The 110,846-nt window shown below is 43.7% G+C and overlaps 2 protein-coding genes across 2 annotated transcripts; one reads left to right on the top strand and one right to left on the bottom strand.

Moving 5' to 3' along the window:
* Positions 1 to 17,745: 17,745 nt before the first annotated feature.
* On the bottom strand, positions 17,746 to 58,152 carry SHCBP1 (SHC binding and spindle associated 1). Its single transcript, XM_062176251.1, has 13 exons — positions 58,022 to 58,152; positions 52,904 to 53,071; positions 52,618 to 52,733; positions 50,365 to 50,573; positions 44,798 to 44,890; positions 39,069 to 39,302; positions 38,809 to 38,977; positions 38,381 to 38,501; positions 34,627 to 34,758; positions 33,939 to 34,057; positions 21,470 to 21,556; positions 20,957 to 21,098; positions 17,746 to 18,961 (listed from the first exon to the last, which is right to left on the bottom strand). The coding sequence occupies exons 1-13, from the start codon at positions 58,122 to 58,124 to the stop codon at positions 18,636 to 18,638; spliced, it is 2,019 nt and encodes a 672-aa protein (XP_062032235.1). The 5' UTR covers positions 58,125 to 58,152; the 3' UTR covers positions 17,746 to 18,635.
* Positions 58,153 to 62,854: 4,702 nt separating this feature from the next.
* LOC133747696 (histamine H3 receptor-like) lies at positions 62,855 to 110,120 on the top strand. Its single transcript, XM_062176011.1, has 8 exons — positions 62,855 to 62,965; positions 75,108 to 75,223; positions 92,127 to 92,217; positions 94,983 to 95,055; positions 102,277 to 102,491; positions 106,300 to 106,825; positions 106,953 to 107,119; positions 108,900 to 110,120. The coding sequence occupies exons 1-8, from the start codon at positions 62,855 to 62,857 to the stop codon at positions 109,746 to 109,748; spliced, it is 2,148 nt and encodes a 715-aa protein (XP_062031995.1). The 3' UTR covers positions 109,749 to 110,120.
* The last annotated feature ends 726 nt before the right edge of the window (positions 110,121 to 110,846 follow it).

The raw sequence follows: 110,846 nt of genomic DNA on the forward strand, positions 1-110,846 counted from the left end.
TGGTTCATTAATTGTGACAAATATACTAACGTGAGATGATAATAATAGGGGAAGCAAGGTTGGGGTATATGGGAACTCTTTCTATTACTACTTCACAATTTTTCATTTGTAAATCTAAAACTATTCTGAAATACAATGTTTAAAAAACAAAACAAAAAAACAACCAAGTAAATAAAAATTTAAAAAGAAACAAAACAAGAAAAATCAGACCTAAGGGGGAAAAAAATTACCAGTGTAGTAACTGAAAATACAACAGGGCCTGAATGACCCGACCTTTAAAGTGAAACATTTCACAAAGTTTGTTGACTTGATTTCCTGCAGTACCAGGAGACCCAGATGCAGTTTTAGACTCCTGGCTTCAGCCTGGCCCAGCCATGGCTATTGCAGGCATTTGGGAAATATATCAGTGGATGGGAGATCTCTCTCTCCCCCATTTTCTCTCTGTTACTCTGCCTTTTATATAAATAAACAAACAAACTTTTTAAAAAGAAATATAGGGGCTGGAGCTGTGGCATAGCAGGGAAAGCCGCCGCCTGCAGTGTCAGCATCCCATATAGGTGCCAGTTCAAGTCCTGGCTGCTCCACTTCCTATCCAGCTCTCTATTATGGCCTGAGGAAGCAGTGGAAGATGGCCCAAGTCCTCGTGCCCCTGTACCAGTGTGGGAAATCCAGAAGAAGCTCCTGGCTCCTGCCTTTGTATCAGCACAGCTCTAGCCATTACAGCCATCTGGGGAGTGAACCGGCAGATGGAAGACTCTCTCTCTCTCTCTCTCTGCCTCTCTGTAACTCTGACTTTCAAATAAATAAATAAATCATTAAAAAAAATGTAAAACGTGGTGGGGAATTTTTTTCTGCCAAGGGCCATTTGGATATTTATAACTTCATTTGTGGGCCATTTAAAATTATCAAATTCAAAATAGCCTCAAATTACTCTTTCTTCGGTCTTATAAATTGTTGCCTATTTTTTGTATTTTTTTCTTATTTATGAGACAGAGAGAGAGAGAGAGCTCTCATCTGCTGGTTCAGTCCTCAAATGCCTGCCGCTGGGCCAGGAGCTGAAAACTCAATCCAGGTCTCTCATGGTTGGCCTAGACCCAAACACTTGAACCATCACCTGCTGCTCCCAGGGTCTGCACTAGCAGGAAGCCAGAATCTGGAACTGGAACTCAAACCCAGTACTCCAATATAGGACACAGGTGTCTCAATCAGTGTCTTAACTGCTAGGTCAAACACCCACCCTGGTTTGCATAATTTTTAACTTCCTATAAATGGAATCATATAGATTCAGATCTTTTGTATGTCTGGCTTCTTTCACTCAACAATGTATCTGAGAAATTTACCAGTGTTTTTTTAATAGTCCACTCTGCTAATATACCACAATTACATACACAATTACATGCAATCTATACACAAAATATATACAATTATATACCCATTCTCCTCTGTGGACATCGGAGTTGTTTGCAGTTAGGAGTTATCAAGAATAATGCTGCTATGAACTCATTTCTTGTATATATAATTGCTTGAAGTAAAATTGCTGAGTCATGGGTGTGTGCATGTTTGTGTGCAGTAGAGAGGCAATTATTCCCACCAATACCTATAATGCTCCTTCCTCCAAGGAAAATCCTGTCGCTGCCAAGCCGTCCTCGGCCACTGTAAAGTGAGCAATCCTCCAGTGTTGCCCAGGACTGGAGTTTCCAGGACATAACTTTCAGTGTTAACACTAGGAAAGGGCCAGACAAACCAGGATGAGTTGGTCACCCTACCACCCAGTCTACAGCCCTCTTCTCTTCCTCTCTAAACCTTGATTGCTCATCTGACACTTCATACGAGATACATGAGTCTTTTGTGTGTCTCCCCACCTGAGAAGGTTCCTTGAACAGGAGCTGAGTGCTGTACATCTTTTGTTCTCTCGCAATGCCCAGGAGAATGCCTTATACCGAGCACTCTCCAGGTGCTGAACACTCCAGCATTGCCACAGTGGGGTTTAGTTAAGAGACTTACATTAAAGAACCATTCTGAAGTTACCCTAAGAACATAAGCAAAGCTGTATTATTCCCACTTTTCAAACAAACAAAATTCATAGATAGGTTATCCACATGTTCAAGGTTACATGGCTAGAAGGTGGTAGAGATCAGGGAAAAAGGATTTTCACAGAACTCTAGGAATTTAGTTCTGCACTTTCATCAACCACCACCAGATAATTAAGTAACAACTGTGAAGTTAGAGGTGTGACTTTTAATCAGACACCATCTCTTCTTGCAGAACACAAAAAGCAGTGCAAAGAAATAACGCAAGGCACAGCCTACAACTCTTAGTCTCTAAAGAAAAATAAGGTGGGGGCCGGCACTGTGGCACAGTGGGTTAAAGCGCTGGCCTGAAGCGCCGGCATCCCATATGGGTGCCAGTTTGAGAAACGGCAGCTCCACTTCTGATCCAGCTCTCTGCTGTGGCCTGGGAAAGCAGTGGAAGATGGCCCAAGTCCTTGGGCCCCTGCACCCACATGGGAGACCCAGAGGAAGCTTCCGAGCCTGGCTTCGGATCGGCGCAGCTCCACTGTTGTGGCCAACTGGAGTGAACCAGTGGATGGAAGACTTCTCTCTCTCTCTATGCCTCTCTCCTCTGTGTAACTCTGACTTTCAAATAAATAAATAAATCTTTTTTTAAAAAAAAGAATATAAGGCACTACTCTTACTGCACACCGTTCCTTACACCAGTGGTTAGTCCTAACAGCACATCAGGATCCCCTGGGGTGTTTTCAAAAATTATCTACATCTGGGCTGACTCCAAAGCAGTTAATACAGAACCTTGAGTTAGAGGGGAAGGGAGTTAGACCTAAGTGCTCCAATTGATTTTTAATGTGCAAATGCTGAAAAACATTGTCTGATTTTCTAACCCATTATGATTTTTTTTAAAGCTCCATGGAAAAGGAGCATAAAGGGGATGAAATAAGGGCCCCACAATTGTGGTCTTTAGACCAAGCAACAATGGGAGACACAGACTCTTATGCATCAGCAACCAACCCCACAAGTGAGGGGCTTAAATAATTCCATACTTATATTCTAGGGAAATTATCTTTAGAATCTCTAGAAGCAAAACTGCTGGGTAAACAAGATATTCATACATTTCCATGATCTCTCAAATAGAATCTTCTGAGAGACACCTATGCTCCTGCCATTTCCCACATCCTCTATTTCTTCAAAAATTGGATATGGAAAGAGACTCAATCTCAAGCATCCTCGGTGTAACAAATGCTATCAAAAAATACCTGGAGACCAACATTCATATTTTGGGGAAAACAACTCAGCTTTATATTGTCAATATTTGCTTTAATATCCTCATATCCTTCCATAAACATTATGCAGCTAATTTCACAGTATAAACCCTTGTCTAACATTACCAAGTCCTATCAGCCTCCTCTCCAGACAAGCTCTTAGCTGACAGCGCTCTCCCCTGTCCCCGCACAATGCCATCAGCAAAGCAGATTGCAGTCTTTTGAGCCTGTTGGAACCCTCCCCTGTCAATTGCTGAACAGTCAATTACATTCTGTATGTACACATTGTACACTGTTTAAAAAAAAAAAGAAATACAGGCATTGATTCTGCTTTCTAAATTAAGGGACATCTATGTATCATAGAAACTACAGTGACTTGGCTTAACAAAATGGTTATTTAAAAGAACAGAAAATTGGATTTACAGGAAAATTCTGTGACCAAGACAATGTGACTTTCCAAAAACAAGGAGGAAATCTTATTAGCCTTTCTAAACCCATAATATTGAAAGACCCCAGGGAATCAGAAGCTCTAACCTAGTATCAACGCTATGTTGAAAAGCTAAAATGTTAATTTCCTCCATCACTGGAGAGGATTTGTCTCACTAGCAAATTTTAGATATAAATACCACGTCAAAAATAATTCTCCAATGACTCTGAGCATTTTACCAACGACAACAGATTTGAAATGCATTTTAGAAGCGATGACAGGGAATTAAATAGATTTCTGGTGCTATAAAGCTTAATACGACTTCAGAAACCGTTAAACTGCTCATCTTCCCTGCAGCTCCTCTGGTACCTTGTAAGCACTGAAGGAAAGCTAAGTGCGGGAGCACTTTGTCAAGGCACCAGAAGCCGCATCAATGGTAATATGCCTAACACCTTCGGAAAGTTTTTGAGACATCTAAAATAAGAGAGTATGTGAGTTTCTAAAAGCCTTAATGGGAAATATCACCAGCTATCACCTAGGAAGCTGCCTGTAGCTTAAGGGCTAATTATAAATTAGTGTTACTTGATTTCGCAAGAACATTCATGAGTAATTACAATGTATTATGCTTCCCACGAAAATAATGCAAAGATTCTAATTAGTTTTTAATTGCTTCTTAATTGTTCCAATTCTATTCAAAATGGCCTTTAAAGAGCCACTACACACCAAGATTATTACCAGTATTTCAGTGAGAAAGTCGTCAGCCCACCTGGCCTGAAAGTAGTAAAAGCTGAACTCCAGAAGCACACTGCATAGTGAGTTCACCCACGTCTCGTAGTAAAGCAGGATTTTATTTGCCTATCCCCTCATTGACCACCCCACAAAAATGCATATATACTGCAGAGTTCATGCAAAATTGAATGAAAAGATAAGTTATTTGGTGCAAAGAATTTTGAAGTCCATTCATAATCTTTTCATAATACACATTTTCCACAAACTTTTACTATTTGAAAGACATAGAGACAGGGAGATAGAGACAGTCCTTCCAGTCCACTGGTTGACTTTGCCCCCTCCCTAAACTTTTTAAAAACACTTTGGTGAATGGATTTTTTTTTTTTTTTGCACCAAGATAAACTTACATTTTACTTCTACATTCCATGAACTTCTTGAAGTACCTTGGAAGTCAAGAATCCAGAAAACTCTTAATTTTAGATGTAAGGAAACTATATTAGAGTTATCAATGGGTCCAGCCATATTCCTCTTTATTAAAATGTTCCCTGATGTTTTTATGGTCAATTACCAAACATTTTTTTTTTAAGATTTATTTATTTGAAAGCCAGAGTTACACACAGAGAGAAGGAGAGGGAGGGAGGGAGAGGTCTTCCATCCATTGGTTCACTCCCCAGTTGACAGCAACAGCCAGAGCTGATCTGATCCAAAGCCAGGAGCCAGGAGCCCAAGGACTTGGGCCATCTTCTACTGCTCTCCCAGGCCATAGTAGAGAGCTGGATCAGAAGTGGGGCAGCCGGGACTCGAACCAGCACCCATATGGGATGCCGGCACTGCAGGTGACTGCCTTACCCGCTATGCCACAGTGCCTGCCCCTACCAACCATTTTCATAAGATTTCAACAGGAATGAGCTACAGAAACTCTTAGAAATTTGACCTGGTTACCAAACAGCTACTAACATAGACTCTTCCACATCCTTTGGAAATGGTTCCAACCTGGAAGACTCAAGTAGACTTCAGCTTTCAGCCAACATTGAATAATACGTATCATATGTTTGACTCCTGCCTTGAATACCTAGAAAACTGGACAAAGTATATGACACAGTGGTTCTCTAGACGATAAACAACAGGCAATACAAGAATGTGACACCTAAGAAGAGAAACTAGAAAGGTGAACTGTACAATTACACAATATTAGTACTGAAGGCAATTTCCAGGCCCCCAGACAGAGAAAGGAAACAGAGCCAGATTGATTCACTAAGTTAAGGAGACAGAAATCCAAGTTTGGAAGCCAAGGCAGCCAGAATTTGCAAGGCAGAGTTTTGGTGTGGAGGAAAATGAACAGAGAACACAAGAAGCACACAGAGGGTACTCTCCAGCATCAGTTAAGTGCCAACCTGCCTCCACCTGAAAAGGCAATAATACTACCTGAGGCTGGGAGAAGAGATACCACAAAATAAGCAGAAAAAATTTCACTCCTATGATCCAGAGTGAAAAGATCACATAATACATGGGGCACCAGATAGATTTAAAATAAGGGAGGGGAACCCAAGTTAGCCCCAGACTAAAGCCTGCTCTGGATGTGCCAAAACAAAGCTTAAAAGCTAGCATTAAAAGGATCCAACTAATTCCAAATAATTGCAATCCATAAAAAAAAAAAAAATAGCCAACACCACTTAATGGTATAGAACAAATTACAGCAACAAAATAAAACTCAGAGTGCCCAAAATTCAATTATAACTAAGCAAATAGCAAAGAAAAAGAAAAAATATGACTGATAACCAAAAGAACAATCGATACAAACAGAAGCTATAGAGATGATGCTAGCAAATAACAACACATATATAGGGCTTATGAATACACTCTGTACATTTAAGAAAGGAGAGGAAAACATGGTTAGATGAAGAGAAAAAGGACAGAAACTAAAAAGTCCTATCCCCAACAATCATCCATTAATTAAAAAAATACAATATCTGAAATTAAAATTTCACCAGATGGGATTAACAGCAATTTAAGTGGTACACAAGAAAAAATCAGCAAACTTGAAGACAGCAATAGAAATTATCCAAAAAGAAACAGAAAAAGACTGAAAACTGAGTAAGGCATACGGGACCTATGGGACAAAATGACAAAGAATAAATGCATCAAATGTCAATGAAAGAGAGAAAGTAAAACAGAAGAATTATCTGAGGAAATAGACCCACACAACGAGGAACAATGAACTCCTTGCAGAATAAACTTAAAGAAGCCACACTAACACAAAAGCAGCCAACTTGCTAGAAACTACATAAGAAAAATGACAATGGAGCAGCACCTTTAAAGCACTGAAACAAACTGCGCAACACGAGTCATCAAAACAGAAGACATTTTCAAATAAATAAAAGCTGGAAGAATTCATTGTCAATAAACCTTCATGAAAAGAAATCATAAAACAATTTATTCAGATGGAATATGGTACCAAGTGGAAATTTAGATTCATACAAATGAATAAAAAAACACCAAAAATAGCAAATGTTAATAAATGCATAAACATGTTTTTAAACTTTTAATTTGTTAATTTATTTATTTTCATTTTGTTTAAATGGTAGAGAGAGAAACAGAGACAGGTAGAGAAAGGTCTTCCATCCGTTGGTTCATTCTCCAAATGTCCACAACAGCCAAGACTGGGCCCAGCCAAAGTCACAAGCCTGAAACAGTCCTGGTCTCCTACATAAGTGGCAGAGACCCAAGTATTTGAGCCACCAGCTGTTACCTCCCAGGATGCACATTGGTAGGAAGCTGAAGTAGGAAGTAGAACCTGAATTCGAACCCATACACTCCAATATGGAATGCAGGTGGCTGAAGCAGCATCTTAACTGCTATACTTTTCAGAGAAAAGTTTAAAACAAAAATAAGAGCAATGTGTTGAGAGGTCTATAACATATGAGTAAAATATATGACAACAATAGCACAAAGGAGAGAAGATGGGAAATGGACCTTACATATTTAGTGAAATGATATTATTTGAAGGTATTATATGTATATTGTAAATCTTAGGGCAGGAGTCAGCAAATTCTGACCATGGGTTAAATCCAGCCTGCTGACTATTTCTGCACAGTTCAGAAGCCAAGAAAACTTTAAGAAAGAAAATGCACGATCATATATGCCATACAAAACCTAAAATTTACCACCTGGTTCTTCACAGATAATTTTTCTGAGCCCTGCCTTCTAACAGGATTTCTCAACTTGGCACTGCTGATCTTTTGAACCAAATAACTCCCTGTTGTGGGAGGCTGTCCTGTGCATTGTAAGGTATGTGGTAGCACCCATAACCTCTACTCAACAGATGCCATTGGCTTCCCACCCATAGTTGTGACAACCACAAACATCTCCAAATGTTGGCTAATGTCCTAGGGGTTGGGAGAATAACTCCTCTCAGCTAAGAACTATTGCACTAGAGCACAACTAGGAAAGAAACTTAATCAATAAAATATATAGCTGATGAGCCAACAGTAGAGATAAAATCGATCCATTTAAAAAATGTTTTAAACTCAATTCAAAGGAAGTCAAGAAAAGAGAAATGGAGGAAAAAGAGTTCCCAGATAAGACATTAAAAAACACAAACCATAAAATATAATATTGATAAACCAGGCTTGATCAAAATTTAAACTTCTGCTCCTCAAGACACTGCTAAGAAAATGGAAAATGAAACTACAGTCAGAAAGAAAATATCTGCAAAACATATTTGATAAAGAACTTGAGTCTAGAATTTTTTTTAATTCTTACATTTTAAAAAGACAAGTGTTTCTACCACCACCCTCCTGCTTTGGGGGAAAAGAGAAAAAATAGGCAAAAGATCTGAGTAGACACTTGACCAGAAACATAGAAATGCCAACCAGCACATGAAAAATTGCTAAATATAACAAATAAGGGAAATGTAGAATAAAACAATGAGCTACCACTACACACCCATAGGATATTTAAAACTTAAAAAACTAACAAGTATTGACAAGTATGTGGAACAACTAGAACTCTCATATATCATAAATAATATATATAATATATATATAATAAATACAGCATTTTGCAAAACAATTTTGAACTTTCCAATACAATAAAACACACTTATTATCAAACCCAGCAATCCCACTCATAGATATTTTACTCTTGGAGAAATGAAAACATATGTTTAAATACTTTTACCCAAATATTCTTAGCAACTCCATCTACAATAGCCAAAAACCAAAGGTTCCACATAAGTCATAGAAATCAATGAAAAACCAAGAACATTTGGGAAAAAAATGCATTTGTATTGAACATGTACATTTTTTCTTGTCAATATCCTCTTAACAATACAAAATAATTACTCACATCATTAAAACTGTATTAAGTAGTATAAATAATCTAAGGCAATTGAAGGTATACTGGAAGATGTGCATAGGTTATATGCAAACACCATACCATTTTATACAACAGATTTGTGCATCCATAGATTTGGATGTCCATAGGGAGTCCTGAAACCAATCCCTTGCAGATACTGTGGGATGGCTATATTCTTTCATATATATATATATATATATATATATATATATACACACACACACACATCTATGTATACACACACATCTTTAATATTAAGACAGAAAAGCCACAATGTAAAAAATATATAAATCATTAATAATAAAGTCAAACAACAGAGAAGGCAAGACAATTTTCAGAAAAATACATGAATACAGTAAGTGAAAAAAATCATAGCAAATAATAGTAACCAAATAAAAACCATTTTTTTTTCATTCATCAGAGAAGCACTTCCTAAATCCAGTGTTTTAAGATTATGGTAAACTGCCAATCCCACACACTTGATAGGAGTATATCCAATGCTCATATTTTTTTTGGAGGACATTCTGGCAACAGCTTTCAAAATTTAAAATCTACAACTTTAATCCAAAAAGTCTTCATTCAATAATCTAACCATAGAAAACCTTAATCAAGTCACAAAGTAGCACACTGAACATGCTTTTTAGGAATCTATTTGCAATAACGAAAAACCGAATACCCATCAACACAGTGAAACAGGTTAAGTTATGACTCATCCATATATAGCCAACAGCCATGCTTTTCCCTGCAACTCAGCCCTGCCACCTTCTTCTGGTAACAGGACCTCCCCCGCCGCCGAAACTGCTCTCTGTCTTTTGGACATTCACAAAGCTGCATCCCCTCTCTACAAACTGGAAATGTGAATCAATGGGAACTGATGATTCCATCTCTCTGGTTCATAGTGACTTGTCAAAGATCAAGCAAAACGTATTGACAGGGTCAATCAGATGCTACCAAAAAGTCTCTCTCCCTCTTTTTTAGGGGCTGCTAGAGGCCATCTATGCCATCCCATGAGGAAAGCCAATCTGAGAATGAAACCCACTCTAAGGAAGACAGAATTAAAGGATACAGCCAACAATGCCTAAAATCAGCGGTCATCCTAGACTTCCAAATTCCAGAAAGCCCCATAAGCTGGTCTGAGTTGGGTTTTACCACCTATAACTGAAACAATTCTAGCAATGAAGTATGACACAACCATCAAAAGAATGTGATGGATCTGTATGTCCAGCCAGTTTTCCACAACATTTAAGGGAAAATAGCAGTAGCAATTTCCAGAGCATTATACTCTGCCTTTTTGTTGCTTTCAAAAGATATGTAGTTTTCTGTTAACAGCAAGAACCAAGATGAGAGAAGAAAGCTCACATTAAGTAAGGAATTTTTTTTAAAAAGTATATATTCAGATAGTTTTTAAAATCACAGAATAATACAGAATGTTATAAAATTAAGTGCCATGTATAAAATTTACATCAAGCACTAAACATCATCCAATTTAATTTCCATAGAAATTAATGGAATATTTTTTCTAGAACAGAAATAACAGCAAATTGAATTATAAATAAATCTAAATGGGCTTACTCCCAGGTATTTATCAGCATTTTATATATAACTTCCTTTGGTCCAAAGGGCCAAATCTAGAATGTAGGTATTTCACCATCCTTCTACAACCCCGGTAAAGCAGGGTATATATACTTGAGATCTAATGGATCTCTGGGCAGTTTTGAAAATACACTAAGGAAGAAAGATAATACTTTTTAAAAATGTATTTATTTGAGAGACAGAGAGGGAGAGAGAGAGAGAGATAGAACTCCCATCCACTGGTTCACTCCCCAGATACCCACAAAGGCCAGGCTGGGTTGGGGCCAAAGCTCTGAGTTGGGAACTCAATCCACATCTCCCCCATTGGTGGCATGAAACCCAGTTACCTGAGCCATCACCTGCTACCTCCCAGAGTACATTAGCAGGAGCCACAGCTGGGTATCAAACACAAGTGCTCTAATAAGGGATGCAGGAGTCTTAACCATTAGACTAGACACCTGCCCTGTAAGATACTTCAGAAGAAACTCAAATAAAGGAAAAAAAATCAAGACACAGAATTTTGCCTCCTGCCATAAACTCAGGGTCACACCAAGAGTCTATAAGGACAGAACACTTAAACTGGGGGCACGCATGCAATGTAGTAGTTAAGATGTTCTTATGACCCTGACATCAGAGTGCCCGGCTTCAGATCCCAACTTCACTTCCAATTCCAATTTTGTGCTAATGCACACTCTGGGATGCAGCAGATGACAGCCCCAAGTTCCTGGACCCCTGCCACCAGTGTGGGAGACTTATACTGAGTTCCCAGCTCCTGGCTTCAACCTGGCCCAGCCCTGGCTGTTGTGGGCATTTGAGGAGTGAACCAGTGGTTTCAAGATCTCCATCTCTATCTCTATCTCTCTGTCTGTAAATAAAAGTAATAAATAAAGGGAAAAATATGTAAGACTGTCCTTTTCCACATCAGTGTCTTCATCTAAAATGTCAAATTCATTCCCCCACAGGGTTCTCTCTATACTCCTTATATTAAGTCATGTAAGATATCTAACTATTCATGACTGAGGAAAAATGTACTTAAAACATATATAAATTAAATGAGAGCACATTAGGCCTATCCACTAAAAACTGACCACGTGAACAAAAATCAGTATAAGCTTAGATTTAAATTCAAATAGAAATAAAATAAAACCTGAAAAACGATCATGCTACAAAAAGAAACAGTGAGGCATTAACATTAGTTACCTTTTTTTTAAATAATTTATCATTCTATTGACACTACCAAGTTACAAGAGAATACACAAAACAAATATCACAAAATAAAGTGGAAATTCATTTAGAAAACTAACTTGATAGAGAATTGTTTTAAATCAGTATTTGACTGAAACTGACTCAGAATTAGCATTATTTTTAAAATCTTTTTCAGGACAAAATACAAAAAAAAAAAAAAAAACCACGAAGAAGTACTGGGAGATTCCAAGATGGCGGAATAGAGAGGGAGCTTACTGCTCTTGTCGAGGGGAAGACAGTTAATAAAAAGGTGGAGAGTGCAGTCTCAGGGAAGCTTTAGAGAGAAAACTGCAGTGGAAACTCCACGGAAGTTAGGGGGACACTATGGATCTATGTGGAGGGTGTAGACGTGTACAACTCGGGACCCCAGCAGCCAAGAGACTCAGCATCAGCTTTGGAGAGAGGTGAGACCAGACCACAGCAGCCCAAGTCATTGGTAATAAAGTTGTGGGGACAACCTGTGTGAGTCTGGCCTGGAGCCCAGTGGGGGACAGTGTGCCTGCCAACCTAGAGGGAAAAAAGGGAGCACATTTCTCTCTCCCTGACCTCCCGGACAATAGCACCTTGCAACTAGCTTAGAGTGGCCACTATATTGAACATATGTAACAGCTGGGACAGGTTGTGTCTATGTGGACAGCAACCAGCCAAGAGGAGATGCCTGAGTCTGGGCGGGAGGATTGATAGGGTTTAGATATGCACATAGGACTGTGAGGTGCCCATAGCCTCCCAGCATGCCACAGGCTCTGGGGCTTAGGCTGCCTGGGCAGAGTACCCACAGGCGGCTGGCTATGGGAGCATCTCAGTCTCTCTGGGGATGGGATTGATGGGCAGGGCAGAGTGGATCCTCGGTGCCCTGTGGCAGTGGGAGTTTTGTGTACTGGGACTGTGGAAACACTGGCTGCGTGGGAGGGTGCAGGGTGTGGCTGTGTCTCTGAGCCCCAAGTGTGTGGGCAGCTCCACACACTTGGGGCTCCCTGATTCCCTGGGATGAGTCATTGCTGGGGGATCCGTGCTCACATTGAGTACTGCATGGATCCTGTCTGTGGTCCTTGTGGCAGTGTGGATGAATACTATACACACTGGGGCTAGTGCCCAGGCATTGGTTGCCTTGGAGAGGAGGTGCGGGTGAGACTGCCAATAGAGATGACCAAACCCTCCTCTCTGATAAAAAAAAAAAAAAAAAAAAAAAAAAAAAAAAAAAAAAAAGAAAGAAAGAAAGAAAGAAAGAAAGAAAAAGAAAAATATAAAGAAACCTACTACACCCAACTTGGTTGTCACCCTGGAACCCCTCTCCCTGGAGCACTGAACAGAACTCCCTGGATACACCAGGCACACACCTCTGGGTATTCACAGAAAGAGCAGACACTCCACTGAACCACAGAGGCATAGTCCAAAGTTAAAAGCAATCAGAAGGGAGAAAAAAAAAAACAAACATCTCCACAAAGGCCTAAAAACAAATGCAGCAATTCAAGAAACAAGAATAAGCAAGACAACACTTCAAGAGTAATCAGAAGGAAATCCACAACATAAAGAAACTCATACATGACATGAGTTTTTCCTGTGAAATTGAGATTTTAAAGAAATCAAAATGAAATGTTAGAAATGAAGAAGTCGGCCGGCACCATGGCTTAACAGGCTAATCCTCCGCCTTGCGGCGCCGGCACACCGGGTTCTAGTCCCGGTTGGGGCGCTGGATTCTGTCCCAGTTCCCCCTCTTCCAGGCCAGCTCTCTGCTATGGCCTGGGAAGGCAGTGGAGGATGGCCCAAGTCCTTGGGCCCTACACCTGCATGGGAGACCAGGAGAAGCACCTGGCTCCTGGCTTCGGATCAGCGAGATGCACTGGCCGCAGCGGCCATTGGAGGGTGAACCAACGGCAAAAAGGAAGACCTTTCTCTCTGTCTCTCTCTCTCTCACTATCCACTCTGCCTGTCAGAAAAAAAAAAAAAAAAAAGAAAAGAAAAAGAAATGAAGAAGTCAACAGATCAAATAAAAAATGCAGTGGTGAGGAAGAAGAAACAATATCTGAGTTAGAAGACAAACATCAAGAAAGTTTAGTTTATAGTCAAACCAAAAAAAAAAAAAAAAGAACAAAAAAGCAGTGTTGCAGATTTTATGGAATAATGGGATACTTTGATCAAATGACCCAATATATGGGAATTAGGAGTTTCTGAAGATGTGGAAAGAGAGAATGGATAAAAAGGTCTATTTAGTGAAAATTACAGAAACTTCCCCAATTTGGAGAAAGAAAGGGACATCCAACTACAGGATGCACATTGAACTCCTAATAGACATGACCAGAAAAGATCTTCACAACGACACATTGTAGTCAAACTCTCTACAGTAAAAAATAAAGAAAAGATTCTAAAATGTTCACAAGAGAAATGCCAGATTACTTTCAGAGGATCTCCAATTACTCACATCTGACTTATTAGAAACCCTACAGGCTAAGAGAGAATGGCGAGATATAGTCCAAGTCTTAAGAGAAAAAAAAAAAAAAAAACTATCAACCCAAAATACTGTACCCTGCAAAGCTCTCACTTATGAATGAAGGTGAAATAAAGACCTTCCATAACAAACAGAAATTGAAAGAATTTGCCAACACCCATCCAACCTTACAAAAGATGCTTAAGGTTGTGCTACACACAGAAACATAGAAACATGGTCATCACTATGAAAGAAAGTGAAGGCAGAAAATCCCCTAGTAAAAGTAAAAAGGAAATCCAAAATAAATAGGAATATTTATGAAAAAAATGGAAGGGCCAAGTCATTACTTGTCAATAGTCACCTTGAATGTAAATGGCCTCAACTCTCCAGTTAAAGAGATACAGATTGGCCAGCGCCGTGGATTAACAGGCTAATCCTCAACCTTGCGATGCCGGCACACCGGGTTCTAGTCCCAGCTGGGGCGCCGGATTCTATCCTGGTTGCCCCTCTTCCAGGCCAGCTCTCTGCTATGGCCCAGGAAGGCAGTGGAGGATGGCCCAAGTGCTTGGGCCCTGCACCCGCATGGGAGACCAGAAGAAGCACCTGGCTCCTGCCTTCAGATCAGCAAGATGCGCCGGCCGCAGCGGCCATTGGAGGGTGAACCAACGGCAAAAGGAAGACCTTTCTCTCTGTCTCTCTCTCTCACTATCCACTCTGCCTCTCAAAAAAAAAAAAAAAAAAAAAAAAAAAAAGATACAGACTGTCCAAATGGATTAAAAAACAGGACCCATCTATTTGCTGCCTACAAGAAACACAACTCGCCAACAAAGATATACAGACTGAAAGTGAAAGGATGGAAACAGATATTCTATGCTAACAGAAACCAAAAAAGAGCTTGTATAGCCATCCTAATATCAGAAAAAATATACTTTAACACAAAAACTGTTAAAAGATACAAAGAAGGGTACTATGTAATGATTAAGGGATCAATTCAATAGGAAGATGTGACTATAATAAACATATATGCACCCAATTATAGGGCACCTGGCTATTTAAAAGAAATATTAATGGATCTAAAGGGAGACATAGACCCCAATATAATAGTAATAGGAGACTTTAATACCCCACTTTCAGCAATGGACAAACCAACCAGACAGAAAATCAGCAAGGAAACAACAGAGTTAATTGACACTATAGACCAAACAGACCTGATATCTACACAACTTTTCACCACAAAGTTGCAGAATACATAATCTTCTTAGCAGTGCATGGAACTTTCTCTAGGAAAGACCATATTCTAGGCCATAAAGCAATTCTCAGCAAATTCAAAAAATCAAAAATCATACCATGCATCTTCTCAGACCACAGTGGAAAGAAGCTGGAAATCAACAACTCAAGAATTGCTAGCTCATATCCAAACCACATGGAGACTGAACAAAATGCTCCTGAATGAACAGTGAATCAATGAAGAAATCAAAAGAGAAATCAAAAAAATTCTGGAAATGAATTAAGATGACAATACAATATTATGGGATACAGCAAAAGCAGGGTTAAGAGGGAAGTTTATAGCAATTGGTGCCTACATCAAGAAATTGGAAAGGCACCAAATAAATAAGCTACCACTGCATCTCAAGGACTTAGAAAAACAACAACAAACCAAACCCCAAATTAGTAGGATAAAATAAATAATTAAAATTAGAGAAGAAATAAACAAAATTGAAACAAAAAATACAAAAGATCAGTGAAATGAAGAGCTGGTTTTTTGAAAACAGTTAACAAAATTGACACACCATTGGCCCAACTAACCAAAAAAAAAAAAAAAAAAAAAAAGGGAGAAGACCAAATTAATAAAATCAGAGCTGAAAAAGGAAATGTAACAACAGACACCACAGAAGTAAAAAGAATCATCAGGAATTACTACAAAGAGCTGTATGCCAACAAATCAGGAAACCTAGAAGAAATGGATAGATTCCTGGACACATACAACCTACCAAAATTGAGCCATGAAGACAGAAAATCTAAACAGACTAATAACCAAGACAGAGACTAAATCAGTAATGAAGACCCTTTCCAACAAAGAAAAGCCCAGGACTAGATGGCTTCATTGCTGAATTCTATCAGATATTTGAGGAAAAACTGACTAGAATTCTTCTCAAGCTTTTCAAAATAGTTGAAAGGGAGGAAATCATCCCAAATTCTTTCTATGAAGCCAGCATCATCTTAATTCCTAAACCTGAAAAAGATACAACAGAGAAAGAACTACAGACCAATCTCAATGTTGCAAAAATACATGCAAAAATCCTGAAAAAAAAAAAAAAAACTAGCTAATTGAATCCAAAAACGCATTAGAAAGATCATTCACCTGGACCAATAGGATTTATTCCTCATATGTAGGGATGGTTCAATAACAGAATATAAATATATGTGATACCCTAATCTACAGTTGGTCAGAATGTAAACTGGTGCAACCACTGTGGAAGACAGTATAGAGATACCTCAGAAATCTCAGAACAGACCTACCATATGACCCAGCCATCCCACTCCTGGGAATCTACCCAAACATAAAGAAACCAGCATATGAAAGAGTTATCTGTACCCCCATGTTTATTGCAGTTCAATTCACCATAGCCAAGATATGGAATTAACCAAGATGTCCATCAACTGAACACTGAATAAAGAAATTATAGTATTTGTACACCATGGAATACTACACAACAATCAAAAAAATTAAATCTTGTCATTTGCAGCAAAATGGATACAACTGAAAAACATTATATTTAGTGAAATAAGCCAGTCCCAAAAAGACAAATACCATATGTGCTCCCTGATTGGTGGTAACTAACAGAGTACCTAAAAAGTAATCTATAGAAGTGAAATTGACACTTTGAGATGACTTTGAACAGCCCTTGTCTTGTTTAGGAACAGTTTTGTTTTTTTTTTTTTTCAATACTATTTGTTGAACTCTCTACTTAGTGTAGGGTTAATCTTATGTATATAAAGTTAATTTAAAATAGATCTTAGTTAAAAATAAGAATAGGAATAGGAGAGAGAGGAAGAAGAATAGGGGAGAGAGAAGGAAGAAGGATGGAATGGGAGGGGGAAGAATCATGAGGTTTGTATACCTTAAGTAAAGGTTTTTAGGGAAAAAAAATTAAAAGAAAAATTACTTTCAATGGTCAAACAATAAACCTAACATAAATTCACCATATTTAGTAGTGTCCAAAAAATAAATTATTTATTCAATTTCTTAAAAGATTTATTTTATTTATTTGAGAGGCAGAGTTACACAGAGAGAAGGAGAGACAGAGAGAGAGAGAGACCTTCCATCTGCTGGTTCACTCCCCAAATGGCCACAACGGCCAGAGCTGGGCTGATCTGAAGCCAGGAGCCAGGAGCTTCTTCCAGGTCTCCCACATGCAAGGACTTGAGCTATCTTCCACTGCTTTCCCAGGCCATTAGCCAGGAGCTGGATCAGAAGTAGAGCGTTAAGGACTCAAACCAGTGCCCATATGGGATGCCAGCACCACAGGTGGAGGCTTAACCTACTATGCCACAGCACCAGGCCCTATTTACTCAAATTTAAGAAATAAATATAATGACATTTAGGAAAGAAAATGTAGTACTCTTTCTTTCTAAAACGATAAAAAAATACCAAGAAATTTTATGTTACATATGCTCCACCAGCACCCTGGCCTATAATGGGTTTGGAAAAAAATAACAGGCTCAAATTTTATTATTTTATCACTATAATTTTAATCAGTAGGCATATTAATATTATACATACTTTTTTAAATAAATATTTTTAAAAGCTGTGCTTTAAAATACACATATGATACCAAGAATGTGTAGCCAATATAGGCTGTACAGATAATCGTTTTGACCGTGTAAGAACTATGATCAGAATACTGTTATGGTGAAAGAAAAATACTTCTTTTTAATTATTCACAATCAGCAACAGTGAAAATGCTCTACACACACATTGGTTTTCAACAAAATATTTCACTTCTGTTTCAAACCTGTTATGTTATTTATTACTGTTTGGATGATTGCATAGTTCAACATAAAAATGCATCCCACTCAGATTCTCAATAATAAGTCTGATTAGGCAGATAACTTCCCAATCATAAAATCTTTTATTTTAAGACAAGTATTATGCAAATACAGAATGGGAATCAGATCTGCTGTAATTGGGATAAAAAAGACCACTCTGCGAAGAACACTGCACACATGATACCTATTGCACTTCTGTGCACTCGTCTGCATTTCCTGCTTTCCTTCCTCCTCTTTCAAGTGCTGGATTGAAGTGTATGCACACCAGAAAGTTAGCACCAGGCTTAGTAGGAAAGAACTATCTATTTAAGAAAGCAAGACTCTCTAGATGAAAAATCTCCAGTAATCTTCTGTTTTATATGTTTTTATAACCTTTCTTTTAAAGAGGGAGTGTTTATGTGCAATACTTGCAGATAGAAATAAATCTACATTTCACTAAAATCCAATCAAATATATCGAATATAAAATGCAGATATGAAGCAAACTACAAGAGCAGCAGTGACTGTTAGGGCAACATGTGCAAATCCAGTATTTTGCTATTTATTACATCATAGCAGTCAGAAAAGAAACGTGCCAAAACTCCCTTTCCCATTCCACTTGAACTGATTCCCCATAATTCCAACAAACATCTCCTGTGACATTAAGTTGTCATCAGCTTGTGTGATCCCTAGTTCACTCAACCTTTTCTTCTTCATCTGGCCCTTCTGTGTAGAGGCAGCTACCAGTTCATTTACAATTTCACAATTTCCCTCGACTTGCTCAGAAAGGTCAGATCTCGCATTATGCTCCATTTTACCAGTTGCACATTCAATCAGCTCTTCTAGATCCACTCTTTCAGCTGTGTCTGCCTCTCCACTTGTCTGCATTTTAAGTGCTTTACATTCTGAGGAAGAAAGACAAATTATATTAAATTCAATATTCTAGCTAACCCAACTAAAACAATATATTTCTACGTAACCTGTCAGAACTTTCAAGTTTTTTCTGTGAAGGACTTTTATTGCCATTGTTGTTAAAGATTTATTTTGTTTATTTGAAAGGCAGAGTTACAGAGACAGGGAGAGATAGAGAGAGAGAGATTGATCTTCCATCCTCTGGTTTACTTCCCAAATGGCTGCAATAGTCAAGGCTGCTAGGTCAGGCTGAAGCTAGGAGCCTGGAATTCCACCCAGATCTCCCATGTGCATGGCAAGGGCACAAACAGTTGGGTCATCTTCTGCTGCTTTCCCAGGTGTTACCAGGGATACAGCTGTTACTGTATTGGAAGTGGAGCAGCCAGGACTTGAACTGGCATTCATATGGGATGCCAGCCTGCCAGGCAGTGGTATAACCCACTGTGCCACAATAGGGGTGCATGCCTAGGGTTCTTGCGTCATCTGACTGGATTGTACAAATTCTTTGCCATGAGCATCTCAACTGGCTCATTATGCCAAGGTTTCCTGACTCTAAAACATATCACCTATCTTGAATTTTTTTGTTTACCCTCTTCACCCTAGAATCTCACTCACTCAATAATTTCCTAGATATTTAGTATTTGCTAAACACTGTCAAAGATTAGACAGTGTTACTTTTCTTAAATGAACTCCCAATCGAGAAGCCAATTCTACACAGGCTTCATGATCCCCTAACCCCTGCCCCGTGTTATATTAATGATTGTTAAATGGCAAAAGGATCTTGTACCGTAAGTTTGCAATGTAATTAAGGTTATTGGTCAGCATTCACTAGTTGGTTACAGGTGGGGAAGTCAGAAACATTCGAAGCATGGGAGATTTGTCTTGAGGTTCTCTTCACTGAGATGGAGGGGGCCACAGGGCAAGGAATTCAGAGCAGCCTCTGGTAGTTGTGTATTCTCTCCAGCCAACAGCCAAGCAAGAAAATGGGGACCTCAGTCCTACATGATGACATGAATAAGCTTGAAAGTGGATGCCCACACCAGAGCTTTCAGATAAGAGTCCTGTCAAGCTGACACCTCAATTTCACCTTTGTGAGACCTGTCAGAAGTTAAAGACTTCACAGAGGTGTAACTGGAGTGGGTCCTGAAAGATGACAAGAACTCTTTAAACTGCTTTAGAGGCCAGAGTTGGGGCACAGCAGGCTAAATCGCCACTTGCAACACCAGGATCCCATTTGAACACCGGTACAAATCTTGGCTGCTCCACTTCTGATCCAGCTCCCTGCTAATGTGCCTGGGAAAGCAGTGGAGGATGGCCCAAGTGCTTGGGCACTGCACCCACATGGTAGACCCAGATGGAGTTCTGATTTCCTGGTTTCAGCTGGCCCAGCCTCAGCTGATGCAGCCATTTGAGGAGGGAAACAGCAGATTCTCTCTTTCTGTAACTACCTTTCAAACACAAAAACAAAACAAAACTGCTTTAAACTTTCCTCAGCCACATTAATCCTTCTCTGACTAAGATTTAACAGTTACCTGTGTCATAGCTTGAAATTCATGAATTTCCACTGGGCTATCTCACCTTTGCTGCCAAGAAAGGCAGGTGACAGAGAGGCACTTGTACCAATGCACAATAGAGGCATCCCCTCCAGTAACTGCAGCCTGCCACCTGGCACATTCATTGCACTGCCTCCACCCTTAATGCTAGTGGGAGTCACCACTGCCATCCTACACCCATTCTTATTCTATTCATATATAGAACACCAAGCATAAGAAGGAAACTGCATGATCCCAGAAACCAAACATCAAGGTTCTGAATGAACAGTTGAACTAGTTGACCTTGAAAGTGTTTTTACCAGGACCTGCACACCCAAGCACATTCTGGTAATCTTTTTTTAAGGAGGGGAGGAAGACTCAGATCTTAAAGTTTAATGCTGAAATAGAGCAAATTAGGTCTGTTCTTATATTTAAAAATTACCAAATACAGCATACCTTCAGTTCCATCCTCAGCATCTTCTTGCAGGTCAGAGAAAATGGTAGGTTTCACCAAGACAACGCCATAACCTTCATTATTGTGTATTATATTATTCACCATGGATATCTTGGGAATGTCATAATGCTCATCCAAGAAGTCCTACGTGACAATGAAAAAAAATGCTTTAAGGAACTTTCACATTCAACACTGCCTGCTCGTAAACTCTTCTGACTTTTTTCACACTATTCTAGAAACAAACTAGAAAGTTCTGCTTAATAATATGTTGTAGCACATTCTGAGCTCTGAGTGACACAACATGCCTTGTCATTTCTGCAGATCTAAAGGCAGCAAAGCATTCTCACAGAAGACTTTCAAACATCAAGTACTGACATTACTAAAATACATACACTGTTTATGTTTTTTATAAATGAGAAAACAAAACAGAACTTAACATGAGGATTAAATACAACATAATTGCTTGGGGGAACCAGCCTAATCTTTGGAAAGCATGTGTGATAGCCAGGGCTCACCTTAATGAGGATCCCTTCCTTGCAGTGATGGATCCCATTGTCACTCAGGGTACACTTACTCCCAGGATATATTTCTATACCAGCACCCTGTAAGTTACAATTTGAGGTGATAACAATCAGTTGTTAAAAGGCATGACTACAAGAGGTTTCACATGTAAAATACAAAGACAGAGTTTTACAGCTTAGCTTTCTTAGGTATTTATAACCAACATTTCCATCTGCTCCATTTCCAGCAAGTTCAAAAACCACATATTATACTCAGATTCACACACAAGCATTAGTTAAGAGTGTCAACACTTGACTCTTGTTTCACTCTCTTTCATTCTGGTTCTGCCTAAATAAATAAATCACCTAATTTTGTTGAGATTCAGTTACTCAAAAAAACTCAATTATTTGCAGAGCAGTATCCAAAGCCTAGCAAAATACTGTAATTTAAGGATAGAAACAAGAGCCTATGTTTTTAAAAATACACAAATATTAAAATACCCCTACCTACCCTAAAAAACAGTTCTGCAATTTAAACAATTAGTAGCTAATTCAAGTGATATTTATATAGAGTAATTGGAAAGATTCATGCATAATCCAATTATCTCACACTATCCCTTGGCACCATATGATACCAACAAAAACTATCAATAATAGGAATAATTTCTTAATGCAATGCTAGGCACTTTGGAAAGCAAATATGATTCATTCAAATCTCTATAGTTCTTTAAGAAGCCATCTGGGAATAATTCAATACAAAATATCATAGATGACTAAGTTGCTATAAACACAATGCATCTACTGTATATATGTGGAGTCATTTTTCTAGGAGTAGTAGTATATCATGAGAAACATTATTACTTCCCCAATGTGTCTGAACCAGAATATGTACACATCTACCTAACTCTTCTATTAAGAGGTTAAAAAAAAAATCTGCTAAGAGATTTTCAGTTTTGGGTTAAGTGCAAGATTAAGGGGAGAAATGGCAGGCCAATGACTGCTTTACACAGTAACCTGCCATCAAAGAGACCCAACAGGCCAGTCCACTGCATTGGTTTTTGATGTAGAAAGCCAGGGCTTCAGCAGAAGTCAGCTTATGAAGAGCCCTGGAAGCTCTGCCAGCCAAGAGTTGGGTCACTGGAAACGGAACTGCTCTGGAACCAAGGGGCTCCAGGTCAGAGCCATAGACCTTGTCCTCTCTAAGCTGAAAAGCCCTTCACTTAGCCCAGCTTCCAAAGTAACCACTGCTGTCAAAGGGATGGCCAAGTAAGGTCAACAACATTGCAGGCAGAGCTGTATACTAACTAAAAATGTTTTCCTTTTAGAAATGCCACCTACCTTCTCCTTGAGCCAGCTTTCCTCCCAGGCCACCTGGGTGGTGGAGGTCAACAGGGTACCTCCCTTATGATGTACCACATGTGAAGAGATAGATAGGTCTAAGCCTCATAACTGACAAGGCCTTAAGCCCGCCTGATTATTTTCAAACCATTTCTTTCAGTTTGTATTTGCCTCTCAGTGAAATAGACTTGCTGATGGTTTAGGCACTTTTCTTAGGGCTCTAATAATGACTCTGTCCTCGGTTTTAGATCCTGTGAGTTTAAACTGCTGTTAGATTCATTTTCTCCAGACTTAAAAAGTAAAATTCTAGGTGGCCGTGCACATGAAACCTCGGATGGAAGCAGTTTCTGTAAGCTGGCACTGCATCCCCCGGAGAAGCCACCTCCTGCTGGAACCCTGTCTTGACCCCCCTTCCCAGAGACACCCCCTTTCAGCAGGAAGCAGTCAGAGCACTCATGGATCATCGCCCAATTTTCCCCTAACAGATTTTAGGGTTTCCATCTTGGGAGGTGGGAATGTGAGGAGTCAGACAGGTTAATAGATAGTCAGAGGATCCCAATGGAATTTGGAGTATAAAATATTTGTTTCCTTCCCAAAGTTATCTTTGGCAAGAACAAACAGGCCATTCACCTTCCTTTGGAATTTACCATAAGAATAGCAAGGGAGTTCTTGAGCTCATAGCTTATTGTGAAAACAAGTTACTTACCCACCCTTAGCCCACCAGACAGGATGGAGATTTGTAAATAAGGTCTTTTGATGGTTTTTGTCCCTGCCTGGTCACTGAATGTCAATCTGATTTTCAAGTTTTTTTTTTTTTTTTTTTTTCTTTTGAAATTGTACTTAAAAAGCCCACTGCCACCAATCCCTTTGAGTTTTTCCTCTCTTGGAAGCCCCCCTCCATGCTGCTCTGGCTGGATGCCTTTGACTCTAATAAACACGCTTAAATCTCAAAAAAAAAAAAAAGACTAAGGGGAGACTGCACTAATAACACATAATAACACATGTACAGAATTTGTCATTAGGTGATTCTATTGTGCGAACATCATACAGTATACTTACATGAACCTAGATGTTATAGTCTACTATACTCCCAAGCTACAATCTATATACTGTTGAACATGTGGTTTGTCATTGACTGAAATATTATGCAGTACATGGCTGTGTAACAAAATAGTTAAAATATCAAACTATGAGGAATTGTATAAAATTTACAAAGAAGAAAAAAATTAAACCAGCAGCAACTTCACAAATGATACAATCATATTCAAAATATGTTACAATGATACACAGATTTTTGACAGCTAAAATGTAATTGAGGAGGGGCAGTTTTGGCACGAGTTAAGATGCTGCTTGGGACACCTGCATGCCATATCCTAGTGCCTGGGTTCAAGTCCCAGCTCTACCTCTGATTCTAGCTTCCCGATAATATGTACCCTAGGAAGCATTGGTGATGGCTTAAGTACCTGGGTACCTACCACCCACGTGGGAGACTCAGACTGAATTCCTAATTTCTGGCTTCAGCCTAGCCGAGGCCTGGCTATTGCAGGCATTTGGGGAGTAAACTAGCAGGTGAAAAATCTGTCTGCCTTTCAAATAAAAATGAAAACAAAATTTTAAAGATAATCATTGTAAAAGGTAATTGAAGATGGCCCGGGAGTACAGAGGAGGATGGCCCAGGTCCTTGGGCCCTGCACCCGCTTGGGAGACCAGGAGAAGCACCTGGCTCCTGGCTTCGGATCAAGTGCGCCCGCCGCAGCGGCCATTGGGGGGTGAACCGACAGAAAAGGAAGACCTTTCTCTCTGTCTCTCTCTCACACTGTCCACTCTGCCTGTCAAAAAAAAAAAAAAAAAAAAGAAAAAAGAAAAGAAAAAAAAAAGGTAATTGAGGACATTGCCACTTCTGGGAAGAAATGACATTAACACAGTGATGAGTTCCCTGGGTTTTCTTTGTGTCTCATAATCCCCACAGTTGGAATTGAGGAAGTTGGCAATCCAGAAACATCAAAGAACACCAAAAAACAAAAAAAAGACTGCTCTGTCTAGCCAAAGGACCAGACAACCTAGAGAAACAGAAAACCTTCAGACATAAGAGCTATACTGTAGCCAAACAACACAAGGAATAAAAAAACAACAACAACAACAAAAAAAAACACAGCCTCACTCCCACTCATGCTGCAAAAGTGGAGAGGGGGATCCTAGATGTTTGATCTTCTCAAGGCTGTAACCAGCTATTGGTGGAGAATTAAGTACACAGATTAGTGAAACAGAATATGGAACCGAGGAATAGATCCATAAGAATATTCTCAAGTGCAATGCAGGAAGTACAGGCTTTTCAAGAAATGGTACAGGAACAATGGAACATCAATAATCAAAAAAACAAATTTTGACCTAAACCTCACAGCTTGTATCAAGATTAACTAAAAAACAGGATCACAACATTAAGTAAAACATAAAACTATAAACTGTTTGGGGAAAAAATAGTTGAAAATCTTTGGAATGTATTGGTAGGCAAAAAATTCTTAACACCCAAGGCTGATCTATAAAAGGAAAAAATTGATAAGCTGAACTTCATTAAAATTAAAAACTACTCTGTAGTAAAAGCCCATATGAAGAAGGCAAAAACAAGCTTAAAAAGTGTCAGAATGTAATTGCAAATCACATAACTGACAAAGGACTAGTGGCTAGAAGACACAAAGAACTCTCAAAACTATATTAAAAATAATCCAAGGGCCAGCACTGTGGCGTAGCGGGTAAAGCCACCGCCTGCAGTGCCGGCATCCTATATGGGTGCCGGTTCAAGTCCCGGATGCTCCACTTCCAATCCAGCTCTCTGCTATGGCTTGGGAAAGCAGTGGAAGATGACCCAAGTACTTGGGCCCCTGTACCCACGTGGGAGACCTGGAAGAAGCTCCTGGCTCCTGGCTTCAGACTGGCGCATCTCCAGCCATTGCAGCCAATTGGGAAGTGAACCAGCAGATGGAAGACCTCTCTTTATTTCTCTCTCTCTCTGCCTCTCCTTCTCTCTCTGTGTAACTCTGATTTTCAAATAAATAAATAAATCCTTAAAAAATAAATAAATGTTAAAATAATTAAAAGAATCCAATCAGAAAATGGGAAAAGTCGTGAATAGACACTTCACTGAAGAACACATAATGATGCAAATAAGCATACAAAAAACAATCTACATCAGTATCCACTAGGGAAATGACAAATAAAGTCACAATTAAGCTGGTAGGCTCCAATCATACTGAAAAACTAAGGAAATGAAAATGATAATTGCCTAATTTTACCAATTTAGACTGTATACATGTGTTAAAATATTGCATATTTTCCAAAGAAAAAAGACAAGTATTACATGTTAATAAAAAAATTTTAATAAATAAAAACAAAAACCACAATGAGAAATTAACTATACTCCAATCAGAATCGCTAAAATTAAAAAATGAGGGCCAGTGCTGAGGCACAATGGGTTAAGCTGTGACCTGCAGTGCCAGCATCCCATATGGGCACCAATCTGATCCAGCTCCCTGGAGGATGGCTGAAGTCCCTGGGCCTCTGCAACCACGTGGGAGACCTGGAAGAAGCTCCTGGCTCCTGGCCTTGCCTTGGTCCAGCCCCAGTCATTGTGGCCATTTGGGGAGTAAGCCAGCAGATGGAAGATCTCTCTCTCTCTAACTCTACATTTCAAATAAATCAATCTTAAAAAAATAGTAAAAATGTTAAATGCTATTGAGCACATGATCAATCACACATTACTAGTAGGAATGTAAAATGTTGCATCTGCTCTGGAATACTACGGCAATTTTTTAAAAACTAAACATGCAACTACTGTATGACCCATACCTACATTCCTGGAAATTTATTCCTGAGAAATAAAAATTACATTGAACAAAAACCTGTACACTTATGTTTGTTTATAGCAACTTTCTTCACAACAGGCACAACTGTAAAAAAGCTAGATGTCTGGGGCCAACATTGCTGAGTTCAGTCCCAGTTGCTCCCCTTCTGATCTAGTTCCCTGCTCATAGCCGAGGAAAAGCAGAGAAAGATGGCCCAAATGTTTGGGCCCCTGCCACCTACAAGGGAGACCTAGAAGAAGCTCCTGGCTCCTAGCTTCCTATTGCAGTCATCTGGAGAGTGAACTAGTGGATGGAAGACTCTCTCTCGCTCTCTCTAACTCTGACTTTCAAATAAATAAATAAATCTTAGAACAAAAGGAAAAAAAGCTAGATGTCCGCCAACAAGTGAATAAACAAACTGAAATAACAACTGAAATAAAAAAGAAACTATGGGGTGGGTATTTGATGATGCAGCAGTTAAGTCACCTGCTTGAGAAGGCTTCATACAAAATCGGAGCACCTGGTCCACATCCAGCTTCCCACTAATTGATACCTTTAGAGGCAACAAATGGTGTCTCAAGTAACTGGGTTCCTGCCACCCATGTGGGAGACCTGGATGGAGTCCCAGGTGCCACAATCTTGCCTTTAGTCTGAGCCACCACCAAGCTGCAGTGGGCACTTGGGGAGCGAACAGAAGATGGAAGATGTGTGTGTGTGTGCACATGTGTGTCTGTCTTAAAAGGGAAACAAAATAAAAATTTTTAAAACACTCTTGGTACATACATCAACCCGGATGAAGCTCAAAATATTGTGCTAAGTGAAAAAAACTAATCCCAAAGGCTGTGTGATTCCACATAACAATTTTGAAATGATGAAATAATAGAAATGAGAACAGATTAGGGTTTGCCAACAGTTAAGGAGGAGGTTAGTGGGAGAGGTCAAGTGGGTTTGGCTAAAAAAGGGATCTCTGTGGCGATGGAAATATTCTTTAACTTGACTGAATCAATGTCAAAATTCTGCTTGTTATATTATCCTATAATTTTTCAAGACAGTTGCCACTTGGGGGGAACTAGTAAAGGGTATACTGACAGGATTTCTCTGTATAGTTTCTTAATATAACTTGTGAATCTATATTTGTCTTAAAAATTTTATTAAGAAAGAAAACAACTGGGGACTGGTATTATGGTGGAGCAGGTTAATCTGTCATTTGTAATGCTGGCATCCTATTATCAGAGTTGTAGATTCAATTCTCAGCTATTCCGTTCCTGATTCAGTTCCCTACTAATATACCTAAGAAAGCACTAGATGAGTAGTTGAGTCCCTGCCACCAGTATGGAAGACCTGAATAGAGTTCCTAGCTCCTGACTTTGGCCTGGTCCAGCTCCAGCTGTTGCAGTCATTTGGGGAGTGAACCAATGGATAGAAGATCTCTCTCTCTCTTTTTTTTTTTTTTGACAGGCAGAGTGGATAGTGAGAGAGAGACAGAGAGAAGTCTTCCTTTTTGCCGTTGGTTCACCCTCCAATGGCCCCTGCAGCTGGCGCACTGCGCTGATCCGAAGCCAGGAGCCAGGTGCCTCTCCTGGTCTCCCATGCAGGTGCAGGGCCCAAGCACTTGGGCCATCCTCCACTGCCTTCCCGGGCCACAGCAGAGAGCTGGCCTGGAAGAGAGGTAATCGGGATAGAATCCGGCGCCCCAACCGGGACTAGAACTCAGTGTGCCAGCGCTGCAAGGCGGAGGATTAGCCTGTTAAGCCACGGCGCCGGCCTCTCTTCTCTTTCAAGTAAATAAATCTTAAAAAAAAAAAAAAAAAAGCTTCAATTGCTTACAGTTATAATTTTAAAGGTTTAAATATCTCTTAAAGTTACCCTAGAGGGAACCCTTCCAAACTCATTCTACAAAGACAGCATTAACTTGATTCCAGAATCAAAGACACGACAATAACAAACTGTAGATCAGTATCTCTGATGAACATAAATGCAAAAATTTTCAATAAAACACTAGCAAATTAAATCCAAAAACACATCACAAAGATCATTCACCCTGAACAAATGGGTTTATTCCAGGAATGCAATATATTCAAAACAATAAGTATAATACATCATACCAACAGAATGAAGGGTTTAAAAAAAAATCAGTGGGGGCCAGAGCTGTGGCATAGTAAGTTAAGCATCCGCCTGCAGTGCTGGCATCCCATATGGGTGCCGGTTTGAGTCCTGCTAAATCACTTCAATCACTCTTTTCTTTTTTTTTTTTTTTTTTTTTACATTTATTTATTTACTTGAAAGTCAGAGTTACAAAGAGAGAGAAGTAGAGGCACAGAGAGAGAGAGGTCTTTCATCTGCTGGTTCACTCCCCAACTGGCTGCAACGGCCTGAGCTGCGCTGATCTGAAGCCAGGAGCCAGGAGCTTCTTCCAGGTCTCCCATGTGGGTGCAGGGGCCCAAGGACTTGGGCCAAATTCTACTGCTTTCCCAGGCCATAGCAGAGAGCTGGATCAGAAGTGGAGCAGCTGGGACTAGAACCGGTGCCCATATGGGATGCCGGCACTGCAGGCGGCGGTTTTACCCACTACGCCACAGCGCCAGTCCCTGCTAAATCACTTCTGATCCAGCTCCCTGCTGATGGCCTGAGAAAGCAGAGGAAGATGGCCCAAGTGCTTGTGTCTCTGCACCTCCATAGGAGACCAGGAGGAAGGTTCTGGCTCTTGGCTTCAGATCAGCCTGTCTCCGGCTATTGCAGCCATTTGTAGCCAACTGGGGAATGAACCAGCAGATGGAAGATTTCTCTTTCTGTCTCTCCCTCTCTCTGTAACTCTGCCCTCTGCCTCTCAAGTAAATAAATATATCTTTGTTAAAAATCACATGATTATAAATAGACACAGAAAAAGATTTCCGTAAAATTCGATACCCATTCATGACAAAAATCTTGAAATACTTAGGTAAGGGAGGAACATACCAGCTATATATGACAAATCACAGCCAGCATCATGCTGAATGGAAAGAAGTTGAAAGCATTTCATCTAAGATCTAGAATCAGACAAGGATATCCACTCCCACTGCTCTTATTCAATATAGTACTGGAAGTTTTGTCCACAGCAATTGGGCAAAAGAAAACAATAAAAGACATACAAATGCTAAAGGAAGAAGTCACACTATCCCTGTGTGCAGATGACATGACTCTTTACATAGAAACCTAAAGACCTTATCAAGTGATTGTTAGAACTAATAAATTAATTCAGTAAAGTTGTAATACACAAAATCAGCACACAGAAAAGCATAGCATTTTGATACACTAATACTTATAAAAGGGCCAGCATTATGGTACAGCAGATTAAGCCACAATTTGCAATGCCAGCATCCCATACTAGAACTCCAATTTGAATCCCAAGTCCCAGCTGCTCTGCTTCCAATCCAGCTTCTTGATAATGTGCCTAGGAAGGTAGCAGATGGAGTCTCAGATGAAGTTTCTGGCTCTCGGCTTTGACTTTGCCCAGACCTGGCTACTGTGGCCATTTGTGGAGTAAACCTACAGATGAAAAATACCCATCCCACCTCTCCCTCCCTCTCCCCCCCCCCCCCTCATTGGCTCTTCTCTCTGCTGCTCAGCCTTTTAAATAAATAAATAAATATTTTTTAAAAGAGAAAAAAAGGGCCGGTGCTGTGGCTCAATAGGCTAATCCTCCGCCTGCGGCACTGGCACAGAGCGTTCTAGTCCTGGTCGGGGCGCCGGATTCTGTCCCAGTTGCCCCTCTTCCAGTCCAGCTCTCTGCTATGGCCCGGGAGTGCAGTGGAGGATGGCCCAAGTGCTTGGGCCCTGCACCCGCATGGGAGACCAGAAGCACCTGGCTCCTGGCTTTGGATCAGTGCGGTGCACCGGCCGCAGCGCACTGGCCGCAGTGGCCATTGTGGGGTGAACCAATGGAAAAAGGAAGACTTTTCTCTCTGTCTCTCTCTCTCACTGTCCACTCTGCCTGTCAAAAAAAAAGAGAGAGAGAGAGAAAGAACTTATAAGAGAAATTCCATTCACAATAACAAAAATAAAACACCTTGAAATAAATTTAACCAAGGATGTGAAAAATCTCTATAATGAAAATAACAAAACATTCGTGTAAGCCAGGGCTGTGGTAGCAGGTAAAGTCACCAACTGCAGTGCCAGCATCCCATTTGGGTGCTGATTTGAGTCCTGGCTGCTCCACTTCCGATTCAGCTCTCTGCTATGGCTTGGGAAAACATTACAAGATGCCCCAAGTCCTTGGGCCCCTGCACCCATGCGGGAGACCTGGAAGAAGCTCCTGGTTCCTGGCTTCAGATCAGCCCAGCACCAGCCATTGCAACTATTTGGGGAGTAAACCAGCAGATGGATAACTTCTTTCTCTGCCTCTGCACCTCTGTTACTCTGCCTTTCAAATAAATAAATAAATCATTTTTTTTAAAAATTGTGCAAGAAATTAAACAACACAAAAAAGAAATACCTCCCATGTTCATGGATTACAAGAATTAATATTATTATTTTTTTTGACAGGCAGAGTGGACAGTGAGAGAGAGAGACAGAGAGAAAGGTCTTCCTTCTGCCGTTGGTTCACCCTCCAATGGTGCATCGCGCTGATCCGAAGCCAGGAGCCAGGTGCTTCTCCTGGTCTCCCATGCGGGTGCAGGGCCCAAGAACTTGGGCCATCCTCCACTGCACTCCCGGGCCATAGCAGAGAGCTGGCCTGGAAGAGGGGCAACTGGGACAGAATCCGGCGCCCTAACCGGGACTAGAACCTGGTGTGCTGGCACCACAGGCAGAGGATTAGCCTGTTGAGCCACGGCACTGGCCAAGAATTAATATTATTAAGTTAAAAAAAAAAATGAACAAAAAAGGGAGAAAAGAAAAAAATTAATAAAAATGCCCATACTACTCAAAATAATTTACAGATTGAACACAATCCCCATAAAAATACAAATGAACTGGGGCAGCCATTTGGCCTAGCTTTTAAGACACCACATGGAACATGCACACCCCATATCAGAGTACATGGATTCAACTCATGACTCTACTTCTGCTTCCTGCTAGTGAACACGCAAGAAGGCAGAAGTGATGGCCCAAGTACTTAGGTCCCTACCACCCACATGGGATATCCAGACTCAGTTCCCAGCCCCCAGGTTTGACTTGGCCCAGCCCTGGCCATTACAGACATTTGGAGAGTGAACCAACAGATGGTAGTTCTCCCAGAGTATCTGTCTGTCACTCTCTCTCTCTGTCTCTCTCAAAGTTTAAATTAAAAAAAAAAAAAATAGGCAACATTCTCCACAGAAGAAAAGCCACCCTAAAATTTATATGAGGGGCCGGTGCTATGGCATAGTGGGTTAAAGACCCAGCCTGCTGTGATGGCATCCCATATGGGTGCTTGTTCTAGTCCCGACTGCCCCACTTCCTATCCAACTCCCTGCTAATGCACCTGGGAAAGCAGCAGAGGATGGCCCAAGTCCTTGGGCCCCTGCACCCATGTGGGAGACCCAGAAGATGTTCCTGGCTCTTGGCTTTGGCCTGGCCCAGCCGCAGTCATTGCAGCCATTTGGGGAGTGAACCAGCAGTTGGAAGACCTCTCTTTCTCTCTGACTCTCGTAACTCTACCTTTCAAATAAATACAATAAATCTTTAAAAAATAAAATAAAATGTATATGAAAACCCCAAAGACCCCAAATAGCCAAAGCAGTTTTGAATTGGAAGCATCACCAAAACAGCATGGTACTAGCATAAAAAGTGAATGTACACATCTACAGCCAACTTGTCTTTTACAAAAAAGCCAAAATCGTAGCCTAGAGAAAACACCGTCTCTTCAGTAAATGGTGCTAAAAAAACTGGCTAACCATAAGCATAGATCTCTACCACTCACCCTACATAAAAACCAACTCAAAATGGTTCAAAGATCTAAATTTCAGACCTGGAACTATAAAACTATAAGAAAAAAATAGTGGAAACACTTCTAGACATTGGATAAGCAACAATTTCTTTGATAAGACCCCAAAAGCATAGGAAACAAAAGCAAAAATTGACAAATGGAATTGTATCAAACTAAGAAGCTTCCATGTAGCAGAAGAAACAATTGAGAGTAACAGAGACAACCAACAGAACGGAACAGAATATTTGCAAACTAGTCATCTGACAAAGGATTAATATCCAGAATATATAGAAACTCAAAAAAAATTAACAACCAATCCTGTTAAGAAATGGGCCAAGGATCTGAATCAACAATTCTCAAAAGAAAATACAAAAGGCCAACCAACACAGGAAAAAATGCTCAACATTACTAGTCATCAGGGAAATGCAAATCAAATCCTCAACGAGGCATCATCTCACTCCAATTAGAACAGCCGTTATCAAAATGACAAAAAATAACAAATTCTGACAAGGATATGGAGTAAAAAAGAACCCTTCTAAACTGCTGCCAGAAATTACGGAGAACAGTATGGAGATTCCTCAAAAAACTAAAAACAGATCTACTGTATGACCCAGCTATCCTTCTTCTAAGTATATATACCAAGGAAATGAAATCAGCATTTGAAAGAGATACCTGCATTCACACATTCATTGCAGCACTGTTCACAATAGCCAAGATATGGAATCAACCTAGGTGTCCATCAATGGATGAATAGACAAAGAATATGCGGTGTATACATCCTATGGAATGTTATTCTGCCACAAGAATGAATGAAATCTTGACATTTGTAGCAAAATGGACAGAACTAACAATCATTATATTAAGAGAAATAAGTCAGACACAGAAAGACAAATACGGCAAGTTCTCACATGCAGAAATCAAAATAATAAAATAATTATTTAACACACACGTACATGTTTTATCTGAATTTAAAAGGGTGATTACTAAAGCCTAGGAAGGGTGGGGAGAGGACGGAGGGAGGTTGGATAATAGGTACCAAAACAAAATAGGATAAACATAATGGGTTCTGGTATTTGGCAGCACAGTGGGGTTATTATGTATTATATTCCGAATAAAGAACTGGAAAGAGAAGCTGGTAAGCTCCAAACACCAAGATAAGATAAGAAAATGGAAAAGGGGATTGCCTGTACAAGTATTTCATGTTAATCCAGAATTTTAAAAAGTTTACCACACAAAGAGTAACTGTGAGATTTATTATTATTCTTTCTCATTTCTATTTTGAGAATGTTTAATGACTATATTTTTTAAAATGGGTACAACTGGCTTAGTAGATATGTGTCTGAACTTCTTTAAAAACAGAGAATAGGAGTATGCATTTATTTTTTTTTTCATATGCTTCCCCCAAAATAAGAGATTATCATACCTTAGCACCATATAAATCCGAATTCTTCATTAAAAATTCTGCTGATGTTCGCACTGTGACTCCTGTAGTTTCACATTGCAATACACAGTTTTCCAATGTAGTCTTGCCACGGTGAATGACTATGATGAAAACAGTCGACTGCTTTAGGAGGTAACGTGCCTTTTCTAGTGTTAGTACTAGCCTAGAGCTTACATTAGAAAGAGTCTATTTCTCAAAAGCTACCATTTAAACTTTGTTACCTGAATTACAAATTAATAAAATATGTAACAATGAATATTTTGAGTTATTTTATAAAATCTAAAAACAACATTCTTCACACAGGCCTAGCAGTTAGGACAATGGTCTAGACACCTGCATCCCCTACTAGAATACCTGAGTCTGAGACCTGATTCCACTCCTGAGCCCAGCTCTTGCTAATGTACACCCTGGAAGACAGCAAGTTCCTGGCACCCACATGGGAGACCTGAATTGAATTCCCAGCTCCTGGCTTTGATATGGCCCTGTCCCAGCTGTGGGAGCAATTTGGGGAGTGAATCAGGGAATGGGAATGCTCTCACTCTCTCCCTCTCAAATAAATAAGGGAGATTAAACTCAAGAGTGGTATTTCATTAAATTCTGTCTTCTATAGAAAGCAAAGTTTTCCCTCAAAACATAGAACAAATAATAAACCAAACATACAGATACTTACTTAAGATTCCTTCTACAGCATCATGCTGAATAAATTTTATGTTTGAGATTTTAATATCCACACCTGTACAATCCACAAAAGTATCTCCTTTGCCCCTGTTTTCTATCACAATATCATCTGGTAAACCATAACCTAAGGAAAAGAACAAGAACACTTAAGATGGGTGAAGGGAAAGGCCTAAACAAAAATGTTATACCAGGTTTCTCTAGTTCAAATGACCCAAATAATAATTTGAAACCAACCAATCCAGTTGCAGTTAAATAGAATATAGTTATCTTTCATATAGTTTGTTTAATTTAATAATAACTCTCCTAGTGTTGGGTTTTTGACCTAGCAGTTAAGACACCTGCCCACATCTCCTATTGGAGTGCTTGGATTTGAGTCCCTGACACCAGCTCCAAATTCCAGCTCCCTGCCAGCATAGACCCTGGAAGGCAGCAGATTATAGCTCAAGAAGTTGAGTCACTGCTATCTATGTGGTAGACCTAGATCAAGTTCCTGGTTCTGGCCCCATCCCAGCCCTAGCCATTGTAGGAATTTGGCAAATGAACAAGTAGTTAGGAACTCTGTCTCTCCATCTCCCTCTCCCTTCCTCTCAAATTTGTTTTTTTAAAGATTTTTTTCTTTTTTCTCTTTTATTTATTTGACAGGTAGAGTTACAGACAGTGTGAGAGAGAGACAGAGAAAGGTTTTCCTTCCGTTGGTTCACTCCCCAAATGGCCGCCATGGCCTGCACTGCACCCATCCAAAGCCAGGAGCCAGGAGCCTCTTACTGGTCTCCCATGCGGGTGCAGGGCCCAAGCACCTGGGCCATCCTCCACTGCCCTCCTGGGCCACAGCAGAGAGCTGGACTGGAAGAGGAGCAACCGGGACTAGACCCAGTGCCCACATGGGATGCTGGCGCCACAGCACCGGCCCATCAAATTTTTTAAAAAAGCAACTCCTGGGGCTGCCACCTGTGACACTAGCACCCCATATCAGAGTACTGGTTCGAGTCCCAACTGTTATGCTTCTGATACAGCTCCCTGCTAATGTGCCTGGCAACAGAAGATGGCCCAAGTACTTTGGCACCCACAAGCCACATGGGAACATGGGAGACCTGGATGGAGTGAACCAGAGGATAGAAGGTCTCTTTCTCTTTCTGTGTCTCCCTCTCTCTGACTCTGTCTTTTATATAAATAATAACTCCCCAACTGGTTCTTTTTTTTTTTTTTTTTTGAACAGGCAGAGTGGACAGTGAGAGAGAGAGAGACAGAGAGAAAGGTCTTCCTTTGCCGTTGGTTCACCCTCCAATGGCCGCCGCGGCCGGCGCGCTGCGGCCGGCACACCGCGCTGATCCGAAGGCAGGAGTCAGGTGCTTATCCTGGTCTCCCATGGGGTGCAGGGCCCAAGCACTTGGGCCATCCTCCACTGCACTCCTGGACCACAGCAGAGAGCTGGCCTGGAAGAGGGGCAACCAGGACAGAATCCGGTGCCCCGACTGGGACTAGAACCCGGTGTACCAGCGCTGCTAGGCGGAGGATTAGCCTGTTGAGCCACGGTGCCAGCCTCAACTGGTTCTTATATCAAGAAAACTATCTTATCAACCACCTCAGACCAGCTCAACACTGAATTCACTTACAAAACTGCTATTAAAAAATACATAAATAATCCAAAGTACTCATACCTGGGTCAAAAGGCTTGACAGCATTCAGCCTTTCTGAATTTTTTTCTGACTCAAAAGTCTATGACTTTAACATGAATTACATTTGAATAAAGCTAAGCATTTTTCAAGATTATCTAATTTTACTATTCTCTTAAACAGACTGATATAAAATGAGACTAACTGCAAAGTGTTTCAGCTATTGCAAAAAACAATCTATCTAGTCCCCTATCTTGTTAACCAACAAATAACAATGGATCTCTATTAATCCTAATCAAATTAATAATGCAAGGTGAGATTCTCAGCGCTCACAAAAAATTAGAATATCTGAAAACTAGAGAACTTGCCTAACTTTCCTCCTAAAACAGAACCACAGAGGTAAAGCTGTAAGAAATAACTCTCATTGTCTCAAGATGAGTCTGCTTGAGCAAATGAATGAAGTAACTGCATTAAACAGGCAAAGTGATTGATTTTATTGCCATGTGGCAAGTATAGGCAAGCACTTGGAAGCACCAGAGAATTCAGGACTTCATAAACCAAATGTTACCAGGGGCAGACTGTGTATGATTAGATTATGAGTAAGATGAATGGCTTTGCTTCCAATTTTTTGTACATGTCTGTTTGTACTTTGCAGATTTTATTTTATCATTATATTTTATCATCAGAAAATTTTTTTTTAATTTTAAATAACTGCATTCTGAGGAAAAGTTCTTCTTATGTAAACATATTACAGATTCTTAGTAGTTTAAAACACAAAACCATCATCAAAGTAAATGGATTTTCTAAACACAAATGACCTACAGCAAGTACTGTTAAAACCCTGTAAACTGTGAGTACTCAATATATGTTATGTGTTAGCTATAGATCAGTATCAGATAAGCTTTAATCTTACTCTTGAACATGTTCTCCATATATTTACACTAGAGACACTATTTGATTCCTCAGTTCTCAGAAATGCCCTCTGTTAGTAAATTTACAGTCATTTTTATACTTAACTATCAGAATTCTATGTGGTTATTTATGACACCCTGGCAATTACATTATAATTTCTTCACCAATCTAGGAAGAATTCTTATCTACCATACAATCTATAATATCAATGTTATTCTCACTATGCCAAAAAATAAAGTGTTTTTATTGCAGTGATTTATACCCCAGATGTGTTATTTATACACATACATCTATTATAAATCAAATATGGGAGAAGAGAAAGAGCAAAAATTACACACATAAAACAAAAGAGGGTGAGACGAGGTACTAGTGAACAGCAGGAAATTAAACTCCCAGCCTTGCTCCCATTAAGAAGTTCTGACAAGATAAAGATAAAGAACATAGCTTATGCAGTTTGTGAACAGCTGCACAAGTCCCAAAATGATATACAATTTTTTGCATTACAAGTTTTATTGCTAACTTAAAGCTGCTTGGGCAAATAGTTGAACAGGTGCATCTAAATTTGACACATTATGGAAATACACAGGACCAAGATAAACAACTATAAGGTAACCTACATTTAGGCATCCCTCTAAATGAATAACTACTAAAAAGTTATTTCAATAGAATTTTTCAATACTCATATCCTCAAAAGTATACTTTGGTCAAGACACAAAGTATAGCATTTGTGACATTCAGCAAGTTTTTAAAGAATTAAAACAATTTTTCATATCAATTTTAATTTAAATACATCCCTCATAAAAATAAATTTAAAACAAAAAACAAATATAACAAAAGAGAAAACAGACACTAAGATATTTACAACAGTTGTAACAGCAAGCAACAAACAGAAAAATACAAAACTTTGAAAAAATATTGCTGGAAATTTTTTTATCATGGAAATTAATTTCCTTTCCATAAACCACCCATAATCTGGAAGGTTTGATTCTTCATAATGGCCTTTTTTGTGTGTGCCTGTGAACATCTTTCCAATATATATACTGTCATAAACAGCTACAACTCAAGTTGTTCAACACTTGGTCAATTCCCTGTATGCTTTAAATACTCTTAATGTTTCCAGGCAGTTCACTTGAAATCATTCATAGAGCTTCAACAATAGCCAAGATTTCTCTTTATAGATATCATGCATGAGATTTTGGTTGTGAGCTCTTCCATACTCACCTTCTAACTCAATGGAGTCAGCAATGGAGAATGTGCCATGGACCACGTAATGACCAGGACACACAATAACAGAGTCTCCTTCATAGCAGGCATTTATGGCAGACAACGGATCACTATGGAACTAGAAAACAACAACATATTGCAAATACATAGCCCCCAAATGCAACCTGAAAATTACTCCAAGTGCCTTCATGTCTCATTTTCAAAATGGAGTCAAAATTGCAGAATTAAGTATCTTTTCTGATAGATAGTTGCACTGAGCCAATTCCTGTTTGGTAGGTGACTATTGATGACATATAGCACGCCCCCTACTCCCCATTTCAAGAAAACCAGCACTAGGAAGCTCCTAGGAACCCTTGGTAGCATTCATGAAAACATGGGGTAAATCAAAAGAAAAAGTTACCTAGTGAGCAAGAAACTCTTTTTACCTGAATTTCTGTTTCTTCCTTACAAGGGTCCTCACAGAGCCTGTCCCTGAGTAGGGACCGCAACAGACCAGTCATCATGGTGGAAGAGACCACATGGGTGACCTTCTGACCACCTGGACGGAGGCCCTTGGCTTGGATATTAGAATTCTTCTGATAACCAAACACATATCTTAAAGAAACCACACAGACCTATCAGTTCTCAGTAAGACAGATATTAACAAAAGATGCTAACTAGCTAAGAATAACAAAGACACACATACCTCAACAAAGGATTCTCAATAAGTTTTAGCTTTTGTTTCAACTGTTCGATCTCAGAATACAATTTTAACCCTTCCACCATGGAGATATTTTCCTGCTCAGAATCAGAGTTACAATTTGACAAACTGCTTCTCAGATTCAAAAATTTCCTGTAACTCTCCTCACATTGAGACAACAGATTTTGGTAGTCAACAATGAGTCCTGAAGGAACTCGGTCTTCAAGAATGTCATAATGCCTGAAAGTTTAAAAGCAAATTGAAATTCATTGCCTTTCAGGCACATTTTCCTATCATTAACACAGCCCATTTAGTCCTCAAAGACCCAGCAAGAAAATGTTTCATAGCATAAAACTCAGATACATGTTAAGTCTTTCTGAACAGCACTCTATTATAAGTGGAAGCCATTCAAAGTTTTGAAGCACCATTTCATTAAGGTCACTAATTCTCCTTTTGAAGAGTTATTTTTTTTCTTAGATTCAAGCATTTATGCTTTAGAAACACTGAAAGTTCAAGTTGCGCAATTTGTAATCACTATTTAATAAGAAACTATTTTCTTCTCACACATTAGATCCAAAATCTTCATAAGTGGGTGGCAGGGGACAATTTTGGAGCCAGGATAGGGAGGGAAGTATTTCAAATTGTTTCATAACAGTGTTTAAGATTACCATATTTATAGGATCAAAAATTAGAAATGATTCAAATCATCTAGTCCTTCCTTGCATTTAAACCACAATGGCACAAAATTATGCTGAATGTTTTCTCAGGAAGATTACTGGAGAATTTCAAAAGCATAAGCCTTTAAGATTCTGGGGGGGGGGGGGATGAAGCTATCATTAAATGAAAGAGTATTATTTAATAGAGTAATCTTGTACTAGGCAACCCTATTCGCACTTAAAATTTATTCATTTATATATCATGAAAAATGTATAGAACAAAAAAAATTTTCTAGCTGCAATAACTTATCAATGTACAATCAAGTTAATGGGCATAAAAAAGGTTTGGAAATAAAATACAATATTATTGTCATTACTTGTGATTTTTTTTTTCAGTTTATTTTTATTTATTTGAAAGAGAGTTATGGAGAGAGGTAAAGACACAGAAATAGAGGTCTTCCATACACTGACTCACTCCCCAAATTGTCACAACAGCTGGAGCTGAGCTGATCCGAAGTCAGGAGCCACAAGCTTCTTCTGGATCTCTCACGCGGTGCAGGGGCCCAAGGACTTGGCCATCTTTTACTGCTTTCCCAGGTCATAGCAGAGAGCTAGATCAGAAGAGGAGCATCCGGGACTTGAACCTGCACCCATATGGGATGCCAGCGCCCCAGGCCAGGGCTTCAACCTGCTGTGCCACAGCGCTGGCTCCATTACTTGTGATTTTTAATCATTTTAAAGCCAACACCTGTAGTGCCAGCATCCCATATGGACACTGGCTCGAGTCCTGACTGTTCCACTTCTGATGCAGCTAATGTGTCTGGGAAAACAGCGGAGGATGGTCCAAGTCCTTGGGCCTATGCACCCATGTGAGAGATCCAATGGAAGCTCACGGCTCCTGGCTTCAGAGGGGCTCAGCTCTGGCCACTGCAGCCAATTGGGGAGTGAACCAGCAGTTGAAGATTTTCTTTCTCTCTCTCTTTCTGAGGTTGAAGATTTTCCTACTCTCTTTCTCTCTCTGACTCTGCCTCTCAATAAATAAATAAATCTTTTAAAAAAAATGTATATTGACTAGCTATGCCTTAGGTCAGTACTTTGTTTTTTTTTTTGTTTGTTTGTTTGTTTTTGTATTTTTTTTTCATTTATTAAACTTTTATTTAATGAATATAAATTTCCAAAGTACAGCTTATGGGTTACAATGGCTTCCCCCCTCCCATAACTTCCCTCCCGCCCACAACCCTCCCCTTTCCCGCTCCCTCTCCCCTTCCTTTCACATCAAGATTCATTTTCAATTCTCTTTATATACAGAAGATCAGTTTAGTATATATTAGGTAAAGATTTCAACAGTTTGCCCCATATAGCAACACAAAGTGAAAAAACTACCGTTGGAGTACTAGTTATAGCATTAAATAACAGTGTACAGCACATTAAAGACAGAGATCCTACATAATATTTTTTTAAAATTAATTTTCTATGTCATTTCCAATTTAACACCAGGTTGTTTTTTTTCATTTCCAATTATCTTTATATACAGAAGATCGATTCAGTATATAATTAGTAAAGACCTCATCAGTTTGTACCCACACAGAAACACAAAGTGTAAAAATACTGTTTCAGTACTAGTTATAGCATCACTTCACATTAGACAACACATTAAGGGCAGATCCCACATGGGGTGTAAGTACACAGTGACTCCTGTTGCTGACTTAACAATTTGACACTCCTGTTCATGGCGTCAGTAATCTCCCTAGGCTCTAGTCATGAGTTGTCAGGGCTATGGAAGCCTTTAGAGTTCGCTGACTTTAATCTTATTCCGATAGGGTCAGTACTTTGTAATCCTGGTTGGGGAACTTTTAAACTACAGATGCTTAGACTTTTCAGCCAGACCAATTAAACTGATCTGTTGAAGCAGAGAGATTTTTAAGTCCCCTGGAAATGTCAATGGGAAACGAAGTTTAAGAACCACTGCCTGGGGTGGGCACCATGACCGACCAGATTAAGCCATCACTTGAGATGCCCACATTTCATATCAGTGTGCTGGTTCAAGTCCTGCCTACTCTATTTCCATTCCAACTTCCTGCTAATGTGCCTGGGAAGGCAGCAGGTAATGGCTCAAATACTTGGGCCCCTGCTACCCATGTGAGACCTGCATGGCTTTAGCCTGGTCCAGCCCTAGCTATTACAGGCATTTGGGGAAAGAACTAAGAGATGGAATATATATATCTTTTATATATATATATATATATATATATATATATATATATATATATATATATATATTTGGACAGGCAGAGTGGATAGTAAGAGAAAGACAGAGAGAAAGGTCTTCCTTTTTGCCGTTGGTTCACCCTCCAATGGCCGCTGCGGCCGGCGCACTGCACTGATCCGAAGCCAGGAGCCAGGTGCTTCTGGTCTCCCATGCGGGTGCAGGGCCCAAGGACTTGGGCCATCCTCCACTGCCTTCCCGGGCCATAGCAGAGAGCTGGCCTGGAAGAGGGGCAACCAGGATAGAATCCGGCGCCCCAACCGGGACTAGAACCCGATGTGCCAGCGCCGCAAGGCGGAGGATTAGCCTGTTAAGCCACGGCGCCGGCCAGAATATATATATCTTTCTCTCACCCTCTCTCTTCCTCCCTCCCTCACTCTGTATTTCAAGTAGATGAAAAATAAACAAATGAGCACTTAAAAAAAAAGACATTACCTTAGATGACTTATCTTAGACTCTGAAGAAGACTGGAGGAGGCTAAAAAACAGAGCCACATCCTAAAGCAATTTACATCAAATTGTGGAAGACACTCAAAATACTATTTAAAACTAATAAAAGGCCGGCGCCGTGGCTTAACAGGCTAATCCTCCGCCTTGCGGCGCCAGCACACCGGGTTCTAGTCCCGGTTGGGGCGCCGGATTCTATCCCAGTTGCCCCTCTTCCAGGCCAGCTCTCTGCTATGGCCTGGGAAGGCAGTGGAGGATGGCCCAAATCCTTGGGCCCTGCACCCGCATGGGAGACCAGGAGAAGCACCTGGCTCCTGGCTTCGGATCAGCGAGATGCGCCAGCCGCAGCGGCCATTGGAGGGTGAACCAACGGCAAAAAGGAAGACCTTTCTCTCTGTCTCTTTCTCTCTCACTATCCACTCTGCCTGTCAAAAAAAAAAAAAAAAAAAAAAAAAACTAATAAAAAATATTTTTTCTGCTTTTCAAGTAAATGAATTAGGTGAAGTTTGAAAAGCAAGGATTTCATCTGCTTTGACTAATCTATAGCCATTGAAAAATATTCTAGAAATCCACTTTGAAAATACGAAACTGAAGATCAAACCACTGACTGTTTGATTCAATCTAATGAGTTAAGGTTAAGATCAAAGTTATTTTTAAATGTTTCCTAGCATTATATAATACCTATTTTCCCAGTACAGGCTGCTGTTCTCTCTGTGCACAGGGAGGCAGCCTGTCAGGTCTCCCCCACTCAACAATACACCTTTTCCCTTTAAAAAAAAAATTGTTTCCTAGCATTTCACATACCCAGGCCTATTAGCTATTTCTTCTCACTATATTGATGCTTCGCGTCTGGAAACAATGAGTCAGTATCTGCATCTCAGACCCCTAAACTCTGAAGCAGTGTGTTTTTAATTAGAAAATATTACCACACAATGAAAAATTAAGACAGTATGACCTGATTCCTTTTAAATCCTGTCTGTGAATAACTCCTATCTTATTAGCACAGGGACCTTTTTTTAGAGTTTGCCAATGTTTGATAATATCCAGTTTCTCCATCAAGAACCATTGTTTCCTCTCCACAACTAAAAACAGTTCCTCCCTTATGCTTTCCCATCTGTGCACGGTATGTATGTAAATCACTTCTTGTTGTTACGACATGCAACACTGTCACATCGGTACAACTCTTTTCCAGGTAAAGACTGAATTTGCCAGATACACGATATTCACCTACCATTACATTTCACTTCAATCAAACCAATCACTGATTTTTAAAAGCAAATATATCAACCCCTCCCAAAAATTCACATTTATTGAAGTTCTGCATTTTATTGAATATGGAAAAACAGAATATGCACAATGGTAACACTGGAAAGACTAAATAGAAATCACAGCCAAATTTATAAAGAGTTGAAATGTCTGAATTCTAAACCACGTAGAACCATTTATCAGACTTTCATTTTTTTTTATTATTTACTATTTAAACCAAGAAAAACTTACTAAAGCAAATTGAGTTCCACAAAAATGCAAAGGCTTACTATCTTATCTTATATAGTCAAATAATTCACACAGAGAAAAAAATTACCTTTTACAATTTTTTTTTTTTTTTTTGGTGTGGAAATTCTAATTTTATTCCCTGTGCTGCACTGTCTATTAAATTACTGCTCAGGAATACAAGGAAAAATTGCTAGTCTTAGAGCACCATCTAGTGGAAAGATAAACACCACATGTAATAAGATTGATACAGAACTATTTGGGTTGCATAGTTAATTTCGGTATTTTTGTATAGTTTTTCTCTGTCAAAATACAATAAATCAGAAGAATGTATTTTTGGAAAATTTTATTTATCACTAATATTAACTATTTAGTATTTTCCACCTACTTGTCAAATAAGACTTAAGGCAGGATCTCAACAAAATATACTTAGATAAATCTGTTAGTCTAATGTATTTTACTACAGGAACTTACAGTAAAGTCATAATACTTTGAAAAGTACTCCTTAAAAAACTTAAAGCAACAAAAAGTCTTCCATAATTCAAATCATTTCACTGTTTTCCAAACAATAGTGTTTGAATTTAACAAAGGGCTTTTAACACACTAGCTTGATAGAATTTTATTCAGATTTACAAAATTTTGAGCTATTACCTTAGATGTTTTTCAACTCCCTAGTATTCCATTTATAAACAATAACTGCATTTTTCTTTGTACTTTTACAACTTTCATTTAATGATATGTCAAGAGGTTGCACTGTTTGTACATCATTCTGTTTCTGTAGGCCCCTTAAGTATACACATACACAGATCACACAGGTAAAATAAAACCATGGATAACTCTTTTTCCAACATGTGCAAGGTCAGTAATAATACTTACAATCTCAATCGAGGTTCAACACATCTGACAAAATAATCATACTCATCTTCCTCCTCTTCATCCCAACTCCTCCAAATGTTTTGGTAGAAAAACCTGAAAAGGAGTTTACTATCATTCAAATTCAATCACTGGCTCAAAACATTGGAGTTTTGGAGGGGTGAGAGCTAAGGAGTGAAATAAAATCTATCATCTATAGCAAACAGTATGAGTCACACAAAAAAGACTTTCTGTGTATCAGCTACAGAAGTTTCTCTACAACATTGATTTAGTTAGGACTTTCTCTTTTCAGAACTATTTATTGACCATCAGAACTGTGAGGATAATAGTATCATTTGTTGAAAAATCAAAGACTGGAAGAGAAACAGGTTTGCGGTTGAAAATAGAATTCTCCTTTAGCCATGCTTAGATTGAACATTTGACATCCACATGGATGATGTCAAGTATGCAGATGAATATATAAGCCCAGAGCTCAAGAGATAGGTCAGAGCCAAAGATAACTATGTGGGAGTTATCAGCATATTGATGGTATTAAAGCAATAGATGAGATCATCTAGGGATATAATATAAAGCAGTTCTAAACCCTGGCTGTGCAATAGGATCTCCTTGCACACTGTTAAAAAATGATTCCTTATGGCAGAACAATAAATCAGAATCCCAAAAAGTGATAGGAGAGAGGTATCTTCAGCATCCATATATTTTTAGTTTCCTAAGTGATTTAACAAATTTAGTACTAAAGATTTCAAACACATAAAAGAATAGAGAAACAGGATCATGAATATAAGTATCCATCACTCACTTTCAAGAGTTACAAACTCATAGGCAGTTTTATTTCACCTCTGCTCTACCTACTCACCCCTTTGCTTCTCTCTCCCCACAATCCTGATGAATTATTTTAAAGCAACTCTCAAACATATGATATTGTTCATAAATTTTTTATATCTCTAAAATCAAAATATTAAAAGAATATTTAGATTCTTTAATATTACTAAATATAGTTAGTATTCAAATTTCCCTAATTGTCTCTTTTGATGTTGACTGTTCAAATAGGATCAAACAAGGATCAGCTGGTGCATTTAATTGATGTCTTAAATCACTTTCATTCCATAGATTATTCCTCTTTTTCTTTGCAATTTTTAATAGTTTCCACACTCTAAATTTTGTTGACTATATCCCCATGAGCTCACTTAACATGTTATTTCCTTTATGTCTAATAAACTCAATCAGCTTAAGATTTGGCTGGGGGAGGCGGTGGGAAGAGTACATCAAGAGAGGTATACCACTTCCATCAGAAAGCACAAAATGTCTGCCCACCCCTCCTTGTGAGGTAAATATTGATCAGTGGATCAGGTTACCACCATTACAAATTTCCCTATCAGTTTTCACCTAAAGATTGTAGCAACCATTAATGACCATTACCCAGAACCTTCACAGAGAGAGTGAGCTGGTTCACTCCCTAATTGGCCACAACAGCCAGAGCTGTGCTGATCCAAAGCCAGGAGCCAGGAGCTTCTTCTGGTTTCCCACGTGGTGCAGGGGCCCAAGGATTTGGGCCATCTTTCACTGCTTTCCCAGGCCATAGCAGAGAGCTGGATCATAAGTGGAGCAGCCGGGATTCAAACTGGAGCCCATATGGACTGCCAGCACTGCAGGTGGCGGCTTTACCCGCAACACCACAGTGCTGGCCCCTCCAACTGATTCTAATGTCTTCCAAATTTAACTAAAGAAAAGATGGTTGCTATGGCTTGAATGTCCCTTCCAAAAACACATGCTGACATTTAACTGCCATTGCAACAGTAATATGAGGTGGGACTTTCAAGAGATGATTTGGTTATGAGGGCTCAACCATGCTCTTGGATTTCCCAGGCTCCAAAAACATGAGCTAAATAAGTCTATTATCTATAAATCACCCAGTCTAGAAACAGAAAATATACTACGATGACAGCATATGACTGCTCTCGAGAAACTGCCAACATTCTAAAGTTTGAACGTAAGAAGAGCTGGCCAAAATGATACCAACAGAACAGTGATGCCCCAAAGGCTGAGAGGAGAGTGCATTAAGAAGATGGGGGTTGGGAGCTGGCACTGTGGCATAGCGGGTTAAATCCCTGGCCTGAAGCATCAGCATCCCATATGGGCGCCGGTTCTAGTCCTGGCTGCTCCACTTCTGATCCAGCTCCCTGCTATGGCCTGGGAAAGCAGTGAAAGATGGCCCAAGTCCTTAGGCCCCTGCACCACGTGGGAAACCAGAAGAAGCTCCTGGCTCCAGATTAGCACAGCTCCAGCCATTGCAGCCATTTGGGGAGTGAACCAGCGGATGTAAGACCTCTCTCTCTTCATCTCTACCTCTCTCTGTAACTCTTTCAAATAAATAAAAATAAATCTTAAAAAAAAAAAAAAGATGGGAATTGGGGGAGCCAACACTGTGGCACAGCAGGTTAAAGTCCCAGCCTGCAGTACCAGCATCCTACATGGGTGCCAGTTTGAGTCCCAGCTGCTCCACTTCCAATCCAGCTCCCTGATAATGCATCTGGGAAAACAGCAGAGGATAGCCTAAGTCCTTGGGCTCCTGCACCCAGGAGGGAAACCCAGAAGATCTTGGCTCCTGGCTTTGGATTGGCTCAGCTCTGGCCATTGCAGCCATCTGGGGAGTGAACCAGCAGATGGAAGATCTCTCTCTGTCTCTACCTCTCTCTTAATTCTTCCAAGTAAATAAAATAAATCTTAAAAAAAAAAAAAAAAAGATGGGAATTGTGTTGGACATTTAGCCTAGCAGTCATCCATGTCCCTCAACAGAGTGCTGGGTTCAATCCCCAGCTCTGGCTCCTGATTCTAACTTTTCACTAATGCAAACCCTGGGATGCAGTAGTAATGGCTCAAGTAATTGGGTTCCTACCACTGATGTGGGAGAACCAGATTGAGTTCCCAGCTACCAGCTTCATTTTGGTCTAGGATTAGCTGTTGCAGACATTTGGGGACTGAATCAGCACATGGGAGGTTTCTATCTCTGTCTCTTAAATAAATAAAAATGAAAAAAAAAAAAAAAACTCTGTTAATAGCTTCCTTTTTACAAACAAAACAAAAAGTAAGACAGGAATGACCAAATATATAGGATATAGCTAAGAAGTCAAGCAAGATGAGATCGGAGAAGCACCAGCTGAACATGGATGTCTGTGGTGACCTGCAGCACCATTTCAGGGGTAAAGTAGAAATAGAAGTGTCACTGGGATGTCAGAAGTACAGGCTGTGACCATGTGTAACTCAAGAAGTTCTACTGTGAAAAAGAAGGAACACTGAAAATGAAGCCATCTTTTAATTTTTGTTAATTGGGCTGTCAGTTTCTTCACCCTGTCGCAGTCTATCTTAAAAAAGAAAAAGAAAAAGAAAAGCTTCTGCTGGCTCCCTGTTGCCCACAGAATGAAGTCCTGAACTAGGTGCTGTTCCATGGATTCATATTCTAGCTCTCAGGCATCTCTCCTGCCTCAGAGCTTGTGCATATAAGCTCCCAATTTCATAAGCTCTTTCAAAGCTCACATAAATGCCAGTCAGAAGCCTTCTACTTCTTCTACCTGATAAACTTAAACTGATATTTCACGACTCAAATCTCATCCTTACCAGCATACTATCAGACATTGACCTATCATTGCCATCTAAGTCTCCTCCAGTGCTTATTCTTACAACCCAGAGACCTGGCGTCAGCCTTGACTCCCCCCCCCATCTGCTCACATTTCCTCAACTCCCACATGCACCAAGTTGTAGCCATTCTACTGCCTCAAACTTCCATCTGTTCCCTCCACATTCCACCTTAGTCTTATCTTAACTGGTCTCAGTATTCTATCTCCCTCCATTTTCCACACAGCAGCCAGAATGAACATTTTAAAACACAAAGTTGAGCATATTTTCCCAAGAATGAAAGCCTTTCAATGGCTTCCATCTGCACTTAAAGGAAAAAATGATTAATTGGCTGACAAAGCCCTGTACTTTCTGACCCTACCAATCTCCAATCTAATTCCCTAGGTCTCACCACGCACTGTCTATGCTCTGGCCATGGTGGCCTTTCAGCTCCTGAAACTCACTGAGATCCTGAACCTGCTCTCTCTTCACTCTTTACCTAAGTAGCCCCTCAGACCCAAGTTCAAATGTCATTTCCTCAGGAAATAATCACAGAACAGCACTCTGACCTAGTTTAGGATACTAATTCTTCATAGCTCTCACTCCTATTTCCAATCATATATATCTATATATATCTATAGATATATAGATATATATAGATATGTATATCTTTGGGTGATTATCTCATAAAGGTTCATCTCCCTCCTTTAGAGTGACAACTCTCCAAAGACGGCAACTGTGTCTATTGTGTACCTCAGTCATATCCCACATTCCACTGAGAGCTTGGCACAAAAATAGCTATTAATTCAATGAGCAGGTGAAAACTCTCATAGTTTGCTCTTCTCTGAGCACTGACTAGAATCTGAGCCCTCAAAATGAAGAGCAAATTTAGCCAGGCTCCTCTATCACCAACTCCAGATACCTGTCTTTCTATCAAGTTCCATACCTATAAAAATTTGAAAATTTTTAAAAGCATATCTAGGCTGGCGCTGCGGCTCAACAGGCTAATCCTCCACCTGCGGCGCTGGCACACCGGGTTCTAGTCCCGGTCGGGGCACCAGATTCTGTCCCGGTTGCCCCTCTTCCAGGATAGCTCTCTGCTGTGGCCCAGGAGTGCAATGGAGGATGGCCCAAGTGATTGGGCCCTGCACCCGCATGGGAGACCAGGAGAAGCACCTAGCTCCTGGCTTCGGATCGGCGCGGTGCGCCAGCCGCGGCAGCCACTGGAGGGTGAACCAACGGCAAAGGAAGACCTTTCTCTCTCTCTCTCTCTCTCACTGTCCATTCTGCCTGTCAAAAAAAAATTAAAAAAAAAAAAAAAAGCATATCTATGAATCTAGGTCTGATGGGCTTTCTTTCTCACTTTAGGGACAAAATGTACACTTGTGCAAATGAAAATCAACTATGCCAAAAAAAATTTTTTAAACTGAAAGGTATAAATATGTCCCCTAAGGATCCAATGGAGTAGACTAAAAACCACCTTCTTTGACAAGACACATCCTTGAAAAAAATGTGTATTAGTCTTATCTGTGCAGGAAGCATAATAATACCCAATTCTCTTTTTCTTTCCTTTCCTCTTTCCTTCTGCCTTCTCATATTTAAATACATTAACCATATCCAAAGCATCCACAACTTTCCAGGCAGTTTCTAAATACATACAAACCAAGTTAAGAATTTCAATCTTTTCTTAACATCTGGGGAAACTGGATAAAGGATACAGAAGAATTCCTTGTACTCAACTCTTCTGTAAATTTGGAATTATCAAAAAATAAACATTTAAAATATTTAAAAATTTTTTTCACTTAAAAAAGATTCTCCAATCTTTGAATATTCTAAATTATTCAATGACCAAGTTTACAGTTTGAAGTTTAAATCTGGATTTAACTCTGGCCAGAAATCACTTCATTTCCTCCAGAATTTCTGGCCATGAGGTTATTTTTATCAACTTCTTTTCCTACCGGACATGCTCAATTGCAAGCGCTGTCTGGTCAAATGCTCCAGAATCATCAAACACCACCCACAGCTCCTGCAGGGGCAACCGATGTTCCTTGAGATCAAGGAGCTCCTTCATACACTCCAAGGTAAAAGTGTTCACTTGAGAGTCACAGAGGTATGGTTCGGCAAGCTGCACCACTGCCTTTAAGGCTAAAAAGTCCACGGCTGTGACCTGAAATTTTTAAATGCAACAATATATGGAAATCAAATACATATATACATACATACATATAAAATACTGAACTTGAAAATTAAAACTTGAAATAAGGACAGGGAGCCTTCTTCCACAATATAAAGAATAAATAAGACAGGCCTGCCTCTAACATTATAATCAAAAAATAAATAAATAAAATGTTTAATAAACAAGTATGTGACAGGCAATAACTAGTAGGGGTGGTGGTCTTGTTTTTGCTGGGATGGCCAAGAAAAGTCACCTCTGAGTTGAGCAGAGCAGGATGAAAAACAAAAGCCTCTGTGGCAGAAACAAGCAGATGGAGGAATCAAAAGGGGAAAATAGAAGGGGAGTGGGGCAGGGGAGCAGGCAGGAGCAGGAGATGAGGCTGCACAGAGGCAAGGAGGGCATCAGGAGTTTGCATTGTACATGTTCTCTAGCACAAGGTGAGGCCATAAAGCAAACACTAGGCCCTTGGTAAATGCAATGCATTAGATATTTCAAGCAGAGAAATGGCACACTTCTATTTCTCTTTAAAAGCTTAATTATTTATTTATTTGAAAGACAGAGCAAAAGAGAGTGAGGTAGAGACAGAAGAGCTGAAGCCACAAGCTAGGAAATCCATTGGCAGAGGCCCAAGACTGGGATGGAGTTTCTGGTTCCTAGCTTCGGTCTTACCCAGTCCTGGCCATTGCAGCCAACTGGGGAGTGAACCAGGAAGACCTCTCCCTCTATCTCCCTCCCTCTCTCCCTCCTTCTCTCTCTCTCTCTGTCACTCTGCCTTTCAAGTAAACAAATAAATCTTTTTTTAACTTTTTATTTTAACTTGTCACTTTCTACTTATTTATTTTGCTATTTATCTGAAAGGCAACACCACAACACAGGCCCTAATAAATAAATCTTTTTAAAAAAGACTTTTGAGGCTGGCATTGTGGTGTAGCAGGTTAAGCCACCACCTGCCAACACCAGTATCCCATATGGGTGCTGTTTCAAGTCCCGGCTATCCACTTCCAATACAGCTCCCTGTTAATGCGCCTGGGAAAGCAACAGATGAACCAAGTGCTTGGGCCCCTGCACCCACATGGAAGACCTAGATGAAGCGCCTGGCTCCTGGCTTCAGTCTGGTCCAGCCCTGCCGTTACAGCCATTTGGGCAGTGAACCAGCAGATAGAAGCACTCTCTCTCTCTCTCTCTCTCTCTCTCTCTCCATAATTCTGCCTTTCAAATAAATAAATCTATTAAAAAAAAATACTTTAATTGCTTTCAGAGAACTTACTGGGGGTAGGCAGTACTATCTTAACCAAACAGAACTGAATTTCAACCAGACTTCAACACAATCCAAAATTTAAAAACCCACACAGAGCAGCTACAACCCCGGCCTTGCACATAACCACTGCAGCATGTGTGATGTCATTTTCTAAAGGAGCTGCAGCAACAACTTGCATTCACACTTCCTGGTTTAATGTTCTAGCTTAACAGGACTTTTTGTGGTCCAGTTAACAAACACTGAGAAAAATTCACAGCTGTAATTAGAGTTTAAATTTAATGAAAAAGGCCCAGTCAGTTGAAAAATAAGATTGTTTTTACTTTCTGCAATGGAGCATATTACCAAGAGATTACCACATATCTACAAATTTGTTAGGCAAAAAATCGGCTAGTTTTAGAAGCACTTGTTTGGTTTGAACCAATTAATGGACTACAACTAAGGAGGTAAAAACTTAATTGAAACTCCATTTACTTCATAATTAGGACTCTGTATTTTTTGACTGACATAAAGTAACTCCTCCACCTCCCAGGTTTGTAATCTACTTCCCCTTGTCAAAGGACACTGAAACTTAAACCACCTTAATCTCCAGGTAGCTCCTCCTCAGCTGTCTTTAAAATTTGGCAAACACTTCATACACCACAGCAATTAGATGTGAAAAACATGCTATTTTCAATCAGCTCATAAACTTTAATTAAAAATAAGCACTCTGGCCATAACAATCTAAAGTAAAGTGCTTCTAGCTAGAGACAAATGTCTTAACAACAGAATTAAATTTACCTCCACCAGCACCCTGAATACATTAGTGTGCCAGACTGCCCGCCATCCAGATGGTTCAAGGACCTTCTCCAAGAACTCAGCTGTGAATTCCCTTACCTCGGAGGCCTTGCAGTCAGCTACAAACAAAGGAAGAACAGTAAGAACTGAGCATGCACAAAGCACAGAGAAGTTAATAAATCCATTTACATCTACTCTCTCAGAACCAAAAACTGGTAATTGCAGAGACTAAGATAGACATCTGTGTATGAATTAAAAAGATAAAAGCAGCAAAAAAGAACCTACTCACCTAAAATGTAATCTTGATAGGCGCTGAATCGCTCATAGAACAAAAGTTGAGTTGTTTGGAAAATTTCTGGGAAAAGAGTTTTTCCTTCTGGCACAAAACTTTTTAAACTAGAGCCTGGCTTATCATGACTGCTACAGCTGCTGCATGAATCTTCATCTTGGAACAAACCTAAAAGAAAAACAAAATAAGTAGGCTCGACTACCCCAAGTACTTCCAGTGACTTTAAAATACTTCTATTTATACACTCTTGCTTTGAAACTCCAAAACAAGGTTTAGGATATGAATACTCTACTTATCTCTATCATTGTCAAAAGAAATTATTCTTCCAAACATAAACATATCTCAAACTCCAAGTTCTTCTTTTAAGGTAATTTATTAATATAAAGAGAACATACTTCATGTAGCTCATAGGTACAATTCTAAAAATATAATGATACTTTCCTCCCTCCCTCCTGCTCCTTGTTTTCTCTCTTAATTTTTGCAATAACATGTTTTTAATTTACTTGCTAATCACAAATTAATCCTCCACTAACTAAAGAGTCCAACAAGTTAAAAGACCACTCTTCCACAGGAATATAGACAAAGCTATAAATAATAATCAAATCCTAAGATGTTAATTTAGCTCATATACACTGTTGTTGTTGTTTTGTACTCTACATATTAGCTACCACCAATCATAGAAAACATTTATCTTTTTGGGCCTGATTTATTTCACTCAGCAAAATGGTCTCCAGTTGTATCCATTTTGCTGCAAAAAACAGGATTTCATTCTTTTTTATGGTTGAGTAGTATTCCATTGTGTATATATACCACATTTTCTTTATAGAATCATTAGTTGATGGACATCTGGGTTGACTCCATATCTTTGCTATTGTTAATTGAGCTGCTATTATAAATACGAGGGTACAGGTAACTCATATGTGGATTTCATTTCCTTTGGGTATAAAATCCAAGTTCTACCTCAAAACAAAAGAGCTTAAGATTTTTTTTATGGAGTATGTGTGTGTGTGTGTGTGTGTTTAAGATATATTTATTTGAAAGTCAGAGTTACAAAGAGAGGTGGAGACAGAGGGAGAGAGTTCTTTCATCCACTCCCTAAATGGCTGTGATGGCCAGAGCTAAGCAGATCCAAAGCCAAGAGACAGGAGCTCCTTCCAGATCTCCCACACGGGTGCAGGAGCCCAAGCACTTAGGCTATTCTCTACTGCTTCCCCAGGCCACAAGCAGAGAGCTGGATCAGAAGAGGAGCAGCCAGGAATCAAACCGGCACCCATATGGGATGTCAGCACTGCAGGCCAGGGCTTTAACTCATTTTGCCACCACACTGGCCCAGAGCTTAAGATCTTTCACGGGTTAGGTTTTGTAGTTCTGTGAGGTTCTTCAGGGAAACATAGGAAGTGGATTGTTTTAATAGAAACAACCAAAGTTTTCATTAAAGGATACAGCTATAATTTTTACTACAATAGTTAGCAAGTTGTTGAAACCGAGCCCCTATACAATGCCTTTGATACAGAAACTACATACCATCAGGTCCTCATCTCCATGGTCCCCTAGCCTCCCTCCCTTAGAGTTTCCCTGCCCTGGTTTTTCTAAAATGAACTTACTAAATCAAGGGAGTGGTGCAACCGGCCCTACAAGGTACCCAATCATCAGACTCATGAAGTCACTTACCTCCCCTAGAGATAACATCTTGACATTTGTCTTTTTGAGAGATTTGTTTTCCAAGAACCCCAGACTCTGAGTAAAAAGCAATTCCCACCTGCAAACAGCCTCTGGTACCCACTTTGCCACCATCAAAATGCCCTAAAGGATGGGACGAGTGTTGTGGCGCAATGGGTTAAGTCGCTGATTGTGACATTGGCATTCCATTCTAGAGAGTGAAATCGAGTGCGATCCACTTCCAATCCAGCTTCGTGCTAATGCATGGGAAGCAGAAGATGATGGCCCAAGTACTTGGGTTCCTACCATCCACATGGGAGACCTGAATGGAGTTCCTGGTGCTCGCTCGCGCGCGCTCTCTCTCTCTCTCTTTTTCCCTACCCTGCCACTCTGCCTTTCAAATAAATAATTTTTCTAATTCCCTAAAGGACACAATCTTGCTGACCAATCAAAGGAGAAGCATGAGCACTCAGACCAACCAGGAACGTGAACATGAGCCAAACACACACCTCTCAACCCCAACTTCAATCCGCGAGAATTTTTTACTCCTACCCCTCAGGGAATCCAAAACTTAAGCAATAGCTCCTGGCTCCTCGCTTTGTGCTTTGCAATCAAGGTCTTTCTTCCACCAACCTGATGTCAACCTGATGGCTTCCAGTACATCAGGTGAATAGGCCCAGTTTTGGGGGTCTATACCAATTCCTCCAGCCAGATGGTCTGTAACAATCTATCTTACAGGGCTTTTTTTTTTTTTTTTTTTTTTTTCTTCCAAAATAAGTTCACAGGTGCAGGCATTTGTACAGCAATCATGATGCCACTTGGGAAACCTACATCCCATACCAGAGTACCTGGGTTCAAGTCCCAGCTCTGTTCCTGGTTCCAGCTTCTTGCTAATGAACATGCTGGGAGGCAACAGATAACAGCTCAAGTGATTGGGTTCCTGCCACCCAAGAAACAGACCTGGACCAAGTTCCTAGCTCCTGGCTTCAGGATAACTCAATCCCAACCATTGTGGGTATTTAGAGAATGAACCAGTGGATGAGAGGCAGATACCTCTCAAATACAGATACATTTTTAAAAATAGTAATTCCACATAGCTGCCTTAAAGGCAGCTCATTTCTTATTCTCGCTCACTCTCTCAAGTGCCTTAAATGACTTAAACTCTTATTTTATTTTCTACAGGATCAGTCTGCCAATGGTACCTCAATAAGCAGGAATGAGAGGTTCTTTTTTATTTATTTATTTGAAAGGCAGAGTTACAAAGAGGCAGAGGCAGATAGAGAGGTCTTCCATCCACTGGTTCACTCCCCAAATGGTCAGAGAGCTGGGCCAATCTGAAGCCAGGAGCCAGGAGCTTCCTCTGGGCCTCCCACAGGGGTTCAGGGGCCCAAGGTCCTGGGCCATCCTCCACTGGTTTCTCAGACACATCAGCAGGGAGCTGGATTGGAAATGGAGCAGCCAGAGCTTGAATCAGCACCTATATGGGATGCCAGCACTGAAGGCTGCAGCTTTATCTGCTACACCACACCACTGGCCCCAATGAGAGCTTCTCAATAATGTATAAGGTTTACTTCACTAAAGCTACTAGGTTCCTCCTCACTAATTTCAATGACTGTGTCTAAGAAAAGATCAAAAAATGCAAATCACACCAGGTTCGAGCTGAATGTAATTATGTTTCATACTGCATGATTCAGCCAGTGACCTAGCTAACTCTGTATAATAAGATGTTTTTAATAGACAAAAAAAAACTACTAAATAAACAATGCTAGGGGCAGCATGTAGAGAGGTTTCAAGGAAAATATCTGAGACTATTATTAGCAGGAGGCTTTCTTCCCCCATCTCTTCCTTCTATTTCTTGCCTCTGTTTAGGCCACCGAAATTATTTCACGCCAGAGATGACTAAAGTATACTCAAGTCTGCTGCTCACAAACACTGCTGTATATGAGTCAGAGGGAACTGATACCTTACTATCTGTGACCATCTCTATGCTGCTGTTTCCTCATCTATAAAGAGAAGGCAAAAATAGTACGCCTACTTCAACAATATGTACGTTTATTGGAGAAATGACACTTTAGAGCTGGCACTGTGGCAGAGTAAGTTAACCCGGCTACTCCATTTCCAATCCAGCTTCCTGTTAATGTGCCTGGGGGGTAGTGCATAATGGCCCAAGGACTTGAACCGCTGCCATCCGTGTGGGAGAACAGGATGGAATTGGCCCAGACCGCATTGTTCAGCCACTTGCTGAGTCAGTCTGTTTCTTTCTCTTTCTCTCTCTCTCTCTCTCTCTGTCTCTCCTCCATCTGTCTGTTGCTATGTCTTTCAAATAAATAAATAAATCATTTAAAAAAATAAATTATACTTTATTTCAGCACTTTCTTTCCAACTAATTTGTTTTTGTTTTTCCAATTTATTGAGGTATAACTGACAAATAATAACTTACAATGAAGCTGTACGATGTGATGCTTTGAAACACATATACGTTAAGAAATGATTACCACAATAAAGCTAATAACACTTTCGTGAGCTCACATAGTCATCGTGTGTGCATCCAGCAAATCTCAAGCATACCACAGAGCATCAGGAACCACAGTCACTACGCTGTGGGTCTCCAGATCCTATAGGTCCCTACTCTGTCTTCTTGGACCAACATCTCCCTTCCTCCAGCCTTGGCAGCCACTGTTCTGTTCCTCTGAGCCTGGGTTTTCTGGACTCACAAATAAATGATATCATGCAGTATCTGTCTTTCCTTACAGCAACTTTGAAAATGAGTCGTCACACTGCATTTCTTTCATCTTCACCTCCCAGTGAAGCCACTGGCTCCGTTTTTCTAACAGGAAAACTAAAGCTGAGCAAGTCTGGCCAGTTCGCAAGGTGGGTTAGTAGTGGAATTAAGTCACACCCCACCAGGTCTCTATCCATACAAGACACCTTGGAAACGTTCAAGGAAAAACTTGAACCAGCTTACAAATGTCAGAAAAAGTATTCGTGGCATCTCCAAGAAGGTAGAACGGAGAGCCGGGTCCCGTTTCTGGACTCTGTTAGCCCCCCAGCGTTGGGCAGGTCACCTGCCCTCAGTACTCAGGGGCGCTGTCCCGAGCTTTCCTCTTTCCGAAAAGCAGCGGCTCCGACCCCCAAGATGCGAATGACCCAAACGAGCCCACTCTACCGACAAGCGCGCGCGGAGCTCCCCGAAGCCCACCGCGGTAAGGACTTCCCGGCCCACTCCAGCTGCCTGCGGTCTCGGGGAAGCGGAGGCCAGAGAGGTCGGGCCAAGGGGAAGCTGTCCCCAGGAACCTCGAGTCCTTGACGCGCCGAGTGGGGGTCCCGCCCTGGCCGCCCGCGTCCGCAAGGCCCGAGACCCAGGCGCCCTCCCCGGTGTCCGCCCGGAGGCCCCGGGCCGCCGCAGGAACTGCCCGCCTCTAGGAGGCGGCTCCTCGGGCCAGCCCGGCGGATGCTCACCTTTCTCCATGGGCGCCGGCTCCTCCTCGGCCACCCAGTCGGTGAGCTCCTGCGCCATGGCCGCAGACCCCAGACTGCCACCCGTCAGCAAACCCTCAGCCATTTCAAATTTCCGCGGGAGGCAGCCCCAGGCCCGCGACGTGATGACGCAGGCGCTTCTGATTGGATAGCCGGCCGAGGTTCTTGGACCAATTAAAGAAAGGTTGCGCTCCCCGCCGCCCCACCTCCGTTCCTCCGGCCTCCGCCCTCCCCGCCGGCAGCGCCTCAACGCCATCTAGTGGCGGATCGGGCGGCTGTTCCCAGCCGGGTTCCCGGTCCTTGGGCTTACTGGACGAATCTGGATAGGGACAAAATTTGGGATGATTTCCGGAAAACTAATGAGCCATTCCTGGCTGGAAATGGGGTACAGAGAGAATCAAAAAGCATAATATTTAGGCTCGTTTCCGCCATTATCAGTGGCATTACTTTGGACAAGTCACCTCTCAGAACTCACCACAAAGAATCATTCGGTCCCCACCCTCTCTGGCTCTCTCTCGCGCTCGCTCTCTCGCTTTCTCGCTCTGTCCCCCTCGCTCTCTTCCTCCATCGATACGGATACACAATAGGGTATTTTCAAAGGCAGTAAAGTTAGATATGGAAATCTATTTTTATTAATTAAACGCAACTATACCTCCAGGAATAGCAACATTCAGTAAGTACCTGCCTGTATGCGTTCCCTGTAATGTCTTATTTAATCTTCAAAGACTTATTTAATCCTATGAGACAGGAAGTATTATACCCATTTTGCAGAAGGGGAAGTGGAGTCACCGAGGTAAGTTGTCCAGTCCAGCCCAGTAGAGTCAGGATTTGAAGCCAGACTCCAGAAGCCACACTTGAATGCTTCTACCAAGCTGAGTCAGCCCGAAGCAGCACAGGCTGTGGGGACACCTGTGCAGGCTATTTCAGGGACCCTGTTTCTACCAGGGTAAACCCTGGCCTAATGTCTCTCAGATTCCTCGCTGCTGAAACCCAACCCAGCCCGGAGAGGCGACTGTGGAAGACGGCACCTAATTCACCCAGCTTCCCTAGGAAACAAGATTTCTCTGGCTCCTGTGTGCAGAGTCTGACCTTACACTTGTTCATTCACTGAACAAATGTTTATTGAGCACCACAAGGTGGAAACACAGAAAACAATAAAGCCAAGGCTAACAACAGGTCTTGAGCACCATTAGCTTTCCCATAACCCTCGCCTTCAACTCTCCCACCCAAAATCTGTGTTTCTCCTCTCCTGTTTTCCTCCCTACTGGGGACAGCTCTGCTGTCTTCTCATTCAACTATCAAATATTTTATCAGCCATCAAGATGTTACCCAAAACAGTGCTTCTAGAAAAGTCCTGAAAAGGAACGGAAGGAAACCAGGTCAGAGACAAAATATGGGTGCAGTTGCAAATTCCAGTAAGGACAAATTATTTATTTAACTGGATACATTTGCTGGATCACTCCTCCAAATGGCTGCAAAGGCTGGAGCTGGGCAGATCCGGAGCCAGGAGCCCGGAGCTTCATCCGGGTCTCCCACATGGGTGCAGGCACCCAAGTACATGGGCCATCTTCTACTGCTTTCTCAGGCCGTTAACAGAGAGCTGGATCGAAGAGAAGCAGCGGGGACATGAACCAGCACCCATGTGGGATGCCGGCGCCACAGGCAGAGGCTTAGCCTCCTACACCACAGTGCCTGCCCCCACAGTCCTTTGCCTTTCCAAAGGCAACATTATTCCAATGTCAACATTAACTCATTACTTGCTCAGATTACAGTCATGTGTTACTTAATGTCACAGCCTAAGAACTGCGTTGCTAGCTGATTTCATCACTACACAAATATCAGTCAGTGTGCTTATGTTGTGGGCAAGGAGGCTCCCCCTACCCCGGCCCCATCCCTCCCCTCCCTGCTGGGCTTATTCCAGACACGTCCCTCCAAGTGTGAAATATTCAAGATGGAAGCATAAAGCTGTATGGGAAAGCAGAATTTGTCCAAAGACAAAAGGATAGTGCACAATGAAGAAGTAAGTGGTGGTGAGCTCAAGAGAAAAAAGAGAATGGACAAAAAGCCAAAACACACATACACACACACACATACACACACACCTCTCTGCAAGGTTTGGGTCATCTGTTTATACTACAGGGAAGCATAGGGGGTGGTGCCTGGAGTGAGGCTTAATTGAATATTCAGGGTGAAGTTCAGGGCTGAGAACCGCCCGTTTCCATGACCATTTTTGGAAATACCATATCAGGGAGTCAGATGCATCTAGGATCAAGATTTTCCTAGGAAAGCTGACTGAGTGAAGTGCAGGTTTCCACTGTCACATCCGGCATCAGGTGCCCCTCCCCTATGGTTATTTTATTGTAATTATGTTATAATGACTTCAAGGTCATCCCAACCATCTAGAGTATTTCCAGCTGCTGCTGTTTCTCCATTTGCACCACTGTGGAACCTGTGTTTTCTGCTATGGGACAAGGCAGGGAGTAGGGGCTTGGTGGTGTGGGTTTGGGTAGCACACTGGATGGTGCAGTCTGGGCTGTCACACAGGCCGGCCTAGGCTGAAACGAGAATCCAGCAGATAGGCTGTGGCTGCTGTCCTGCTGCAGACAGTGCTGCCCCAGGGGTGGGTGGGGTGGGATGGTCAAGCTGCAGGTCAGTTGGGCTATCAGACCTCAGCTCCTCTTGCTAACACTTACCTACCTGCCCATATGACTTACACAAACTAATGGCTGTGATGTTAGCAGGTGACATAATCTTATGGGGCCATCTTTGCATATACAGTCCATCATTGACCAAAATGCTGTGCAGGGGCAGGCATTTAGGTTAGCAGTTAAGACACTGCATCCAGCATTGCGGTGTACTGGTTAAGCCACTGCCTGTGACACCAGTAGCCCATGTGGGTACCGGTTACAGTCCCTATTGCTCCTCTTCTGACCTAGCTCCCTGCTAGGGAGGCAGTGGAAGATGACCCAAGAGCTTGGGCCCTGCCACCCACATCAGACACCTGGAAGAAGCTCCTGGCTTGGGCCCCTGCACCCATGTGGGAGACCCGAAGAATCTCCCGTTCCTGGCTTTAGCCTGGCCTAACCCTGGAGTTGCAGGCCATTTGAAGAGTAAACCAGCAGATGAAAGATCTCTCTCTCTCTCTCTCTCTGTCTCTCTATCTCCTTCCCTCTATCTCTCTCTCTAATTTTTCCTTTCAACTAAATAGATAAATTTTAACCAAAAAAAAAAAAAAAAAAAGACACTGCATCCTGCATTGGAGTGCCTGGATTCGATCCAAGCCCTGATTCCTGACTCCAGCCTTCTGCTAATGCAGACCCTGGGAGGCAGTGATGATGGCTCAAGTAATTGGGTCCCTGCCATGCACGTGGGAAACCTGGATTGAGTTCCTGGCCCCCAGCTTTGACACCCTGCCATTGCAGACAATTGAGAAGTGAACCAGCTGTTGGCAATGCTCTATCTATCTGTCTCTTTCTCTGCTGCTTTGCCTCTCAAACAAATAAATTTTTAAAATTTAATAAAAAGCAACTGACCAGGACCGGTGCTGTGGCATAGTAGGCTAAGCCTCCGCAACATCCCATATGGATGCCAGTTCATGTCCTGGCTGCTCCTCTTCCAGTCCAGGTCTCTGCTATGGCCTGGGAAAGCAGCATAAGATGGCTCAAGTGCTAAGGTCCCTGCACCCACATAAGAGGCCCAGAAGCAGTTCCTGGCTCCTGACTTTGGATCAACTCAGGTCCAGCCATAGTGGCCATTTGGGGAGTGAATCAGTGGATGGAAGACCTTCCTCTCTGTCTCTCCCTCTCTCTATCTGTAACTACCTCTCAAATAAATAAACGAATAAATAAAATATTTAAAAAGAAAAGAAGTAACTGACCTTTCTCCTGAGGTCATTTCCATTTTCGTATTCTTTCTAGAAAGTCTGACCTGGGGTTCTTGCCTGTGATTCACACTCACCATGCTGCAAAGCCAATCCGGAGGCAAGCCATCTTCCAGCTCACATTCCGCCCACCAGTGGCCTAGCCAACCACCATCTCCCACCAGGGTGGCTGAGACCTCACTGGACTCCCCTCGTGCTGCTCCTATACAGGGGTCTCACACTTCCTTGCCCAGGTGGACCAGGCAGGACACATAGTGAGGAGAAGTGGGCACCAGTCCTGGTCCAGTGGAAAGTGGTGCGCATGGTCTCCCACTGAGAAATCTCCCTTATGAAATGTTGGCAACTAGTTTTTTTTAAAAAGATTTATTTATTTATTTGAAAGGCAGAGTTACAGAGAACAGAGGCAGAGAGAGAGAGAGAGAGAGAGAGAGAGAGGTCTTTATCTGCTTGTTCACTCCCCCAAATGACCGCAACAACTGGAGCTGGGCCACTCCAAAGCCAGGAGCCAGGAGCTTCTTCCAAGTTTCCCACGTGGGTGCCAGGGCCCAAGAACTTGGGCCATCTTCCACTGCTTTCCCAGGCCATAGCAGAGAGCTAGATCGGAAGAGAAGCAGCCAAGACTCGAATCAGCGCCCATATGGGATGCCGGCACTGCAGGCGGTGGCTTTATCTGCTACACCACAGTGCCACCCCGGCAACTAGTTTTTAAAAATGGAAGCACCATGCCAACTAAATAAAACCTTGCTTGTAGGCCACCACCCTGCACTCCTGGGTCCTGGTGTACTCGTTACCTATGTCAAAGGCTGTGGACTCCTGGAGGACAAGTACCATGTCACGCTCCTGTTTGTATCACCAGCATCTACTACAAAGCCCATGTTAGCGAAGGGACTAACAGAATCCACAGCGTTCCTTAATAGAATGATGTCATTAGCCAGATGGCTCAGGCTTCCAGTCTAGCATCCAGGGGTCTGGGCTTTGCCAGCTGCTGCTACCCAGTGACCTCCCAGAGCCACTGGCTCATCACTGGCATTGTCACCTGGGTCAAGGTCAGTGAAAGTTGCCTGCATTTGAGATTTTCTGCCCCCACTTCAGAACACCAGCTTCCCCAAGTACAGAAACTCCCCCTAAGAGGAGTGGGATGCGGACCCACTCTAAGTTATTCCTGAGAGCAGCTGTGAACCAAAACAGGTGTTCCATGTGCCGAGCAGCAGAGGAGGGAGGCCCCCCCGGCCTGAGGTGGGGTCCCTGCGGGCGGAGGCCTGTCTCTCCATCTGCGGTCACACGGTGCACCAGGTGGCCCAGAGTGCACCTGAGTGTCTTCCGTGGGAAAGAAAGCTCAGCCACAGGGTCTGCGGCTGCAGGGGAGAAGACAGACAGGTCTCTGCCCTGGGACGTGAAGTCTGGGGCTCCGTTCACAAAAACAACAGAGCCAGGCCAGGCTCCATGTTTGACTTGTGTTTGCCACTAGAGGGCAGCTCGCACTTTCCAGAGTAAACAAATCGACACTTGGCAAAGGACTGAGAGGCTCTTTTTCAGACTAGAAAGGAAGCATTAGCCCTGGCCTTGCACAGTCCTCAGGGAAAACATTGCACAAGGGAACACCCTATGGATGGACAATGAGAGTTGCAGAGGATTCGTTTCTGAGAGGAGGAGCACGGTGGGGGCAAGAGGCTCAGAGTCACCACACAGACCCCGGGGAGTTGGGTGAAAGTGGGCCTGAGGCAAGCAGCCCACAGACTCATTTATTTCAGTTGCTACAGCTGCTTATATAGCCAAGGCAGCCAATCCGGTCAAGGGGCGGTCTATGCCCTAACCAATCACAGCCTGTTGCCAGGCAGTTTCCAAAGCCATCCAATCACAGCCTGTTGCCAGTCAGTCTCTGTTGTCAGGCAGTTTCTGAAACCATCCAATCACAGCCTGTTGTCAGGCTCTGTTGTCATGTGGTTTCTTTTTTTTCTTTTTTTTTTTTTTTTTTTTTTTGACAGGCAGAGTGGACAATGAGAGAGAGAGACAGAGAGAAAGGTCTTCCTTTGCCGTTGGTTCACCCTCCAATGGCAGCTGCGGCCGGCGCACCATGCTGATCCGAAGGCAGGAGGCAGGTGCTTCCTCCTGGTCTCCCATGGGGTACAGGGCCCAAGCACTTGGGCCATCCTCCACTGCACTCCCGGGTCACAGCAGAGAGCTGGCCTGGAAGAGGGGCAACCAGGACAGAATCTGGTGCCCCAACTGGGACTAGAACCTGGTGTGCCGGCGCCGCAAGGCAGAGGACTAGCCTATTGAGCCGCGGCGCTGGCCCATGTAGTTTCCAAAGCCATCCAATCATGGCCTGTTGCCAGGCAGTTTCTGTTGTCAGTGGCCATCTTGGCATGACCTTCTCACCTTCTCATTCTACCACATTTTCCCCTTTTTGTTTATTTTTGAGCAACAGGAGGCATGATTATTGGCCATACCATTGTTGACCCCGTTTCCATGTGGTCTCCGTACGTGGCTGTGCCTGTCTTAGATTGTCCCCCAGGAGATCTTACCCGTCTTTGACTAACCAGCACTCAAAACAGGAGACCACAGGAGTACTTGCTCAGATGGGGGTAGGAATGAGGAACAGTGGTAATCAGGAATGGCATGACCACACGCAGGCTGTGGGCCATTTGAGTGGCTGACCAGAGCTAGTGGGGTATAAAGCAGTAATGGATGTGGCTATGGGCAGTTTCTCAGGGTAGGATGATAGGGCAGGTGCGTCTGCTAACAAGGCACTCTCAGTCTTGTTCAGCTAGTTCTGGTTGGCTGTCAGTTGCAGGCTTGATGTTTCTGGCTGGTACCCAAATGGGCTGTTCCGCATTCTCTGGAAAGACACAAGCATATCCTTGACCCTTGGTTAGCAGAGGGTGTGGTCCCTTCCATTCTTCTGTCAGGGGGGTCTTTCCACCTAACCATAGGGGCTGAGGTCTGGGATGGAAAGGATCCACAGTGTTTATAAGCTGGGCTGATCCCTTAGGAATCAAAACTAAGAAAATTGATAGTGAAAAGGACCTCAGTCAAAGCACGCTGTGGGTCTGGGGGCATATGATTGTTTTTCTGTCTTTGTAAGAGATCTTTAATCGTCCTATGAGTTCTTTCAATGATTGCCTGTCCCTGTGGGTTGTATGAGATACCTGTGGCAGACTGTATGTTCCAGGATTTCAGGAAGGAATTAAATTCCTGTGATGTATATGCTGGCCCGTTATCAGTCTTTATGGTCCAGGGGACACCAAGGACCAGCATGGCTGATTTAACCACCTTTATCACATTACTAGCCTTTTCTCTGGATTGGGCTGTTGCAAATACAGCCTTTGAATAAGTATCTACCACCACATGGACAAACTTAAGTTTACCAAAGGAGTTAATGTGGGTGATGTCCACTTGCCATAGCTTATTAGGAGCAAGGCCTCGCGGGTTCACTCCTGCTTGCTGCAGTGGGCCTAATGGGGCAAGGGGTACACAATTCTTGCAAGAGTGCACTAGGTGTTTGCGTTGGCTCATTGTTAGCTCCGGGAAAAGCAATTTTATGTTACTTGCTGACATATGAAATTTTTGGTGTAGAATACGGGCTTGTTCTAGGTGTCCAATGGAAGCTGTGTTGCAGGAGATAAGACGATCAACCTTTCTGTTGCCTTGGAAAATAAAGCCAGGTAACCCAGTATGTGATCTTACGTGTGAGATATACCATGGGTATTTTTTGTTCTCAGTTAGCTCTTTAAGTGTTGTGAACATCTGGTCAATTGGCTTATTGGTTGGGTTTAAGACTGCAAAAGGGATCGTCTTTGCTACCTGTACTGAGTATTTGCTGTCCAAAAATATATTTACCAGCCCATCCTGGCTAAGGAGTAGAACTTTGATTATTGCCCTTATTTCTCCCAATTGTACTGATCCCCTGTGGGGTTCTACATGGATCTTATCTTTTTCTGTTGAGGATTTGATCACTATTCCAAACAGTTACTTGTTGGCATCCGTAAATGCACATGGTGCCATGGGTATAGGTTGATTAGCAGGGAAAGCATGTTTTGGATAGTCTATTTCTAAGGTTTGTAATGTCTGGAGTAGCCTGTCCACTGGCAGGTGATTGTCAACCTGTCCTGGGAAATTTATCATTAACGTTTGAAAGAGCATGCTATTCTGCATCAATGTCGACAGTTCTAATTGTGAAAGGGGTAGGACCACTATGTCTGGCTCTGTGTTAAATATCTTATTGGCATAATATTTTTTTTTCCTTTTTGACAGGCAGAGTGGATAGTGAGAGAGAGAGACAGAGAGAAAGGTCTTCCTTTTTGCCATTGGTTTACCCTCCAATGGCAGCTACGGCCGGCGCATCATGCTGATCCGAAGCCAGGAGCCAGGTGCTTCTCCTGGTCTCCCATGCGGGTGCAGGGCCCAAGCACTTGGGCCATCCTCCACTGCCTTCCCGGGCCATAGCAGAGAGCTGGCCTGGAAGAGGGGCAACCGGGACAGAATCCAGCGCCCCGACCGGGACTAGAACCTGGTGTGCCGGCGCCGCAAGGCGGAGGATTAGCCTGTTAAGCCACGGCGCCGGCCATTGGCATAATATTTTAATTTAAGTCCCATCATAAGGATGGCATCTACTTTGCTAACTATTTTATGGCACTCGCTCCAGGCTATGTGCACCCAAAAAAGTGGTCAAGTTGCCAAATAACTCCTAAGGGGGCCTTGAGGGTAGATATGGTTATGGCAAATAGAGGCACCTGAGGGTCATATCTAAAGGTTTTTAAATTTGACAACTGGGTGTTGATCTTTTCTATAGTGGATTTGATTTGGCTGCTGATGTCAATGTGATTTTTGAAGAAGGGCTGTTCCCCTTAGTAAATCGAATAGCAGTCTAAGCTCTACAGGTGTTAGGGGAAGGAAGGGCTTCAGCCAATTGATTTGGCTGCATAGTTGCTGAAGTTCATTAACTGAGTATTTATGCTTGACTTTTAGGTTTAGGCCCATTGGAGATATATGGGAGGAGATTTGATAACCCAAGAATTGAAAGGGAGGAAAATGTTGTACCTTTTCTGTGGCAATAGACAAACCCAGGAATTGTAAATTTCTTACTGTCTCACTTAGGCCTTCAGAGTTGCCCCATTCTCATGAGCAAGTAAGATATCATCCACATAATGTATGACCGAGCATTGATCTTTAAGTGTGCAGGTCGCATGAGAAACATATCTTTGGCAAATGGCAGGGCTATTTTTCATGCCTTGTGGGAGTACTGTCCACTGGAATCTTTTTTTCAGGGAGCTGGAAATTGGGCTCCCACACTGTAAAGGTGAAGTAGGCCTTATCCTGCTCCATGATGGGAATGGAAAAGAAGCAATCTTTGATATCAATGGTAACTATGTGGTATTCATTAAGAATGGCCCCTGGATGGGGAATGCCAGCCTGGAATGTTCCCATCTTTTTTATGATTTTGTTAATGGCTCTCAAATCCTGTAGTAGTCTATATTTTCCCTGCTTCTTTGGTATCACAAAAATGAGTGTGTTGTGAGGGCTAGTGGAAGGTTCTATGTGTCCCTTTTCCAATTGTTCCTGTACCAATCCTCTAAAGATGCAAAGTTTGGGTTGTAATATTGGCCACTTCTCTACCCAGATGTTTCCTGTTTTTTCCCATTCAATGGGGATTGGGCTTGGCTTTTGTATGAGGTGAGCAGTGGCTCCTAGAATTGGGGGTGAATCTTATTTGTAGACTCTTCAAATGAGAACCTGGCACAGTCGCTGCCCAGGGGCCTGCGGATGACCTCAGCGGGCTAAAACCTTCAGGACAGAGACAGCCGCTGGCAAGAGCCACTGGAGATTCTGGAAGAAGGGGGGTTGGAATCCTGGCCAGAGGGTGGGAGTGTCCAGGAAGAGTGGAACCCCAGCTACAGAGGCCCCAAGGCAGGAGGGGAGGGTGGTGTGTCCCTAAATCACGAACAAGTCCTTGAGACCTCAGCGTGGAGCACGAGGGGACAAGTGGCCCAAGATGAGGTTCTGAGGCCTCATCATCAGTTCAGATTTTAATCTGCACACCATGGGAACCTTGAAGGGGTTCAAGGAAGAAAAGAGGTGGCTGGGCTGGTGCTCGTGGAAGAGCACTCTCAGTGCTGCACAGAGGACCATTACAGAAGAGCTTTAGCACTCGGGCACCACGTAGATTATGTAAAACTAACAGGAACACCCCGTGTTTTCTCAGTGCTCTCTAGTCTACAAAGGAAATTTCATACAACACCCTGCCCTTTCCCAACTTTACTATGATGTTTTCTCATTTTATCCAACTCACCGAGTCCTCATAAGTGCCCAAAGTCAGCGGAGTTTGGATTCCAACCAACCTCAACCCGACTTCCAGTCCAGGGCATTTTAAATTTTACTGTGGCAATATGGTTAAATCCACATGCGTGTGCGCACGCGCACACACACACACAAACACACACACACAAAGTACTTCAAAAAGATTGTGTGAAAATGGAATAAAAAGATAAATTTATCTTGGTGCCAACAAATTTTGAAATCCACATGTAATTTTTTTCTAATATGCATTTTCAAAAGAAAACTCCTATTTGTCAGCACACATCATGTAAATTGTCATGTAAAATTGTCCCCATATCCTTGTCTTTGAAATTCTTCAGAAGGAGACCAGGCATTTTTCTGGGGAATAAACCAGAGGATGGAAGACTTTTCTCTCTGTCTCTCCCTCTCTTTGTAACTCTACCTACAAATGAAATAAATAAAATCTTTAAAAAAAAAAAGGAAAAATTCAAACCATCAATTAGCAAATGGACAAAAGACATGAACACGCATCTCACAGGTGGCAAATAAACCCATGAAGAAATGTTGATCATCATTAAGCACTGGAGAAAGAATGAGACGCCACCACATACCCAACAGAATGGCTAAAATTTCTTAAAATGAGGGCCGGTGTTGTGGTGCAGCAGGTTAAGCCACCACCTATAATGCCAGCTTCTTATATGACCACCAGTTTGAGTCCCAGGTGCTCCACTTCCAATTCACCTCTCTGCTAATCTGCCCACAAAGGCCATGGAAGATGGCCCAACTGCTGCGACTCCTGGCACCCTTGTGGGAAACCTGGACAGAGTTCCTGGCTCCTGATTTAGCTAGGCCCAGCCTCAGCTGTCACTGCCATTTGAGGAGTGAACCAGCAGATGGAACATCAATCTCTCTTTCTCTCTCCCTGACCCTCTCTCTCTCTCTCTCTCTCTCTCTCTCTCTTTCTCTCTGATTTTTCAAATAAATAAATATTTTTTGAAATGTTTAAGTGAAAACACCAAAATGCTAGTGAGGATACAGAGGAATTCAGATCACTTATACTTTGGTGGGACTATAAAATGATACGGCTACTCTGGAAATCAGTTGGGCATTTTCTTGAAAAAAAAGTGAAACACACAGGGGCTGGCATTGTGGCATATCAGGCTAAGCCTCTTCCTGCAGCACCAGCAATTCTATATGGGCACCAGTTTGAGTCCCAGCTGCTCGTCTTCCAGTCCAGCTCTCTGCTTTGGTCTGGGAAAGCAGTGGAAGATGGCCTAAGTGCTTGGGCCCCTAAACCTTCATGGGAGACCCAGAAGAAGCTCCTGGCTCCTGGCTCGTGGCTTTGGATCGGCCCAGCTCCAGCCATTGTGGCCATCTGGGGAGTGAACCAGTAGATAAAAGACCTTTCTCTCTTTCTCTCCCTCTCTCTGTCTGTAACTCTACTTCTCAAATAAATAAAATCTTAAACACACACACACACACACACGCACACGCACACACACACAACTACCATATGACCTCCAGCCTCAGTCCTGGGCTTTTATCCCTGAGAGGTGAAAATTATGTCCATGTGATCACCATTCATAAATGTGTTTGGGCACTTTTTTATAACAGCCCAAAGCTGAAAAGAATCCAGATGACCTTCAACAAGTGAATGATTAAATGAGCTTTGAGGGGCTGGTGCTGTGGCACAGTGGGTTAAAGCCCTGGCCTGCAGCACCAGCATCCCATATGGGCACCAGTTCGAGTCCTGGCTGCTCCACTTCTGATCCAGCTCCCTGCTAATGCTCCTGGGAAAGCAGTGGAAGATGACCCAAGTGCTTGGGCCCCTGCACCAAGGCCCTTGGACCTGGAAGAAGCTCCTGGCTCCTGGCTTCAGATCACCTCAGCTCCAGCCATTGCAGCCATTTGGGAAATGAACCAGTGGATAGAAGACCCCCCCCTCCCCCTCTCCCCTCTGCCTCTCCCTCTCCCTCCCTCTCCCCTCCCTTTTCCTCTGCCTCTCTCTCTCTCTCTGTAACTGTCTTTCAAATAAATAAAATAAATCTTAGAAAAAAAATCTTGATACCCCCATAGTGTGGGACAGAGTTCTCCAGAGCAGTATCTTCCAATTCAAATCTACTTTGTGAAGATATTAACCATAACTACAAAATACTGTGCTTTCACAGCAATACCTAGGTTAGTGTTTGATTGAATAACTGAGTACTAAAGCCTAACCATGGTGACACTTAAAACTAACCATCCCACCCACCACACTCAGCAGTTCAAAGGCGCAAAGAACTGATCTACTCTGTGTAACAACTGGGGTGACTCTCCAGAGAATCTTGCTGAGCTTGGAAAAAAGTGAATCCCAAAAGTCCTTGGGACCCTGCACCCATGTGGGAGATCCAGAGGAAGCTCCTGGCTTCGGATCGGCCCAGCTCCAGGCATTACAGTCATTTGGGGAATGAACCAACAGAGAGAAGACTTCTCTCTCTCTCTCTCTCTGCCTATGCCTCTCTATAACTCTGCCTTTCAAATAAATTTTTTAAAAAATCTTTAAAAAAATCTCAACAGGAGGGATCCTTGTGATATTGGAGCTGACCAGTGTCTGAACAGTGGTGTTGGATGTGAAAATGAAATTGTAGAGAACTTAATATATACATGAACAATGAGCACAAATGGGATTAGAGAAATCTGACTTGGGTAGTCAATATCACAGGATGATATATATATATATATACCAAATTATACTATATATGAAATATATAGTAGTATATATTAGTGTATAGTATACTATATATATACCATGTTATATATGGGCACTATATATAAAGTATAATATATATATATACCTATCCAATCTCACAATTCCAAAATGTACAGACTGTTATTCTCAGTACTAGCCCAGCACCAATTTCCTGCTACATATTTCAAGATCAGTAGGTCTAAATCTGAGTTTGTCAGTCTCCCAAACTTGACCTTCATCCAGGATTCTCCACTAGAATAACTAACATGACCATCTATCTGGTTTCTAAAGAAACAGAAATGTTACCTGTCTCCATCCAATCCATCAGCAAGTCATGTCAATCCATCCTCCAAAGCATACGCCAAATTCTTAACTCTCACTGCTTCTCCACAACCATCACCCTAATCCAAGCTACAAGCATCTTTTGAGTGGGCAATTGCAATTACTTCCTGGCGGTCTCTCTCCTTTAATTCTCCCTTTGCCCACAATCCAATCTTCCTAAAGAATTACCTTCCATGAATTGTACTGCGCTTAGGTTACAACCCTAGAACCCGTCATTTGGCCCAGTCTGAGTCCCACTGTCCCAGACCCCTGTGGACCCCTTGCTTACCAGCCATGCTCTGTCCCTCCAATGTGCTAAGCTCCTGCTCCTTGGAATCCCCATACACATGCTGTTCCATCTGCCTGCTATGCCCTTCCCACCAAATGTTTCTGAGAAGTCTTTCCTTGCTCAGGGCAGAATAGGCATCTCTGCCTCCCCAGTCTAAAGAAGGGTGTGCTGTTGTGCTGTCATAGCCCCCTGCGTTTTTCCTAAGTAGCACATCTTAGAATTAATGCTTCTCTCAGATATTCCTGCCTCCCTTTAAACTGTGAGTTCCATCATGTCTGCTTTCTATGTCCCAGTGCCTCACACAGTATCTGACACACACTGAGTGCTCACAAAATGTTTGTAGAAGTCATCAGTAAAACAATCAGGATGCAGGTATTCATGCCACCAGCACCAGACCCTCAGCCACGCCTTCACAGCAATTTCCTGTCCACAGAAAGGCTCTCCCCCCTTGCACCTCTCGTGTTCTCTGATTTCCAAGGCTTTCAATGACCACTGCCTCATCAGGGCCTGGAACCTGCCTGGAATCTAATGTGTATTCACTGAGTAGATGAGATTGTGACAGTTATGACATTGCCAGGGCAGGTGACAGCATCTTGGCCCTGCTGCCCAAAGGCGCTGCCCTTGAGTTCCCATTTGTATTCCTGGGCACTCTGCTGAGAGCCTGGAGGCTGGAGGTTGGTGACGGGCCAGGAACCATGGTCTCCTCCAAGCTGGAAGTGGGACAGGCACAGCTTCCTCTCAATCAGAGACTCTGAGTTCATGGGTACCATTAGTCCAGTCCACCTCCCTGTAGTTCAGTCTCTGCTCTGAGTCATTAGGTCATTACCTTCACCCTGACCCATGCTCGTATTAATTCAAACAGGCCTCTTACCAGGGTGACCAGAATCTTCATGTCCAGGGAAGAGTTGGGGTGGAAGTGGACCAGAGAAAGGGAGAGGGGTCCTGGATATTTCTCTGATTTTCCATAAGTTTTGTCTGGTTGCAAGAAAATAACACGCCTCAGACAGGTCACTTTCACAAGGTCATGGGCCTCAGTTTCTAAGTGAAAAATGAAGACTTTGAACTAAATGAGGGTCTCTCAAAATCAGCTCCAAACATCCCAAGAAGAAATCCCAGGAGTAATTGAGAGCTATGGGGCGTTGTACCCCCATTCCTCCGTCAGCCAGAGCAAATCTACTGTTATCTGCCTTTAATTTTGTCTTTAATTTCCTTAGAAACATAGACAGACCTCTCTATTGTCAAGTACCCAGTCAATACCTCTCCTTATTTCAGTTTCCTTCCCCTACTCCCAGAGTAACCTCTTGGTTAGAAAGGGTTTTTTCCTTATGCACTATCAGTGCATATTCACATACACTATATATAGATTGCATCGATGCCTGTGTGTAGGCTAGATCCTTGAAAGCAGACAGTACTCATGTGTGTGAGTTCTTTTAGTTTTTTAAATAAGTAACAGCTTTGACAACCTACTCATCAGCTCTCTATTTCAGCATATATCTTGGAGATTGCCCATCTTAGTGTCTACAATTCTATCTCAGCTTTTTATATCCGTTAAAAATGTCTTTCTCAGGCTGATACTTGGCGTAGCAGGTAAAGCCACTGTCTGAAGTGCTGGCATCCTATATGGGCACCAGTTCGAGTCCTGGCTGCTCCATTTCTGATCCAGCTCTCTGCTGTAGAAGATGGCCCAAGTGCTTGGGCCCCTGCACCTGTGTAGAAGACCTGAAAGAAGCTCTGGGCTCCTGGTTTCCACCTGGCCCAGCTCCAGCCATTGAGGCAATTTGGGGAGTGAACCAGCAGATAGAAATCCCTAAGTCTCCCTCTCTCTCTCTCTCTGTAACTCTGCCTTTCAAAGAAAGAAATAAATTTAAAAAAAAAAAAAAAGGTCCTTCTCCATCTCTCTGTCTTGCTCTCTCCCCACCCCCCACCATCCCTTTCAAATAAATAGATAACATCTTTAAAAATAGCAGAGAATAGGCATTTGCAGTGCAGCAAGTTAAACCACTGCTTGTGTGGAAGATGGCCTAGATGCTTGGGCTCCTGCACCTGCGTGGGAGACCATGAGGAATCTCCTGGCTCCTAGCTTCAACCTGGCCCAGCTTCAGCCATTGTGGCCATTTGAGGAGTAAATCAGCAGATGGAAGACATTTCTGTCTCTCCCTCTCACTATCTGTAACTCTAGCTCTCAAATAAATAAATAAAATATTTTTTTAAAGATTTATTTTATTTATTTGAAAGTCAGAGTTACAGAGAGAGGAGAGACAGAGAGAAAGGCCCTCTGGCTTACTCTCTAGATGGCCGCAATGGCTGGAGCTGTGCCGATCTGAAGCCAGGAGCCAGGAGCTTCTTCTGGGTCTCCCACACGGTGCAAGGGCTCAAGGACCTGGGCCATCTTCTACCACTATCCCAGGCCATAGCAAAGAGCTGGATCAGAAGAGGAGCAGCCGGGACTAGAACCGGCGCCCATATGGGATGCCAGTGCTTCAGGCCGGGGCATTAACCTGCTGCGCCACAGCACTGGCCCCTAAATAAAATATTTTTTAAAAACACACACACACTGCTTGTAAGGCCTGAATCCCATAGTAGAGGGCCTGGTTTGAGTCCCAGATATGCTGCTTCCAATCCAGATCTTTGCTAATATGCTTGGGAAGCAGCAAACGATGGTTCAAGTACCTGAGTCCATGTGTATGGAGCTCCTGGCTTCTGGCTTCAGCCTGGCCCAGTCCAGCTATTGCGACCATTTGGGGAAGGAACCAGCAGACAGACCTCTTTTCTGATGTCTCTCCTCTCTGTGTCACTCTGCCTTTCCAATAAATAAGTAAAATCCTCTTTAAAAGTGTCTTTATTGAGGTACAACACACCATAAAGTACACTAATCTTTCTTTTTTTGCTATTTGCCTTTTATTATTTTTAACGGTCACTTTTACAAGTGACTTTATTGCCAATGCTCTGAAATAAATCAATAAAACATTTCCCACTTCCCTGCAGTTGCTAGCTTTTCCTTCATGGGTTTCCAAACCAGAAAACCACAGCAATCGCTTGTAAAGATTTAATAGATAATAAAAGGAATCACTCATTCAAGGTGAATGTCATTGTTACACGCATGATTCGGACTCAGAATTTCATCTGACTTTTGAGTGTGTATCTCAAAAACACCAAAAAAAAAAAAAAAAAGAAAAGAAAAGAAAAAGAAAAACTAAATCCAAGCAGAGAGTGTTTCGGTCATCCTCAGTGGGCGAGGTGTCCCCCTCCGCAGTGCAGTATCCATTTGCTTCCTGCCAACACTGCACAGTTCCTCCTGTGGAGACCTGATCTCTCTGGCCTCGTATTTCCCCTCTGGATTGGCAGTTGTCTTGATGGCTTGCCCCTTAATCTGGCCCCAGATCGAATTTCATGGATAAAGACAAGAGGATGCATCAAAGAGAAAAATCACTCACTGATTGGACAAAGTGGTGGCCAAAATAGCAACATTTTCCTAAATCTGCAAACAAGATCCACAGATCAAGGCTGCGGGATCTGGGACGGCCCAGTGAGATGAGGATGAGAGAGACCTATGCTCTTTGTATATCTCACCCAGGTTGCTGAGATTCTGGAAACATCCACAGAGTCAACGTCTTTGCTATCGAGTGGTAAGCAACAGAAACAGATCAGTCAACTGGAGAAGAGTGAGCAAGAACAAAAAGCATCTTGGAGGTATGTGGTGGTACCTGCACAAGAAAAGAACAGAACAGAGCTCTAGGAGAGACAGGACCCAGGGAAGCTCTGGGTTTTAAGGGTGCAGTCTCTTTGATCATTCCTTCAGGGTGATCTCATTTTCCATCTTGGTTCACAAGATCAAGATTCAGACTCCTAGTGAATTTCAACCAGCCAAGGAAAGATGTCACATAGCTGGGAGCAAGCCAGCACCTTGACAGCCCCCCTGGCTCCCGTGGATAGACATAGTTTGCAAAACATTCCTTGTGACTAATAATTTAAATTGGTTCTTTCAGGAGCCTCTATTTGCATAGCTTCGAAGTCAGGCAGAGTTGTGTATTTACGGCAATACTGAAACAGTTACAGAGGAGAGAGAAATAAAGGCTGTGTTGTTATCATCAGTAGGGAAAACGTGTGCTGGAAAGCAAAAAAAAAAGACAACCAGTGCTCACTCTATTAATCAACTGTTTGACAAATATACTCAGTAGGCACTGAGTAGAGGAAGAAAAAGTGGGGTTGGGGAGAGAAGGAAGAAGGGGGTGGTGCTATGGCATAGTAGGTTAGGCCTCGGTTTGCAGTGCCCACATCCCATATGGGTACCAGTTCGAGTCCCAGCTGCTCCACTTCCAATCCAGCTCCCTGCTGATGGCCTGGGAAGGCAGTGATCTGAGTGCTTGGGCCCCTGCATCTACCTGGGGGACCTGGAGAAGCTCCTGGCTCCTGGCTTTGTAATAGCCCAGCTCCAGACATTGCGGCCATTTGGGGAGTGAAGCAGCAAATGAAAGTCCTCTCTCCGTGTCTCCCTCTCTGTCTGTAACTCTGCCTCTCAAATAAATAAATAAATCTAAAGGAGGAGGAGGAAGAGGAGAGGAAGAGGGAGAAGAAGGAAAAGGAGGAGGAGGGAGAGCCACGGAAGGCCTGGTGGACCTGGCAGGTGGGGCTGTGTGGGGTGCAGGCTTCTCCATGCTGTCTTCTGCTTCAATGATCCTATTTCAGCTGGAAACAGTCTGGGTGGTGAGCCTGGCCTCTGTCCCACCACGTGTGGAAGATCTCTCTGCTACTGGACATTCCCTTGGGTTTTCTCTGATCTTAAGAAAATAACATTGCCATAAAATATTCTCATATTACCCATGCACACAACGTCAGACCTGTGATGTAGGACTGCCCTTTTTCCAGGTTCCGCTTGTTTTGCTCCAAACATACAAACCTCTTCTTATGTTTCCCCGTTCTTGTCCTGAAAGTTTCCCCATATCATACCCTAACAGTGGGTCTGATCACACTTCTTTAAGCCTCTGCTTTCTTAGGACATGGAGGAGCAAGCACACAGGGAACCCAGAACAAAGAACTTCATGTTGTGCAACCCAAGCATGTGGTAAGCATGGGAGATCTAAATGGCAGGATCAAAGAAACCAGAGCAACACCAGAACTTGGGTTAATCAGAGCCCTTTTGGAAGCAAGAGGTCCCACAGACACTGAAATCTGGAATTAAAATTAAAATTAAAATGTGGCCTCTCCATTCAAGATCTGCCTTGCCTCAGCAAGCATTTGGTGCGATGGTCAAGACATCCACTTGGGGAGCTCTCTCTCCATGTTCAAGTGTCTGGTTCCAGCCCTGCAGTGCTCCCAACTCCAGCTTCCTGTTAATGCACACCCTGGGATGTGCAGCAGGTGATGGTTCAAGTACTTGGGTTCACACACATGAGAGATCTGGTTCGGCACTTGGGGAGTGAACCAGTAGATCCAAAATTTCTCTCTCTACCTTTCAAATAAACAAAACTGTGAATAAAGATTTGTTTTGCCTGGCATTTCTGCATACCAGCTTTTTCCTACTAAATCATAAGGTTTCCCCCCAGCCAGTCAAGGAGGCAGATTTAAGGCCCATTCCTCTGCCTTCTTATCCACAGGGATTAGTAACCAAGCCTCTGTCTCCCAGGGGCCTGGCCTCCCAGGGCATCTACATGCTGGGCAGGTACCCTAGGACATCTGCACAGAATTGACAGACTTAAAACAAAAAAAACATGAAACTATAGGAAAGCAGAATGGAGAATATTTTAAAAGCCAGAATATTCCTCCTGTCTTTCTTGTTTGAAATATATTTGAAAAACAACCTAAGGGGGCTGGTGCTGTGACTCACTTGGTTAATCCTCCACCTGTGGCACGGGCATCCCATATGGGCGCCGGTTCCAGTCCCAGTTGCTCCTCTTCCAGTCCAGCTCTCTGCTGTGGCTCGGGAGGGCAGTGGAGGATGGCCCAAGTGCTTGGGCCCCTGCACCCGCATGGGTGACCAGAAGGAGAAACCTGGTTCCTGACTTCGGATTGGCGTAGCTCCAGCCGTAGCAGCCATTTTGGGGGTTAACCAACGGAAGGAAGACCTTTCTCTCTGTCTCTCTCTCTCACTGTCTGTCAAATAATAATAATAATAAAAAAAACCTAGGGACTGGTGCTGCGGGGTAGTGGGTTAAGCTGCCATCTTCAATACCCACAACCCATATGAGCACTGGTTCAAGTCCCAAGTTTCTCCACTTCTGATCCAACTCCCTAATAATGCACCTGGGAAAGCAGCAGAGGATGGCCCAAGTACTTGGGCCCCGGCACACACATAGGTAGCATGGAAGAAGCTCTGGGCTCTTTGTGTCGACCTTACTCAGCTCCAGCCATTGTTGCCATTTGAGAAGTAAACTGGTGGATGAAGATCTATCTCCACTCTATAATTCTGCCTTTCAAATAAATAAATAAATCTTTAAAAAAAAAAAACTAACATATCTGAAATTATGCAACATACAGGTTTTATGGCCTGTTTTTATTATTTACAATAAACAATTTTCCTATGTCAAGAAAATTCTTCAAAAACATAATTTTGTACACTATTTCACCTTATAACCACATATAAAACTCATTAATGGTTAAGAGTTTGGGGTTGCTAAACTCAGAAGAATTTGGGTCCAACTCTTGGGTCAGCCAGTTAGCTATTGATTCTAGGCAAGTATCACCAATGGGTCTCAGATTCCCCACCCACATGGAGATAATATTGTCCCCACTCTCCTGGGCTGTAAGGAGGATTAAATGAGAAGATAACTTAAAGTGCTTGTCAGAGGGCATGCCCAAAATTAGTATCCCTAATTTTTTTTTTCCTTTCACATTTTTTTAAACGTAAATGGTAATCTGCTGCCTGCAACACCAGCATTCCATATGGGCATTGGTTCAAGTCCCGGCTGTTCCACTTCCCATCCAGCTCCCTGCTGATGCACCTGGGAAAGCCAGAGGAGGATGGCCTAAGTCCTTGGGCTCCTGCACACACATGGGAGACTCGGATGAAACTCCTGGCTTCATGCTGGTTCAGCCCAGGCCATTGCGGCCATCTGGGAGTGAACCAGTGGAGGGAAGACCTCTCTATATTTCTCTCTCTCTCTCTCTCTGTAACTCTGTCTTGCAAATAAATAAAAATAAATCTTTAAAAGAAAAGAAAATCCCCCCAAGATTTTCCTTTAATTAGAATTCCCAGGTATACAAAATGGATGCAACTGGAAATTATACTTAGTAAAATAAGCCAGTCCTAAAGAGACAGATACCATATGTTTTCCCTGATCTGTGGTAACTAATAGAATATCTAAAATGTACTATATAGGAGTGAAATTGACATTTTGAGTTCAATGATTGTTTATAGCCCTTGTCTCTACTGTTGAGAAACAGTGTTTTTTCTTCATATTTTTTGTTGAACTCTTTATTCAGTGTAGGGTTAATCTTATCAGTATAGGGGCCAGTGCTGTGGTGTAGTGGGTAAAGCTGCTGTCTGCAGTGCCGGCATTCCATATGGGTGCCGGTTCAAGTCCCAGCTGCTCCACTTCCCATCCAGCTCTCTGCTATGGCCTGGGAAAGCAGTGGAAGATGGCCCAAGGCCTTGGACCTCTGCACCTGTATGGGAGACCTGGAAGAAGCTCTTGGCTCCTGGCTTCAGGTTGGTACAGCTCCAGTCGTTGGGGCCAGTTGAGGACTAAACCAGCAGGTGGAAGACCTCTCTCTTTCTCTGCCTCTCCTGCTCTCTCTGTGTAACTCTGATTTTCAAATAAATAAATAAATCTTTAAAAAATATCTATGTGTGTAAACTGAGAATAGATCTTTGTAAAAATTAAGAGTGGGAATAGGAGAGTGAGGAGGAAGAAGGGTGGGAGTGTGGTTGGGAGGGAGGGTAGGGTGGGAAGTATCACTATGTTCCTAAATCTGTATGTGAAATTTGTGTACCTTAAACAAAATCTAAAATAATTAATTAATTAAAATAAAAAAGAAAGAATTCCCAGGTATAAACTTCTTCAAGGTCCTCAGTAGACTCCTTTATCCAGAAGACTCAATTATTAGTAATAAGGTCTCTCCCCACCCCCCACCCCGCCACCCTCTTACCATGGTATTTAAGATCTTTCATGGTGCCCTCTCCCTGGCCCCAAGATGGCCCACTCACCCACAATCCCAGAATCACAAAGCAAGAGCCCCAAAGGTACGGACACCCACCGTGTTTCTTCTGCATCTGGAGGCCTCTCAATCAGCCACATTAGATTTGTGCATTTTACCCTGTTATCTGCACGCCCTCATTTACTCACCCACATACAGCAATGTCAGGAACATGCATTGCCATTCTGGGCTATCATTTTAATTTCATCTTAAAAAAAAAAAAAAGTGTACCTGGCCCCATCAGTGTCTTTTTCAGAGAGGCCACTTTGTTTCTATGGCAACTAAGGGGTCTACTGTAATCAAATATTGAGCCCCATTAAGCTGCAACCTTCACAGCCCGCCATGCCACGTTTGCTCTGACTCCTGTTTTGTATTGTGCTGCTTTTCCTTTTATCCTGTCTCGGGCAGTCACCATTCATTTCCCCGTGAGGGACAGAGGCTGCTCATAATGCCACTCTGGAGGGCTGAAGAATTACCATTAAAAAGAATTATGTCCACCTCAAATGCCAAAATCAAAATGCAGGTGCCCAATTGCCCTTTTAAAAGAGCAAGTACCTCTGAGAATATTTCCCTTGATGACATTCTCATGTTGTAATTGTTTTTGGTCTGACTCCAAGTTGGACTAGATCTTTCTAAGCCAATCATAACACTGCAATAACCAGCTACCAGGTAACACTATGTGCCAAGCACTGTGCTAAGTCATTTTTGTTATTATCCATGGTCATTTAATTTTTTAATTAAATAATAAACTACAAGGATCCTAGTGTTTTTAATTTTTTATTTATTTATTTGAGAAGCAAAAAGACAGAAAAACAGACACAGAGAGCTCCCATCCCTGGTTCACTCCCCCAAATCCCTAATAGCCAGGTCTGGGCCAGGCCAAAACTAGGAGCCAGGAACTCAATGCAAGTCTTCCACGTAGGTGTTAGGAACCCTACTACTTGGCCATCACTGTTATAAAACACTCCCAAAGATGGTGGGAGGAATTACTATATAACCCTCATAACTCGGTCCGGGGGCCAACATTGTGACATAGTAGGTAGAGCTGCCGCCTTCAGTGCCAGCATCCCATGTGGGCACTGGTTTGGGTCCCGGTTGCTCCACTGCTGATCCAGCTCTCTGCTATGGCCTGGGAAAGCAGTAGAAGATGGCCCCTGCACCCACATGAGAGACCTGGCTCCTGGCTTCGGATTGGCACAGCTCTGGCCATTGCAGCCAGAGGAGTGAACCAGTGGATGGAAGATCTCTCTCTCTCTCTCTCTCTGCCTCTCCTTCTCTCTGTGTGTAACTCTGACTTTGAAATAAATAAATAGGAGCTGGTTCCATGGCGCAGTAGGTTAATCCTCCGCCTGCAATGCCAGTATCCCATATGGCCACCAGTTCTAGACCCAACTGCCCCTCTTCCAATCCAGCTCTCTGCTATGGCCTGGGAAAGCAGTAGAAGATGGCCCAAGTCCTTGGGCCTCTACACCCGTGTGGGAGACCCAGAAGAAGCTCCTGGCTCCTGGCTTCAGATCAGCATTGTTGCAGCCATTTGGGGAGTGAACCAATGGAAGGAAGACCTCTCTCTCTGTCTCTCCCTCTCACTGTCTGTAACTCTACCTGTCAAATGAATAAATAAAATCTAAAAATAAATAAATCTTTAAAGAAAAAAAAAGCTAGGCCCACCTGTCCAATCTGCAGCAAGCCTATTAGTGACACCAGGGTAACGTGCAATGCACAAAGCAAAGAATCAGGCAGCTATTGCACAATTCGCAGGCTCCCCGACAGGTCAGAGACCATGGATCTTGCAGTTTAAAGCAGGGGTTGAGTGGAACCTGATCAGCTCATGCATGGGCCTCTGATTGGTCCACAGCATGTGTGACCTTCCTTGGATTGGTTGGTGATGGAGGTCAGCATGTTTCTATTGAAATGGCAAAGGTGGGCTCTGGTCTGTCTGGGCCTCTGGACATAGAGGGTATGACTTTGATCAGGGCCTGTGAGTCCCCAAAAAGTCCTCAAAGCAGAGGCTTCTCTGAGACTGCTGACTCTGAAGGTATCTGGGTATTTGTTTTCAGGGTTTGGACTCTGGCCTTTCCTTTGTGTCACTCTGCATTTATTGAGTTATTCTTTACTTATTCTTTATTTATTTGAAAGGTAAAGTTACAGAGAGGCAGAGAGAGAGAGGTGGGGGTGGGGGCAGGAAAAGAGGTCTTCCATCCACTGGTTCACTCCCCTAGATGGCTGCATGGCCAGAGCTGCACCGATCTGAATCCAGGAGCCAGGAGCTTCTTCCAGGTCTCCCATGACGATTTGGGTCATCTTCTACTGCCTTCCCAGGCCATAGCAGAGAGCTGGATAGGATCAGAAATGGAGCAGCTGGGCCGGCGCCGTGGCTCACTAGGCTAATCCTCCGCCTTGCGGCGGCGGCACACCGGGTTCTAGTCCCGGTCAGGGCACCGATCTTGTCCCGGTTGCCCCTCTTCCAGGCCAGCTCTCTGCGTGGCCAGGGAGTGCAGTGGAGGATGGCCCAAGTCCTTGGGCCCTGCACCCCATGGGAGACCAGGAGAAGCACCTGGCTCCTGCCATCGGATCAGCGCGATGCGCAGGTCGCAGCGCGCCTACCGCGGCGGCCATTGGAGGGTGAACCAACGGCAAAGGAAGACCTTTCTCTCTGTCTCTCTCTCTCACTATCCACTCTGCCTGTCAAAAAAAAAAAAAAAAATGGAGCAGCTGGGACTCGAACCAGTGCCCACCTGGGGTGCTGGCACTGCAATCGGCAGCTTTACCCACTATGCCACAGCGCCGACCCCTTCATGTCATTTTATATTCTTCATGTCATTTTATATTCTTCCACAGATAGTTTATGCATATACAAATACATGTGGGAATAGCCCAAATCTTGCTGCTTTCGTATCTCTTGGAAATCATTCTATAGTATTTCATTCTTTCTGGGGTCAGATATTATCTCACTATCTTGAAGTGCCACAGTTTGTTTAAACATATCTGTACTACTGAACACTGTGGGTTGTTTTTAATCTTTGGAATGATCTTGTGCAATTTTCATTTCATACGTGTACACATATGAATGCAAGATAAGCCTTAGAAGCGAAATTGCTGAGCAAAGGATAAGTGCATGTTAAATTTAAATAGCTATTGCAAAATTGTTCCCTGAGATGTCTTACCAATGCTCCTTCTCGGCAAAGACAAATGACGGTGCCCATCTGCTTATACCTTCATGCATGAGCATGAGAGAGGGGTTGCTTTGCTGAAATGAGGATTGTGCCACGGAGAGGAGGGAGAGGAGCCCCCCGTGGGACCTGGGAAGACCCCTTGGGACCTGCAAACCTTCAGTAGACTCTTTTCAACTTATAAACTGCCTCATGGCAGTGGGTTTATCCTGAAAGTGGATGAGAAGCTTCCTCTTGTTCCTAGATGATGTTAGGTGAAGTAGGGGCAGATTGTGGAAGGAAGCACGGGCGTGGGAGCGGCAGGCAGACAGAAATGGGAGAGAGGCTTTGGGCTCTGAGGATGGCCGTTTGTGGTTCTAGTCAACTTCAGCTGCTTTCCAGGGGCCAGAGGGCTACTGAGGACACCATACAGGTACAGAGCTGATGCTCTCTGGAAGACGCCTTCAGGAGGGAACTGACAGAAGTCCTCCTCTCTCCTCTTCCCTAGGATAGTCTCTCTAAAAAGACAGTTCTGCTTTCTTCCTGCGCAAATAATTGGTGACTGCCTTCAGAAAGTCTTTGTGCCAAACGTGATGGCACCTCTTTATTTTTTTTAAAAAAGATTTATTTAATTATTTGAAAATCAGAGTTAGAAAGGGAGAGACGAGAGATCTTCCATCCACTGGTTCACTCCCCTGATGGCGCCAAAGGCCAGGGGCTGGCCAGGCCAGAGCCAGGAGCTTTATCTGAGTCTCCCACTCTAAAGCCATCTTCTGCTGCTTTTCCCAGGCCATAAGCAGAGAGCTGGATCAGAATTGGAACAGCCAGGACTCGAACCGGCGACCATATTGGATGCCGGCACTGCAGGCGGCGGCTTTACCCTCTACTCCACAGAACACACCCCATAATATCACCTCTTATTCCTAACAACTGCCCTTGCCTGAGCTGACATGCCGTGCTACCTGCTTTGTTTTTCACTGTCACTAACATTTATTGAGTATTTATCATAGCCAGCACTACCTGGAGAGTTTCACACAGGAAGTATCTTTATCACAAACCTGTTAAGTAGGCACTATTCTTCTCTCCATTTTACAGATGAAAAAACTGAGGCAGAGAGCTTAAGTCATGTGCCACCATCTTCCTCACATACTGAATAAAGCAAGGGCCAGCACTGTGGCATAGTCGGTAAAGCATCCCATATGGACGTGGGCTCAAGTCCTGGCTGTTCCTGTTCCAATCTAGCTCCCTGCTAATGCATCTGGGAAAGCAGTGGAGGATGGCCCAAGTCCTTGGGCCCCTGCACCCACTTGGGAGACCTTGAAGAAGCTCCTGGCTTCAGATTGTCCCAACCCTGACTGTTGTGGCCATTTGGAGAGTAAACCAAAGAATGGAAGATCTCTCACTCGCTCATTCTCTCTGTAACTCTGTCTTTCAAATAAATAAATCTTTTTAAATTTTTTTAAATATTAAATCTAGCGGATGGTGCCGTGGCTCACTAGGCTAATCCTCCGCCTCCGGCGCCGGCACACCGGGTTCTAGTCCCAGTTGGGGTGCCGGATTCTGTCCCAGTTGCTCCTCTTCCAGTCCAGCTCTCTGCTGTGGCCCAGGAAGGCAGTGGAGGATGGCCCAAGTGATTGGGCCCTGCACCCGCATGGGAGACCCGGAGAAGCACCTGGCTCCTGGCTTTGGATCAGCACAGCGTGCTGGTCGCAGCAGCCATTTGGGGGTGAACCAACGGAAGGAAGACCTTTCTGTCTCTCTCTCTCTCTCACTGTCTAACTCTATCTGTCAAGAAAAAAATATTAAATTTAGCACGTAGTCTTTGAAAAAATCTCTAGAGTTACAGACAGTGAGAGGAAGAGACAGAGAGAAAGGTCTTCCTTCCTTTGGTTCACTCCCCAGATGGCCGCAACGGCTGGAGCTGCACCAATCCGAAGCCAGGAGCTTCCTCCCAGTCTCCCATGCCATGCAGGGTCCCAAGCACTTGGGCCATCTTCTACTGCTTTCCCAGGCCACAGCAGAGAGCTGGATTGGGAGAAGAGCAGCCGGGACTAGAACCAGCGCCCCTATGGGATACTGGCACTGCAGGCAGAGGATTAACCTACTGCACTACGGCACCAGCCCCAATAAATCTTTTTTTAAAAAAACACAATAATAACTGAAATCTTAAAGTATTTTAGGATTTGTGAAGGCTGGTGGGCAGGTAGGGCAGGAGTGGGAAGAGGGAAGGAGCTGATGATTATTAAACACTTGCAACATGTCAAACTTTGCGCTACACTCTGTACAGATCCTAGAACAAAAGATCAAACAAAATCTATTAAGTAAATGTGCAAGAAAAGGAGCATACTTAATGCTAATGAACTATGTATTTTTAAATGGCTAGAATAGTCAATGTTGTGTTAAATTTATCTTACCACAATAAAACCATCCCATCTGGTACTATAACACTCTGCAAGCATTCGTTCATTTAAACCTTCTAGAGGTCTTATGAAGCAGACATCATTGTTAGCCCGGGTTAACAAATAAAGAAATGAGAGTTAGGGCTAGTGTCGTGGCTGAGCTGGTAATGCCACCGCCTGAGACGTTGGCGTCCCATATGGTGCCGGTTCGTTTCCTGGTACACCACTTGCTTTGCACAGGTTCTCACACTCCCAGCCGACCTCCAGTACAGCGGCTCCACTATCTTGCTACTATTTAGAACCACCTCGGGTGACTTAAAAACTCCCATCGTCTAACCATTCTTCAAACCAGTTACCAGAGTGTCTGGAGAGGAGAGCCAGGAGTTGGTCTGTTTTTAAGACTCAAAGTGACTCATTGTGCAGCCATGTGACACGTCACCCTTCTTTACAGATGAAGAAACAAAAGTTCTGTATGACTAAGGGCCCACATTTAGAAGAAGTTCCGGGGCTGACACACAACTCCCCTTCCTAAGGACTTCAAGACACACATGTTGGCCACCAAGTAGAATGGCCTCAAACTATGCAAAACCCTCGATTTGCATTTCAGAGACAAGACTGAGGCAAATGAGGGGTCTTGTTCTGGCCCCACAGCTGGACTGCAGCAAACCCAGCGGGCCACCTGTAGGTGAGGAGGCAGTTGCTTGGGCATGAGAGGAGCAAGGCCCCAGAGAGAATCCAAGCCAAACTAAATTTCTCTCACCTCTCCTCCTGCCTCTTCTTGTGACCTTGGTACCTGCCTCCTGTCCCACCTCTGTCCTCTCCGGTGGGGACAAAATCAACATGAGGTGAGAAAGATGTTGTTGCAGGGGAAGGCCCTGGCTAGGCTTGGTCCAGATTCTCACCTCCGCATGAGACTGAATTCATGGAGAAGCAAGATTTCTTTAAAGACAAAGGGAAGTGTACACTCAAGAGGGAGTGTGGACAACCTGGAGAAAAAGTGAGTGAGAGAGTGTTGCTCTAACAAAGTTTGGGATCACCCTTTTATTTATAGGATAGAGATGGTGTCTGGAGCAGGGCTTAATTAAATATTCAAAGGAGGCAGGTTCGGGACAGAGCTTGAATATCACCCATTCTCTTGCCCCTTTTTGGGGAAATCTCAGAAGTGTCACAGCAGCAGGTACAGGTCAGGAGAGGGGTTCAGGAGCGTGATGGCAGTGTGTGTGCCAGTCATGGTCATTTCGTTCTCATTGCGGGCACCCAGCCAGCACAACTCTGGCAAATGTGTCTGCATGGAAGGGAATGGGGTTCAGGACTGTGCCCACAGGTACTGGCCATCCTCCATTCCTCTTTGATCAGTACCCGCTCCCCTACATCAAAGTCATGTCGCCAGAGTCAGTGTAGGCCAGAGAAGACGGATGAGACAGAAAAAGCCAGCAGCAGCCAGCGGGCCATGGCAAGACTGTGCCTCTGCTCTAACCCCTCTTGCCTGCCAACTGCTTCTTCACCCAAGTCATGCCCCTGAAAGATCAGGACACAAAAGCCTTTCCTCTCCGCCTGTTTGCCTGCGTCGCGCCAAGCAGCGCCTCTTTGTATCACTAAGCAGTTTCACCTGCGATTTCAAGTCCCTGCCTGGAAATAACTGACTCAGACACACACACTAAAGAAAGGGAAACAGAAGTAGCCACGTCTGGGCCTGGGTCTGGGAGAACAGGTCAGCAGCTGCCCCATGACCAAAGGCACAGGCACCTCAGAGGACAGACTGTAGAATCCCAGGAGAACTCTGAGAGCATCTTGCCATTTTGCCTATGATGTTGTAGTAGTCATGGTTCTCCAGAGAAACAGAACCAAGAAGAGATTGAGGGAGGGAGTAGGGCGGAAGGAAAGAGAGACTTAGTACAAGAAATCACTCACGTGAGTGTGGAGGCTAAGCAGTCCCCAGATGTGTGGTCAGCGAGCAGGGGTCCCAGAAGAGCTAACGATGAAGTTCCAGCACGGGTCGGAAGGCCTGCGAAGCGGGAGAGCCAGTCTGAGTCCAAAGGCAGGAGAAGGCTGATACACCTACCCGGAGGAAGCCAGATGCTGTGACTGTCCCCCCACCCAGCCTTGCTGTTAGCGTCAGATGGAGTGAGGCCCTTCCACACTGGGAGACCAGTCAGCATTCTTACACAGCTACCCAGAAAAGCCCTCCCAGACACATCCAGAAATAGTGTTTAATTAACTATCTGGGCATCTCACGGCCTAGTCAAGCTCATACATAAAACAGGAAGACACATTTGTAACCTCACTGCAGTATTCCTGGCTTACAGCCATCCAGCCTCAGCGTGCTCCCAGGGAAGCCCATCCCATCCCTGGAAAGTGCTGCCTAGCAGAATTTGCACCCTTACGATGAGTGGAAATTTTCTCTAATCTCTCCTCATTGGTCCTGTTCATTCAGCTTTCTTCATAGTCAACACATACCTATTTTTCTCAGAATCTCCAGCACCACAGAAACTTGTTCTAGAGAATAGCATCTCATCTTAATCACATAAATATTTTTAAAATAAATAAATAAAGGAGCCAGCACTGTGGCACAGCAGGTAAAGCTGCCACCTGCAGTACTGGCATCTCATATGGACACTAGTTGAGTCCCGGCTGTTCTATTTTCAATCTAGCTCTGCTCTGGCCTGGGAAAGCAGTAGAAGATGGCCCAAGTCCTTGGGCCCCTGCACCCATGTGGGAGACCCAGAAGAAGCTCCTGGCTCCTGGCTTTGGATCAGCGTAGCTCTTGCCGTTGCGGCCAATTGGGGAGTGAACCAGTGGATGGAAGATCTTTCTCTCTCCGCCTCTCCTTTTCTCTCTGTGTAACTCTTTCAAATAAATAAATAAATATTTTTTAAAAAAACAGTTTCAATTATCTCGCATACCTGAGCCGTTCAGGAGCACAGCTGCATCAGGGCTCACACGATGTCACCAGCGCCTCATCTACCTCCTGCTCTCCTTTCCTCTCAGCGCAGCTTTCTTCCCATGTCAGCTTTTGAATCCTCTTCATGGATGGTCCCAGAAAGCACTCCCAGTATAACAACAAAAGGAACAAGAATTGCTCTTTTCCAACAATTTCCACAATATTCCAGATTGACTCTTGTAGCATTAACAAATTACAAGTTTATCCCTGATTGATGCTATTAGCATCCCACAACACATGCTCATCAGGAGTAGGAGAAAAGTGGTTTCCAAAAGGAAAATCAAAGGATGGCTCTCAGGGGGCAGCATTTGCTGCACCAAGTCCTGGTTTGGGACACTCACATCCCATATTGGAGAGTCTGGGTCAAGTTCATGCCCCTCAGCTTCCTGCTAAAATGCATCCTGGGAGGCAGCAGATGATACCTCCAGTACTTGATGATGGCCACCTGTGTGGAAAACCCGATGGAGTTCCAGTCCCCTGACTGGATGACCTGGCAAAACCCTGACTTAAAAAGCTATGCAGGGCCGGCGCCGTGGCTCAACAGGCTAATCCTCTGCCTAGCGGCGCTGGCACACCGGGTTCTAGTCCCGGTTGGGGCACCGGATTCTGTCCTGGTTGCCCCTCTTCCAGGCCAGCTCTCTGCTGTGGCCAGGGAGTGCAGTGGAGGATGGCCCAAGTCCTTGGGCCCTGCACCCCATGGGAGACCAGGAGAAGCACCTGGCTCCTGCATTCGGATCAGCATGGTGCGCTGGCCACAGTGGCCATTGGAGGGTGAACCAACGGCAAAGGAAGACCTTTCTCTCTGTCTCTCTCTCTCTCACTGTCCACTCTGCCTGTCAAAAAAAAAAAAAAAAGCTATGCAGGACATACAAAAATCAACAAATGACAAATGTGGCAAGGATGTGGGGAAAAGTACCCTAATCCACTCTTGGTGCGAATGTAAATTGGTGCAGCCACTGTGGAAGACAGGATGGAGATACCTCAGAAATCTCAGTATAGACCTACCATGTGACCCAGCCATCCCATTCTTGGGAATTTACCCAAACGTTAAAGAAATCAACATATGAGAGAGTGATCTGTGCCTTCGTGTTTATTGCAAATCAATTCACAATAGATAAGATATGGAATCAATCCAGATGTCCATCAACCAAAGACTGGATGAAAAAAAAATATGGTGTATATACACAATGGAATACTACAGAACAGTAAAAAAAAAAATGAAATTTTGTCATTTGCAACAAAATGGATGCAACTGGAAATCATTATACTTAGTAAAATAAGCCAGTCCCCAAAAGATAAATACCATATGTTCTCTCTGATCTCTGGTCCCAATAGAGACTTAAAAGGTAATATATAGGCGTGAAATTGACACTTTGAGATGCGAGGACTTTGAACAGCCTTTCTCTTGACTGTTGAGGAACAGTATTTTTTTTTTCTTTATACTATTTGTTGAACTCTTTACTTAGTGTAGGATTAATCTTATGAGTGTAACGTTAACTGATCTTTGTATAAATAAGAATAGGAATAGGATAGGGAGGAGGAAGGGAGGGTGGAGTGGGGATAATCACTATATTCCTAAATTTGTATATATGAAATGCATGCAGTTTGTATTCTTTAAAAAATTAAAAAAAAAAAAAAAACAAGGAGGCACAGGGTCAGTTTTTAGGCACAGTACATTGGAACACAAAGGTGGCCGAGGCCATAAGATCTAGCAACAGTCAGGCAGGGAGAGCCTGTGCAGCAACCCAGAGAGCAAGCGAGAGGCTGCAAATCACCTTCCCAGGGAGTAGGTCAGCCCAGCTCCCATGTATAGTCCCAAAATCAAGGAGAAGCGATGAAACACAATGTGGCTTTACTCATTGTTAGCAATTCTTCCTCTTCCACTCACTTCACTAAAAGTCTCACCAAGATCCCCAGTGAGTGTATCTTGCTGAATCCACCAGCACCTGAGCTCTTGGCCTTTCCCAGGTGCTTAAAGCCCTCCCTCGATGACTCCCGTTGCACCTTGAGCTCTGAATTTCTCCCCACCAGCCTGGACTTTTGTGCTCAGTCAGCTGGAGGATCTCCTCTCTCCTGGACCATTCAATGATGGTGTTCCTCAAGGCTCAGCCCTAAAGCCTTTATAAAAAAATCTGATTTATGAAGACATAATTCACATACCACAAAATTCACCTATTTAAAGTGTACAATTCAATGATCTTTCATATATTACATTAATCTTTAAAATTATGATAAAATACATATAGCAAAATTTTCCATTTGAATCATTTTTAAGCATATGATTCAGTGGCATTCATTTTATTATACAACCATTACCACTATCTACTCATATTTATAAAACATTTTCATCACCCAAGTGGAAACTCTGTAGCCGTTAAACAATAATTCCCAATTTTTCCACCCCAACCCCTAGTAAACTCTATTCTACTTTCTGTCTCTATGAAATTGCTATTCTTGATTGCTCATTTAACTGGCATTATACAATATTTGTCCTTTCACGCATGCATTATTTCACTTAGTTTAATGCTGTAAGGGTCATCCTGTTATAACATGTATCTGAACTTCATTGTTGTTTATGTCTGAATAATATTCCATTGTACATATATTCCACTTTTAATTCAATCCATTCATCTTTTGATGACCTTTTGACTATTGTAAATAATGCTATAATGGACATGGGTACACAGTTATTTTCTTGTATATTGGCATACAAGTCTCTACTTTAAAATCATTTGAATGACTACTTAGGAGTAGAATTGCTAGCCAATATGTTAATTCTATGTTTAGCTTTTGGAGGAACTGCTGAATCATTGTCCACCGTGGTCGCACCATTTTACATTTCCACCAGCAATTCACAAGAGTTCCAATTTCACATCCTTGCCAACAGTTATTTTCCGTGTTTTTATTATAGACATTCTAGTGACTCTGAGATGGAATTATTGGGGTTTGACTTGCATCTCCCCAGTGACAAATGTTGAGCCTCTTTTCATGGGCTTGTCAGCCATTTGTGTATCTTCTTTGGAGAAGTCTATTCAAGTCCTTTGTCCATTTTTAAATTAGATTGTCTGTCTTTCTGATTTTGAGTCCCAGGAGTTCTTTATAGATTCTGAATATTTAACTCTCAACAAATATATTATTTTCCAACAGTTTCCCCCATACCATAGATTGTGTCTTCACTTTGTTGATAATATCCTGTGATGCACAAAAGGTTTTTATTTCGATGAAGTCTAATTTATATATTTTTTTCTTTTGTTGTTCATGTGTTTTATGTCCTATCTAAGAATCCATTGCCAAATTCAAGGTCATGTTGATACTAAAGTGTTACTTCTTCTAATTTTTTTCTCACTTTCCAATAAATCTCTTTAAAGCTCATGGATTGATAAATGACATTAAAATGTCTATCTCCACTCAAGACCTCCCTTCATTGTGGTTTCACAGAAGTAGGTCCAGTTACTCCCCTGTCTCTCCACTTGACAGTCTCAATGGCACCTCAAACTCAATATGTCCAAGGTCAGACTCCTGAGCTCCTAAAACAAAATAAAACAAAACAAAACAAACAAAAACCCCATCTTCTAATCACAGTGTCTCAATAAATGGCATCTATGTTCTTCCATGCAAGTATATAGTGCAAAGTCTAAGAGTTATTCTTTTCATTTTTCCAGAATCCAAATTTCCAGTACGCCTTCAAGTGTTGCCAATTCTCCTCTACTCACTGTCACTACCACCATCCTGGTCCAAGCTACTGTGTTCTCTCACCTGAACCATTGCAATAGTTTCCTAACTGTTCTTCCTGTGTCAACTCCATAGCCACCCCAAATCCATTTGTCACAACACAGAGAGAATTAGCTTCTCAAGATGCAAGTGTCATATTATTACCTCTTCACTTAAAATTCTTCAAAGGCTTTCCCATGCTTCTTGGAGACAGGCTCCTCAACCTGTATTTCTCTTCTTGTGTCCTCTTTGCACTTCAGCTACAGTGACTGTTCTCAGTTCTTCAAACACCACCAACTTTCACCCACATCAGGCCATTGCACACACTCTTCTCTGAGCCTGGAGTACCATGTAAGTCCGAGAAACAAGTGGCACATTCCAGAATGGTAGCTTAATGGAATGAAATGATGGGACTTGAAAAGTTGAAGACAGGGCCGAGGGAAACAGCACCTAGGAAGTAGCAATAAAGAGAATCACAGCTGAAAGGCAAGAGGCAGGAGCAGTTGCTGGAAACTGTGAGATAAACAGTGGCATAAAGTTCTCTCAACAAAAACAGGATCCCCAAGAAGCAGGTGCCAAAATAAGATTTAAAGTGTGAAGATCTGGGACCGGTGCTGTGGTATAGCAGGTAAAACCTCCGCCTACAGTGCCAGCATCCCATATGGATGCCGGTTCGAGTCCCGGCTGCTCCTCTTCAATCCAGCTCTCTGCTATGGCCTGGGAAAGCAGTAGAAGATGACCCCAGTCCTTGGGCCCTTTTGCACCCACGTGGGAGACTGGGAGGAAACTCCTGGCTCCTGGCTTCAGATCGGCACCACTCCTGCTGTTGCAGCCAATTGGGGAGTGAACCAGTGAATGGAAGACCTCTCTCTCTCACTCTGCCTCTCCTTCTCTCTCTGTGTAACTCTGTGTAACCCTGACTTTCAAATAAATAAATAAATCTTAAAAAAAAAAAAAAAAACCACTGTGCTGATTTAATAGGGATAGAGCCATCAGGAAGCCACTATTTCCAAGTCCTGGCTTCTGTGGAACCAGGAAACCCTGTAACCAATCTTAGAGACAGTTTTCTTCCATGGTGACTTTGCAAGGGAAGGGCCCAGTAGGGAGCTGTGAGGTGCAGAAATGCAATTACAGAGAGCTGCCTTCTGCTACCTGCCTTTCTCTTGTAAATCCTAACCTCCCTTCCGAAGCATAGGCAAGCAAGGAGAAGGACCCCTGCTATCTGCCGGCCCCCAGCAGCCTGGAACCTGTCACCTGCCCTGCAGAGACTCTTCTGCAGCCTCCCTTACCTAGAAACGCTGATCTGTGCCTGGGGGAGGTCTGGAGGGCAACAGATGCACCCATCTCAAACTTGGATGCCTTTGCCCAAGGAAATCTGACTGTTTATTTTCAGTGGGGAGTCCAGGTCTAGAGAACATGAGATTCAGCCTGCCTGTGTCCTGTGGGACAGTGAGAAGCCTGGAGCCGCTATTCACTCTTCTCTTCTCCCTGCTGTTATTGCCACGTACTCAAAGGTGCCCTAGCCCCAACACCTCGGGCTCTCTTCCCATATACACTCACAGCAAAGCCAAAACATGGCCTATCATGTCCCCTTGCGCTTAAAGCCTTTCCAAGTGTTCTCATTTCTCTCAGAATCAGGTCAGTAGCTGCCCCATGGTCAGCAAACCTTGCATGGCTGGGTTTACCATTCACATAACCCCCTAACAGCACCCCCACTTAGATATCCCTAATGTTCCTTGAGTTCTTTCTGTACAGTTTGAACTTGAGCATCCCTGAAGACCTGTCCTCCTCCAGAGCGCCCCCATCTTGTCAATGACACCATCTTTCACACAGCTGCAAAACTCAGAACCAAGGAGTTACTCTGATGCTTCCCTGTCTCACACTGGCTGTAACCAAGCTAGCACCAGACGCTGTGAGGCTTCCCCTATGTATAGCTCTCTTTCTCTATGTTTCCTTATTTGTTTTTATCTATCTGAAAGGCAGAGAGAGAGAAGCCTGGAACTCCACCCAGGTTTCCCACGTAGGTGGCAGGAGCTCAAGCATTTGTGCCATCATCTGCTGCCTCCAGGATGCTGGGTTGGAAGCAGAGTAGCCAGGACTCAAATTCACACTCGGATATTGGATGTGGGCATCCCTGTGATACTTAACCCACTGCAACACAATGCTCACCCCACTCCACGTACATTTCAAACCCACCCAATTTCCTCCATCTCCACCCCACAAGCTAGGACAGAGATTGTGTTAACTTCCCGCCCAGACACATGTCCTGTCTGGCTCAGCTCCACACTTCCTCTCACTGCAGCCACACTCTGGGTGTGTCCCTCTCTGAGGAAAACCTCCCACACTGGTCTCAGGTCCTATGCAGGTTGGCTCTTGCCTCCTGCAGCCCATCACCATGGCTCTCTCACTCACACTTTCCAGGCATTCAAACATCACACTGTCTGCCTGCTGAAGACTGTATGTGTATCCCCAACCCCTAAATTCATGTGTTGAAGCCTTAATCCCCAATGTGGTGTCATTTAGTGCTGGGGGTCTTTGGAAGGTAATTAGGGTTGGTTGGAGAATAGAACCTCGTGATGGGATTAGTGTCCTTGAAAGGAGATGAAGGGGCCGGCACCGCAGCTCAATAGGCTAATTCTCCACCTTGCGGCGCTGGCACACCGGGTTTTAGTCCCGGTCAGGGCGCCGGATTCTGTCCCGGTTGCCCCTCTTCCAGGCCAGCTCTCTGCTGTGGCCGGGGAAGGCAGTGGAGGATGGCCCAAGTGCTTGGGCCCTGCACCCCATGGGAGACCAGGAGGAAGCACCTAGCTCCTGCCTTCGGATCAGCGCGGTGCGCCTGCCATGGCGGCCATTGGAGGGTGAACCAACGGCAAAGGAAGACCTTTCTCTCTGTCTCTCTCTCTTTCACTGTCCACTCTGCCTGTCAAAAAAAAAAAAAAAAAAAAGAGATGAAGGGAACAGAGCCCTCTGCCCACCCCTAACCACCACCATGTAGGGAAACCAGGAAAGGTTTCACCAGAACTTTACCCTAATCCTGGGCTCCTCAGCCAAGAGAACAATGAGAAATAAGTGCTTGTTTTTAAGCCATACACTTTATGACATTCTTGTTATAACAGCTGGAGCTAAGTCACCCCTATCTCAGGGACTGGGCTTGCAGTTCCCTTCCCCTGCCCCCTCCCTCAGCCCCAGGTAAATGCCTATTTAGTCTGTAGGTCTCTGCTGAAGGAAACTTTGATGGGGTAGATCCCCTGGTGTCTGCATTCCAAGTACAGACTATGGCCTTGTTCTTGATTTTGATGTAGAGGAGCAGCTACCCAGCCATACACATCCCTCTCAAGCGTTTTCAGGCCTGCTGGCACCAGCCAGCCTCCCCATTGCCAACGCCTACCTGCAGTAGGCTCCTGGCAGGCCCTGCTCTGCCCATTGGCCTTGCGGATAAGGGCAGGGCATATGGCTGTGAGTCAGCCAGGGGAGGAGACACAGGGACTGTGCTCCCTGTTGGCCCCCACACTGCAGACCTAAGCTCTGGGGACAGGCGCTTGGGATCTCAGCAAATATATTGTGCAGATGCTCTTCAGAGATGACATTGTCAACCTACCTCATCACGGTCCAGATGGTAACTGGGCCCCAGAAAGGAGAAAGACCTCATCCAAGGGCATGTCATGATTAAGTGGCAGAGTCCAGATACAAAGCAGATCTCTTCACTCCTTCCTTCCTGCTCTTCCCCACACCAACAAGGAGAGGTGATAATGAGAAGTAGAACCCTAGCATCAAAGGCTTCACAAGAGGCAAACACAACCAAGGAAGTGAAGCAGAAAGACATGACACTGGTTCTTGAGCCCAACTGAGACAGCCCTGAGACTATCAGAAATAACCATGTGAGTCCATGTGGGGGATGTGACTATAGGAGGTCCTGCCTCATGCTGGTGGGAACCAGAACTGTTGAAGATTTAATGGTTATTACCATAAATAGGACCTCACCCTGTCCACAGGCAGGTAGATCTGGGAAAACCCAGTTTCCATTTGAATAACATAGCAAGTTGTAGATAGGACCCTCTGTGTACAAATGGAAAATTTATTTTAGGATACATTTGACTGTCTCAAGTATGGCAGAAATCACCCAACTAAGAAGTGATGGAAGAAGTCCAGAGGAAGGCTCAGTAAAGTCACTGATGTCCAAGCTGTCTGCAAACTTTCCACCCTGCTGTCCTGAGCACAATGATGTTGCTCTCATGACTGCAAGATGAGCAAGGTAGCCTCCCCCAAAAAAAACCACATCATCACACAGCCTTGTTCATGAGCAGGAAGGGGGAAGAGAGCTTCCTCTCCCTCACATCATAATCTTAGATCAAATCTTTACCAGGAACTCCCATTCCCCACCCATGAGACTTTTGCTCAAGTGCCATGGCCAATTCAGGTTATGTACCCATGTTCAAGACTCAAAACTATACTGCTTACCCAGAATGTAGTCTCTGGAAGTTTCCACCAGTGTAAGTAGACATGAACTTGACTCATGAGGGCTCTTTGGGTGGTCAACTGATTCTGTACCACTGGGCTAAGACAAGAACAATCCTAGCTCCACATCATGCCATAATACAGAAAATTGCTGGAAAGGACAAACACTTTCCCAAAGATCGATGGCTCTAAGACAGCTTGACCTTGTGGGTTGACTCACTCCATGAGCAAACAGAGATCTGTCCAAGATTTTTCTCCCTCTCTGGTCCTCCTGCTGGCCTTAGGACTGTACAGGTCAAGTTCATTAAGGGCCCTTCTGTCACAGACTGCACAAAAAGATGACTAAGCAGCTTTATGAAAAGAACCAAGCCACCAGTCATCAATTTCTCCTTCTGGGGATGACAGCCCAAGAGCACATTTTCCAAGACAGAAAAAACAAATGGAAAAAATCTTCAGCTTAAAACACAGCATTCAGGAGGCAGAATGCTGACAGTGACCTGGATGTTCCAGGTCCATATCCAGCAGCAATCGGCTTTGTAACCTCAAGCAGAAACTCCCATCTCCATGAGCCTTTGTTTCTTCATTTAGAAAGCGAATTTCATAATCTTTACTCTCATGTAACTGAGAGGATACAAGCTCAGCTACATGGAAAAGTATTAAAGAGCAAAAGACATTGATCAATATAGACCCATATTGAACACCTGTTATGTACTAGGTCCCATGGCCAGAAACAATACAGTGTGGATGTCCTTGTTCTCATGGGGTTTCCCTTGCAGCTGGAGGAGACCACAATTAAACAAATGAATCAGTAGGGACACTATGTTCAGGTCCTTATAAAGTGTGTCAGTCTGTTTGATCTGCTACAATAAAAGTACCATAAACTGGGTGGCTTATAAACAACAGAAACTTCTTTCTCTCACAGTTCTGGAGCCTTGGAAGTCCCAGAACAAGGCACCAGCAGATTCTGTGTCTGTTCAGAGCTCAGTTCCTGGTTCAGATAGTCTTTCCACTGTAACCTCATGACAAGGTTACCCAGCAGAGAAAGGCAAACTCTAGCCTCTTCAGCTCCTTATAAAGCACAAATCCCATTTGAGGGGACCCCATGACCTAAGTTGCACCTCCTGATACCATCACATTGAGGGTTAGGACTTCAACATATGAATTTTAAGGGGATACTGCATTCAGTTTATAGCATGAAAACTGTTAAGAAATAAACTCAATGGTATGCTAGAAAATGGGTGGTGGGGAAAGTTAGACCTTCAGTGTTGGAGGTAACACTGGAAGGATTCAAAAGAAGATAGGGGAAGAACACAGGCTCCAGGCAGCAGGACAATAGAGTATGTGCAAAAGCCCTGAGACAGGAAGTGGCGAGGAGCACCAAGATTGCTGTGATTGGAGCACTGGAGTAGAAAGAGGAGCAGTCCCAAGTGGCAGCTCCAGGGTCTCTAGGCTGTGTTACACACTTCTGGTGGCAACCAGTCAGTAGGATCAGGGAGTGTTTTTTAGTTTCTTTATATCTGTCACACTTTCTGTTATTTATAATGATCGCATATCTCTTATAGTCATAAAAGAAGCTTAAAATCTGAAACCAGATCTCCACAGAACCCTAGAGAAGCAGAGAAGCCATGCAGAGAGGGACTTGTTCGGGAAGAATCCTGCCTGTTCCTCCAGCCCCAGCCTGACCTGGGACTCTCCCATATGGGCTCCAGGCTCCTTCTTCCTGCTCTGAACTCCCCCCCACCCCGCCCTCTTTCCTGTCCTCTCCCCCTCCACATTTTCTTCTTTCCCTTCCTTCCCTTACTTTACTTTTTCTTTGATTTCCTTCCTTCCTCTCTTCCTCCTTCTTCTCTCCCTCTCCCTCTCCCTCTCCCTCTCCCTGCTTTTCTTTTTTCCGTCAACAGTAGGATTTCCTTTCCTACCAAATGGAAAGTCCAAAAGTCCTGTCTTTACAGATAAGTACTCACGAACACTGGCAATGTGAGCCAGTGGCTAGATGGGGTGCACCCAATTCAGTTCCACACATATTTACTAAGCATGTCTCCTACTCACCTCCCCAAATAAGAGGAGTGCTCAATGTTTCATTTGGAAAGAAAGGGAATTGAAGAGAAAAGAGATGGAAGAGAAAAGGAATTGGCTAAAATCACATGTAAGGAACAAGGTGAAGGTTAGACTGGCAACTCTTTTCTTCTCAATTCTGGATCTAAGTATGGGTCTCAAACTCCCACAGCCAAGGCCATAGCAAGTAACAACAGTGAGTGAAATTCTAATGCAAGTCAGCAGTGAGTGGGTGGTGAAGTCAAAGAATCCTTCCCTCACTTTAGCTCAGTTATAGCCCCTCTCCCAGGTAAGAGTCAGAACAGAAAATCAATGTGCAAGAATGGATAGAAGCAGAACTCGGTGATTTTGCTGGAGCCCCTGGGTCCAACACTGCCTGAATCTAGAATCTCCATGGATATTTATGGATTTTCTTTTCTTTTTTTTTTTTTTTCTTGACAGGCAGAGTTAGACAGTGATAGAGAGAGAGACAGAGAGAAAGGTCTTCCTTCCGTTGGTTCACCCCCTAAATGGCCGCTATAGCCGGCACGCTGCGGCCGGCACGCTGCACCGATCCGAAGCCAGGAGCCAGGTGCTTCCTCCTGGCTTCCCATGCGGGTCAGGGCCCAAGCACTTGGGCTATCCTCCACTGCCTTCCCGGGCCACAGCAGAGAGCTGCACTGGAAGAGGAGCAACCAGGACAGAATCCGGCACCCCAACCTGGACTAGAACCCGGGGTGCCAGCACTGCAGGCAGAGGATTAGCCAAGTGAGCCGCGGCACCGGCCTGCGGATTTTCAATTGTGCAAATGAGCAAATTCCTTTTTTGTTTTAGCTAGGACAGGTTGGGTATCTGCCACTTTGAAGTAAAAAGGCCTTAGTTAATATCTACAGATACAGGGGCCAGTGCTGTGGTGCAGCAGGTTAAAGCCCTGGCCTGAAGTGCCAGCATCCCATACGGGTGCTGATTCTAGTCCCGGCTGCTCCACTTACAATCCAGCTCTCTGCTATGGCCTGGAAAAGCAGTAGAAGATGGCCCAAGTTCTTGGGCCCCTGCACCCACGTGGCAGACCCAGAAGGAGCTCCTGGCTCCTGACTTTGGATGGGCTCAGCTCTGGCCATTGTGGCCATCTGGGGAGTGAACCATCGGATGGAAGACCTCTCTCTCTGTCTCTACCTCTCTCTGTAACTCTGTCTTTCAAATAAAGAAAATAAATCTTTTTTGAAAATCTACAGATATGGCATTTTTGTCATTTAGCCAACTTTCACCCTCACAAATTTATCTGAGTACCAGAATGTCCCTGTAATATGGATTCTATTATAACCCTGGTTTTATGGATAAACCAAACAAACTTGGGCCCCCTGAAGGGTCGAGCAGCTGGGTCTCCAAGGTCTGGATTGCAGACCAGGACTTCTACCTCCAACCTCAGGGCTTCCTCACGTTTCTTTGATGAGAGCTTCTATTCTGATACTTTCCAGCCAAGCAGTGACTTGCTCCCCAAGTAAGATCCTCTAACAAAATCTTGTTAGGTAGTGTGTGAGTCAATCCTATTTTCTGAAACATATCTCTTTTCCATTATATGTGGCACACTGGACAAAGTGATAATTATGCACCTACCTAAGAAGTAATATCAATGGGGAAGACTGCATGGATGTTTTTTTTAAGCAGAGGCCATTTTCTATTGACTTTTACTGTAATGGGTTTCTGCCAACAAATGTGTAGAGAATGAGACAGTTGACATAGAACAGCACATAAATGAGAAAGTCTTCCAGCACAATGGCAGAAAGAAATGGCAAAACCCTTGGAGCTACAATCATCTGTTATAAACACACATAGCATGGCCTTTCCCAAAGTGTGTGATATGGCCCATTAATCTCTTGACACACTAGGGCATGATGGGAAGATGGTACTATTGTCAAATGACTATGGGGCAGCTGCACACACTACCTCTCCTGGAGGGTCTGTTGACAAATCTTGCAATAAAGAAATCTGCTTACCTTGAGGCTGTCCACATTTATTTTACCAGGGACATCTATTATCTGGTTTCAAACAAAAAATAATCAACTCTGGCTAACTCCAGAAAAAAAGAAATTTATTGGAAGACAATAGGATAGTTTGTGGATTTATAAGGTTTTTTGTTTTATATGAATTCACCTTGGCAAGCTTTCCATGTCAGTATCATAACATGCATGTATTCACTTCATTCTTCCACATTGCTCCATATTTCATTGTATGGATGTGTACCAGTTATCCACTGCTATGAAACAAACCATCCCAAAATTTAATGGCTTAAAAGGGGCACCTGCACAGTTTTTCTGGTCCAATCCAGCTTGATCTGCAGTTGAGCTTTCTCACACATCTGTGGTCAGCTGGAAGGTCAGTTGGTGGCTCAGTGGTGTGAGATGGCCTCATCCATGTTCTGGAGGTTGGCAGGTGATCAGCCCATATCCCTCGGTTCATCACATGGCCCCTCATCTGCCAGAAGACGCTCTCAGATCCATGCGTATGGGACTACCAGAGTTCCAAGTACAGCAGGAAATTGGGCCCCACTATGAAAGGGCTTTTCAAGCCTCTGCTTGGGTCATATATCATTTGTCCCAATAGCCAAAGGAATTGACATAGGCAAACCAGGTTGAAGGAGTGGAGAAAGAGACTCTCGCTTTTGTCAGGGTGACGGCAACGTCCTCTTGCAAGGGAAGATGCAGGCAGGAGCAGGGTAGGACTAAACTTGCAAATTTACAATCTACTGTGGGATGGATCACATTTTATTCACTCACTGACTCCTTGATAGACTTAAAGTTGCTTCCAGCTCCTCATCATTATGAGAATTGTTGCCACAAACAACTATTTATGTACTTCTTTAGACATATATGTGATTACTTTTAATAGAGTCTAAAAAGTGAAATTCTTTGGTCAAGAAATATGAGTTTTTTTCATGTTCATAGATACTGATTTATACTGGCACCCATAAGAGAGAGTTCATGTCTCACATCTTTGTCAATCATGGCTATTAGCTATCATTTAAAATTGTTTCAATCATCATGAGATATACAACCTATCCTTTTGCTTTAATTTCATTTACATTTCATTTGATTTCTAGTTACAGGGACATCTTTTGTATGTTCACAAGTCATATGTAGAGCTGTGAATAACTTGTTCATTTTGTTTGACAATATCTGTTGGGTTCCTTGTCTCATTGATTTATGAAATGATCCCCCTATTCTAGTTATTAATTCTTCATACATATCTTCTGACACATGTCATTTGTCTTTTAACTCTGTTGATAGCACCTACAATTTTGCAGAAACTTTTAGTTGCTATATAAGTCAGATTCATCAATTTCTTTCCTCTACAGTTTCTAAGTTAGATAAAGTCTTCCCCTACCTCATGATTTTTTTTTCTTAAGATATTTTTACAGTTTTGCTTTCTTTGTACCTTGAAGTTTTTTTTTTTTAATTCATTGGAAATATTTTTTCTTCCTTGAATAAGATATCAGCTAACATACTTTTTTTCTAAATTTAAGTACTGGGGCCAGGTTGTGGAGCAGCGGGTTAAAGCCCCAGCCTGTAATGCTGGCATCCCATATGGGCGGCCGGTTCAAGTCCCGGCTACTCCACTTCCAATCCAGCTCCCTGCTAATGCACCTAAGAAAGCAGTGGAGGATGGTCAAGTCCTTGGGCCCCTGCACACACGTGGGATACCCAGAAGAAGCCCCTGGCTCCTGGCTTCAGATTGGCTCTGCTCTTTCCATTGTGGCCATTAGGGAGTGAACCAGTGGATGGAAGACCTCTCTCTCTCTCTGTCTCTGCCTTTCTCTGTTTTGTAAATAAGTAATAATAAATCTTTTTTTTTAAAAAAAAAGGTGTTAAAATTTCAGCTGCCTCTGAAATTTCTTTTAAGGATAAATGTTCTTTGATCTAGAAAAGTCATCTGATAACTTGTTTGAACTAGGAACGTCAGCAGAAGCCTGGCAAATAGAAAGAGATGCCAGACCGACAGTCACAAGGAAAGGGAAAGACATCTTTCGCTCTGAGAGAAGAGACCAGAGAGAAGAGAGCCAAGAAAATAGAGTGAGCCTGGGCACCATGCAGGATGAAGCAGTCCACAGAAATGCCCCATCAGAGGGTGACCGGAAGGCACTTTTAGCACAGGAATGCCCAAGGTTCCATTCAGAGCGGCTTAGCTTCCACTTCTGAGACGTAAGCCCTTTCTGGGTCTTCTCCCCAGATCTGTGGGCTGGGCTTTTGCAGGAATCAAGGAAGGAACTGGGTTTCTGTGTGAATTGCTGTGCCCCATAAGAGAAACAGGACACATGGAGTAGTGAGGCAACCCACAGGGGAAGCAGAGTTTCAAGCCAGAGACTGAGCCTGGGGAAAAGCCCTCCATGAATTTGCTGGAATCCTGAGGAGGTCTAAAGTGCGCCACATTCAAGAAACGTTATCTCCAGCTCGAGGCCTGGAGACCCTGCTAACACTCGGGCTCTGAGACCTATTGTTGAGTGTCTACTTAACTACGCTCTGTGCTACATGTACCCACCGCCCAGCAATCTTCACAAAAATGCTGCCAGCTCCTATTATCACCAATTGACAGCTAACTGAATGAGACTTGGAGGCTCTGGAATTTGCTCAGGATCACCCAACAAGTGAGTGGTCTTACTCCTCTCTCAAGGAAGGACACAACAGAGGGAGCTGGGCGTGAACAGAGTTCTGTGGGAGCCTAGGAGAGAGGCAGAATGTCACTCTGCCCCTGTGTCAGTTTCTCTCTCCTGTTCTGATCCTGTATGCAAGAGCCCCACACAGCCTGGCAAAGAAATGATGTCAGCTCTTTTTGCATGGTAAAGCAAGAAGCCCAGACCCAAACACAACAATAGCAATAATAAAGACCATTTTACTTCCACTTTAAGAAGTAGCCAATGATTTTTTCCCTTTTCTGTGTGTGTGTGTGTGTGGCAGATTTGGCTTCTTAGTTATGCCTCTCTTAGACAAATTTAAAGTATCTATGTTCCGGAGAACACCCAGTAGGGGGAAGCTGCTGAGAGGTACTGAGCAGGAGGAGAGAATGTGGCAAGGATTTCAAGTGTCCTGATGAAGATCATCTTCCAAATGGGTGGCCACAATCACTACAGCTCCCATTCACAGAACACTTGACCACCTGCCATGCAATGTGCTAGACACCTTCTGCACAGGCATTGAATCCTTTCCACAACCACGTGGCATAGGAACTACTATTAGTGTCCCCATTTACCTATGAGGAAAGAGGCCCAGAGAAGGGAAGCCTTAGCCAGGGTTCTGTCTCTCACCTGCTAAGGGATGGGAAAATGTACTAGTCTGTTCCAGCAAAATACCACAGACTGGGCGGCTTCAACCACAGATGTTTATTTTCTCATAGTTCAAGAGGCTGCCAGTCCAAGATCAGGGCACCATCAGGCTTGGTTTCTGGTATGGCTTCTTCTTCCTGGTTTATAGGGGCTGATTTAACCGCTGTGTTCACAAGGCCTTTTTCCTGCGTGCCTGTGGCACATGGAGAGCTGGTCACTCTTACCAAATTAGGTCCACACTCTTTCTTTTTTGAGATTTATTTATTTAAGTGTTAATCTGAAAAAGCTCTACCTTCCAGCCACCGGTTCACTCCCCAAAGGGCCACAACAGCTGGGGCTGGGCCAGGCTGAAGCCAGGAAGCCAGGAGCTCCATGCAGGTGTCCCACAGCAGTGGCAGGAACGCAAGTGCTTCAGGCATCATTAGCTGCTTCCCAGGTACATCAGCAGGAAACTGGATTAGCAGGAAGCAGAATAGCTGGGACTTGAACCAGCACCCTGGTATGGGATGTGGGCAGCCAAAGCTGCAGCTTAGCCCATTGCACCATTGCACACTTGCTCTTGGCTACACTGTTTGACCTCACTTCACCTTAACGCTCCTATCTCCAGATACAGTCATATTGGGGGTTAAGACTTTAACATATGATGTGAGGTGAGCACACCTAAGTCTGGGGAGAACAGGTTCCTCCATGGGGAGGGAGCTGTTGTGCCTGCAAGACTCTGTTCTCTCTTCCTACACACAGACAACAGTCACAGGACACTCTGTGTCCCCCCCCTGACCTGCCACCAGCTTTCCTGGGAAGCACGCCCCAGCCTGGTGGGCCATCCCACGTGGGACCTTCAGCCCATCTCACCGAGGCCCAGCAGCTCCAGCAAGTGTCCTTCCACAAACTCCCAAGTAGGGGGTGTGGTGATTGCTTGCTAATTAGCAGCAATTAGCAGAGGCACCAAAGGAAAGGGGTCCGCAGAATGAAGAGGCAATTAGCGGACAAAAAAGGAGATAAGTGATGGCTTATTTCTTCCTTCCTCAATCACCATAGTTGTTTCTAGCCCTGAAAGCATCATTGTCACCAGGAAAGGGACTGTCAGCTCCTGACAGGCCGGGTCAGTCATTGCGTAGGCAGGCAGCCCGAGAGGAGCTCTGATCCCGAAGCCGGAAGACCCCAGTTTGGGCTGTGCTCTGCCTGCACTTCCTGCTGGTCCCTGGGTGAGTCTCTTCCCCTTCTGGCCTGTCTCCCCACACATAAAATAGAGGTCCCATCTGGGGTATTGTTTCTCAAATGCAGGTTGAGAGCCAGGTGAGGATCAAGACCAGCATTCAAAACTGATAGCAAGGCATAGAATAGAATCAACAGCATCAGGACACACGCGAAAGGCAACTTCTTTGTCTTTTCGTTATATTTTTTCTTCACTAACATGGGTACATGCATTTCCACAGGGGTGAGTGTGTGTGTGTGTGTGTGTACTGGGTTACAAAGTATTTCCTGCTGTGAGTTGTTCAAAGGATTGAAAGTCACTGCACTAAATAATCCTCAAGGACCTGTTCCTGCCCTGTGGTCCAAGAATTTGTCTCCATGACATCAGATCGCTGGAACTAAGTGGTCTACCAGAGCCAAATAATAGGGTAGACAAAGCAGCCTGGGTCATTTCCATACATGCCCCGCCCCCCTGCCCCTACCCCATGCCCAGGGAGGACAAAACCGGCAGATTCTGCCCCAACACAGAAGGCAAGAACATTAAGGCACCGCCTTCCATCCTGGCTAACGCCTCCCACCAGGGACCCTTAGTCCCTCTGGGGGAAAGGGCACATTCCCACCCCACCTCCCACGCGGGACACCTGCACTCGGAGCCAGTCCCCACAGGGAAGGGCTCTATGCTGCAGAAGCAAAGGGGCTAGGGTAGGAGGGAGGGATCAGCCCACACCCTCACCACCCACTGGGAATGCGTTTCAAGTGGTGCCGTTTTCTGGGAAGGCTAGCCGGCAGGCACCACGTTGGGAAGTAGGAAACCATTCCCTTGGTCCCAGCTATTCTGCTTCCGTTAAGGTCTCCTGGGGGAAATCATGGGACAAATGAGTGGAGGCACAGAAGCAAAACCAAACAAAACTTAGAGGCAAGCTGTCAGCAGAGGGGACAGAGTGCTCATCTTCCTCGGTCCCCCAGAGGTGGGGGTGGGGTGGGGGTGTCCCGATTTGTTATTTCTTGGGGGAAAAAACAGGTTATGCGTTAGTCCAACAGAACCCCATTTTTTGTTTTTAAAAATCTATGCTTTTATCGCTTCTTGGCCTTTTGGCTAAGATCAAGTGTAAAAATCTATTTTTTTTTTTTTTTTTTTTTTTTGTCCGTCTAGTTCTGCAGGGGAGAGGGAGGCATAGGGAGAAAAAGGCGGGGGTGGGGTGGGGAGGGGTAGGTGGGATGGGGGACGGTCAGCGGCTGGAAGGACTTACACCAAAATGTGTCCCAAGAAGGTATTTTTGGGAGGAACTATTTTTAAGACATTTCACTGCTACTTTACGGCCTGCTGTATTGTTTGCTTTCTTTTTCACAAGTGCAGGTATTACTTTTATGATCGAAGTAAAACTCCTTTCGGAAAACACCAACTTGCTCGCGAGCGTCCGGGACGGCTGTAGGTAGCTGCAGAGACCTCCCCCAGCCCGGCTGGTCCCCGGGAGCGCGCAGGGGGTGGCCCGCGCCCCGCCGCCCGCCCGCCAGCTCGCCCGGGCCCCGGGCCCCAAGCCCCACGCCCGCCGCCGCTCTGGCTCCCGCGCTGCCCGCCGCTCTCTCCCTGCGCGCTGCCCTCTCGCCCCGCAGGCGCCGGCGCCCGCTCCCCTGCGCCCTTCCCTTCCCGGACGCGGGGTCCCCTCGCCAGCCCCGCCGCGTCCCGGAGCCCTCGCTACGGTACGGAGCCCAACGCGTCGGGCAACGCGTGCGCCCCGGGGCTGGTGCTGGAGCCCGGGCGGGCGCTGCACCTCGGGCCGCACGCCGCCCACTTCTCGTTGCCCGCGGCCTCGCTGCTGGCGGCGCTCATGGCTGTGCTGGCGCTGGCCACGGTGCTGGGCAACGCGCTGGTCGTGGTGGCCTTCGCCGTGGACCGCAGCCTGCGCTCCCGCGGCAACTTCTTCTTCCTCAACTTGGCGGTCGCCGACCTGCTGGTGGGTGAATGCGGCCGGGGCGGGGGACGCCAGGGCAGCGCTGGGGCCGGGAGCCCAGCGCTCGCTCGGAGGCCTCGGTCGGGAGCTGGGGCGCGAAGGGACGCGCGGCCAGCGCCCCCTTCTGTCCACAGGCGGCTTCTGCATTCCACTATACATCCCCTACGTCCTGACCCGGACGTGGAAGTTCGGGAAGGGGCTGTGTGAAGTGTGGCTGGTGACGGATTACCTCATGTGCACCGCCTCGGTCTTCAACATCGTCCTCATCAGCTACGACAGGTTCCTCTCCGTCACCAGGGCGGTGAGAAGGGCTGAGGCTCCGCTCGGACCCGCGGGTGGTCGGGATCGAGGGAGCCAGCGGGGATTTTAGGAGCCTATGACTTCCAACGGGAAAGGAAAAAGGGAGAGGCCAACACTAGGTCACAAATAAGATCTACATCACAAATATTAAACACACGTAAAACACTGAAAAGTCACACTGCGCTTGTAATGTGCCTTTTTCGGGAGATAGGCATATGTGTGGTAGTGCATGGGCCTTGTGGCCATGAACGTGTCCCCAGGTCTCCGCCAATCCGTGTGCACCTGCTGACCATGGGCTCCCGCGGTCAAGAGTCCACGGCTGCCTCCCCCAGCACAGCTGCTCCTCTGGAGGGGCTGCCTCGGCGTCAGGGCAGACGGGATGGGGGAGGGGGGGTGGCACTGCGTGAGCAGTCACCCAGCTGTGACCTGGGTTCCACCTTGAGTGACCTTGGGCACATGCTGGTACCTCGTGTCAGTCTCCCCATGGGGAAAGTGAGAGGTTAAAAGCCCTTTGGATCCAGTCTGTTGTGATGGGAAATTCATTTGGTCTTTGCCTCCCTGTAAGATAAAGTTTCTTTATTTCCATGCTACAGATGGGGATGATAAGGCTCAAAGAAGTTAATCTGTAGACAGATGTGAGCCTTAAATAAAAGAGCAGAAGAACAGAGACCTCTCCTCTGGGCTTTAAAAAAAAAAAAAAAAAAGCCTTCTATCTCTGTGTCAGTAATCATGATCATTCTAGAGGAAGCAGAAAGTAGCAACAAGCTTTGAATTTCTTAACAGCCACAAGACCTTGATAGCCCAAGAAACACCATTTGCAGAGCCACTGCCAAGTTCATTCTGTGGCATCCACACATTTGCTTCACGTGTAGCTGCAGTTCTCAACTCATTTGGAATTTAATTGGCTTGAAGTGTGACCAAGGTATCGGCATTTCTAGAAGAATGCCTTTCAAGTGATTGTAAGGTGGAGCTGAGAACGGAAATCTCTGACTTTGATCATTGCTGAAGCCTGGCTCTTCCTTGTCTCCCTTCCCTGTACTGCTTCTTACATTTCCACTGTGAGAAATCACCTCCTAAATAAATGTTGTGTAAGTGGCATTTTCTAACTTTCCAGGAGCTCGGAGAACCCATTGCTTGGGTCCCATCTCCTGAGACCCCAGTTTGGTGGATGTGTTTTCTTTGCTCTGAATTAGAGGCTTTGTGTGCATTGCAGTCATGGACAACAAAATCATCTAATGACCAGTACTAAATGTTCTGCACTGAGCTTGTGGAGGGCCAGGAGTTCTGCTTCAATGGAAAAAAAATCCACCCGTCCCCCCAGTGTTGCCCAAATTAATAACTAATATTCAGCCTCAGGCCAGCGCCGCAGCTCACTAGGCTAATCCTCTGCCTGCGGCGCTGGCACCCCGGGTTCTAGTCCAGGTTGGGGCGCCGGATTCTGTCCCGGTTGCTCCTCTTCTAGTCCAGCTCTCTGCTGTGGCCTGGGAGGGCAGTGGAGGATGGCCCAAGTGCTTGGGCCCTGCACCCGCATAGGAGACCAGGAGGAAGCACCTGGCTCCTGGCTTTGGATCGGCGCAGTGCGCTGGCTGTGGTGGCCATTTGGGGGGTGAACCAACGGAAGGAAGACCTTTCTCTCTCTCTCTCTCACTGTCTAACTCTGCCTGTCAAAAAAAATAATAATAACAATATTGAGCCTCATTGTTGGCACCTTGCTGTACCAGCCTGGGCGGGGAAAGCTGCCTCAGCCTCTGCTTTCACTGGCCCCTGCTCTTTCCCTCTAGGTGACTTACAGGGCCCAGAAAGACATGACCAGGAGCACCATCTTCAAGATGGCACTGGTGTGGGTGGCAGCGTTCCTCCTGTATGGGCCTGCCATCATCGGCTGGGAGTACGTGGCCAAAAGCAGCATCCTGCCCCGGGGGGAGTGCTATGCTGAGTTCTTCTACAACTGGTACTTCCTCATGACAGCTTCCATCATTGAGTTCTTCACAGCCTTCATCAGTGTCACTTACTTCAACTTGACCATCTATACCAACATTCGGAAGTGCACTTCCCTGAGGAAGGCCAACGCTGGCCCCAGCCATGACGGCTTGGAGATGGACTTCCAGCGGAGGCAAAACAAACACATCATATTTTTTAAGTCAGCTGAGAGGACAAGCCGGAAGAGAAAAGACATCTCCCATATGCACAAGGGTTCTTCCTTGGTTGTTTGCGGGACTCAAGATTTACCCCCTCTCCAGGTGGACCACGGAATGAGAGCAACCCAGCGGTGGCAGAACCACTACAGGGCAGACAAGGTCTGCAATGCCCCAGGGCAACTGGACCTCCGCAGCACCAGGGCCAGCTGCCTGCGGCTCTCCCGGGACAAGCGAGTGGCTAAGTCGCTGGCCATCATTGTGTGTGTGTTCAGCCTGTGCTGGGCTCCCTACACTTTGCTGATGATCATCCGAGCTGCCTGCCATGGGACGTGCATCCAGCACTCTCTCTATGAAACATCCTTCTGGCTCCTCTGGTTGAACTCAGCTATCAACCCTGTCCTGTATCCACTGTGCCATGTGAGTTTCAGAAAAGCATTCATCAAACTGCTGTGCCCTGGGAAGGCCAAGATCCACCCTCATATGTACGTGTGACAGATACGCCTCCTGGGCCAGATCATCTAAACCTCTTGTTCTCCAAAAGTCAGTAAAGGCTTCCCTAGATCACTCCCACTCATTTCATCTTGTCTTTGCCCCAAGGAGACATGGTGCCCATGGCAAAAACAAGTGAAGGCATGGGCATCTGGCACTGTGGTTAGGACAAACTTGGGACACCCACATCTTGTATTAGAGTGCCTGGGACTGAGTCCTGCCTCCGCTTCTGATCCAGCCTCCTGTTAGTGTGCATGCTAGGAGGCAGCAGATGATGGTTCAAGTACTTAAGTCCCTGTCCACCCATATGGGAGAGTTCGGTTGAGATCCAGGCTCCTGGCTTTGGCCTGGCCCAGCCCCAACTGTTGGGGGCATTTGCAGAGTAAACCAGTGAATAGATCTCTGTTTGTCTGTCTTTCAAATAAATAAAAAGTATTTTTTAATAAAAAGAATAAATGAAACAAGTTCTTGGAAGTACTGCACGTTTAAAATGTCTGGAATTGATGTGTAGGCTTTGTTATTCTAATAATGGTGTCTGATGATGGCACAGCGCACAGTGAGTTAAAGACCTAGCCTGCAGTGCTGGCATCCCATATGGGCGCCCGTTAGAGTCCCTCCCGGCTGCTCCACTTCCTATCCAGCTCCCTGCTAATGTGCCTGAGAAAGCAGTGGAGGAAGGCCCAAGTGCAAGGCTCCTGTACCCACATGGGAGACTCAGAAGAAGCTCCTGCCTTCTGGGTTCGGTTGCGGCCATTTGGGGAGTGAACCAGCAGATGGAAAACCTCTCATGGCCAGCACCACGGCTCAATAGGCTAATCCTCTGCCTGTGGCGCCGGCACACCGGGTTCTAGTTCCGGTCAGAGCGCCGGATTCTGTCCCGGTTGCCCCTCTTCCAGGCCAGCTCTCTGCTGTGGCCTGGGAGTGCAGTGGAGGATGGCCCAAGTCCTTGGGCCCTGCACCCCATGGGAGACCAGGAGAAGTACCTGGCTCCTGGCTTCGGATCAGCACGGTGCACCGGCCGCAGCGGCCATTGGAGGGTGAACAGCAAAAGAAAGACCTTTCTCTGTCTCTCTCTCTCTCACTGTCCACTCTGCCTGTCAA

The sequence above is a fragment of the Lepus europaeus genome, chromosome 19 (genome assembly GCF_033115175.1).
Source record: "Lepus europaeus isolate LE1 chromosome 19, mLepTim1.pri, whole genome shotgun sequence".
In the NCBI taxonomy this organism is placed as follows: Eukaryota; Metazoa; Chordata; class Mammalia; order Lagomorpha; family Leporidae; genus Lepus; species Lepus europaeus.

Excerpts from the sequence above, each read along its gene's own strand:
- SHCBP1 (XM_062176251.1), bottom strand. The coding sequence starts at position 58,124 with ATGGCTGAGGGTTTGCTGACGGGTGGCAGTCTGGGGTCTGCGGCCATG. Across the intron at positions 53,072-58,021 it reads GCCGGCGCCCATGGAGAAAG|GTTTGTTCCAAGATGAAGAT; the intron begins GTGAGCATCCGC and ends TTTTTCTTTTAG. Across the intron at positions 34,759-38,380 it reads TGACTCCATTGAGTTAGAAG|GTTATGGTTTACCAGATGAT; the intron begins GTGAGTATGGAA and ends TCTTTTCCTTAG.
- LOC133747696 (XM_062176011.1), top strand. The coding sequence starts at position 62,855 with ATGGCTCAGGCTTCCAGTCTAGCATCCAGGGGTCTGGGCTTTGCCAGC. Across the intron at positions 95,056-102,276 it reads GCCCCCTCCCTCAGCCCCAG|AAAAGTCATCTGATAACTTG; the intron begins GTAAATGCCTAT and ends TCTTTGATCTAG. Across the intron at positions 106,826-106,952 it reads GGTCGCCGACCTGCTGGTGG|GCGGCTTCTGCATTCCACTA; the intron begins GTGAATGCGGCC and ends TTCTGTCCACAG.